This window comes from Panicum virgatum, chromosome 5K (genome assembly GCF_016808335.1).
Source record: "Panicum virgatum strain AP13 chromosome 5K, P.virgatum_v5, whole genome shotgun sequence".
Lineage (NCBI taxonomy): Eukaryota > Viridiplantae > Streptophyta > Magnoliopsida > Poales > Poaceae > Panicum > Panicum virgatum.
In genome coordinates, this window is record NC_053140.1 from 5,117,920 (window position 1) to 5,254,745 (window position 136,826).

At 46.1% G+C, this 136,826-nt stretch overlaps 13 protein-coding genes, 3 long non-coding RNA genes, 1 other non-coding gene and 2 pseudogenes across 25 annotated transcripts; 11 read left to right on the forward strand and 8 right to left on the reverse strand.

Annotated features, from left to right (window-relative positions):
* The first annotated feature begins 1,684 nt into the window (after window positions 1–1,684).
* Window positions 1,685–5,284, forward strand: LOC120705828 (cytochrome P450 734A6-like). Its single transcript, XM_039990360.1, has 5 exons — window positions 1,685–2,127; window positions 3,167–3,390; window positions 3,504–3,751; window positions 3,856–4,237; window positions 4,342–5,284. The coding sequence occupies exons 1-5, from the start codon at window positions 1,851–1,853 to the stop codon at window positions 4,798–4,800; spliced, it is 1,590 nt and encodes a 529-aa protein (XP_039846294.1). The 5' UTR covers window positions 1,685–1,850; the 3' UTR covers window positions 4,801–5,284.
* A 265-nt stretch (window positions 5,285–5,549) lies between these two features.
* Window positions 5,550–15,821, reverse strand: LOC120705829. Of its 6 annotated transcripts, none has more exons than XR_005688072.1 (7): window positions 15,609–15,821; window positions 14,194–14,288; window positions 13,902–14,087; window positions 13,234–13,496; window positions 8,101–8,325; window positions 6,247–6,969; window positions 5,550–6,152 (listed from the first exon to the last, which is right to left on the reverse strand). It is a non-coding gene; the product is annotated as an uncharacterized LOC120705829 (long non-coding RNA). The 6 variants fall into 6 exon arrangements; XR_005688069.1 differs by having other exon boundaries at window positions 6,247–6,633; window positions 6,741–6,969; window positions 13,234–14,087; XR_005688070.1 differs by adding an exon at window positions 9,276–9,404 and having other exon boundaries at window positions 13,234–14,087.
* Window positions 15,822–16,351: 530 nt separating this feature from the next.
* LOC120705830 lies at window positions 16,352–18,767 on the forward strand. 2 transcript variants are annotated; one of them, XR_005688074.1, is made up of 5 exons: window positions 16,352–16,687; window positions 16,829–16,992; window positions 17,077–17,206; window positions 17,651–17,744; window positions 17,902–18,767. It is a non-coding gene; the product is annotated as an uncharacterized LOC120705830 (long non-coding RNA). The 2 variants fall into 2 exon arrangements; XR_005688073.1 differs by lacking the exons at window positions 17,651–17,744; window positions 17,902–18,767 and having other exon boundaries at window positions 16,354–16,687; window positions 17,077–17,532.
* A 1,789-nt stretch (window positions 18,768–20,556) lies between these two features.
* On the reverse strand, window positions 20,557–21,378 carry LOC120710446. Its single transcript, XR_005689895.1, has 2 exons — window positions 21,021–21,378; window positions 20,557–20,936 (listed from the first exon to the last, which is right to left on the reverse strand). It is a non-coding gene; the product is annotated as an uncharacterized LOC120710446 (long non-coding RNA).
* A 3,318-nt stretch (window positions 21,379–24,696) lies between these two features.
* On the forward strand, window positions 24,697–28,332 carry LOC120705831 (acyl-protein thioesterase 2-like). Of its 2 annotated transcripts, XM_039990363.1 has the most exons (10): window positions 24,697–24,851; window positions 25,236–25,325; window positions 25,410–25,515; window positions 25,857–25,893; window positions 26,007–26,076; window positions 26,196–26,300; window positions 26,630–26,780; window positions 26,870–26,952; window positions 27,748–27,841; window positions 27,932–28,332. In XM_039990363.1, the coding sequence occupies exons 2-10, from the start codon at window positions 25,292–25,294 to the stop codon at window positions 28,017–28,019; spliced, it is 768 nt and encodes a 255-aa protein (XP_039846297.1). In that variant the 5' UTR covers window positions 24,697–24,851; window positions 25,236–25,291; the 3' UTR covers window positions 28,020–28,332. The 2 variants fall into 2 exon arrangements, with proteins under 2 accessions (XP_039846297.1, XP_039846296.1); XM_039990362.1 differs by lacking the exon at window positions 24,697–24,851 and having other exon boundaries at window positions 25,117–25,325.
* Window positions 28,333–28,775: 443 nt separating this feature from the next.
* LOC120705832 lies at window positions 28,776–32,224 on the reverse strand (annotated as a pseudogene).
* A 3,140-nt stretch (window positions 32,225–35,364) lies between these two features.
* LOC120705833 (protein kinase PINOID 2-like) lies at window positions 35,365–38,368 on the forward strand. The gene is made up of 3 exons (XM_039990364.1): window positions 35,365–35,564; window positions 35,877–36,774; window positions 37,284–38,368. Exons 2-3 carry the CDS (start codon window positions 36,212–36,214, stop codon window positions 38,155–38,157), a joined length of 1,437 nt encoding a protein of 478 aa, XP_039846298.1. The 5' UTR covers window positions 35,365–35,564; window positions 35,877–36,211; the 3' UTR covers window positions 38,158–38,368.
* A 5,199-nt stretch (window positions 38,369–43,567) lies between these two features.
* Window positions 43,568–44,588, forward strand: LOC120710447 (zinc finger CCCH domain-containing protein 1-like). Its single transcript, XM_039996132.1, has 2 exons — window positions 43,568–44,101; window positions 44,219–44,588. Exons 1-2 carry the CDS (start codon window positions 43,592–43,594, stop codon window positions 44,468–44,470), a joined length of 762 nt encoding a protein of 253 aa, XP_039852066.1. The 5' UTR covers window positions 43,568–43,591; the 3' UTR covers window positions 44,471–44,588.
* Window positions 44,589–47,470: 2,882 nt separating this feature from the next.
* Window positions 47,471–52,171, forward strand: LOC120705834 (NADH-cytochrome b5 reductase-like protein). Its single transcript, XM_039990365.1, has 13 exons — window positions 47,471–47,734; window positions 47,860–47,899; window positions 48,589–48,664; window positions 48,944–49,003; window positions 49,444–49,494; window positions 49,794–49,848; window positions 50,041–50,111; window positions 50,203–50,254; window positions 50,442–50,519; window positions 50,814–50,903; window positions 50,984–51,097; window positions 51,297–51,365; window positions 51,681–52,171. The coding sequence occupies exons 1-13, from the start codon at window positions 47,606–47,608 to the stop codon at window positions 51,735–51,737; spliced, it is 942 nt and encodes a 313-aa protein (XP_039846299.1). The 5' UTR covers window positions 47,471–47,605; the 3' UTR covers window positions 51,738–52,171.
* A 1,504-nt stretch (window positions 52,172–53,675) lies between these two features.
* Window positions 53,676–54,586, forward strand: LOC120705835 (MAPK kinase substrate protein At1g80180-like). The gene has a single exon (XM_039990366.1). It carries the CDS (start codon window positions 53,906–53,908, stop codon window positions 54,260–54,262), a length of 357 nt encoding a protein of 118 aa, XP_039846300.1. The 5' UTR covers window positions 53,676–53,905; the 3' UTR covers window positions 54,263–54,586.
* Window positions 54,587–62,842: 8,256 nt separating this feature from the next.
* On the forward strand, window positions 62,843–64,469 carry LOC120705837 (transcription factor HY5-like). The gene is made up of 3 exons (XM_039990368.1): window positions 62,843–63,213; window positions 63,320–63,687; window positions 63,775–64,469. Exons 1-3 carry the CDS (start codon window positions 63,096–63,098, stop codon window positions 63,883–63,885), a joined length of 597 nt encoding a protein of 198 aa, XP_039846302.1. The 5' UTR covers window positions 62,843–63,095; the 3' UTR covers window positions 63,886–64,469.
* A 484-nt stretch (window positions 64,470–64,953) lies between these two features.
* On the reverse strand, window positions 64,954–70,963 carry LOC120705836 (ABC transporter C family member 3-like). The gene is made up of 10 exons (XM_039990367.1): window positions 68,513–70,963; window positions 68,327–68,413; window positions 67,614–68,243; window positions 67,354–67,518; window positions 66,985–67,279; window positions 66,669–66,883; window positions 66,155–66,460; window positions 65,990–66,053; window positions 65,623–65,862; window positions 64,954–65,533 (listed from the first exon to the last, which is right to left on the reverse strand). The coding sequence occupies exons 1-10, from the start codon at window positions 70,919–70,921 to the stop codon at window positions 65,430–65,432; spliced, it is 4,515 nt and encodes a 1,504-aa protein (XP_039846301.1). The 5' UTR covers window positions 70,922–70,963; the 3' UTR covers window positions 64,954–65,429.
* Window positions 70,964–86,470: 15,507 nt separating this feature from the next.
* On the forward strand, window positions 86,471–92,878 carry LOC120705838 (annotated as a pseudogene). The gene is made up of 14 exons (XR_005688076.1): window positions 86,471–86,652; window positions 87,284–87,479; window positions 87,639–87,829; window positions 87,915–87,999; window positions 88,085–88,274; window positions 88,692–88,958; window positions 89,066–89,411; window positions 89,507–89,644; window positions 89,747–89,872; window positions 89,963–90,175; window positions 90,250–90,508; window positions 90,631–90,827; window positions 90,967–91,317; window positions 91,885–92,878. The product of XR_005688076.1 is annotated as a probable cellulose synthase A catalytic subunit 1 [UDP-forming] (transcript).
* Window positions 92,879–93,744: 866 nt separating this feature from the next.
* On the reverse strand, window positions 93,745–98,339 carry LOC120705839. Its single transcript, XM_039990369.1, has 3 exons — window positions 97,799–98,339; window positions 97,505–97,613; window positions 93,745–94,449 (listed from the first exon to the last, which is right to left on the reverse strand). The coding sequence occupies exons 1-3, from the start codon at window positions 97,975–97,977 to the stop codon at window positions 94,075–94,077; spliced, it is 663 nt and encodes a 220-aa protein (XP_039846303.1). The 5' UTR covers window positions 97,978–98,339; the 3' UTR covers window positions 93,745–94,074.
* Window positions 98,340–107,681: 9,342 nt separating this feature from the next.
* LOC120705840 (uncharacterized protein At2g34160-like) lies at window positions 107,682–109,685 on the forward strand. The gene is made up of 5 exons (XM_039990370.1): window positions 107,682–107,984; window positions 108,080–108,128; window positions 108,962–109,024; window positions 109,118–109,182; window positions 109,332–109,685. The coding sequence occupies exons 1-5, from the start codon at window positions 107,808–107,810 to the stop codon at window positions 109,428–109,430; spliced, it is 453 nt and encodes a 150-aa protein (XP_039846304.1). The 5' UTR covers window positions 107,682–107,807; the 3' UTR covers window positions 109,431–109,685.
* A 940-nt stretch (window positions 109,686–110,625) lies between these two features.
* On the forward strand, window positions 110,626–112,067 carry LOC120705841 (DCC family protein At1g52590, chloroplastic-like). Its single transcript, XM_039990371.1, has 5 exons — window positions 110,626–110,937; window positions 111,018–111,075; window positions 111,200–111,307; window positions 111,403–111,495; window positions 111,623–112,067. The coding sequence occupies exons 1-5, from the start codon at window positions 110,700–110,702 to the stop codon at window positions 111,711–111,713; spliced, it is 588 nt and encodes a 195-aa protein (XP_039846305.1). The 5' UTR covers window positions 110,626–110,699; the 3' UTR covers window positions 111,714–112,067.
* LOC120709433 (probable polygalacturonase At3g15720) lies at window positions 111,752–114,101 on the reverse strand. The gene is made up of 9 exons (XM_039995063.1): window positions 113,928–114,101; window positions 113,502–113,651; window positions 113,387–113,407; window positions 113,084–113,291; window positions 112,898–112,955; window positions 112,690–112,795; window positions 112,214–112,327; window positions 112,069–112,114; window positions 111,752–111,813 (listed from the first exon to the last, which is right to left on the reverse strand). Exons 1-9 carry the CDS (start codon window positions 114,099–114,101, stop codon window positions 111,752–111,754), a joined length of 939 nt encoding a protein of 312 aa, XP_039850997.1.
* Window positions 114,102–118,781: 4,680 nt separating this feature from the next.
* LOC120705842 (embryo-specific protein ATS3A-like) lies at window positions 118,782–119,822 on the reverse strand. The gene has a single exon (XM_039990372.1). The coding sequence runs from the start codon at window positions 119,664–119,666 to the stop codon at window positions 119,064–119,066; it is 603 nt and encodes a 200-aa protein (XP_039846306.1). The 5' UTR covers window positions 119,667–119,822; the 3' UTR covers window positions 118,782–119,063.
* Window positions 119,823–120,264: 442 nt separating this feature from the next.
* Window positions 120,265–120,336, reverse strand: TRNAP-AGG. The gene has a single exon. It is a non-coding gene; the product is annotated as a tRNA-Pro (tRNA).
* Window positions 120,337–136,826: the final 16,490 nt, after the last annotated feature.

Here is a 136,826-nt window from a genome sequence, read left to right on the forward strand (position 1 = left end):
GCGCTGCTGGCGCGTCAGCGGGAGAGCCGCCGGGAACCAAAGAAAACAAAGCTGCCAATCCGGGGTTGACCAGGGTTCAAAATTTCGGTATTTTTTTCGTTTTCGGTAGTTACCGGGAAGTGGAATTTCGGTAAAATTCGGTAAATTTCGTTTCAAAATTCAAAAATTCAAAAAAATTTATAAAAAAATATGTAAAAAATATGATAAAAAACTAGGTGTTTTTCTAAGCAAATAGGACTAGAACACACTCAAATCTAAGATCATTTGCTAGGCTAAAATTAACATTTGAAACCGTAATTTGAATGACTCGTCATTTCATGTGCAAAAATTTGTTTTCTCCCCTCGACTTCAACTAGACTTTGGTTTATCATGATATTGGTGAGGTACCTATTCAATTTCATATGCATACCTACAACTAGGATGATGATCCATCGGCCGGCCCGGGTGGACTATACTCTTATTAGTAGACTAGTAGATCTGGTTTCCTCGTGCTGTCCAATTAGGCTCGTCGTCAATCTTGCTTCGCTTTTGCCTTTTGCATCTGCTTTTATATTATCATCTAGCAGCTCTTTTCTTTTGTATGTAGCGGTGAGATCGAATGAGATGGCAGCTAAAGCCCTCTGTCTGCTGTAGTCTATTATTCTTAACCAGGCCCTCGATCTGGCTCTTCTTCTAGCTTTGTAGCCGGTAACTGTGGAGACTTGGGAGTTTTTTTTTTTTGAAGTTGTGGCCATTGCAGATACGTGTTAAATTCCATTGGCAATTCTTCTCTATTGGCAACTGCAGATTAAGTCAGTTGTGGCCTTTGATCTGCCCCCACTTCGTGGAAGAAAGCTTTCATAATGCTTTAACAATTCTCTATACAAATTGAATCAAACAAAAAATTCAAACACTGTCACATGAATTGATAACCAATTCAAATCATGTTTGTCCTGGATTTAAAACAACTTTCAATTGAATCAACTAATGTCCCTAAAAATTTATAGGAATATCCGCCATAACAAGAATAATAAAAGTCCAGTTGAGGCCTAAGAGAGAAAATGAAAGTTGTCACATGAAATGACAAGACTTTTAATTGGTAGTTTTTGAAATAATTAAATAACTTTCAAACCATTGCTCAAATGAAAAAGTTCCTGAAACAAAAGTTGTAGATCTCGAAAAACTGAACAAAGTTGGTATTCAAAAGTTTTTCATTTGACCTCGAGAACAGTAGAAAAATCACAACTGACATCATTTTCCGGTCGAAATCACCGAAATTTCGGTCGAAATCACCGAAATTTCGGTCGGAATTCACCGAAATTTCGTTTTTTGAATTTGAATTCCCTTTCCGTTCGGAATTAGCGAATTTCGGCGAAATTTCGGCCGAAATTTCGTTTCCGGCAAACGGCGGAATTCGGAAAAAAAACGAAAAGGTGAACCCTGGGATTGATTAATCCCCGCGACGCCGGCCCCAGCGGCGCCCCTTCCTCCCTGAGCTCCCTCTCTTTCCGGCTTTCCCCTCCCCCATTTTTTATTATTTACCATGCTGCCCCTCCGCCCCCGCCGGCGCTCGCTACGCTACAGCCGGGCACGGGCTCCGCCAAATCCCGCCACGCTACAACTAACTAATCACCGTGGTGGTGACCACAGCGGCCGAAGCCCTGATCCCCGCTGCTATATAAATCCGCCTCGCCTCCTTTTCCTCTCCTCACCACGTCTCCCCCCCCTCTCCTCCCCTGCCACCTCACGCGGTAAGCTGCTGCTGCTTGCTGCTTGCCTTGGCCAAGCGAGCCGAGCTAGTACAACTGACACGCGGGAACACAGGCGGGCTCTCGCTTCTCTCCTTCCGCGCTGCTGGGCCTCTGCTGCGGATGGGGTGGGGGTGGGCGGCGGCGGCGGCGTTGGCCGCGGCGGCGTACGTGGCGGCGAAGCTGATGGAGGTGCTGTGGTGGCGGCCGCGGCGGGTGGAGGAGCACTTCGCGCGGCAGGGGATCAGGGGCCCGCGCTACCGCTTCTTCGTGGGCTGCGTCCGCGAGATGGTGGCGCTCATGGTGGCCGCCTCCGCCGCCCCAATGCCGCGCCCCTACCGCTCCCACAACGTGCTCCCGCGGGTCCTCGCCTTCTACCACCACTGGAGGAAAATCTACGGTACGCGCCCTTCCATCGGCTGCGTCTGCGTGCGTTCGTCCTTGCCGGTTGCCTTCTCCCTCCTCTGTCTCGACTCGCCGGACAGAGTCCAGGCTCTGTTTCCCCCCCAGCTAGCTGATCACCAGTTCCCTCCGTCGTCTCCGTTACGGTGGCTACTACTCCTGCTACGGCAAGGCACGGGGGACACACGGGATCGAGGGAGAAGCGAGCCCTGTCAGTTGAATTGACACGGGCACGGCCAGGAGAGGCCACGACAAGAGACCAAACCACGGCGTCGGCGGCAGCAAGTTGCGGTGGCCGCGCCCGCCATGCGTCGTGTTCCCAGGACGCTGCCGCCTTTGGGCGACACGCATTTAGTGGCATGTCGAGGCGCCTGGGTGTGTCGGGGCGGTTTGCCGTAGTTGTCTCTCGTTTTCGCTGTCCCCCGGCTGCAGCCCGGTTAGGTGGCCAGGGTCTATTCCCCTCCCTACTTGCCGCCCCGCACCCCCCGCGACATGAACCGGCCTACACCCTCGGCTGCCTGCTCCCCAAACCACGGTCCCGTCCCGCCCGCCACCGTCCCCGTCGCATTCACTCCCGCCCCCGGCCGGCGCGGGCGGCCGCGACATGTCTCCAGCCGCGTCGTCGTCGCCGGCCCACCGGTGAATCGCCACGCCGCTGCCGCCACCTGCTCTCTCTCTCTCTCTCTCTCTCTCTCTCTCTCTCTCTCTCTCTCTCTCTCCTCGTCTCGTGCTGTGTCATCCGGTAGGGAAGCAGCGTGTAGTAGTACAGTGCAATGCGGCGGGGGGCTGCGCAGGGCGTGGTGTCGTACCTGCTCCACGTCGGCGCGTACGCGCACGCCGTGCGTCGGCATTGCCGGCCGGCATCTCGCCCCGCCGTGTCCCGTACCTGCTGCCCCCTCGGCGGCTGATGGGGGATGCCTGCTGACGTGGTGTAACATGGCCTCCCTCCCTAGGGCCAATCATTGGCCGCCTCGTCGGCTTGTCACGCTCACGGCCCGTGCCGCCCGGCTTCTGATCCTTGCTGCCTCTTGCTCCAGGTTCCACGTTCCTGTTATGGTTCGGCCCGACGCCGAGGCTCGCCGTCGCCGACCCCGACCTCATCCGGGAGATCCTCGTGTCCCGCGCCGAGCACTTCGACCGCTACGAGTCGCACCCCATGGTGCGCCAGCTCGAGGGGGAGGGGCTCGTCAGCCTCCGCGGCGACAAGTGGGCGCACCGCCGCAGGGTGCTCACGCCGGCGTTCCGCATGGAGAACCTCAAGGTCAGCCAGCCACCCACCCACCCTGTTGTTGCTGCAAAGACAAGAAAGAATCATCTTCCTCTCGTGGTGAATTGTACTGACGGCACGTTGGGGCATGATGTGATGCGATGCAGCAGCTGCTGCCGTTCGTGGGGAGGACGGTGGCCGACATGGTGGACAAGTGGCGCGACATGGCCGCCGCAGGGTCCGGCGAGGTCGAGATCGACGTGTCCGAGTGGTTTCAGGTGGTGACGGAGGACGCCATCACCCGCACGGCCTTCGGCCGGAGCTACGAGGACGGCAAAGCCGTCTTCAAGCTCCAGACCCAGCTCATGGCCTTCGCCTCCGAGGCGTTCCGCAAGGTCTTTATCCCTGGATACAGGTAATAATCAATCAATCAATCAACCGACGTGACGTCATAATCCGATGTTTTGTGCTCTAATTATGGCAAAAGAAAGGACATGGTTTCATGTGTCGATGCTACAGGTTCTTGCCAACCAAGAAGAACACAAGCTCGTGGAAGCTGGACAAGGAGATCAGAAAGAACCTGGCGACGCTCATTGGCAGGCGGCAGGACGCCGCGGACGACGATAAGCTCGGCGGGTGCGCCAAGGACCTCCTCGGGCTCATGATCAATGCGAACAGCAGCAACGGCGGCAAGGCGAGCCCCATCACCGTGAACGACATCGTGGAGGAGTGCAAGACCTTCTTCTTCGCCGGCAAGCAGACGACGTCGAACCTCCTGACGTGGACCACGGTCGTGCTCGCCATGCACCCCGAGTGGCAGGAGCTCGCCCGGCAGGAGGTCCTCGACGTCTGCGGCGCGCGCGACATCCCCTCCCGCGAGCAGCTCGCCAAGCTCAAGACGGTAAGTAAGCTGGTGCTGCCCCCGACAGAGCTCTCCGATGACTTGAGATTAACAAAAATGGCCGCGGCGATGAGCTGACTTCTCGTGGTGGGGCCCACTGGCAGCTCGGGATGATCCTGAACGAGACGCTGCGGCTGTACCCGCCGGCGGTGGCGACGGTGCGGCGGGCCAAGGCCGACGTGGAGCTGGGCGGGTGCCTGATCCCGCGCGACACGGAGCTGCTGATCCCGATCATGGCCGTGCACCACGACGCGCGGCTGTGGGGCCCCGACGCCACGCAGTTCAACCCGGCGCGGTTCGCCAAGGGCGTGGCGCAGGCCGCCAGGCACCCGGCGGCGTTCATCCCCTTCGGGCTGGGCGCCCGGATGTGCATCGGCCAGAACCTGGCGCTCCTCGAGGCCAAGCTCGCGGTGGCCATCATGCTCCAGCGGTTCCACTTCCGGCTGTCGCCCAGCTACCTCCACGCGCCCACGGTCCTGATGCTCCTCCACCCGCAGTACGGGGCGCCCGTGATCTTCCGGCCGCGACCATCCGAGCGGTCGGATCGCGACCGGGATGTGTGAGAAGATAATGAAGCCACTAACCCTTTGTCAGTGTCAATTGCGCCTGGCAGAATGACCAGTAACCTCCCTCAGGCTCAGGATGTGCTGCTGCTGTGCCCTCAAGAGCAGATTTCATCGGAGCAAATTAAGCTACCACCACAAGAGAGAATGACTAGAAGAAGCGCAAGCACCACCTGTACTGCTGCACTAACACAAATCCTGCTGAAGATGCCATCATCAGCTTTAGATTAGTAGAGAAGAAGCGAGCCAGTGGCAATGTTAGAAGGCTTGCTTGACCTGTGCCTCCCAATTTTTCAGTCTTTTGGGTTGATGATTTCCTTCCAATCTCGGATGAGGTTTTGCCGGGCGTGGTTGGTGTGTGAAGGATTGCAAACTGTACACATGTCGTGTCCCGTCCGTCTGTTCTTGGTACATGAAAAAAAAAGTGACCGGGGAAAACGAGAGCGCCAGAAAGGGGAATGCGGGCGTATGGGAGATGCATGCATGATGCTCGGGATCGTGGCGCCACAGTGCGTCTGTTTACTTCCCTGTCATTGTTCTCTGCTCTCCTCTGTGGTCCAGTGCTCTTGCGACGCAGAGCAGAAGCCATTAAAGGAAGAGATGGGTGCCCTGCCGGGTGCTGGCCATTTAAGAGTGCCTCGCAAAGGGAACAAACGGGTGTGCCACGCCGCAGCCGGCGGGGGGAGTAAACGCGGCGGCCAAGAAAGCAGCGGCAGGTGGAGTGGGTGGGGGGGGGGGGGGGGGGGGGGGGCGGGGTGGGATTGCCCTAACCAGGCCGATCGGCGATCGCAGCGGCGGCGTACGACGCGAATCATCAGCACCTGCTCTGGTCTGATCTGCCAGCGCCACCATCTGGCCATGCATCCATCATCAGCTCCAATTCAATTCATTGCCAATGCCACCTCCCTGCGAGCGAGGCATCAATGTGTTGGCGCCCAGCCCAGCCGCCCCAGGCATGTCCAGTACGCTGCCCCCGCCGGCCGGCCGGCCAGCCAAGCTGCCACCGGCCGCTGCCCGACCAGAGGACCAGAACTGTAGCGGCCGATGAGCCTCGCCTCCTCCCCATAAAGGCGCTGCCGCATCGGACCGACCGCGGCGAGGAGTGGGCGCGGGGCCGGCCCTGTCGCGGTGGTGGTGGTGGTGGCGCTCGGCCCTGCGACTGTTCATCTCCACTGTCAGACTGCGCTGGCCGGGCATAGCAGCGCTGCGCTGCATCGAGAGCGTGGAATGGCCACCTGCAAACGCCGCTGGATTGGCCTGACTCCACCGGGTTGTGGGGGAGCAGCCAGCACTCAGCAGTGAGTGAGCGAGGAGTACTTGCGACAGGCAGGCGGGGGGCTTGCTCTTGGGATCTGCAGAAATGATTCAAATTTAGCTTTGGATCTGGATCATGCAAAGTACAGCTCAGATTCATTTCATGGGGCACAAGAACTTCGCTACGCTCACCTGCTTACCGGCTTCTGCGGGGATTAAACAATTGCCAGTTTCCATACAGGCATGGTTACGCCTTGCACAGTGGAATGTCTTGCACCTCCAGAATTAGAGTATACTGACTGATGGCTGCAATGCTGCTGCTAGTAGACTGATACGGCTGTGATTTGCTGGACTCTGATGCTGCTTCTTGAGTTGGTAATAAAGAATCAGGGCCACCGGGCACAACACAAGCTGCGGAAACCATCTAGCACAAACAGGCCGCCGTCCAGGGGTAATCAAACCCTAAAGTACCTGCCATATGCCTACGACTCCAATCATTGATCCCTAGGGAAACAAAAGGTACTGCACGGTGTGCTGTATTTGTGCAGCAGCATTTACATATACTCCAACGGACTGTTCCTGAATCACAGATTCACAGGTTTCACAGGGTGTAAGTGGTAGCATGATACCGGTGCGCATAGTTGCCTTGCCAGCATCAAAGTTTCAGGCGCAGGGCTCCTTTTTACCTCATTCGTGAAAAAAGGCAAAGGCATTGACAGAGCAGCCAGTGCACTGGCCAGGTGGAGCGCAGGCTCTCCTCGCCACCTGGGGGAGAGTTGCCTCATCAAATGCCTTTCGCTTCTTCCCAAGCTCCGGTTCAATTGGGCAATCAGAAAACTCATGGCTGCACGACATCCAACACCTTAGCACATTCTTCCCCACAAGTTGCTACCCACATTTTTCCTTTCAGAAATGCTGAAATAGCAGACAGTGAAATACATTAGAATTCAGAATTGCAGTGATTTTTCACATCTTTACTATAACTTTTGTGTTGTGCCACGCGGGAAATGCAGCCACTGGACTCCGGAAAAACACAACTGAAACCTAACATGTTGCAAGTTTGAACTATTCGCTTTGTTGCATACCACCGGTTAATGTAATTTAATTCGGAGTTTTGGTCAGGGGAGGGGAATGGTGTTGTTATGGGGAAGAAAGCTATCATCTTAGAGATCTCCAAAAGGGGTCCACCTACTTGTTCCTCTCGAAGGGAAGCTCTAGATTTGTAGCTCCCATGTGTTTCTGGTCCCCATAACGGAAGGCATGTGCCACAGGGCATCCTTCCTTGCCCTTCATTGTCCATACTAGTGAGATGACATTCTTCTTCCCTATCCTAGCAATGTGCCATAAAGAAATGAGGCAATTGACATGCTAAAGAGCATGTGACCCCCAACACACCGCATGATCACCTTTGCAATTAGAATAAACATGCAATGGGTTAACCCTGTTGATTGTTTTCACGAATAGGGTTAGGGCTAACTAAACTACTGCATATACCACACAACTGGGCATACTGGCCCCTCCTACCCCTAGCTGACATGAGAAGCAAAGCTTTACTATCAAATCCGGGGGCTAGAAACACCTTTATCATCACGATGGTGGCATGAAAAGCCGTGAAACGTAAACAAATGAGCAGCTTCTGGACATGTTTTCAGGGGGAAGTCATGTTTAGTCTCAGTAGGAGGGTTGGGACCGTTGCAGAGCATGGTGAAAAACATCAGACAGCATGGGACCGCCCTGACATCTGTAAACGATCCTAATACATGATGCGAATTTAAGACATGCTACAAAAACTAGTGTACACTAGTGTGCAACATTAGATTTCTGCACGCAATGATCATATCAGGCTAGCTTTCTTTTCCGGACTCATCATTCATGTGATTGAAGCATGCAAAGAGAAGTACTTTGCAGCAGCAAATGATAGACCATGGATTCTGACTTTAGGATGGTTGGATGCTTGTTGCAGGATGATAAGAATTCAAAATGGATACAACGAGCAGAAAAGGGAGGGAAAGTTGGGGAGGATGGGACAAGTGAATCTCTTAATACCAGGGAATCATCTCTTGTGCTTTCTCTACTGTAGTCCCTCTTGTTTGTTAATTTGTGCAATCCGGTTCCCCTACTAGGTGCAACCCACAGCTGCTTGTACACCTCACCAATAATCTCCAGATCTCTGCTGCTAGCTAGTCAGCTTTGTGAATCTCCAGGAAAGATGCTTCATGCTTGGGGAGCTTCCCAAAAAAGATCTTCAGTCTTCATGTCATATTATTTATACTACAAAAAAGAGATTGATATTAATCAGAACAATACATTTTCCAATGCTATATTGACATTGCATTTCTAAAGAAACTAAAGGTTGCCCAACAGTTGTACTCATACAGAACCTCCAAGTGGTGACACATAACTTTGCCATTACAAAAAGTGGCTACCAGTACTAAAATGAACCTTGTTGGCCTTTTTAAGTCAGGCCAACTACAAAACAAATGGACGCCGTACGTTCTCATACAATGATGGAAGGGTCACTTGTTAACACATCCAGTGCAGCCGTTCATCAACTAGACTATTATGTACTTGTGTAATTTAATATTACTCAAAATAAAATGAGCTAACAAATGAGATATGCACTTCAATTCACCTGATTAAGTGATACGCACAGGAAGGCCCAGCGTCACTGCAAAACACTCAAAAACATTCAACCCAAACTCTAAAAATGCAGTCAAGAAGGGTGCCACTGAAAGCTTTGTGGATTCCATATTTATTTGTAAACTAAGCTTTCCTGGTCATCCTTTTTCAGATACAAATACTACTGTTGTTATAAGACACCAAGGCAACACCACGTTTGATTCTTTACTTTACTGACATTTGAATAGACCTCACGAATAACTTGTCAGTTAGTACCAAGGCTAATTTAAGTTCTTTTGTCATTTCTCAGCAGCACTACAGGGTGTAGCTGTCCTGGAACTGATTGGCACAAAGGGAAAAAATAAAGGCCTAAACACACAATAACTAACAAGAAGCAGCAACGGTTCGAATCAAAATGAGGCGCTGGTACGGAAACATAACAGAGCACATGCTGAGCAACGGAATGAATTAAATAATGGTCCACCATTGTGTATTGCAGCACTGGTTATACCACCAAACACAGACCCCCAGTTTTGGAGCAAAAAATAAAAAACACTGAGCACGTAATAGAAAATACACAAAAAAGTTTCCCTCTCCCGTACCTTCCGGCACAGACCAAATGACAGGATCCAGAGGGTCTACCGTCACATGGCACAGCAGATCCTCCAGAAAGCTTTTCCGTCTGTTAACAAACTGTACTTCCGACAGCTGTCCGACCAATGCCTGCACAGCTGTGATCGGGGGTGTGGAACGCTGTAGTTTAACAAAGACAAACAACCCCCAAGCTCTCCCTAATTCCACTACCACCACAGAAATCAAATCACAGGGACACTCACACACCAACCAAACCTTCTCACAACTCTAAAGATATGATGAGTATTACATGCTTGGAATGCACCCCCCACCCAATGGATTCCAGCTCATATACTTACCTCGAAGACCCCAAATCTACATAGTTAACTAGTGCACCATTACAGGTCCCGGTACATGACCTAAGATCCATGACCATTGTGCTACTCTAATCCTCATCAAGTAGCTTGTTTGCTTTCTGTTTAGTTCGATTAACTTGGAGCAGTAAGCCTATGCCAAAATTGTTGTGGCCCTTGGCGTCCTCGAATTATGGCAATCTGTTGGGGAGTAGTAGACAGCAGTGAGGCACTAAGCTGCTTCCTGATGATTGAAGTGCTTTCAGTTTTCACTGCCATCAAAGCAAGCCAGTTGCTTGACAACCTTTATGCTAATTGATAAATGAATTCAATGTTATTGTTATCATGTTAGCTGCATCCACTGGCATGCACAGTGCAGGAAGCAAACAGGATCAGTACAAGTGTTTCATTATCATAACTTCTAGTGGGGCTTGACCCATTGACGTGGTCCAATGCAAACTGAGAACACGTTATAACACATATATTTGGTGATGTAGTATATCTTGCACATAGTGTTCTATTTTATCCATGCATTTGTATCCGTCTTTGTGATCTGAGTAGCAAATACAGGCATATCCACTAAGGGTTTATTTGCGTATGCACATTCCCCATGTCGATTGGTGGGGACTGGGGGATTGAGGTAAAAAAATAGTTCATATCCCACTCAATCCCCTCAAATACACCAGGGGGATGGTATATCCAAACTAGCTCTTAAATATCTGGTAATCATGCATTAGAACTCTTCATAGCTATCGAAGAACTTGTTCTTGTTCATATCCTAAAGTTTTCATGCTCAAGGAGATATGCACAGTTAACACAAAGATAGGGTAATGGAATAATGAATCTGATAGTTACTAGATAGGGGTAGGATGAAGACAAAAAAAAATGCTATATAACTTTGATAAAATATGCTAATTGGCATGTCAGTATGTGGCAGAGACACAATTTGATGAATTTGTAGAAAACATTATATGTTATTAGTACAACAGCATGCTCTAACCTCTATGCTAAGTGGACATATATATAAATGAAATAGTTGAACAAAATCTTTCATTTTCCACAATTAAAAAAATGTCTAGGTATCTCAGTGCTAAATAACATGAAATCATCAAGTTTCTAGGTTTTTTGGGTTCAGATTTAGATGGAACTATTTAGCAAATACATAATTATTGAATTAAGAAATCATACATGTTGATTAACACTATATCAAATGCAAAGAGAAGCAAAACGTGGTGCAGTTAGCCAGACACCCACTAAGACAATTGGAATTTTTTTTTAAAAATGTAATATTATTTTAATAGAAAATTGCAGAAAAAAAGCTGAAAAATAAAAATTGCTGATTTAGTAGCCTGTCGGCTAATCAATAGCCGATAGGGGACCTATCGGACACCAAGCTCTTGTCGGGGCCGATAAGTTCCTCCACGCTGACACCGATGGGCCCTGTCGAGGGCCGAGAGGCCTGTCACCACGATAGGTGGGCCTATCGGCCACTAGACAGCCGACAGGCCCTTGAAGTAGACCGCACACGTAGAACAGGAGCTGGCGTGTGATCCAAGAGTGGCTGTGGAGCTCGCTGATGGCCTTGGAGAACACCACCATCCTCAGCGTGCGCTCCTACCGGAGCCACGCCATCTCCGTGAACTAGCAAACGTACGTCCTAGTAGCACCCATAGCTCGCAAGGCCCAGTTCCCCCGACCATCCATGGACCCCTACAATAGAGTACGCCTAAGTCTCTAGGAGCTAGCTGCTCCGCTTGCTTGCTGCCTCTGGTGGTTGATCGGTGGGTGTTTTGTTGGTGCAGTACCATCCGTCGAGTGCCCACAAAAGCCCACATTGGGGCACCAATTCCGGCGTGCCCATGCACCATGCCATCACCGTCGAAGAGGTGGTGCTCGGGGGTGGGCTCGTAGCACGGCTTGCGCCGTTGCGCGCGTACACGCCATGTTGATGAAGGGCGGGATGCGGCCGGATATGGGGAGCGCGCGCATGGCGGCTGCTCGCCTATCGGCGCAAGTTGCCCGCAATCTGCACGGTGGGGTCTGCTGCTCGTGCCAGCACGCGCGGCCTCTCGAGCAGGTTGGTGATGACGCTAGCCTTGAATGCATCAAGCGCCTCCACACGCCACACCGTGTTGTAGGAAACTGAAGCCTTTCTCAGCACTAGGCCCGCCACTCGCGCTCTGGTTGTCCTGAGCCAGTCGACCAGTCGGTAGCCGATAGGCCCTATCTGTGCCGACAGCCCACAACTTTGCAGGTCCGACTAGCCACGACGGATGCCACATGGGCTGTCGACCCTTTAATAGACAATTACTGTCCTATCGGGCTACTCAAGGGCCAACAGGCTACTAAATCTGCAATTTTTATTTTACGGCATTTATTTCTGCAATTTTCCATTAAAATAATATTGTTTTAAAAATTCGAGACAATTGAGTAAGTGAACTACTATCTAACAATAAGAAAACACCTTTTTGCAAGTAAGAGAAAAATGGAGTGAAATGTTTAGCCAATTTTTACGTAACCACTTTTATGAATATTAGAATAGGAACTCAGTTATGTCACACAGAAGTACGGAACCCTATAGGCTCATTTTGTAGTCCCCTTAAAACGACCACCAATGTTTGTCCACTCGTGATTTTAGTTCATATTTTCCAGGATCTATCAAATTTATGTGCAATGTAAGCATATCACAAGAAGGGATAGAGTCCGGAACGAAGTTATTCGGGATAGGGTCGGGGTGGCACCAATTGAGGAGAAACTTACTCAGCATCGGCTGAGATGGTTTGGACATGTCCAACGAAGGCCTCCTGAGGTGCCGGTGCGTAATGAGGTTCTTGAGCGGGTCGATAATGTAAAGAGGGGTAGAGGTAGACCTAAACTGACGTGGGATGAGTTGGTTAAGAGAGACCTTAAGGATTGGAATATCTCTAAAGAGATAGCTTTGGATAGGAGCGCTTGGAGACTAGCTATCAATGTGCCTGAACCTTGAACTTTTTCTTTCGGGTTTCATCTCTAGCCTACCCCAACTTACTTGGGAAAAAGGCTATGTTGTTGTTGTTGTTGTTGTTGTTGTAAGCATATCACAGATGATAATCTACAGATTGTATTGGAAATTTATAAATAATACTAACATATGCTTTTCTTAGTATACTAATCAAAATATTTGATAGACTAAACACTTTATTTCTTAAAACATTCAAACATTTTTTTAAAGCAATCAGTGTGATTAAATGTTTACACTGTTTAATTAGGCTACACCTAATCATGATACATGCACGCCTACACATTTCTTTATGTGAAACTACAGTGATTTTTTGGGTACAGATTCAGCCCAAATCACAACAATAACTTGCCTTAATTTGTTAATATATGATACCCTAGTTTCTAAGCATAGATCCAGCTTGACATTCAAGGTTGACATATTCAGTGAAGACAAAAAGGAGAAAAGTACAAATTAATTAATAATTTCTAAGAAGCAATGATTCTAATTTATAGGTTACATTTTAGTTGTAAATCACATGATTCATTTTTTATAGAACTAAAAAGTTGATTAACCCGTAGCTTTCCAAATTCATTGGGGTATAACTTGTCACAGGTCACAAAGAAACATACCAACATGGGAATATGTTATTCATACCTGTTGTATGATATGCAAGAGCAGGCACAATGATCGTGCCATTCATCTAAGAATCCAAGCCTCACATGTCCTTCACATGATTCTGCTCCTCTCTTCTTTAAGTGTAACACCACATGTATAACAGGGAGTGGTGGCTGGCATTCTGGCACAGTAGGCCAATTAAAAATGATGAGCAGCTTAATTACCGCACAGCTCATTTCTCCAATCCTCCTTATTATGGGACTATGGGAGGTTCCACTAGCATAAGGGAATTATCACCTTGTCTGACATGAACAGGATGTGAAAAGCTATCAGAACAAAACTCTACTCCCTGTAGTCTGACACGAATAGGCTATGGAAAAAGAAGCCATTTAAGAGGAAGAACAGTCCATATATGGAGTACGCAGAAGGTAAATGGAGCAGATATGTCTATGGAGACTGATAACTCATCAATATGCCACTGCTTTCCTAAGAAAAATAATTGGTAAATAATTGCAATTACTTAAGAATAGATAAACAAGACTGGCAATCAATGCCGCTTGGACTAACTGTGCAAGATATGGGGCAGGAGGCAGGACCGTACATTTTTTTTAAAAAAAGGAGGACCATATTATCCCTGTAAGAATAGCTAATGGCAGAAAATATGCAGGATAGCAGTATGCATTCAATTCAGAAATGAGCATATTTACAGTTCGGAGCCTGAGACAATCAGTCTGCATTCATCCTTGCTTATATGTACTGTATCTGAATGCAATTGTGATTTAGGGTGTTACAGCTCTGGTTGCAGGATAGTAGGTACCCAACTTTGAACAGCACTATCCCAGTAAATCACCGCAAAACAAGCTTCCTCCCACTATAAACAAATTGAATTGCCCCTGCAGCCAAAGGATCAAATTTGGTGAGTCAAGAACAAGTTTAGTGTTATGCTAGTAACATAAAAGAGTAAAAGCATGATTGAATACAGTCAAGTAACACAGCAACCTCAATAAGTGTCGAGTTTGAAACTTCTCGGGTTGAAAGCAACCTCAATAAATGTCGAGTTTGAAACTTCTCGGGTTCAAAATAACAGCTGCCAACTGCTCAATGCAGTGCAAATTTGCATTGGTTAGAGTGTAGATGTACGATTATTCATGTCGTCAAAATCAGAATGTAGTATGGTCGGCGTCTTCAATTTGCATGAAGGCAGACTAGAGCACCTAACAGTAAAATCTCTAACTACTAAGATATATGATCTGGAACGATCCACAACTTCACATGAACAAGACATGGAGGGTCTAGGAATATAGTGCCAGAACTAAAAAAGACATCTCACTAGTAACAAATAGAAACCATTAGTTCATCGGCTATTGGGAGGTTTAATTTTTTTTCTGATTTTTCATCCCCTGCCACTTTGGCAGATGATCCAATCTCCAAGCAACATAGCACGCTCGAATCCACAGGTGCCACCCGAATATTATTTACCTCCCCTGCTCCCCATCCTCTGTCTACTGTAAGTCATGGTGGATCTCATCACCTGGACTTCCTTCCACGTTATCTATCCAATATCTTCTGCCACAAGTATTTGGCGTAAGTTTTTGTGCATGTCATTAACTTGTTTCTTAGGAGAATTTTGCGACCTTGCTACAAACTAAATTGAACAAGGCCTCCACAAATTTGTAAGTCGATTCCTTTTGGTCAGTGCATGTGTTTGCTAAACAGTCTGGAGCCTGAAGTTTTGCAGATAAATGCAGCACTTGGATACCAGGGATAAAATGCATTGCGAGCAAGAGCAACTAATAATTTTATCACATTGTCCAAGAGCAACAGGAGAGTTACTCCATGTGACAACAGAGTGAAGGCAATGTAGTGACAACAGAGTTCTGAAAATGCCCTTTTAAGATGAGTTACAACAGTCTTAGTTACAACAGATCAGGTCATTCATAAGTGCTCCAAAAATCTAATAATGCTACAAGCACCTGCGCAACAAAAACAAATAAAATGTAGTATTTACCATTAGTCTACTGTTTAACCAAATTTATAAAATCCATGGGGGGAAACAACCCATGTGTAACGGGTGTACCACATTCAGTTTCTCCATGTGATCCGCAAAACTCAGTGTGCAGTGTGCATTGGTGGAACGACGACGCGTTGCATCAAGCCCGTAATCCTACCGTGCATTCTTCGATCGGGGCAGTCAGTTCACCTCGGCGCAAATTTGGCCCTAACTTTCGCAGAAATCCGTAACCCCACAACCCCACCCGTTTATCCCGGTCAAGGGTGAAGATACAGCCGCCGTAGCGCGGGGCAAGCCCTCCATGATTGGGGCAAGAATCCGGGTAAGCTCCAAGCTGATAGAGACAAAGCGCGGGCGGGGAAGCGAACAAAAATCCAGGCAGGGAAAGGGGGCGATCATGTACCGGCGCCTCCTAGGATCGTGGATCTTGTCGCGGCCCGCTTGCGGTTGTCATCATCTACCGCTCGCCCGCCACGCATCGCGTTCGGCTCCCCCGTACGCGCCGCTCACGCGCCCCGGCCCCTTCCCCCTTCCCAATCATTCGCGGCGGCGGCGCGTTCCGCGGGGTCGCAATCGCCCGCGGCCCGCCCGAGTTTTTTGCGCTCGGTGCGGGGGTATTTGAGGGGCCGTTTAGTTCCAAAAATTTTCACTCCAAAATTTTTGACCTCCCATTTAAACACATTATGAAGCACTAAATGTAATTAAATAATAAAACTAATTACACAGTTTGAATGTACATGACGAGACGAATCTTTTAAGTCTAATTAGTGCATGATTAGCCATAAGTGCTACAGTAACCCATATGTGCTAATGACGCGGTCAAAGGCCTCAAAAGATTCGTCTCGTGGTTTCCAAGTGAGTTCTAAAATTAGTTTTTTAATTAGTGCCCGAAAAGCCCTCCCGACATCTAGTCAAACAATCGATGTGATCTTTGATCCAAAAATACAGTATATATTATACACCCTGGAGTTTAGCCCCTTGGAGGGATTGTGCGTCCGCGGACTGACGCGTGGCGAGAGACGCCCGACGCGGTTCCTGAATTCATTGCCGTCCCCTACCGCGGCTCAACAGGGTCGGTTAATGCCGCGACGGCGCGACCTTCCAGCAACCGCTTCACGGGGGCATCTGCGCCGGCCCGCCGCGGAGCGTCGCTGTCGTGTGGGGGCAGTCGTCGTCCGCTGCAGCGGTCTTCCAAAAACGGTTCCACGAAACCCCTGCGCCGAGACTCCCGCACCGCCTCCCCTTGCTGGGTCCGAGAGGGTTCCGCTTACCATGGCGTCGTGGGCCGCCGCCGCTTCTCCCTCCGCCCCTTTTCGTTTTCGCCGTCCTCTTGTGGAGGCGGTTTAGGGTTTTCCAAGGGGGGGGGTCCAGCCCGCCGCCGCCGACGCCGGCGGTGCGCCGGCCAGCCGCCGCCGCAGCCGCAGCCCTACTCCGACCGCTTCGATTCCCGCCGCGATTCCTTCTCTTCGCTCCGGCCTTGCGGTACGTTCCAGATCTCGGTGATTAAATCATTTAGATTGCGCGGCCGTTCTCAGATTTGATGCTCACCCTTTCATTCCTGTTCCGTGCCGCCCCTCCGTGCCTTCTTCTCCGCGCCCGCGCTGTCCCCGGCGGCCCGTGAAGCTGGATTTCGGCGTGGTGGTTCCCCTGCTTGGAGTGTCGCACGGCACCCTCGCTCTCTCTCCGCGCACCCATCCCCAGACCCAGATCCCGTCCTTCGTATGCAGGCTCATGTGTTGCTGGCCATGGAGGTTGAATGCTCCTCCTCGCTCACCTCTCCGTAGCGAGTAAGTACCCTCAAGCCGCCATCCCTGTTGAGTTCAAGGCCATGCTCTCACCCTAATCCTGGTTGCCGTAAATGTCGACATCAGATCTGGTTTTCCTGGTGGCAGCGGCCTAATGCTCAAGGTGGATATGGATGACGGTGGTCCGGCACTCCGTCTCTTCCCACAACACCTTCCCGGCGGCCCCTTGCTCCGGTGTTCTGCTTGCCTGTCCAATGTTCGGTCTCCCCCTCCCCCTCTCCCACTAGCAGACTAAGACATATCTTAATTCTCTCCTTTCTTACAAATTAGTTTGAGATGATTCTTACAAATTAGTTTGGGATGATTTCGTATAAACACATGAATCTTTCCCTTTATATTTTTGAGGTGTGGTCTTCCCCTTGGACGTAGCAATCATCCGTCAATACCAAATTGCTAGATGGACTAGCTAATGGCTTTACTGATTATATCTGATACATAAATATGCTTCTGTATGAACCTTGCTGTACATCTCGGAACTCAAAGAGCAAGCTGATTAAGATATCTTCTGATTAATATGGGTTATGCTTTGAGCTTCTAGATGAACATGTCATAAACCTCTCACCTCTGTACATCGCATCTAAGAATATGCTGAGTACCATTGGGGTATGTGCTGATTATAATCTGTAGCTTGCCAATTCAGTTGTGCAGGTATGTTAGAGCATGGAGCTACCGGCTGGGTTATCCATTGTACCGTCGTGAGGACACACTAAATTTTGTGACACCCCTTTTGCTAAGTAATGTTTGAGCCTCCCTTCATAGTGTTGTTTCTACAATCAATGATTAATATTCATGGTGGCCTGCTGAGTACAGCATTACCAACATTATACCAATTTGACTGCCAGTAATTTTGTACACTGAATTTTTGTTTAATAACCTCTTATCCATTTCTAGGTCTTATTTTTACATGGACTATCTGGAGCACCTCAGAGTCAGTGGTGTGAATTGAGCTGCAGAAATGTAGTTATGTACTTATGTCATAGTCAGATTAGTGTTATGCCTACCTATGCATCAGAGACAAACTAAATAAATTGGCTATTTTGTACATGGATAAGAAATGATGATTGAGGTGCAAGACAGTGCAGCAACCATATGCAGCTATGCGCTTTATTCTTATTGATTATTAAATTAAGTCATTATGGATTTTATTACATATCTTTCTTTGCAGACTTTTACCCCATGAATTACAATCCTAATGAGCAAGAACCATGAACAAGTTCCTTTTTTTATGATTTTTAGGTGCAGCCATGAAATTGGTATGTGGTATTAGTTTTGCCTTTCATTCTAGAAGTTTGGCCCTTTGGATCAAAGGTTCCTTTCCTTTCCTTTTCCCTTCTCATTGCTGGCTCCCATGCATGTTCTTTGGTTTTAGGAAGTGAGGTGGTACTCTTGGTTTTCTTTAATATTCTAAATGGCTACAATTATGAGACAATGACATAAATTTTTTTATCTCTGTACCAAAAGTATCAATATCGTCTCATGCTGTAATATGTTGTCTCTTCAACAAATTGAGTACCGATTCATTTTCAGGTATCAGTTCAGAGGAGACCGACCAACTATAAATGGCCTGGTGCCCGTACTTATGCCGCTATTTGTGCTTTTATTATTTACATTTGTAATTGACCTATCTTTGTTTTGTCTCTACAATGAATGATTGCATAGCTTGCCAACATCTTTGAGCTCTATGGCTGTTGCAACTTGATACCTATGTGTCCTGTATATTAGTTTGGTCTACCATAAAAAAAACTTGCTTTTTGTTATTTGAACTGTTTGACTTTGCAGCGGATGAACCGCCGCAGGCCAAACACAGCTGTCCTACGGGCGCGGCGTTAGCGCGCCAATATTCCTAGTTTTCACTAACTAGGCTGGTGTATGGGTGCGAGGAGAGGAGGGCAGGGCACCTGGGTGACTGGGTGGCGCCGTGGCGCTGGGCCGGTCCGTGCAGGAGCCAGGAGGAGGTTCTGATCAGCGCCGCTTGTGTTATTGTGCCAGCTGCCAAACTTTTCAATTTTCTGCTGTCTCGGCCTGAATTGTGAGCAATCGTATACATTCTCGTTCTGTTATGCTTGCAATCAGCAGCAGTATTTTTCTCTTATATCAAATCAGTACCAATTATTAGCTACCAATCAGACAGCAGTACTTTTTTTCACGGCAAATCAGCAAATCAGTACTTTTTTTCACAGCCAAACAAAGTGTCTGATTTTAAGGGTATTTAGTTTCCAAATGTTTAAAATAAGCTCTATCCCATCAAATATTTCAATGCCATTTAGAAAGACTAACCATAAACTAATTATAAAACTAATTATATAGGCCTAGAATTTATTCACAAGATGAATTTATTAAGCCTAATTTATCCATAATGCCTCTGTTCGCTGTGCTGTGGCTGGTGGCTAGTGCTGATTTGTTGTGAGAGAAAAATACTGCTGGCTGACTGGTGGCTGCTGGCTGTTGCTGGTTTGGTGTGAGAGAAAAATATTGTTGGCTGGATGCAGCGAACAGAGTGAATTAACATATATTTACTTGTAGCATTATATAGACTAATCATGAACTAATTAGGCATTCATCTCGTGAATAAGAGGTTATAAAATTTATCATTAGTCTATATTTAATACTCCTAGTTAGCATCCAAATATTTTATGTAACGGTACTTATTTCAATCTCAGGAAGCAAACCCGCAAGGCACTGTTCATTTGATTCTTCTCTAATATTTCTAGATTTAAGTAATAACGTGGAAGAAAAGAGGACAGGAGACAGTTTGTTGTCGTCTACACAGAGCTTGATGTGCAGCAAGATGGTAGCATTGCGTCCGCCGATGCTTGGTACTAGTCTAGATAGGTTAGTCTAGGCGTAGTTAGGTTCCTCGTCGTCGGTTTCGGCGGCAGAGGTTTGCTGCCAGGAGTGGCGGCGGCTACGGCGCGGCTCCGGCGGAGAATAAGGTTCTTCCTGGCCAGCGGAGGCATGCGGTTCTTCGTCGGCTTGGTCAAGCTTTTTGGCTCTCCTGTGTATCTCCGGCGGTCGGGTCTTCGATTCCGGCGGTTCACCAGTGAGGTTTGGTTCCCTACCTGTTTGCGGAGGGGAGGGTAACTGGTGCATCCCTGTGGGTGTGCGGTTTGTCCGGGTCGCTGAGTTCCTCGGCGGCGTCGGATTCTTCTTCTGGTCGCTGGTCGTCTGGCCGGCGGTGGCGGATCTCGTGTTCCTCTTCCAGCTTGTCAAGGTGATGGCCGATAGTCTTTTAGCGGAATCGAGCCGTTTGGTAGTGTATCAGGCGGTGGATCTTGCGGCTTTTCCAAGGTTTGGGGTCCCTTGGCATGTTGGGAGGTGGAGGTTGCTGGCGGTGAAGTTGACGAACGGGATGCCGGAGAAGTTGAGGAAGATGAACAGTAGTCGTAGGGGCTCCTTTGTAATTTTCCTTTTCTTCGGGGTCTTGTTTGTAAAAGGGGGATGTACTGTGCTGCGGTTTAATATATCTTTCCTTTCGCAAAAAAAAAGACTTCATTTCATGAAAATGATGTAAGATGTCATCATCTTTAGCTTCAGAAATACTTCTCGTTCAATATAACATAGCATTTCATCAATTGGTTTCCGAAGGCCAGGATCTACAATAATATCTTCGTCACGATCAAGCACATGATTCGAATCCTGATCTATAATCTCCTCCTCAATTCCTACTGTTCCCTGTTCTAGATTAGGAGGCTCACTTGACTCTATAGCAATGACAAGAGGATCAAATTGGACTTGTGCAGCACTAACTCTAGTCCCAGCTGTATTTTGTTCTGTACCTTGAGATGGAGGTGGAGGAGATTGATTTGTTTCTTGTTCCGGAGCTGAAGGTGGAGAGCCATCATCCACTACATCTACATTTTGTTGTGTGGCAGGGGGGACACGTGCAAAATAAGATTGCATAGTCCTGCTCCTCTTCATTGTGCAAACTATAACACCAATTGGCAATTGCTCATGTCAGTGCCAATAATCTACATATGCATTTGGGAATTGGAATTTCGGAGAGAAACTACCTCAATTTGGTCATTGTTGTCGAGTTGTGCCTGCTGGTGCTGGGTGCTACCTGTGCCGCTATGGCTGCCTGCTCTGCTGGGCTGGGCGGCTGGCTGTTGTTGACCTGCCGGCCGCCTGACTCGGCAGCGGTGCAACCCGCAGCCCAGCAGCGGTAGGCGCGCAGCGCAGCGGCGGCCGGCGGCCAACAACGGCTGCTGCGGTGCTGCCCGCGAGACGGCGAGAGCGCGCGGAGCCGCGGGGGACGATGCCGACGGCCGATAGGGGAGGCACGACGCCGATGGGGGCGACGGCGACGGGGCGTGCGTGCGCTGCGAGATCCAAGCGAGGGCGCGAGGCAGCGCTACGACTCCGATTGCGGCGGCGGCGTGCGTATTTTCTGGCCGCGTGTGCCCCTGGCCTCCTTTTGTTGGGCTGCTGGGCCAAAGATTGAGGGGGGGTTACAAATTTTTTTGGCCCACGACTAGGGCCATGGCCCTAGTGGCCTGGGTCGCAGGCCCGCCCCCTAGCGAGGGGTGACGACCACGAGGCAAGGCAAACCAGGCGGAGCGGGTGGATTCTTTCCGCGGTCAAGGACGACACGTAGGTCTCTGTTCCGAACCGCGTAGTGCCGACACGTCCGGCTGACTGCCAGACACATGGTGATATGATACAACGTGGCCATCCTGTATCGCTGTATGCACTACGCAGGCACTGTATGCACTACGCAGGCGGCATCTACGTGCCGCGACTTGAGTGGCAAGACCAGCGAGAGGCTTGCACAGGCCTCCAAATCTTCCAGCGATGTAAGTCTACATATATGCCACTGCCCAACATATAATGATATAATGCCTATCACGGCTGGTTGTCTGCGTCGATATTTATGATGTAGGGTAGGAAAGAACCATATGGTGACCATAACAAATGATGTCTTGATAACAAACAGCATAGGAAAAAGATAAAAGGCCAAAAAAAATCCATTCGGACTTTTCCAAGGCCAAGGAGGACTTTATTAGGGGCCTTGCCCCGTTCTTGAATTGGTTATAAATATCACCATCTAATGGCTCATGGAATAGCCTCACTTAAGTTGGCCCATTTTATACGGGCTGAAGATCCATCCATGTCCCAAAACCAGCCCAGTACTGACTTGGGCAAACCAGCCCAGTAGCTCATGGCTTCTCTCTTGTTGGGAAGAGTAAAACATAGCCCAGTACTGACTTGGGCAAACCAGCCCAGTAGCTCATGGCTTCTCTCTTGTTGGGAAGAGTAAAACATAGACGGTCCATAAAGTTGTCCTAAGGTGTCAATTAAGTTCCCAAGCTCTCATAACGGAATTTTCAGCCCTCCAACTTGTTCTGATGTAGCACCTAGGTCTCTAAACTTTCAAAATGCATCTTTGTATCCCTAAATTAGTTCTAGAATGTCATTTCGATCCTTGAACTCTCAAAATACATTATTAGATCTGCAAACTTACCATGCACATCATTACAAGTTTGAAACTAAAAATATATATTTTAAGAGTTTAGAGACCCGGATGATATCCTATGATAAGTTGAGGGATATCAACATGCATGTTGAGAGAGTTTGGGGATCTCGCTAACATAACAAGACAAATTTAAGGATTTAAAAATATATTTTTAGAGTTTTGGGACCTAAATAACACCTCGCGACAATTTTACGGTTCCCCAATGCATTTTACTCTTTTGGAACCCATAAAGAAGTTGGCCTCGTTTCCCTTAACATGAGGCAACTTCTTCTTATACGACATGACAATGCTGTTGCTTTTAATTTCAAAAAAATAAAAAAAAAGTTCGGAGCCGGGGTCTGACAGAAATTTTTCCAGCACAAAGTCTAGTCGACGCAGCCATGATTCTTCTGGGATGGATGACATGACAGAAATTTTTCCAGCACAAAGTCTAGTCGACGCAGCCATGATTCTTCTGGGTTGGATGACATGACCGGGATGACGGCCCCCGGCAACGACGACTGTGTTCCTCGCCATATTCACATGGATGCTGCTGCCACGGCCGGACCAACGGTGGCAGCAATCGCCGGGCCATTCCGTCTGGGCGGCGCGGCGTGCGACGACTGCGATCTGTGAGGATCCGAGCAGTGCGGCCTCAGCCCACTTGTCCCAGCCGCTGCCACTCGCTTTGGCGATGCCATGCCACCAGCCAGACTCTGGCCCTGTCCCCGGCGCCTCGCGGGCATCACTAGCCTTTGTCCTTGGCCCGGCCAGCGGCCAGCTTTGTCTGCGTGATGCTTCTTTGTTCGCATCCGTGCTTCACCGTCAGCGATGAGCTGGTGATCTCCGACCACAATAACAACATAGCCTTTTTTCCCAAGTAAGTTGAGGTAGGCTAGAGATGAAACTCGAAAGAAATAAGTTCAAAGTTCAGGCACATTGATAGCTAGTCTCCAAGCGCTCCTATCCAAAACTATCTCTTTAGAGATATTCCAATCTTTAAGGTCTCTTTTAACCAACTCCTCCCACGTCAGTTTAGGTCTACCTCTACCCCTCTTTACATTATCGACCCGCTCAAGAACCCCATTACGCACCGGCGCCTCAGGAGGCCTTCGTTGGACATGTCCAAACCATCTCAGCCGATGCTGAGTAAGTTTCTCCTCAATTGGTGCCACCCCGACCCTATTCTGAATAACTTCGTTCCGGACTCTATCTCTCATTGTGTGCCCGCAAAACCACCGCAACATCCGCATCTCTGCTACACTCAGTTGCTGCACATGTCGCCTTTTAGCTGGTGATCTCCGACCATACACAAAAAAGGGTAATGGGCCGAGTCTAGGGCCTAGGGGGTAGGGCTAGTGGTACCAGCATGATGAATGTACTCCGACCACTCCTGTACTGGCTACTAAGTACCAGAACACTCTTATCCACTCTGTTCGCTGCATCCAGCTAACAATATTTTTCTCTCACACCAAATCAGCACCAGCTAACAACCAGCAGTATTTTTCTCTCATAACAAATCAGCAACGGCCACAGCACAGTGAACAGAGGCATCGTGCTTGCATGCGAAGGTTAGTCGATTTTATCGTGTTTTGCCTTGTTTTCGCAGCATGCGCACGATGAGCAACAAACAAATGGTCCCAGTTTTGAGCACACTAGAAAAACATGTCCTGCAGTGGTGGAGTTCGTGTAGTCATGGCACTGTTAGCTTGCATGGTCGTTTAGCCTGTTTACACGCGTAAACAGGCCAAATAAACGCCACACAGTGACTAGCCGTGTCCATTTAGCATTTAATAAACATTTTAAACCGTTTGAAAATCACCACGGTAGGTGACCTGACTGTTTAGCGTTTACGCTAACCTCCATGATTGCATCTAGTGGAAATTAAGTCATCCCGATAAAAAACAAAATAACTATATTAATATTGGTGCATATGCCGAAAATTCCTTTGCATAGATGTAATTACATGGTCCATTTGTTACTCTCTACTTTCGCGTAATTGTCATTAGACAACCGAGTCTTAAAAATATTTTTTTTGAGTGAATTGCTTTTGAAGTTGTTAACTTAGACAATGGTGAAAGTTTGTGTATTACTGTGTTTTTTTTGGTAAAAAAAAAGGATGTGCATTCATGCTAACAGATTTGGGTACCTCGTAGCCCAAAGTTTCGGAGGGCCAGGGCCCGAGTCAGTCCAGGCCCCATTCCGACCGAACTCCCCTGATCGGAACGGAGCAACCCACCGGCCACCGCACAAACGTAACTGACCAACCCCCACGCGCAGAAGGATCCGGAGTTCCGGACGACGAGCGCGAGAGAGCCAGGAACGAGCTCGCCTCGGCGGCGGCCCGCGACGACGACCTCCTCCTCCTCTTCGGCTCCGCCGCCGGCAGGTGCGCGAATCCAAAGCTCCCAACCTCCCTCTCTCTTCCTCCCCAAACCGGGCGGCGTCTTTTCCGAATCCGTGCTGCCAGTTTACTGTTCCATCTGTGGCGCGTGCCTGCCCGCCTGCCACCGCCACCACGCGCTCATGTGGCGCGGCGCAGTGGTGGCGCCCTCCTGCGCTGCGCTCTCCGGTAGATTCCCGCACCCACCACACCGGGCGGCCACCACCGCCACCCAAAAGGCGCCCCTCTTTCCGCCGCCCAAATCCGCCTTTTCCCGATCCCCAAGCCCCCGCCGCTGCTCCCTCGTACGCACGCGCGCACCGCGTCGCCTTTATCTGCTCCGCTGGTGTCGCTCGGCTGCTGTAATCGCCGTCGTTGTTGGGGTTGCAGCGTTGGCGGGCATTGTAGCGAGGAGGGGGCGTGGAGGCGCGGCGATTGTTCGCGGCATGAGCTTCGGCGGCAGCAGCTCCGTCGCGTCCGGTATGTTTGGTTCAATTGGTGATGCGGCGTCTTTGTTTGTTTTAATGAGATTGGGTGTCATGGAATGCAATGCATTGGATGCAGGTGCGAAGAGGCCATTCGAGTACGGGAGGACGCATGTGGTGAGGCCGAAGGGCACGCACAAGGCCACCATTGTCTGGCTCCACGGCCTCGGGGACAATGGAGCTAGGTATGGAAACGCCCTGGTAACTAATGTCAAGTTGTGACTGGCATGGTTGTGGAATTTTGGTATGCTTAGGTTTCATCAAGTAATGGACCATGGCCATAAGCTCTGTACCTTCTATAGTTGGTATGAACTAACACTAGATAGTGCTACTGAAGAATGTTGTCTTACTATCCATAGTATATTGTTTGTAATAGCACATTATCAGCATCAAGTTTATGTCCTATAACCCTGTGTTCTTGGACTGCTGAATGCTCAAATCATGTGGTTGAATAACTATCAATGGGATAGTTCCTCGTTCTGGAATTGGAAGTTACTCATGAATGATGGATATGTTATGCTTGCAGCTGGTCTCAACTATTGGAAACTCTTCCTCTTCCTAATGTAAGTTACGATATAGATCTGATATGCAATGTTTTAAGTTGTGGTGGATTGACCTTGTACCACTTTTGCTAAATCTAATATGATTTTTCTTTCCGCATCTTTGCTCTACTCAGATAAAATGGATATGCCCAACTGCCCCTTCGAGACCCGTGTCTGTGTTTGGAGGATTCCCCTCCACAGCATGTAAGTTTTTGTGTTATTTCCATGTTTCTACTTGCGCAAGGATGTTATCATATCCTTTTAGGAAGGATCACTATATGCCTGAATACACATGCCCTGCTATGCTCTTTCTGTGTTTGCAGGGTTTGATGTTGCTGATCTTTCAGAGGATGCTCCTGATGATGTTGAGGGGATGGATGCCTCAGCAGCACATGTTGCAAATTTGTTGTCAACTGAACCCGCGGACAGTATGGCTCCCAAGTTTTTTTTTCCCTTTTCTTGTTTGGTGATGGGTCACATTGGTTATTTATTAATTTTATTCATCCATCTTATCAAACAGGTACTAGGTGTGAGATTGATCACATTGCCTTTGCTGTTATATTATGACCATCCTTCTTAATATGTTCCATACACTTAATGAAACTTTTGGACTTTTGTAAAAGAGCATGCATGTTCTTGCAGAAACAGGCTAATTTAACATGTTAAATTGGTGATTAAAAAAATAACAGCTGAATTTTACCAGGATTTTGTATTTATCTCGGTACCATTGATCATCCTGCTCCATTGATAATTGCAGTCAAGCTTGGTGTTGGTGGCTTTAGTATGGGTGCTGCTACTGCTCTGTACTCTGCAACTTGCTTTGCTCATGGAAAATATGGAAATGGCAATCCATACCCTGTGAACCTAAGTTTGGCTGTTGGTCTTAGTGGCTGGCTTCCATGTGCCAGGTTTGTCCCGTGATATGTATGTGGTATATGTTTTGTGGAAGCTGGCGGGTTTTTGCTGATGTATTTCATGCTTTTTGTTGTTATCTCAGGACCTTGAAGAACAGAATTCAATCCTCACCAGAGGCTGCACAAAAGGCTTCTTCCATACCTCTTTTGCTGTGTCATGGAAAAGGTGCATATCTGTTCTATATCTTAACGTGCCAGAATTTCTGTCTAGTTGTGCTTGGCTTGGTATAAGCATCTTGGTGGGGAGGGTTCTATGTTCTAACATTCATCCTGGAGGCAATATATGGTTTACACATGATACAAGGTGAAGGCAATTTATATAACTATAAACTGACTTTTGAATATGAACATATAATATTATCCACTGGGAAAGATGGGGGCTAGCAAATGAGTCTATATCTTGCTTGTAACACTAATATTAACAATAGGTTTGTGCGTGGCTCTCTACATATCATACAGCAAACTACTATATTTTGACACTTGCTAGCCTGAACTACCATCCATTAGAAAACTTTCTTACTTCTCCTAACAGTAGTAATCTCTCTAGGGCAAAGCAGGAATGATCATACATTTTTTCTAAAAAAATAGGACGGGATTAGGAAATTTGTTGTTCTATAGCAGATTGAATGGTCCTGTCAAATGCTTAGCCTATTTTTTATGTAGCTGCTTGGAATTGAAAGGAGTTGCTGGCTTGTTTATACTTGTAGTCGTGCCCCTCAGAAAATTGTGTCGCTTTCTTGTCATTGACGAAAATAGTTTGCAAGGACATAAACCAAACGGGCTTGGTATTCAGGGCACACAGTCTAACAACACCACGACATTTAGTTCATGTCTTGACAACACTTAAAAGTTTGATTTCTTGGTACACAAGGAACCCACTACTCGTAAAAAGTGATTTCTGTGATTCATAAAGAAGAAATTGCCACCCTAGTAATTTATGTTCTGCTTTCATTTTATGCAGCTGATGATGTAGTTCTCTACAAGCACGGGGAAAGATCTGCTGATGCCTTGAAGGCAAATGGATTTTCTAATGTGCTCTTCAAGTCATACAATAGGTTTGACACCTCCCCTATTCAGCTATGCCTTGCATAAGTAGCAGTTTTCTATTTTTCGTTAATCATGATGATTACTATTTCCTCTTGAAGTCTCGGGCACTACACGGTACCAGAGGAGATGGAAGAAGTCTGCAAATGGCTCACGGCAAATTTGGAGCTCGGCACTTCATCATCTTGATTGGAAAGTTGTCGCGAGAAAGACTCGGGGTAGTGGTGTCCAAATAATACCTGTGTTTGTTCCAGGGTGTTAAATGATTTAAATAGCAAATTTGGGCTTGGGTATACGGCCATGTTGTAGCTTTTCTTTTTACGCACGTGTCTATGGGAATTATGTACTCTTATAATTTTCTACGTTTTGGTTTGTCTATTTGGTAGTGGCAGGAGTGGTGTTTGTTTCGAATATTCTGTTTTTTGTTTCCGGATTTGATTCATCGCGAACAGTGTTTTGAAACGGTTTAGTGGCAGCCTTCTCTAGCCGCTAAAAGCACTTCTATTGCAGCGGTTGTAGCAGCAGCTCAGCCTCTGTAGTACCGTTATAGCCTGCTAATTTAAACACTACTTGTGAACTAAATCTGTTTTCTAGCTTCTGTGATCAGAATATATATCCTTGAGGGCTGCTTGTTGGGTACATACATACCGGTCCATTATGAGCGTAATAAAAGCTGCAGTGTTGCAACGAATCTGCCTGAAAACAACCTTTTTGTATCATTTTGTTTGTCTATCAAGATCATTGCATACTGTTACTGCCACTATTACCATACCATAAGTCCATAACAGCGTATACATGAATATGCCTACGTTTATACAATTATACTACACGTCGGTATGCTTAGTAAATGTGTAACATCTTGAATGCAGACCAGTGCAGTGTTAGCTGTCAGTATTTACTTAGTAAATGTGTAACATCTTGGATGCAGATCAGTGCAGAGTTAGCTGTCAGAAAAGAATGCAACCTTAGTACGCATAAGCATGTTACAGATTAAGTATACATTTCAGAGCATCCAGTTGAAAAGAAACTTAAAGCGCACAGTGCATTATCATGCTCAAACTGAGGTAGTCAGTACTGAGTAAGATGCATCAGAGAACATCGTCGTGCAGTAGCATTTATTTATCAGGCATGATAACTTTGGTTACTCCTGGAGGGGTCTTCCATCATAATTGGCAGATCAGAATAAAACAGAGAACACAAATTCATTTCTGAGGCGACTGACAATGCAAGGTCATCCAAAAATTGTCTGAGAAAGACATCCAGTCTTTTGCTTTGTAATAAATAATATGACATGTTTTATGAGGAACCATTTTCTTCACCTTTTTGTGCAATATCGCCAAGCAGTTCCTTCAGTTCACCCTTCTGAAGAAAATTGTGAAGTAAAACTCAGTATTAGACTCAGCATTTGACTACTAGTTAAATGCTACCCAGAATATGCAGTAACTAAACTAACCAAAACCAGTCAGGATAAGCTCACTTGCCTGGTGCATGCTGAGTATGATATCGGATCCACCAACAAACTCTCCTTTGATAAATATTTGTGGGAATGTAGGCCAGTTACTTGCATAAAGAAAAATAGAAAGTGAAATTGGTTAAGTGTAAGAATTACTTAAGTGTAAGCATTACTGATTCTGGTACGGGAACCAGTTGAATAATACATGATAATCCATTTCTCACTTTTCGTACGTTGTAATACACATCAAATTTAAGGAACAAAAAAAGTGCCTCTGGAACATGAAGATAACAAGTAAATAATGTCGTAACGCAGGACTTGATTTATTTACATGAGGATATTCTGAACAAAACATAACATCAATCTCAACTTAATAACTAACCCACTTTGTTCATTCCAAAGTTCTTGTTTTTTCAATAATCAGCCTAAACAAATGATTAGTCTAATTATCTTACCCCTTATTTATTCAGAAATCATTTGCAGAAGTTGCTTGTCATGGGTCTTGGAGTTAAGCGGTTAAGCCTAAAAAATGTTTCGTTTACCATGAAATATCTTAAGTTAAACCAAGAGTTAGATAATCCATCCCAATCCATTTCTCTTTCCCTTTTGAGACACAAGCTGTTACCACAAACATTTAACAGCATATCATATACGAAGCTGCTTACCTGTATGCTTTAACGGTCTCTTTGAGCTTAAGATCCGACAGAATATCTCTAGCACTGATTGGAACACCTACAATCGTCAAGATCTGGGTTAGGTCCTGTTTGGATGCAAAGTTTTTTTTTTCGAGCTTTGGAAAATACCATGGTATTGCAAAATACTATGATTTTGAAAAGCTAGGGGTGTTTGGAACCTTTGGATGCTACAACCCTTGTAGTTTTGAAAACCATGGTATTGTTAAAACTGCAGTTTGGACCTCCTCCTTTTTTCTAAACCATTGTTTGATTGTTTCAAACGTCTTTAGTTTCTAAAGACTACAGTTTCTTGATACCAATGTTTATCAAAAATACAATATACAAACAAGCCATTAAGAGTTTAAAGTGAACCCCTGTTTATGAACTCCATTTCAAAAAAGCAGCACTCAGAGCCAACTTACCATACTGCTGGAGGACCTTAACTGCTAGTGCACTGAATCCACACCTAGGTGCATCAGGATAACCCTTCATATAGATCAAGACAGGATGCTCCTTGATATCCTGCAAAATTATTTATTATGGGAACCATAGCTTCAGATTTTGGCTAGTTCTGTGAATTAAATGCTTTAATCAAAATTGCTCTGAAAGCTCACGAGAGTAGAGTGCATACCTAAGCAACGATGTCATCAAAGGACATTTCTGAACTTTTGCTTGTTGGCTGAAAATCTTGATGCGTATCAGGATCAGCAGCTACTCGTGTTGTAGTCGAGTCCCCATTTGCATTAGGAGCACCACCAAGACCTGACGAGTAGTTCATATATTTTTGGATAGCTGATCGCGACACAGCCTGCTCTTCAGTTATCATGCAAAAAAAAAAGGGGGGGGGGCAAATGCAACATGGAAAATTAGAAACAAATATTAACTGAACAATAAAAATAACATGCGCATCAGTAAGCTTTTTCTTAAATTGGGAAAAGTGATAATCTCATGTCAGAACATGTTACATATCACACGTGACATATTCAGACAGGATAAAAATGCGCAACTTGCCTTGCTGAACTCTAACAGTGCAAGGTTGCCTGGTTCCTTAATTAGGATGTAAGAGAGAGCTTAAGAATTGTATACATCACAGGGATAGTGCAGGATAGTATTCTTTTATAGAAATGCAGGTGCACAAGCCTAGAAGGCTGTGACCAGATAATGACTTTTACTAGGCCATAACCAACTTAAAACACTAACAACAATTGTCTATGCCAAAACTAAATAGGTTCAAAGAATGCATGCGTGTCGTGAAGACTATAAGATAAAACAGATGGGTTACAAATTCTTACTTGTCCAAAGAGGTAATACAAGTTGTAAACAGTGCATTACACTGTCCTAATTACGTGTATGAACTATGAAGTAGGTGCACTACAGTTCCTGAAACTATGTTTTGTAATTTATACAGTTATTCAATATCCCCACTAGAATCTCAGAATAAAACCACTGGAAATCTGAAAAACTTGCATATAGGATAACAAATTATGCACTAGGATATAGAAAATACAGACAACACCGCAGAAAGTCATGGCAATCTAATTCCAAAACCCCAGATGCAATAGTACGCTAGAAGGAAAACAAGTGGCAAGGAAAGATCACAAGTCTGCCTAGCAATTTCATTGGTAAGATTTAGTGACAGACAACGATCGCATTAAACAGTCAATGCCAAGGGAACGGGTATAAGAGACATACAGCTGCACTGGATGCGCGGGAGGATCTCGTGAGACCCCTCATGAGGGCGGTCGATACTAATCTCGCCATGGTACCCTGCAGAGGAAAAATAAGGCAACAAACAGCGCGGTTAAGCAAGATATCCACCAATCGAACCGAAAATTCAGCAGCTAATCCCCACTCAGGCACTCGGTAACAACGAACTCGTACTACACGCTATAGGGGGCAGACCGGCAAAACCCTAGAGAATGTCTGGCAATTAGAGATAATTATCAACATTTGATCTGCCCTAAAAAAAACATTCGATCTGCCTGACAAGGAACCCCAAAACCCACCGCGCTGGTGATGGCGCGGATTTGCCGCTGAGGAGGAGGAGGAGGCCGAACAGACGCGAGTGAAGTGGACGAATGAGGTGTGGGACAAGGAGAGGAGACTGACCGAGACCAAATCAACGGCGAGGAGGAGCGGAAGGGGAGGAGGCGCCGCCGGGGTCGGAGACGGCGGCGAAGGAGAAGGGAGGCCGGTGAGAGGAGAAGCGGAGCAGGCGAATCGAACCTCTCATTCCCAGATTTACGAAGCCCAGTTTCACCTGTTTTCGAAGCCCAGTTTGAATCCGCTGGCGGCCCAACTCGGAGAAAAAAAACCGAGTTGGGCCGCTGGCTGGCCGCGACAGGGTTTCTCCGGTGGTTTCGTGTCGCCGCCGCGCCGCCGCCGGCGGCTGCGCGGATCGGTAACTAGATCTCGCAGGCGGCGTTTTCTGCGGGCTTCCTGTCTCCTAGATCCCCGGGAGGTTCTTGCTCTTTGCTTGTTCGACCCCCCCTGAAACTAGTTGGAGCGAAGTAATGCAGTGCCGTTGCGGGCACCGCCTTCGCAGTAATCTGGGCAATGTGCAGGTGATTTGGTGCAACTGAGGTAGAGGATAGTATTGTGGGGCATTGGGGTGGCGAGGCCTTGATCTGATTGTGCAGGCAAACTGCTCTTGAGTTGTCGTACGAAGTATTGAGTTGTCGTAGGAAGTGTGGAGTGCAGCTACTAGTACAGTAGTTCTTATTAACAGGTCATAGGTATCACTGGTTTGCTAAATAATCACATATTGCACTTCCGGCACTGCTAGTTATTCGTCGATAGTGTGCATAGGTTAGTCATTTACCAAACAGAAAAAGTAGAGTTTACAGAATGTGGGTAATGATCTGTATGTGTTGTATGCTTCTAGGCAATGAAGTGAAGCTTTAAAGGTTTGCAGTACCTCTTATTCCCCAAATACTAGGCGTTTAGATTTTATCTAACCATGGTCACAGGAGATCTCTGTTTGGAAGCAGAATCTTTGGACGTACCACCACAAAACCATTAACGAGTTGGTGTAGAAATCTAGAGAGCTAGAAGCGACCACCTCCAAACCTTGTAAAGGAGCATAGACCACAGTTTTATGGGTATCGTAAAAGAGGGTGTTTTGAAAAACTTCTCTAAATAAGTCCTTGTCTTGGAGCAACCTCATAAAATTTTTCCAATGTAGCTATGAATGGGCAAGTACCTTATGCTGACATTTCAAATTTCCTGGTAGAGTAGTAGTCTTACTGCTGATCTGAAACCCTTGCATTCAGCCTATTCTTTTTAATTGGTTCAGCATTTACAGGAAGAAGAGTCATAAGCATGTTTGTGAGTCTTAACCCCTGCAGTATGTTGTGCTTATTGAACTCAATACATTTTCCTTCGCATCCCTTGGTAATTGGTATTAGCTGTTTTCAAATCTATCAGTTATTTGCAATTCTATATTTAATATATTGTTTATCATAGTGTATATACGTTAATGATATGTTCCATATGGTAGCTACATATTTATTTTATTTGGGGACCAAGCAAGTGACCGTACCAGCTTGTATCTACAGCATACTTTCTACTGTGGAGTGTGGACTGTGGACCACTGACATAGACAATGTCAGGAAACGTGCTCACAATTTATTGTTTATGAATAGCAGTTTTGGCCCATGACAGAATGATTCTAACTGTTAAGTCTTTTGTACTCTTGCGGTCTTGCCTCACTAAAAACAAATTCTAGACACTGTTTGACCTGGGACCATTTGTTCAAGCTGTCCACATTAATTTATCATACTTTTTTCCTGTTAATCATTTTTAAGTAAACAATTGTCTAGTATGGGACCAGGTCCAACTCCAACCGTACATTGACTCATGGATTACTAAAACAGTTGAGAGGTAGTACACAACCCACGATTAAATATCATCCTCACTGAGACCTTTAAGCTATATCACAATCCTGTTGATTAGACAGCTCCTCCGATGAATATTCCCTTCTTCCTTCTATTATTGTCTCGTTACCTTTTGCTTGTGGAGTGTGGTCCTGCCTTGGCCATGCATTACTGGAGCTCTTCTGCAAGCAACGGTAAGGGTATCTGGTAACCTACAGTGTTGGTATGATTGCGGGAAACAAAACTTTTTCACCCTGATGAGGATGCTTTTTGAATTGGACTTGTTTGGCAATGATTCCAATGGGCTGTGCTTTGCAGTAGAGACCTTTTCTCTTGTGTTTCCCAATGGTTTCGTCCTCTAAAGTTAAAAAGTGGCTGTGGCTCTAGAGAGTGATCCACTTGCAGACAATACTCTAGAATGCAATTACTCTGGATCAATGCTTAGTTGAATGGTAGCTAACAAGTTTATTTTTAGTTGTATGATGTAATTGCATGATTTGCTTTCTTTCATACATACATCGTCATGCATATGCTTAAGTTATGAGATCAGTTGCCACTGTCTTGTGCTTTCTTTATGAATGGAGCTCGTGTTTCAAGTATACAGTTTTCTTGACAATTTTAATTAGTTTGGTCAGTTTTGCTCTGCTCAATTCTTTATTTACTGCATTGTAAGCTGTGAACATGGTGGTCTTTTCTATGCAGGCTATCTTTGATGACTTACGAATTTGTTCTGGTGTATCTATGTTCTGGACCAGTAATGATCCTTCTTAAATTTTAAGAATCTACAGAAGGGGATCTGCAATGTAAATGCAGCAAGGATCATGCCGCCCTTTAAGCGATAATGTCCGGTGCCTAGACATACATGATTACTCAGTTGCTAATCGCGATTATCTATTTTTGGGCAAAAGATAGTTGTAACTATTGTGAGATAGCAGCTGCAAACTGCAAAAGGGGTATGTCCAAACCGACCAGACATTGTGTTGGCAGGCAGATCTGCCATCAAGATACGGTGTTCTCAGTGTTCCCACAATCCCATTTGGAGCTGCCCCAGCAACTTCTTCATGCTGCATTGTTTCTGCAGTCTTGGTTGTGAGAGAGCAGGCAGGATCATACAATACACTGACCTGATACTGGGTGTATATATGACGTATGGCTGTTGCTCTGGACTGGCAGAAGCATAAAGGTTCTAAAAAGCATAGAAAATCTGAGGCAATTGGGTGTTAATGCTTGGTCCATGATATGCCTGATGGGAAGTTGGGAACTGAAACACTATTTCCGCTGCTAGTTTGACATGACAACTGGGCGTCCCTTTTCCTAGTAATACTATAATGCCTGTATTGCTCGCTTTCATCTATTGTTATTGTCTTCTGGTTCCTGCAATCGTATATATGGTGAGTTACAATGCCCTGAGAATTTTGGAATTGGGTGTCCAAATGTTTTATTTGCTCAATATTGCCCTGCAAATATGACTTGCTGCAAGAATCAACACTAGTCATGGTTCAACGTGGATAGTTGTTGGCACAAACAAGACTTGGCCTAATGCTATTGTATCCTTGCTTCACGCGCAGAAGCGGCCAGCCTGGGCAATGGCACCAAGAAGGCATGGCAGAAATAGATGGAAAGCTTTGGTGGTTGACGTGGCCACTAAATGGACTCACATGAACCCTTAAAGATACGTACCAAAAGAGGAAGAAAAGAGGCAGGAGTGGGAGGATAGCAGAGGAAGGAAAGGGTAAGCATCTTTAATATAATTTCAGCAGTTGTGAGGTGGCTGTGTTATTGCTTCTGCACGGGCCATGCATGTGTAACTTTCAACTGCAAAGCTTTAGCAGTTATCATCTCTTCTTTAATCTCAAAGCTGCCTACTTGGCGTTGGTTCTTCATGTGACCCATCCATCCAGGCATAAAGCAATGTCACCACGCTCGCACCTGCACTGCTACAAAGTTCATTGCACGATTCCAGTTTTCTTCTATTTTTTTTTTAACAAAAGCTTTCTACCCATCTATACTCAGTTACTTTCTACCTGGGTTTACTTTGGTGCAGTGCAGCTAGCTGCTTGAGGACACTGAGCCAGGTAGTTTCCAATGATGCAATGATTCTTGCCTATATAATCATCCATGCAAGTGGAGAAAAAGGTGAATCAACTCTGCTAGATCCTGGGGAATAGTTATATACTTAACAATGGATACTCTACAGTATAAAGATGGCTTATATTACTTTAAACCTTTTTAAACTTGCCATCCACACGACCACACGTTAGCTCATGGGAACCACAGTCCAGCAGCTGCTTATATAGTAACACTGGGTACTGGGAGGTGAGAGGAAGGCCTAGCTTCTCTTTGGTTTCTCATTGCATCACTTCCTGTCTTAGAGCCTCAATGGCTACCATCAAAGAGGAGTCCGACTACGACAGCAGCCGGTCCTCGCTCACGGCACCAGGCTCCCGCCGGAGCTGGATCAGTGACATTGGCAGCTCCAGCTCGGTCTCGGTGCGCTCCTTCGGCGGAGGCTGGGATGCACCAGCCACCTCATGCCGCCACAAGCCCCACAAGGCGAACCAGGCGGAGTGGGAGGCCATCAGGCGTGTCCGAGCTGCCGCCGGCCGCATCGGGCTGGAGCACTTCCGCCTGGTGCGGCGCCTGGGCAGCGGCGACCTTGGGAATGTCTACCTCTGCCAGCTGCGGGAGCCCTGGTCGACGGGGTGCCTGTACGCCATGAAGGTGGTGGACAAGGACGCGCTGGCGTTCCGCAAGAAGCTGCGGCGGGCGGAGGTGGAGCGCGAGATCCTGCGGACGCTCGACCACCCCTTCCTGCCGACATTGTACGCCGACTTTGAGGCGTCGCACTACGCCTGCCTCGTCATGGAGTTCTGCCCCGGCGGGGACTTGCATGTGGCCCGGCAACGGCAGCCCGGCAAGCGGTTCAGCATCTCCTCGGCCAGGTATTGTCCATTTGCTAAACCTGCTAGCTTGACTGCATGAGCATCTCTTTTTTTCTCACATCTGTGGCTGTGAACGGTAAGCAAAGTTCTGTTCCAGGGTCAAGCTTTGTTTCAGCGTCACTTTTGTAAAAGCATGGCGCTTTAAGCTAGTGATCCTCTTTTCATGTGCATCCGTGTTAGCTTTCAGCAGGCTCTTTTTGTCTTGCCGCGTCAATCTTTCCAAACAGATCTGTTTGAACCACTAGGGCTTCATGTAAGCTAATGATTTGAGCTGCATGTATAGCGACATGCATGCTGATCCCCACTGTACGCACAATCAGGAGATATTTATCCTCTCCAAATCATTGTTGAATGCAGTTTAAAGACATGGTTATCTTTGTGCGAAAAGAAGAGACGTGCTAGCAGTATGCTACCTTTACTAATAGACTGTTGATATTACATGAAAGGACGGCAGATTATACATCTCTGTCTGACAGTGAACTGATATGGTCTGGAACGAATGATGGCAGGTTCTATGTGGCGGAGACGGTGCTGGCGCTGGAGTACCTGCACATGATGGGGGTGGTGTACAGGGACCTCAAGCCGGAGAACGTCCTGGTGCGTGGGGACGGCCACATCATGCTCTCGGACTTCGACCTCTCCCTCAAGTGCGACGTCGTCCCGATGCTGCTCCGGCACAACAGCCTCCCCCACAATGCCGCCGCCGCGGCCAAGCCGTCCTGCGTCCCGCCGATCCAGCCGGTGCTGTCGTGCCTCTTCAAGGGCGTGCACAAGTGCCATGCGAAGGAGGAGGCCGTGCCGAAGAAGCCCGGCGACGACGAGGCTGGCGGGGCGTCGTCGGAGCCCGCGGACACCAACCCGGAGCTGGTGGTGGAGCCCGTCTCGGCGCGGTCCAAGTCCTTCGTGGGCACGCACGAGTACCTGGCGCCGGAGGTGATCTCCGGGCAGGGCCACGGCAGCGCCGTCGACTGGTGGACGCTGGGGGTGTTCATGTACGAGATGATCTACGGGCGGACGCCGTTCAAGGGCGAGAGCAACGACAAGACGCTGGCCAACATCATCAAGCAGCCGCTGGCGTTCCCGCGCGTCGCGGCGGCCAGCGGCAGGGAGTGGGACGAGCACCTCCGCGCGCAGGACCTCATGGCCCAGCTCCTGGCCAAGAACCCCAAGAAGCGGCTGGGCGGCTGCACGGGCTCCGCCGAGGTGAAGCGGCACGACTTCTTCAGGGGCGTGAACTGGGCGCTCGTCAGGTCCGTCCGGCCGCCCGAGGTGCCCAAGCCGCCGCCGGCGCCGGCGCCGAAGAAGGTGGTGATGATGAGCAGGAAGGAGCGGCGGGAGCCTTACAACCCCGTCCGGTCCGACGAGCGCTTCGAGTACTTCTAAGCTGTAGGTCGTCGGCAGATTAGTGAAAGTGTACATACAGTAGCACGTACGGAGTACTACGACCGGAGGAGGAGCACCAAGCTGTAGTGCTGGCCAATAAAATCGCTCCTCAGTGCGGCTAGTTTGCAGGGGAAAATTTGAACCTTTTGTTCCTCATTTTTGTCCCACAGTTTGCTGCCTGCCAACATGATCATCGATTTTGTTTGAACAATCTTTTTTTCCCTTGCCGTGCCATGGATTGTCACAAGAAAGCGTGTGTGTTTGCAGTACAGGCATGCCAGGGGAGATGGGAGATCGAATCGATCGAGCTGAAATCACGGAGCGCGGCAGAGGCAGGCGGGCACAGGCAGACATGAGATCGACATGCTGGCGCGGCGGCGTTGGCATGGGGCGCGGACGGGAGCGGGTGGATGGCGCGGCGCGCGGGCCCTGGGCGCCGTGCCGGTCGGCTCTCATGACGCCCCCGCGCACGCGCGTTTTGTCCCGTTTCCCCGTGCGCCCGGCCCAGCCCCCACCACCTGGTCGCGCACTCGGCATCCCCCCCCCCCCCCCCCCCCCCCGGGCCGATGCAGCCTTGCCGGCTCGAACCGTCACGCGTCCGTCTCGCTGGACGCCCAGTTTCCTGCGCCGCCATTCGACGCGAGGGTGTAGTATCTGCTAGTCTGCTAGCGCTTGGGCGCTGGCGAAGAGTCTGTTTGTTCTACGGCTAGCTTTGATTCTTCTACCTGCCCAACAGCCGTGCTGCCCGTGCCTCTACCGGCAGTCATTGGCATGCGGGGCCACGGCCCACATGCCAGCCGCAGCTTGCCAAAGGAGATCCTCGACACCTGCGCGTAGGCGCAGGCGCGGGCGCGCCGCGTTCTCGCTGGTTGGTTCGCCTGTCGGTCTCCCAGGCTTAGCAAGGGGTTACATGGCTACAGTGCGCCGATGACAGCAGGCTACCACCCGCATTGCCGTTCGGGCGGTGCGCGGCGGGCGCGTCGTGTTCCCTCGCTCGCTCGCTCGCCGTAGCCCGTGATCTGGATCAGGCCGGTTACACGGACGGTCGCGCGCTGGTCAGGCTGGCTGCTGCAGCCTGCCAGGGGCGGGCTAGCTGGTAGGAGAGCTGTCGCAGCCGGGGCACTACGGCCGGCGGCGCCGTCGCACTCGGCGCACAGGGCGCGGCGCCACGCCATGCTTGGCCCCTGGCCGGTCCGTGACATCCGTCGGCACGTGCGCCCCCGGCCCTCCCGCCTTTCGCCGGCGCGTCGCACCCGCACGACCGGATCGATCCCCGGCTGGCCGGTGCGGAGGATGGCCGGCGGCGGCGCACGTACGCACACTTGCACGCGCGCTGGTCACCGGCGTGATGTGATCTGTCATCCGACCGTAGCTGAGAAAATAAAATGCACGAAAGTTTCAGACCAGACGGTCGAGATCTGCTGATGATATGATGAACTCTGGCTATCAATCTGTGAAAGCTGTTAGCGCTACTCATACATATATTGGTGTCGGAGCCATCCACTTCTTTTAATCTGTACGTATAGCGTATACAATCATTCGGCTAGAAAGCAAGAGCGCTATACATTCAGGAGCGATTGGTATACGTGCAGGTGTATAGATGGATATACTGATGACTCGGTTCGTTGGACATGTAGGGCGAGAATCCAAGAACGGATGGATGGATCATGGTGCGTATCGGGCGACAATGATGTGGATTTGCCGTCGTGCACAGCTCGATCTTTTCAGTTCTTGTTTACTCTCTCTCTCTCTCTCTCTCTCTCTCTCTCTCTCTCTCTCTCGTTTACTTTATTCTCTCACATACACTCACACACGCGTCAGGTCATAAGCTGCATCGTTGGTAGCAGCAGTAGCGCGATGATGTGCACGCAGAGGGTTCACTCCCTCCCCTCCGTCTCGCGAAAGAGAAAGATAGGACTCGATCAGAGGAGGGGTGAGGGGCGAATGATGAGGCGGCGGCCATGGGGATCATGATGAGGCGCGCCTGCCCGGCCCGCATCATAACCCGGATGTGGAAGCCACTGTTCCTCCCACTGCATGCCCATGTCAGTCTCGGTCTCATCAGTCTCGCACTGTGCTCGCGAGCTCTCCGTTATTTTTTCTCCTCCGTTTTCCTGCTCTTTCTCGCGTCGCCAATGCTGGCAATGCGACGAGCCGGAGCCCGGAGCCTGTGTGCCATGTAGAAGCGTCGCGCCCATGATCGATCGCGTCGTCGCAGCCCGTGATCGACGACAGACAGAGGCTAGATGCCTAGATCTGGCTGCAGATCGGGCGGGCGCCAAGAGTGAAGAAGACCCTGTCGATCGCCGGCTCCGCTGCGGAGAGAACGCCACGTGTACGCACGTGCCTTGCTGGGGCGTCTCGGACGCGTCTGGAGTATGGAGCCGTGGGAATGCGTTCGATGATCAGGTATGGGCAGTGAATGCAGATTGAGCGCCAGGTTTATTAGCATCCTGTGCCTAGCTTGTTGAAACGCAGACTGATTGAACGCATGGTTTATCATCTCGGCTTTGCTTATTGAAACTAGATCTCGCCGCTGCGCAAACATCAAGTGGAAATCCTTTAGATTAGATCATTTTTTAAAAAAGAAAATCAAGTGGCCAATAGATGACGATAGTTTACTTACTAGGAGGTAAAGTGTTCTACAACACTACAACAGCATGCGTGTTTAGTTCCTGAAGTTGGAACCACGTACAAACCTTTAACAAAAGAATCACGAGAACTGCAAGCTCTCTTGAAACCGAGAGCTCTAACAAGGAACTGGTGAGTCCATACGCTAATCACTCTATTTTGGGCAGTTAAGTTCGGGCCACAAGGATCTCTTTTCGTCCAAGTCTATTTTCGACTTTACAAACATGTCAGTCCCAATCTCTTCTTCCCTTCCGATGCCCATAAGGCCATAACCAGGCCAGCCCAACTTCTCAGTACCCTAGCCCGACCGAGGACCAGATGCGTTTTTTTATTTTTATATTTTTTAAAATCGTTTTTTACAGAAATATATTTTCGGTTTCACAATTTACAGGTTTATACCCCTGCCGCCCCCCTACCGGGCGGTAGGGGCTTATATGTAATTAAAATTTGTGTTTTATCGCATGGAGGCCCCTACCGCCTGGCAGGGGGCGGCAGGCTCCCCCCAATATAAAAGCCGAGGCCCCCCACTGCATTTGCAGCAAACAACATCCATAGAGGGAAAAAGAAGAGACGTGGGGTGAGGGAGGGAGTTGCAGCAGCGAAGCCCTGACAGATTTTGGATCCGAACCGCAGGTGTTCCTTTACATCTTGCGTTGTAATACCTCAAAACAATGTGAAATCATTAAACTGAATTAATTTTGACAACACCATCTCTATCGTACCATCCACTAATACATCCAACTTCTTATTGATTACAAGATGTGTCATGATCTCAAGTATTATACTAGATTTTTCTTCGGTCCATGAAAATCTTCCAAAATTAGAGGCAGTCATTGCCTTATGCTGCAATATTTAGAAACAAGTTTAATACTATATTTCACTATCCAAAACTTAATTCTATTTTAATTTATAATTCATTTAGAAACAAGTCTGCAATAAACTTAAATTTTAATACTGAACTGAAATTTTAATACTATAGCATTAATTAAATTAAATTGCTTTACAATATTAATGGATTCATACGTAACTTACCTGCAGATCACAAGTGCGGAATCTGGCAGGGTTTCGCTGTTGCAACTCCCTCCCTCACCCCACGTCTCTTTTTTCCCCTCTATGGACGTTGTTTGCTGTAAATGCAGATGGGGGGACCTCGGCTTTTATATTGGGGGGAGCATGCCGCCCCCCTGCCGGGCGGTAGGGGCTTTCATGCGATAAAACATAAATTTTAATTACATATAGGCCCCTACCGCCCGGCAAGGATAAACCTGTAAATTGTGAAACCAAAAATATATTTCTGTAAAAAATGATTTTGAAAAATATAAAAATAAAAAAAACGCGGACCAGATTGCACGCGGTTCTCGCTATGCCTGAGCGGCTGAGCTTTCTGTTGTTTTTGTTGCTGTTGTAAGGAAATTTCCTTCAGGAATTTGTTCTTCCCCATGTTGGCTTGCCTGTGGCACTCACAAGTAGATACATGCTTTCAATGCAACGCACAGATTGCATCAAACAATCAGAGTGTACGAGCAGCTGCATGGTTAAGTTAATCAAGCTGCAAAAGCAGAGCACCTGCTATATTCCTAAAAAAAAAAGTTAATCAAGCTAACAAGGTGCACAGGCATACTTATATGTTAGTCTCTGAATCATGTCTGGCTGTGTCTTGCCTTTTGGACGGAGCCGCCAAAGTGGCAGGTTACCAGTGTTTATTAGACATGTCTTTCAAGCGGTTTATCAACCTCTGAAAATAGTTGTAGCCTTCGTTTCAAAAAAGAAGAAGAGAGAAATCTGTAGCCTTCCTTTTTTTTTAGAAAAGGGGTTGGATTTCATTAACACAAGACATTTACAACCATCCCCCAAAACAGGGCACCCCTGACATTCAAGAGATTTACAAGTAAATCCACATCAGAAGCATCCTGCGATCCTCGCCGCCGCCGACCGCCATTGCCGCAGGCCAAGCTTTCTCTATCTCCCGCAATGAAGAAAAACTGTGGATGGAACTCACGGCCGGAACCTGAATCGACGAAAAGATCTTCATCGCCCATCAGTAGCACACCATAAGTATGCCATTTGTTCGATGAACGTCCCGGGCAATCCTCACTTTCACCGGGCTCAGAAACCGGTCGTCTCACCGGCAAAGCCCAATCGGAGGGCAGCAAACCCACAAGACACCAAGTGCCACCAAACTCTCCAGCGCAGAGTTTATCGGAACAAATTCCAGCCCAGATGGGGTGCGGCCTGCTAGACCTGGCGACCCACATGAGGCCCAACCTGCACGAACCAACCAACCCTAGTGGCCGAAGCCCAGCAGCCCACCGACGACGCCCACGACGCAGGCAGACACGATCACACGACGAGGAGGCGCAGCGCAACACGCCAGGTCGCCATGCCAGCACAGCACAGCACAGCACACCACCACCTTCCCCACGCCGCCACGGGCACACACGCGGCTCGCGCGGAACTCGACGAGGGCGTTTCCGTTTCCGGCATGCCCCGCACCGCGTCTGATCGCGCCCGAGCGGCGCAGGGCCCCCGACCCAAATGCCGATCCGCCCGAGCGCTCGCGTCCAATCCGGAGCCAGCAGCAGCCGGCGGCCTGTCCCCACCTGACCCGATCCCGGCTGCCACGGGCAGCGCCGCGCCGGCCCCCAAATTCGCCGCGGCCTGCCGCCCCGGCCTCGGCTCGGCGCGCCCGGGCCGTCGCCTCGTCGCCCCTCGCCATAAATCTACGGCCTCTGCCCGCCCGGCGGCCGCTCGGGTCCCGCTACCGGCGCTAGGGGTAGGGTTTGGTGCGGAGCGGAGTGAGGCCATGGAGAGGGATGCCACCGCCGCTGGTTTTGGTGGGGCTAGCCGCTGGAAGGCGTCGCCGGACGGGGTGATCGTGCTGCCCGCGGGGTCGGCGGCGCCCCAGCACGCCCGCCACCAGCGGGATCGGGAGCGGGAGCGGGAGCAGCCGCGGGAGAACTGCCAGGGGGCGGGGGTTTTCGGGGATCAGCAGCACCCGGAGCCGCCGGAGAAGGTGTTCTACAAGACGAAGCTTTGCGAGAAGTTCGAGGCGGGCGGCAGGTGCGCGTACGAGGACGGGTGCACCTTCGCGCACGGCCAGGCCGAGCTGCGCCCGCCGCTGCACCACGTGCCGCCGGGCCACATCATCAAGCGGAGGACGCCGCCGCCTCCTCCTCCTCCGCCGCCGCCGCCGCCGCCCGGCGCCGATACCCCCTACGGCGCGTACCACGGCAAGGTCTGCTTCGAGTTCAGGGACAGGGGGACCTGCCACTTCGGGGAACGGTGCTCCTACGCGCACGCCTCGGCGGCGGAGGTAGCAGGTACGCGCGCCCTCTAGCTCGCCCTGTACGTGTGCATGGCGGCCGACGATCGTGCCCGGATCTCGCGGATCGCGATCTGATCTTCCTCGTCTTCGTGTTCTCGCGCAGAGATGCGCTACCCTGGGGGGCCGAGGTCGGTGGAGCACGCGCTGAGGAACGCGCCGCCGCTTGGGAGGGCGGCGTACGCGCCGGGGGCCCGTGGCATCAGCATCAGCACCAGCAGCTACGCACCGGCCGCGAGGGCGTTCCAATCTGCTCCCGCCGCCGCGGCCGGGGAGGACGGGCGCAGGTTCAGCCGACTGGAGCTTCTGGGCCGCAAGAAGACGAGCGGCATCTACGGCGACTGGCCGGAGGAGGACTGAGCGCTCAACGTGCAGCCGCCATCATGTCTACCTGCTGCCGCCGTTGATCACCGTGACAACTGGGCGATCTATCTTCCATGTTGAACTGAACAATGCTGCCATTGATGTTGTGCTTGTATCTCGTTTGCTGTTGTATCCCTGCATGTAATCCGTCAACCTGCATTTCAGGAGCCGTTACCAGTCGTATGTGTAACTGGTAAAGCATCACAGAAACCCCACACCTCATCTTCTTCCTCCCGTCTCCTTCGCCCTCTCGTCCACAGACCCCGCCAGCGGCAGCGGAGGCCGCACCACACACCCACCCACCACCGCGCCGTCGGCCTTTGCTCATCCTTCTTATTGCCCACGCTATCACCCATCACCCGCCAGGGGTCTAGCTCCATCCGGCCGGCGGTGGTGCGGAGCTCCCATGCCATCTCGCCTCCGCCGGCCGAATCGCCACCACTGTTGGGCCGCCGCTGCCATTGCCATCGACCTCCCCTCTAGAGCCACCAGCCATTGGAAGCCGGGCAACTCGAAATCCTAACACTGTCACCTTGACCACCACCTCAGCTGCTGGCGACCCTGCCGGCTGCCCCTCCCCTCACCTCCCAACCCCGACGGCCGCTCCACCCCCTCCCCCTACCTCGGCGGCACGGCAAACGGCAGCGGCGGGTCGTTGATGGGCCTTCGACAACCCGTTGACGAGCACCCACGCGCGTGACCCCTAATATTTGCATGCTTTTCCACCATTATTTCTATTTACGAACATATTCACGTGATCCGTTGGTCCATTGTGGGAGAACATTACATCCTCACTCCGCCATTTTTACATGATCTCGTTCTCCGTGGCTGCAAATTTAAGATTCCTCTCTTAAAATCTGTGTTTCCTCTCTTAAACTCTTGCGATTGTTTTCTGTCCTGCAAATAGTGAAATGACAACACAAGTTCTTAATCTTTTAATCTTGTCATATATAGTTCATAAACTGGCAAAGACTTAGCAATGGATGCATAGTGAAACTTAAACGGAGGAGAAAGCAGGTAATGAAAGGTTGCTAGTTAACAGACAGCGTAATTCAGATCCTGCCAGTATGCTTGATGCTTCTCCTGATTCCAAAATTGTGGATTCAGTGCATTTAAATTCTATATGATGTTGCAAAGAATTGCTACTTGTATTTAGTGCTTAGTTCTTGTTATGTGTCTAACATAAGCACAACATAACTAGTCATATATCATAATATCTGAAAGATAAGAGCTACTCCCCTCGTCCCAAATTATTAGTCTTTTTAGCTTTTCGAGATTCATAGACTTTGTTATGTACCTAGATATAATATATATATGTAAATGCATAGTAAAAACTTCAAATCTAGAAAAAATCAAAATAACTAATAATTTTGGACGGATGGAGTACAACGGGTCAGTCAAGGTGTCTCTAAAGGCATAAGGGCAACAAGCTACTTCTGAAATGATGCCGGATCAAGCTGACACTCTCCTTTTTTTGGGTCATATTATTTATTTAATTATGAGGCATGCATTGTTCTGGAATATTGTATTCAGTTGCTAATAACTTTTTTTTACATATTGTCAAAGTGTTCTGTATAGCTTGGTATTTCTATGACAATTCAAGTTATTTTTTCATGTGAGTTTCTTGGGATGTTAAAATACAAGTATTTTTTTTTGGATTTGTAAAACATGCACCGTTAATGGTTCAATTCTAAAAGTTTTGAATAGAAATGTGTGATGAACTGCAGATTTTGATTCATATATGGCTGATTGAGTGATTGGGGTTAACATTAGTAGCTTAAATTTCCTTAATTGAAGTTATAAAATCCTCCTTTAGAGTAATTTCACTATACTGTGTGAATGTTATCTCTTAGTGATCTTGTGTGTTTCTTATGGATGGATCAGTGGTGCTACCCATTTACCTATTATTAGCTCCCACAGTAAGTCCCTAGACGGCTAGACATATAAATTGGTCGTCGCAAAACTTTGGTTAACACTTGAGCGCTGCTTGGTGGTTGAATACAACCTGCCCATGAAAAGTGGAGCTCGGAATAGTGCAACCCGGCAAGCAAGCCAATGGATATACGATGGAGCAGCGGCTGTGCTAACTTAATTATAAATGATGCCTTGCTTTGTAGAGACCACAACCATAGTAACAAATCGGGTATGAAACTCAACAAATTGGGTATGAAATTTAACCGGACATTACATACCTTTTCTGGAGCCTTTGACTGAGGAGAGACCACAACCATAGTAACAAGAGGGATGTCGGAGGGGAAGTTAGCGGTAGCAAACATAAGTAATAGGGGGAAGAAAAAGAGTGATGGTTAAACCTAAGCGAGAGGGAAAAGAGAAGGAGCAATTGCGGTATGGTTGTGCTAGGAAGAAGGACCGATGACGATGCGGTTGTGCTTGGAAGAGGGGAAGAGAAGGAGCGATGGCGGCGTAGTTGTGCTAGGAAGAGGGAACCGGAACGAGTGATGGTGGTGGGATTGTGCTAGGAAAGAGGGGAAGAGAGGGAGTGACAATGACGTTGATGTGCTAGAAAGAGTGGAAGAGAAGGAGCAATTGGCCGCGCAGTTGTGCTAGGAAGAGAAGATAAGGGGCGATGGCAGCGCTGTTGTGACCGAAAGAGTGGAAGACATGGAGTGAGAGGGCGGCCGGTTGTGCTAGGAAGAAGGGAAGAGAAGAGAGGAAAAGAAGGAGCAAGTGCGATTCTGTCAAGAAGAAGACGTGTAAAGATGCTAAAAAATAATCTTATTAGAGCTCACGTCAGCATGAATCTCAAAGATTTTAAGGATCTCAATATAATTCTTTGATATTTTTCTACTAACAATTCTTTGATATGTACGGTACTTTATATTAGAATATTTCATGAAAAAGATTTAGATTATTATTATTATTATCACTTTGATCCCTATCGATTTCGTAAATTACATTGTGGCTAGCGTGGTTCCGACCTTCTGTTGCATCAGCGCGAGTACTTAGCGCCGGGCCATCACTCTCATCCTCCGCTCTTATTTCGCCATCTGTAAAACCACCAACAAAGCAACGCCGGTGTGTGTGTGTGTGAAAAAACCCCAGCTGGTTCGCTTCCGCTCCCGTCAGATCGGATCACTTGACGAGTCCTTCTCGCCTCCCTCGCCAATCGCCATGGCGGCGCTGCTGCTGCGTAGGCTCGCCGGGGCCCACCGCGGTCGCGTCCCGCTGGGGGCCGCCGCCGCCGCCGCTACCGCCTGTGCTGGGGCCGCGCTCTTCTACGCCTCGTCTTCCCCTACCGTTGTACGAGACCGATGACTGCCCGCTGTTCCCATTTCGTTTTCCGTTTCCTCCATCCCTAGCCACTGCTGAATGAGTGGTGATGCTTTTTTTTTTTTCGTTGGGCTCACGGTGCCGGATGATTGCAGGCGCACCTGGAGAAGGGCGAGGAAGCCGGTGAGAAAGTTGGTGAGCTATCTCCTTCCTTTCTGAATTTACTCCGATCTAGGTTTCGTGGGTGTGTGGTTTGATCAAAATTTACATGCATCTGCCTATGAAATTAGTTCAATTTGGCGCGTGGTTGTGTGAGTTGAAGAAGATGTTTGCTCCTGGATTCCGCATTGTTTTCTAATATGGAGCATAAGAATTTTTGGTGAATCTTCTGGGGTTGGAACTTACAAGCAGTAGTTGAGCACGATGGTTGTTGTTCTGAACGGTGGCTAAATGTGCTGGTAGAGGCATACCATTGTCCAATTGTTATGGCGTAACTCTGTGCATTAGCACATAGTCTTAACTCTCAAAGTTGACGAGTTTACATCTGTTTAAGCATCCTGTTGTGGACTTCTGTGCATGTTTCGCCTACTCCAATTATTTATCTGGCTTAATAGTGAAATTTTGTGTCCAAGTGTTGCTTCATATTACATATTACCATGAAAAGGTTGACGACAAATGAAAGAATCTTTCATTCTGGATGCCAATCTGTAGTTTTTAACTTCTTTTATTTGAAGCAGTTCTGTGCTCATGGAATTCTGAATTAATTTTATGGTTATGGAATTTTGATAATTCAGAATATTCTATACGAACTTTGCTTTCCTCATGATTACATGATCATTGTGGTGTTTATTTGGTTTTTACGGAAAACCATCTTGATTTTTCAGCACTTAACCCTGATAAGTGGTTGGAGTTCAAGCTCCAAGAGAAGGCAAAAGTTAGCCACAACTCACAGTTGTTCAGGTAATGATTGCAGAACTTCTGCTTGAATTACATTACTGCAGAAATACTTGTTTTCTGCAACTTCCTTATCTTGGTGTTTGACAGGATAGATGGTCTTGCAGTCACCACGTGAATTATCCTGTAACCTTGTGTAGCATATTGCAATGCTATATTTTTAAGTGTTGATTATTGCATCCACCATCATTTTCCCATGACCATCTTAGTGGCTTTTCTTTATTTACACTCGATCAAGTTTGTTTGCCTTAATGCTAAGCTTATGCAAGTAATCTGATCTTGCAGATTTTCATTTGACCCAAATACTAAGCTGGGCCTTGATGTTGCCTCATGTCTCATCACAAGGTATCTTTTCCAATTGCAAGGACTTAATTTCTTAGCTAGGAGAATCACTTTATACAAATTTTGAATGACATCGTGCTTATCATGTGTTTTCCCTTTCAACTTTATATATGTGATGATGATATTCATTATCTTAGTTCGAGTCAAGGTTCTCACTATTCGCTAATGGTTGTTGTTGTGAAAAGCAAAATGTTATTTGTGTTACTCAAATAAGGTTGGTGTTCTCTGCTGCCTGTACATGTTCACTGATTTTTTTTAGTAAAGTCTACAGAGTAGAGAATGCTGGATTGCCTTGTAAAGACTATTTGTACACACTTTAGAAGCTGTCCATTGAGCCTTCCTCTCCTTTCTTTCACTTAAAGCATCTCTTATTCCTTTATCCTGATAGCTACGAGCTAGTTTCTATCCTGTGTGTTGACTACCTAGAAATGAACTCATTGCAGGGCTCCTATTGGTGAGGAAGTGGAGGGAAGAAGAAAATATGTTATTCGCCCGTAAGTTCTGTGCCAACTGAATCAAATGCATGGTGAAGTCCAGCAGACAATTAGCCTGTTTTAAGTGCCATCAACATGAACATCCTCTTCGAACTCTATTTCTTGTAATTTGTAAAGCATTAACACAAGCTAGGAAAAAGCATAAACACAAGGTGATCACCAGCACAGGATATTTGTAGTTTAGGGCACAAAATAGTATTATTCTTCAATCAGATTTATCCTGACGCCTATCTCCGATCCAGATTCTAAAGGATATTTTGACCCATTGAACAGCCTGTTTTTTATCCTGTTTTCTGCAGGTACACACCTATCTCCGATCCAGATTCTAAAGGATATTTTGACCTATTGATCAAGGTGCCCACAGAATCCAGTTTATAAATTCCATATCCTTTTATTGCCCTGCAGATCATTGGAGTTCCAAATAATGTTGGTCTTGAAAATGGAATCAAGAATAGTATGATAGAGATCTCGTGCATTTGATTTCTGTTCATAGGCAATACCTTGCATATTATGCTTTTTTATTTTTGCTAATTGTGTTATGTACAGGTTTATCCTGACGGGAAAATGAGCCAGTACTTTGCAAGTTTGAAGCCAGGAGATGTTGTTGAAGTCAAAGGGTAAAGAAACCTAATTTTTTTTACAAAAATTTCCTTAGCTTCCTCTATGCACTATTGCCTCCTGTCACTGAAGCATTTATGTTTTCGTCAGGCCCATTGAGAAGCTCAGATATAGCCCGAACATGAAAAAACAGATTGGCATGGTAAGATAGGCTAAACTTGACCAAGTAGTCTACCTTTTGATTCATCCCCACAAGGCCAGAAGGATAATGACAGATGAATTATTTATGTTAATTATTCATATGTATTTCCAGCACAGGGTGTGCTTAATTAATTTTCCATGTATTTTGTATGCCAGCTACTAAATAAAGTTTATATCTTTGCTTCCAGATTGCTGGTGGTACTGGTATAACACCAATGCTGCAGGTTGTCAGGGCTATCCTAAAAAATCCTGATGACAAAACTCAGGTAAGTTGTGATCACAAAATTCTGAAGATTCTTCAAAACTGGCTCTTTTTCATGCATTAAGCAGTGCTTTGGCATCTTTCTGAGAAAGTTTTGTTTTGACTATCAAAACAAATATTTTCCCCTCAATAATATTCACATAATGCCTCAAATAGGCATTCTGCCAGAGTCCAGAACTGATTTGTGTCTTTATTTTCATGCAATATTCTCAACAACAATAGTTTCATTGTCGATTACGCCTTTCCCTTATGGATTCTAATTTTATGTTTGTTTGGTTTGTTTATTATTCTTATATAGGTCTCCTTAATTTATGCCAACGTGTCGCCAGATGATATCTTGCTCAAAAGGGAATTGGATAGACTTGCCAGTAGCTATCCTAACTTCAAGGTTTATATTGCAGTGACTAGTCCATCAGAATCTGGATTATGATTTTCCTTGAGCATGACATTATCCTTGCAAAATCTCAGGTGTTCTATACAGTTGATAAGCCATCAACTGACTGGAGGGGTGGTGTTGGTTTTGTATCGAAGGACATGGTTTTGAAAGGTTTGCCAGGCCCAGGGGAAGATTCGCTGATCCTTGTGAGTAGTTCATGACATATCTGCTCAGAGTTTCTTCTGAATATTTGTGTTTCACAAAGTTACATTTGATCAGTTTTATTCATGTAAGCTAGGTTATGATGATTGCCAATATTATCTTCATTTCTTGGTGTCATTAGTTTCTTTATTACTTTTGGTTAATTAAGGAACACCGTCTGTTTCATGTTTTTTGTTTTGCCAGGTTTGTGGTCCACCAGGAATGATTAATCACATTTCCGGGGACAAGGCAAAGGATAGATCTCAGGGCGAGGTATTGTGGATTTATTTTGTTATTTATATTATTACTTCTGATAGTAAGTTGCGAACCTTATAATTCAATGTTTCTTAATTGAAGGACTGAAGTATGGTAACTGTCATGCATACTGATATATCCCCCTTTTCTTCCTAAGAATAGGTCCAGCCGTCCAGGGGATTGTTCCCTAAAACTATCAACACCTGGATTGTAACTAGTGTGGCATTGTACACTAGACTAGCAGAGCATGCCTTTCGTTTATCGTTGTACTGTCCATTTCATTTCTGAACATGTTATTGTTTCATTAATGTTTCGGTTTTCCCTGCTGTGCAGGTCTCTGGCATTCTGAAAGATTTAGGATACACGGCAGAGATGGTATACAAGTTTTGAGAGGACAATAGATTCTGCTGACATACCTGCGGCGCCGGCAGTGAATAAAACACATCCGAACCTTTTTGTTTCGCGCATCATTCGGTTCAAAACATGCCTCCTTTGAATAATATTCGTCCGAGGATTCTAGGTTTTGAGCTACCTGGAAGTTGACCCTTGAGCTGAAGATGTGCGTTATTTCTGCGGGTGGTGTGTCCCTGCTTGCGCCTGCGTGCGATGTTAACGAAACAGAAGCCGGTACTCTGTTTAGCACTTTCAGATACATCTACCCAGTTCCGTTACTCGACAGTTGCTTCTCTTGCATTCCTGTCCAAGAATTTTTGTTATTTATTTAGTAAAATCACACACTGTCGAGCTGTTTAGCCCGTGTACATGCCGTGTATACGCTACACAGAGGCTTTACCACCGTCTCCGTTTAATCACCGTTTAGTCCATTTAAATGACTGTTTAGTCTGAATAAATAGCTAAATGGCAGGTGACCGGTAACACTGAATCACATGAGTCATGCGAGAAGGCAGGCGCGATTTCCTTCACATTGTGACCAGGATGTCGCAGCTTGACATCACTCTGCAGATGTTCCCCACCATGCGGTGCGCGTAAGTGCCGTGGCGTCCATGAACTTCACCGGAAGTTGGTGGCGCGGTTTTTTTATTTTTATTTTTTTTTATTTTCGTTTTTTACAAAAATATATTTTCAATTTGGAAATTTATAGGAATATACCCCGCCGCCCCGCTGTCGGGCGGCCGGGACCTGGCCGCCCGGCAGTGGGGCGGCAAGGGCATTTTTGAAAAAAATTGTGCCCAGGTCCCTAGGGGCCGGTCGCCCGGCAGCGGGGCGACCGGCTCTCCCACCCTTAGATTAGCAATCAATTTAATTATTGTTAGGAGTGATTAGTGGTATATTTAGGTGTAATTATTTGTAATGATTAGCGTTGATACAGTACATTTAGTGTTAGATTAAGTATTAGAAAGTACTAAAAAAATTGTTAGAGAAGTATTAGAAAGTCTTAAAAATTGGAAGATAATATTAAATTTTTTTAGAAAATGTTAGAAAATTGTAGAAAGTATTTTGTTGAAACAGTAGTTTAGCAATCAGTTTAATCATGATATTAAATTGATTGCTAATCTACTGATTCAACAAAAATAATTACAACATAATCTATTTGTAAAGCGTAAAAGAATTTTGGTTACCTGCAGTCGCCGGCTCGAAAATCCGGCAGGGCTTCGCCTCTCTCCCTCCCTCCCTCTTTTTTTTGTTTCTGGAATTTTAGTGATGCAAATGAGGGTGGGGGGACCAGCCAACCCTTATATAAGGGTGGGAGAGCCAGTCGCCCTGCAGCCGGGCAGCCTGGGGGCCGGCCGCTAGGCCCCCAGTGCGCAATTTTCTCCGCAAAATTTTTTTCTTAAATGTTCCTGCCGCCCCGCTGCCGGGCGGCCGGTTTGGTCCGTTGCTGTCCGCGCTCTGCCGGGAACTGCTCGCCACACGGCTGTTATGGCCGCTGGTCAGGCCGCTATTCTTTCCGTCGTCCTGGCCTTTCACTTGGACCTCGATTGAGTTGAGCCTCTTTCTGAAGAACAAGAGAAGGAGATACAAAAAGCACAGGATGAGGTTTTGCTTCTTTTTTTTCTGTTGTGGATCGATCGTGGAGGGAGGTTTGCTCTTTGCTGCGTCAATGTGTGCAGAGCTGAGCTGCTAACGTGGATCGCTGCTGCTGTGATGTTGACGGCCATGGCCGACGAATTAAGAAGAATCATGAATGAATGAACGGCATTATCGGCTGACTACAGGCTACATCAGTAGTTGCCGTGGCTGATACATCGGGTTGATCTTTCGTCAGCACTTGAGTAGATTAGAAGTTTAGAACATCAAGTCTGGGGTAGCGCAACCATAGATTAGAATACACAGTGGATGGTTTGTCTTAGTTTAGCTCATGGCGTGATGAAAATTCAGAGTGCAGACAGGCCTCCCTAACCTCCCTATCCCTTGAGCAAATTTGCGCGTCGCCATCATCGGCCCCCCTATCCCTGACAATTTGCCTCGTTCTCACCCATTTGTGGATTTCTTATTTAGCTACGGCCATACCATTCTTTCTCCTCCTCCATTGCACACCATACACACAGTGACACAGACACCTCCAGTCACAAACCAAACCACAGAGGTGAGTAACCATGGCAGGGCTGCAGCGATCTTCACAAACTTTCAGGAGGTCCGGCTCGTCAGGCTTGGTCTGGGATGAGAGGCTCATGTCTTCACAGGACGGCAACCAGGGGGAGCCAGAGGGTACTGGAGCCACGGAGTTCAAGGAGCTGAGGCACTCCCGCAGCGTCGGCTCCGTTGGGCTGCAGCGCAGGCGCAACGACGGCGCGGAGCACAGGCGGCGCCGCGACGACGGCAACCAGGGCTTCCATACCCGGCGTGTTGCCCCAGCTCTGGACCCGCCTTCGCCCAAGGTTCCTGGCTGCATCTTCTGTGGGATCTTCAGGAAGGCTGGAGCTTCAGAGCCATCCAAGCCCAGAAGGTACTAAGGTGATGTAAAATCCTTCAAGTATCAGTTTCTCAATCTTGAGCCTGCAGAAGTTCGAGTCATGTGTGGATGCTAGAACATGAGATGTATAATTGTAGTTTGGACAGGTTGTGAGCTTCTCCCTCTTGCTATATTCTTGAATACAGGAAACTGTATTCTTGAGTGACTGTCTTCCATCATCTACATGCTAGAGTATGTGCATCTCTTTGTAGAATACTTGTATATATACATACATGTGTAAACATACATGTACATGAACATGATGTCCTGCTTGGCCTTGTTTCTGCGCCTTCTACATGAACATGGTGCTCTTGTTTTATCTCAAGATCGGCACACATCCAAGACCAACAGAGTATTGCTGGTTACTCAACACGTGTGAAAAAAAAAGAAGTCATTTATCTTTGCCTGATATGCTGCGGCATCGTATCTTTTCTGTTAGAACAAATCTATCTCATGATCATGATTGATTCTTTGGGACATATTAAATCTTTTCCGTGTTATGAAAGAATTTGCACCTTTTGGACTGGTAGCCTAGTTCCCTTTGTTGGTTGAGACATTAAGCCTTAAGTTTTTAAGCGGCAAAATGCCATATAAGATCATTATGAGAAATGCGAGTACTAATTGGTAGATTAGGACGTCCACTGGTTGATTGTCCAGGAGGCAGGATTTGGGTCTTGGATGGGCTAGCTGCTTGGTAGTTTATCTGTCTCAATTATTGCTTAAACAATGATTGGAAGAATTGGTACGCAAAAGCAAACTGAAGGCTATTGCACCCCATAGCATATTTGATCCCATCTTCTTGGCTTCTGCTGCTCAAATGCTCTCAAGTGGCACAAGTACCTGATGTTGCATCATTTGTACATTGAACATGTTAGTGACGTTTTCTTCTGTATGTCCCACTATTGTCCATCATTTTTCTCTTCTCACTTTGTTCGGCTGGCTATGGCTGGTGGCTGGTGTTGATTTGTTATCGGAGAAAAGTACTGCTGGCTGACTGGTGGCTGGTGCTGGTTTAGTGTGAGAGAAAAACACTGCTGACTGGTTTGTCACCGTATCTAGCTAGGAAACCCTTGAATGCCTTGTTTTTTTAAAAAATTTTTTTACCTTGCCTATTTTTTTGAAATACAGACAAGACATGAACTAATAGAAGGGTGTGGGCACACGACTGAAGCGTATGAATGGAATTTCCACTAGTAAAAAAAGCTATCCATTAGTGGTTTCCAGGTGGACAGGTTGGCTTGATGCGCTTTGCCTCCGGTTGCCGGAGTGATAGGCCGTATCCTAGTATATGAATTTTTTGTGGTGTTTGTTTGATGATGATAATATTTTTGCATGTTGACCAAATAGGAATAGGATTATCAAGCTACATACAATTAGCAGTACAGAGTCTTTTCTTAGGTCGCTGTCACCATATCCTCTTCTGGACCATGTAACTAGCTTGTTGACCTTCCTGCATATTCTCGAGCTTTCTGGTACTTAATTTGGTCACTCTCAGTGAACTAATTGCTTGAAAGACCAAGCAGGATGTGCACAACCACAATCCATCCTTCTTCTAGTATGTACCTTTATTTTCTTGCGCTTTAAGTTCCTTTCCGAAGTGTGTCTCATTTTACCTATCCCTTTGCATTTTTCTATCAAACTTTTTTCATTGTGCACTACTGTTGCAATATTGCAACTTTTGTTACTGAAGAAAGGCTTGTGGTATGTGCTTTTCTGGCTCATCGTGGTCGTGGACGTGTTTTTTAACCCTTGAACAGTCATCATGCTTGCGGTCCTGCGAAGCAGATTTGCTTTCAGGCTGGATCTCCTACTGCCCTTGCCCCGTTCTGAAAAAGGCTTCTACTTTCCGTTCAGAACTACATTAAAAATTTTATTTGGCTTATTGTTTACAGCATATGACACTGAATCCAATGGACTGTCAGCTCCACAGGGTTTTTTTTTAATCTCTATACTCCTTCCGTACATTAATGTCGTACAAACATGTTTCGCAAAAAAAAAGTAGTAGTACAAACATGTGCTAAAATGATTGGGGTCTTTTTGGATGGAACGTTGAATTGGCTTTTTCTAAGGCCGCTGGAATGACATTGAGAACTTGGCCAGGCAAAACAGATCTATAAATCTATTAGAGCAGCCACAGTGTGAGCAAAAAGCGATGCTCAACAGGAGAAAGTTTTGGGCATCGATTTTGGCCCTGTTTAGTAAACCCAAAAAACATCACATCGAATGTTTCGACACATGCATGGAGTATTAAATAAAGTTTATTTACAAATTTTTTTGCATAGATGAGCTGTAAATCGCGAGACGAATCTAATGAACCTACATAATCCATGATTTGCAACAGTGATGCTACAGTAACCATCCACTAATTATTAATTAATTATGGATTAATTAGCATCATTAGATTCATCTCACGATTTATAACCCATCTGTGCAAAATGTTTTATAAATAGACTTCATATAGTACTTCAAATTGGTAAGATTCCAATAAAATTTTTTTTGCGCTGGAAGCCTTGGCCGTTGCAGCTGTCGATGCTAGGTTAGAAATTGCTGGCATCGATGACAGTTGAAGCCTTGGTGCTCGGTGACTAGAATATTACTTCCAGCAGGGCAGTCAGGTTGCTGTGCAGATTAAAGCGTAGAAAAAAATTTGGATTGTTGCATTTAAATATTATTTATATCATATTGTTTGATTACGGAATGGCCCCCACGTCATTTTGGGCATCGTTGTCTCACGCTGCAGCAAAAAAAGAGTTGAAGCATCCCTTGTATGTGGCAGTGAGATGAATTTTCAAGCCTCCCTTACACTGTGGCTGCCCTTATGGCTACAATTGCACAGTGCTCAGACCATGATTGTCGTAAAGTCCTTTTTACCTCCCCTAACTGTTGCAAAAATTAGTTTATCCTCCCTCAACTACAAAACCCAATATAGTTGCTCCCTCGTCTCTTTAAAACCGGACTTATGACCTCAATGATGGTTTCCTTTAGTGGTTTTCTTTTTTTTCTTTTATGATTTATTTTGGTTGGATATTTAAAAATTATAGTAAATCACAAAAAAATTATAAATTATAAAATCTATTTATTTTGGATTTTACATGAGTAGATCTATGCATGAACATATGATATGGTATAATTTAGCATAATTTTTTTCTCTAGCTTTAAATATATACTTTTTGGTAATTAATTTATAGTTACAGTTTTCATGATCTAATTATGGTAAAAATTTTATGGTGGGCTAATCATTATATATTTGAGCTGTAGTAAAAATTTTATACTAATTGGATCAAAGTATACCTAAGTTATAGTTACTGGTTTCTCTTGGTGGGTTTTCTATTCTTCTTTTATATTTATTCCAACTGAATCTTTAAAAAATCAAAGTAAATTATAAAAAATCATAAAATTTAAATTCAAATTTTGTTAGACTCCATATGAGTAGATCTATGCAGTGAACATATGATATGATATACTTTAGTATAAAATTTTTGCTATAGTTTTAGATGTATATTTTTTGTTATTAATTTATAGCTACAGTTTCCACACACAAATTATGATGAAATTTTTATGGTGAGCTAATAATGACATGATTTAGCTGTAGTAAAATTGTACCCGTCGTATCATGTATGCTTGAGTTATAGATTTATCTAGACAAATCTATAACTCATCCATAATGAGCATGAAATTTTTACTACAACTCAAGTGTATAATGATTAGCCCACCATAAAAATTTAACCATAATTGGACCACAAAAACTATAGTTATGAATTAATTACATAAAAGTATATATCTAAAACGACAATAAAAAGTTTGTACTAAAGTATATCATAGAAATTGTTCGTTGCATAGATTTACTCATGTGGAGTCCAATAAAATTGGATTTTTCATTTTATGATTTTTTTATTTACTATAATTTTTCAAAGATTCAACCAAAGTAAACTTAAAAGAAAAACAGCCAAGGAGGTCATGCGTCCGGTTTTAAAGAGATGAGGGAGCAATTATGTCTGGTTTTGTAGTTGAGGGAGGAAAAACAATCTTTCGTGATAGTTGGGAGAGGTAAAGAGGACTTTTTTTTTCTTTGGCAAACAGTTAAAAGAGAAAAGTAAGCAGGTCCACGCTTCAAGAATAAGTTGCTTTCCCATGATTCAGACAAGAATCCTCCAACGAACTGGATGAAGGCTGCCACTAGTAGTAACTCATAAGCATAACCTAATTGTTGAGGCTTATGCTGGGGTTCCACATGTTTCATACTTTCTTCCCGGAAGGAGCGGTTGATGCTGGTAACTGGTGGACGTGGTCGCAACGGTGTCAGTAGATTATTCCATTTATTATTCTTTTCCAGAGGAATATACGGAGTATTATTTGTCATAGCCCATTGCAATGCTAATGATGATTGGAGTCTCGAGGAATCATCAATGATGTAAAAAGTTCCACTTTTCCAAGGAAAAAAAGAAACACGCTGCTATACGATCGTTCATGATTTTCTTATATTCTATCTACATAAATTATTTGTGATGCGCATGGATATTTTTACATGAAGGTGTGCGTCCATGGATCAAGGGGGGTTGTGAAGGACCGGACAGGCGACCAGAGGGGGGTGAATGGGAGCCTTTAATAAATTCTCCAAAAGAACCAGCCCTATGTCCCAAATTCAACCCGACGCACCTCTCTTCTAACCGTCAAGGCGACACACGCCAACAAGTGACGAGTTCACCCCAGGAACGGTTAGGAAAAGCTCGATGTAAAGCGGAAACACGTGAAAGCAATTTACTCGAGCAAGACAAAACAAAACGGAAGCCGAAATTTACCTAAACACCGAAAGCTTGCGACTAAGCGGAAGCTAGCAAGAATTAAACAGCTCAAGCAAAAGCTGCCAACAAAAGCTTCACTTAAACAAGCATGCGATGATATGATAAAGAATAGCACAGGTCAAAACTAGTTGAAGCAAAGCTTAACAACAAGCTAATTAAGAGACTCAGCAAAAGGATTACAACAGACTACTACAAAAGAGTTCTCTTAATAAAGCATGCAAAGATTAGCAGGAACAAGAATAAAACTAATCTAAACACTAATCAGAAACAAGCGCTACCTAAAGTCTTCACCTTGGCAGAGAAAACCCTTGTGCAGCATTTCCTCGAACACTTGGTGGGCGTCGATGAAACTAGCTGCAAATCAACGGCATCGCACCATGAATTTCCCACACACGCATGCATTTGACGAAGACCTGCAAAGCAATCGAGAACACACACAAGTGCAACAAAAATCTTGGTGGAAATTTTTCTCGAACACCTAGTGTGCGCTGCTTGCTGTGCGCCGACCGGTCCTGCTCTGGTTGTCAAGCCAAAGGGCGCCACTCCCTGCGTGCGTGCGCCCAGGAGAGATCAGCACCAGCGCTCCTGCCTCAGCACCGCCTAGCAACCGTGCCTTGCCAGACCCTGCTAAGCACGGCAACCAGGGAGGCTCCTCCCTTTCCCCTGCCCATCACAAGAACAAAGAAACATACACGGAAAACCAAGGCAGGAACTCACGTGAATTTCAAGTACTGAAATTAAATCAACACCTCCTGCACAGCTGCATGCCTGCCTGCATCACCAAGCTAAGGCCAAACGCATGCCACGACCAGGCACTTGCTCACTGCAGCAGCAGAACACACCGTGCCCCCTGACCCCTCCAAGACTTGTGCAAGATCAGACAAAAAGGAAAGCAAAAAACCCACGAAAATCAACACAAATTGACTCAATCCAAAAGCCCGGAGGGCACTAGGAAGAAAGGGCCTCCTTTCCCAGCGAATCCATGGTACAAGGTCTCAAATTTCCATCACAAAATCCTAACCCTAGGGGAGAAGAGGGGAAGAACCAGTGAGAGGGAAGTGGCGCACGGGAGAGAGAGCTTGCTGCTCTGGGCGCCAGGCAAGGGAAAAAGGAGAGAGAGAGGAAGAGGGTGGGGGGTTTTTAACCCAACAACTCTCACCAAAAAGACTACATTATTCCTAGACTCAAATAAACGCTAGAAAGCCCGTAGGGGCAGAACCGAAAAAAGATACAAGGACTCATCCGACGGTCGAGGTTTTTTCTTCGAGTCGAAGTCTTCTCCGCGATGCCGACGTGTGGATGAAGCTCCGGTCCGCGGTTTTGGAGGGTCCGCGAAACCCGGGTAGGTGACCGGTTTTGAGAAAACCGCCAAAACCTCACGCGCGGGAAGATTCCCGCCTCCACGCCGTGGCCCTAGACGCCGTTCCCGCCTCGGCCTTCTGACGGCCCTAGACGCTGCCCGACGCCCGTCACCTCCTTGCCCGCAGTGAGGCCCTAGACGCCGTCGACGCCCGTCGCCTCCGTCAGTCCCGAGACCGACGCCCGTGCCTCCACGACTCGGCGTCTTCAACCGCCGTCCGCCTCCTTGGTTTTGTGGCGCAAATCAAGAAACCCGCCTTCCGTCGCCGCTTGCGCCCTCGATTCAGGAGTGGACGCCACAGCTGCCGCCCGGCCCGAGCTCCTCCACGGCAACTCTCCGTCGACACTCGACGCCCGTGTACCTGCAATCCAAAGACCAAGCGCACGATCACACCGCACGGTTGACAATTCACTCATCACAGGCAGGATAGAGTACTCTCATTCCTTAGGTTGATGACTAGCTACAATTTCTCAGATACTTCTATTGATGATTGCCTTGAGGCTTGCCGGGTTCATTTCCATTGCTTACCACACTTTTCTATGACAAAAGATGTCAGCCAGGGTAAGATTTAGGAAGTCACATAACGATAGGTGATGACCAAACAAAAAGGTTTAGTGCTTGACTACAGTGACAGTAGGGGCGGAACTATGTATAGGCTCTAGTGGGTGCTCATGACCCACCATCATGTTTCCAACACCTTACAAATTAGACTGCTACAGTGGCGGAGTTAGGAATCAACCCAAGAAGGGGCCGGTTTCTACAACACTTACACATATGGCAGCTGTTAAGCGGCGGACGGGTGGAGGCCAACAACATGCACACGTTATACGTAGGAAGTGGCAGTCATTCGGTCAATATGTGTAGAACCGCATTGACAAAAATGGAGAGAGATATAGCAGACTGCATCTGTGAGTTCGAATGTTGACGCAGAAAAATAAGGAATGCAGTAGTAGAAATGTTTTTTAAATAAAGGAAAACATTCCAGCCTCTCGCAGCAGTAGAAATGTAAATTGAGTAGATTGTTGCTGCTTGTTGTGCCCATACAATGAGACTTACGTAGTCATGTGTGGGCTTGCATACGTTAAACAGGCATGGCCTGACTAGTTAACTGTTACAACTCTGTATTCTTGCAACTCAGATCTCTATAATCCTATACATATGCTTAGAAATTTGTATGGACCGGGGGGGCATAGCCCATGTTGGCCAACACATGACTCCGCCAGTGGACGGCTAGCAGCAAACCATGGACAGTGCACCCTAGCTTTAGCTTCACCCTGTGTGACAGCGTGGATATGAACCCAACAGGCCTTTAGTTTTGTAATCTAGCTAACTTTGCCAATATATTTTTACCATAATTATTACAGAACTAAGAGAAGAAAACACCACATCTTATGCTATTTCACACCTCGTACAAGGACTTGGTCTAAAAAACACTCAATCCTCACTTCCCATTTTGACCCATTCTTGCCAATTGCCACCATCGTCCCGCTTACCTGACCCGATCTACCACGCACACAGGTTGTGTCTCCGCTCCCTTAGCCATCACCTTCTCTAACCATTATGGTGGCCATCACACCCACCGCCTTACCATCGCAACTAGGTCGATAGGTCTCGGGAATTCAAAACTAGAGGCTTCATTGCAGAAGAACGTTGCTACGGCCTACGGGGAAGATAATTAGCCACATGCCAGCATAATTCTCTAAACTAATTGAGTGGTAGTTCACATGGTTTTTAAGGTGAAATACAGTCAAATGTGGTTTAGCTGTTCCCTAATGGTTATATGCAGTTTTGGGCTAACACGATTATAACAAAGTTAGGCCGTGTTTAGTTCCCCTTAAAATTCCAAAAAAATTCCAACGCTACAGTAATTTCGAACGTTTGACCACTAATTAGCAGTTTTAAGTGTGGATAACTGACAAAACTCTTTCCATAACCTCCGGGTGTAATTTCGAGACGAATCTTTTAAGCCTAATTAGGCTATGATTGGACAATATTGTGCTACAGTAAATAATCTCTAATGATGGATTAACTAGGCTCGTTAGATTCATCTCGCGATTTAGAACTCGTGTAAAAAGTTTTATAAATAGATTTCATTTAGTACTTGTAAATGCCAAGATTTCATTTTTAAAATTTTTAGAAAACAGAACTAAACACAGCCTTAGGTGCCCACCCAACAGGACGAGAGCATAATAAAGAGAAAAAGGCGCGCGTGATTTGCTGGAAATGACAAGTGGGCTTGATCGGAGGGATGGGCACGCAGCTACGCGTTCCGGAAGTCGCCGTCAGATGCGGTGGAGGCGTGTATGGTGCCGCGACGCGCCACGCTCCCCCCGCCGCGGCCGTAGGATGGCGTTGCCGTACACGGCGGGGATGGCGTCACATCCAAAAAAAAAAAAAAACCCAGCCCCACCGACCTCCATTTCCTCTCCCCGCCCCACTCTTCCCCGCCGTCCCGCACACAGACTCCCTCTCTCTCCTCCCCCGCCCTCTCTCTCTCATCCGATCTGCATCTGCTTTTCTTCCCCCCTTATCTCTGTCCCTTCTGGCGTGCGCAAAGATTTGATTTTTTTTCTCAATCGAGGAGGCGGAGCCTGAGGAGTGGTAGTGGTGGGAGAACTTGGGGAGGAAGGAGATCTTGATCTGTTGTGGGAGGGGAGAGGTCGAAGAGGAAGATGGCGGCGCAGGAGCAGGAGCAGGAGAAACAGCAGGCGAAGACGAGCACCACGAGCTCGCTCCCCTCCAGCAGCGAGCGCTCCTCCAGCTCCGCGCCCAACAACCTCAGGGAAGGAGGTAGGTGCCGCGCCGCCCATGCATCGCCCTTGGCAGATTTCGCGCGCGCTCCCCTTTTTCCCGTCAGCTAAATCCGGCAGCTGGAGCTGATGCCTGCATGTCGCAGGGGCGGAGAGCGACGAGGAGATACGGCGGGTGCCGGAGATGGGCGGCGCGTCGGCGTCGGCCTCGTCGGGCGCGGGCGCGGACGAGCGCCCCAAGGAGGACGGCAAACAGGGGCAGCTGGTGGCGGCCGCGGGGGCGCAGGGGCAGCCGCCGGCGCCGGGGAAGAAGCGCGGGCGCACCGCCGGGGACAAGGAGCAGAACCGGCTCAAGCGGCTGCTCCGGAACCGCGTCTCGGCGCAGCAGGCGCGGGAGCGGAAGAAGGCGTACCTGACGGAGCTGGAGGCCAAGGCCAAGGACCTCGAGCTCCGCAATGCCGAGCTCGAGCAGCGGGTCTCCACGCTCCAGAACGAGAACAACACGCTCCGCCAGGTCCGTCCGTGCATGGCGACTCGCCGATTGGGTTCGAAACATTCCCCCTCTTGTCCTGACTCCTTGATGCTGCCTGCCGCCGCGCAGATTTTGAAGAACACGACGGCGCACGCGAGCAAGAGGAGCGGTGGCGGCGGCGCCGGTGGCGGCAAGGGCGGCGACGGCGGCGGCAAGAAGCACCACTTCACCAAGAGCTGATGGCGCCGGTTCGTGCTAGGAGCTGTGAACTTTTATCGCCTGATCTGACCCCCCACTTTACGGCTGGTACATTTGCTGGCTTTGTTGCTGTTGCTGATGACGCTTTTCCCTTCTCGTCTTCTCTTCTTTTTTTTCTACTGTGTCCGTCTGCTTCACTGATGTAGCTGTACTATTTTTACCTGCCGGTCCCATCAACCCGTTGTAGAACTACCAGTAGCAGTTTCTTCTTTGGTAGTAGGGTTCTAGGCGTGTAATTCTTCCTAGTACTGTCGTGTAATTCATCCCTGCAGTTTGGCAATTCAACCCAAGAATTTCCATGCCGGAGTTGATGATGGCTTCACTTTTTGGAGAGAGGAAAAAAAAAGGATCACCCAAAGAGCGCCACCGTGCGCAGAGAAAACGTGATGACAATAACACACGCCAAGTAGCAAAAGGTAAGGATTGGATACTGGAGCAGGGAACCACCAAATCAGTGTGGCCTTGTTGGACGATTTGGTGCTAGAATCTTCTGCACTTGGAATCCAGGATGCTCTTCTTCCCAAGTTGATTGCAAACGGCAATGCATGTTGGGTTAATTGGCATGAGTTTAGCTTGGCCCTTTTCTTTGGTTATTGCTTGTAAGCTCTGGCCTCAACTTGAAGTTGTGATCTCAACACGGCCACGGTGTGGCTGGCCGTGGCCGGCCACGTATGAATGCGAGATGATGCGTCTTTGCGCAAGCCTTTTGCGCATGAATGCACATGGCATACGGTGGTTGGATCACTTGGATGGTTTGACTAATAAGCTGAATGTGACGCCCGTCTCTCAATTCGAAGAGAATGGAAACTTGTTGAAAGCAACAGGGGGGAGCGGCACATTCCCCGTATTCCTGCACGCTTGCTCTCATCACGTCCTTCCAGAAAGAATGCTGTAGCCAGCATAAGAATAACAGGTGTGGCCCTGTTCGCCGTGCTGGTGCTGGAGGTTGTTGCTGGAGTGGTATGAGAGAAAAATATTGTTAGCTGACTGGTGGCTAGAGACTGCTGCTGAAGTGATATGAGAGAAAGACATTGCTGGCTGGCTGGAGGCTGCTGAAGCAGAACAGGGTGGGTCCTTCACCAACCTGCAGACGCCTCCCTATTTTATTCGACCATCAAAATATCGGATTACAATAATCTCTGAAACGTTCCCGGCCTGTGTAGTCCGTGGTCAGAGCACATGATTATCCTGGGCTCGGTTCTTTCTCTAATGTTCAGAGAAAAAAAAAACTGTGCTAGCTTGCTCAGACATGAACACTACTACTTCCATCCCCTTTCTAGCCACCTCACCTCACCCTTCATAAACCCTCAACTTCACAGCAATTAGGTTGGCGCTAAATCCGCATTAGCACTAACGCGATCGGTATTAGATTTTTTCGGCATCATCGACGAGTCAGCCTGCCTACCTGGCCGGCGACCAGTAACAATCCGCCGGCATGGTCGACGAGTCAGCCAGCCCTGCCTGCCACCCCTCAACGGCGTGGAGGACAGCGGCACGAAGCCTTTATCCTCGCTTGCTGCCGGCGGCTACGCGTGCGTCGATCTCATCGTGTATTCCGCGACGAGCTTTGAGAAGAGCGACGACTTGTCCTCCAGCAGCCTGGCCGGCGTGTCGCGCTCCACGGCCACACCTGTGCAAACGGCAGCCGCGGCGTCAGACCGGCCACACGCCTCGCAACAGAAACGCAGGAGAAAAATTTAGAGGTTCGTGGCCGCTAACCGTTGTCGAGGAGCAGGACCATGTCGCTGTCGAGGACGGACGTGATCCTGTGCGCGATCGTGATGACCGTCGCCTCGGAGAACTGCTGCCGGAGCGTCTTCTGGATCAGGTTGTCCGTTGCGGTGTCCACCGAGGCGGTGGCTTCGTCCAGGACGAGGATCTTGCCCCGTTTCAGGATTACCCTACCAAGGCACACGAGCTGACGCTGACCCACGCTCCAGTTCTCGCCGTTCTCTATCACTACAATAGGAAGTTCAGAATTAGTACCCAGGAACATGTGCCACACCAGCCTTTTTGGAAAAACAAGCACTACTAGGGGGAAAAAATGTTAATGATGTATGGAAGAAATGAACAGGTAGAATCAGACCTGGTGAGTCAAGCTTCAGCTCCTTCTTCCTAACCTCATCACCTAGCTGACAGCAATCCAAGGCCTGGAATGAAGAGTAACAGATAGATGTTACAACTTGGCTAAAAGTTGTCATGTGAGTGTAGCAAACAGACAAGCAGTGGAAGACGTGAGAGGTGAAGTTACCTCCCAGATTTGATTGTCAGTGTATTCCCCAAGAGGGTCAAGGTTGCTTCTTACAGTACCCTCAAACATGGTTGGTTCTTGAGGAATGATGCTCAATCTAGATCTCAGATCATGCAGACCAATGGTGCAAATGTCGACGCCATCTATTAGTATCTGGCCGATAGTTGGGTCCACAATACGGAAAAGGGCCTGTATGAGGGTTGATTTGCCACTTCCTGTTCTTCCAACAATACCAGTTTTCAGGCCTCCAGGAAATGTGACTGTAAGTCCCTTCAGAACAAATGGCAGCTGTGGGGCATATTTCACCTGCGTCAAACTAGACGTTAACAGGCTGTTCCACCAAGCATATGATTATCCTTTCATTTTTTATAATTAATATTTATCATTTGTGTAGATGTATTGATTAGAGAGTTACTGTTTTCTTTCCAGACTTGATTTCTGTGAATTCATTAACAATGAAAAAATCATACAGGTTCTTCAGAGCAACTTTGTAATGTAGGAAAAGGGGATTTACATGGAGGTCATGGAGCTGAATTTCTCCTTGAGATGGCCAGTCATGAGCCAGCTTATCTTCTGACATGGAAAGCGGGGGCTCTTCACGAATGCTCATATATTGCAGAATTCTCTCTACTGATATAATCTTATTCTCCAAATTGCACATGCTCCAGACAACCCATGCTTGGAGCATGTTCAGATTAAGCCCATATGTGACTGCAAGACCAGCAATCCCTGATGGGTAGGATGCAATGTTAGTTACAAGCTCACTTCAACTCACACCATTTTTATCAACCATTGAGTGAAATAACAGGAACTCAGAATTAATGTAATACCTGGATCGATGATACCGGGTGGCAGATTGATCAAAAATATCAAAGAGAAGGCAAATGTAAGAGATGACAGCACATCCAGGCGAAAGCAAAGCCACTCCATCGCTCCAGCATTGTAGAATTTCGGTCGAGAGTAGGCATCCATTAGATGGCTATTTGCTGATACAAACTGATTTTCCTTGCCGAAACTTCTGATGGTAGTCGATCCTGTTATCGATTCTGCAAAATGCTGTATGATAGGAGCTTTGCAAACACCTACTAGCCTTTGCAGCTCCCTGGCTGTATCAATGTAGTATCTCTGCAAAAAAGCATGAGTAGTTAGATGCATATAACCGTGCAGGTGCAGCTCTATGAGGATGAAGATGGGCGTACCTGATACCAGAAACACGCTGCAACTACAGGAATGAAAACAACAAAGACCTGCCATGCAACCTGAGACATCACAGCAATAATTCCAACAAGTTGTATGATAGCAAATGCAACAGAGCCCATCTGGTAAGCGATGCTGGTGTCCACTTCGCTTTGATCAGTTGAAGCCTGAAAAGTTTTGAATCCATGTCCATGTGGCCATGTGTTAGCATGGTCGAAAAAAAGGTTGAACCTAAGAAATTTGTCACATGCAGATTACTTACTCTATTCAAGATGCGCCCACTTGGAGTGGAATCAAAGAATGACATAGGAGCTCTAAATATGGACATGTGCATCTTGTTGAATAACAGAGTTGCTGTCTTGTATGAAGCCGTTACAAGAAACAGTGCTCTTAAGAGGACGCAGAATGAGCTTCCAACGGCCAAAGCGATATAGACATATATCAGTGTTGACATGCTCACTGGAGGCTCAACGTCCTTTGAAACGGGAGCAGCCCATGCCATCCAGTAATTGCTCCCAATTTGAAGTACTTGGAAAAGAATCTGCGCAAGCAACACTAATGGCACAAGAGCTCCCTTATAGGCTAAGGTAAGGTACTTCCAGTAGACCCAAAATCCAACTTTGCCTTTCTCCCTTTCTTCTTCCTGCACCAGCTGTCCACTCTGATTGTCCCCTTCATCCTGTTTATCTTTCTTCTCGGCAGATGATAGTGATTTGGTCAGCTTTGCTGTGCCTCTGGAAGGGGAGGTCTCATTGCTTCCATCCGCAGCATCAATCTCATCCAATGCCATCAGAGCATCCTTGTGAGCACCAACCAGCTCCATGAATTCTTCCCCTGAACCAAGTATATCATTGTATTTGCCTGCTTGTGCTATTCTCCCATCTTTCATGACCTACATTACAATCCTAGTAAGGAGATACATTTTATTGCAATCAATATCCATCAAAAAATACCAATAAAATTAAAAATTCTCACCAGAATGAGATCAGCAGCTGGTAGAAATTCAATCTGATGCGTAACATAAACTACTGTTTTTGAAGCCAAAGCCCCAAGCAAGCATTCCTGCAATATAAGCAGGTAACAGACTTAGTAGTGTGGTTGGAAATTTCTACTGAACATAGAAGATGGAACTTAAGTGCTTAAGTATAATGAATCACGTACCTTGAAAAGGTGGGATCCTGTATGAGCATCAACTGCACTGAATGGATCATCAAACAAATAGATGTCTGCTTCCTGATACAAGGCTCGGGCTATCTGAACCCTTTGCTTCTGCCCACCACTAAGGTTGATGCCTCGCTCTCCGATGACAGTCTGGTCACCAAATGGCAAAATTTCCAAGTCTTTCTTAAGTGAGCAGGACTCAAGGACCCTTTCATACTTCTCATTATCCATCTCCATGCCAAACAGTATGTTGTCCTGTATTTTGCCGCTCTGTATCCATGCTGACTGGCTGACATATGCAGTCGTCCCACAAATCTTAACCTCTCCCGATAACTTTGGAAGCTCGCCAAGAATGCAAGATAGCAAGCTCGATTTGCCGGAACCAACCGTCCCACAAACTGCAACGCGCATGCCTTGCCGAGCTTGGAAATTCAGGTCCTTCAGCGTCAGCAATTGTGGTGAGGCCTCCCAGGAGAAGCACCCGTTCCTGACCTCAATTGCAACATCTGAGCTCCCACTTGGCAGCCTCTGCACAGCATCAGTGGGCAGCTCCTCCAGACATAGGAAGGATGCTATCCTGTCAAGAGATACCTTGGTCTGAATCACCATTGAAATCGTGTCAGGAAGGTTGTATATTGGTTCCTGCAGCACGCGGAATGTGGCCAGTGCAGATAGCACTTTCCCAGACTCCAATGGGATCCCCATGAGCATGCAAGCCCCAAAAGTCACCACAGCAACAAAGGTAGGAGCTCCCCAGAACACGAAGGTGACCAAAGTCGATGTGTAGAGGTATTTCTTCAGCCAATTTGTTTCTGTCTTCCTCAGCTCAATGATCTTGGACAAGAACTTCATCTCCCACCCTTGCAGCTTCAGAATCCGCATGTTGCGCAGGATCTCGGACGTTGCCTTCATCCTGACATCCTTGCAGTCCATCAGCTTCTGCTGGAACTTCTCCTGCATTTGCCCCGGAGGCACATTGGCAAGCATGACGACCACGGTGGCGCCGAGCGCGGCGAGCGAAGCGAGCCCGAGGGTGGAGTACAGGATGAACAGCGCCATGCCGACTTGCAAGGGTACCAGCCAGAGGTCGTGCATGTACCATGAGAAGATCCCCACGCGGTCGGCGTCGACGCTGATGATGTTGATCATCTCGCCGCTGGTGCGGCTCTGCCTCGACTGGCTTGACAGCGCGAGCCCCTTCTGGTACACGACGGCGACAAGCGCGGACCGCGCGCGTATCCCGGCCTGCTGCAGCCGGAAGAACCAGTGGCGCTGCGACAGGCACTCGAACACCTTGGCGACGATGAAGGCGAGGACGAGGAGCTGCCCCTTGCTCGCGTACCTCTCGTCGCCGTTGAGGTACTGCACCAGGGAGTCGATGAGGTACGGGCCAACGTAGGTGGAGACGTTGTAGACCAGCGCGTAGAACGCGGTCACAGCGACGTGCCACCACACGGTGCGCACTAGGGCCTTGGTGAGTTTGAACGCCGTGACGGCCTTCCGGCGGGAGCCAGAGACGTCGCCGGCGACCGCCTCGAGGTTGGCCTCGAACGTCGGGAGCAGGCCGGCGACGCTGTCGCCGGGGTCGAGCCCCGGCACGTCGTCAAAGCCGAGCGTCTTCTTGTGGCCGACGGCGAGCAGGGGCCCTATCCACGAGAAGGTGAGCATGCTGAGGAAGCCAGCGCCGGTGAACTTGGACGCCTCCGCGGCGCTGCGGCCGCTCCCGACCGCCGCCCCATGCGCGCCGTTCAGCAGAGGCTCCTCGGCCGCAGAGCCGCCCGCCACCCGCCCGCCTAAGAACCCGGCGCAGAGCAGAACCGCGGCCGCGACGACCGAGACGGCGTCGAGCGCCCACGAGCGCGCGGGCACGGGGAGCCCGCCGAGGCTCGTCGCCACGTGGGCGGCGGCGGCGAGCACGGAGAGCAGCAGGAAGAGCGCCCACCAGAGCCTGAGCGGCGCCGGGGGGAACCGCTCCCCGCGCCGCCGCCCGGACCCGAACTGGATGTACGCGGCCAGCAGCAGCCACGCCACAGCGCGCGCGGCGGCGTCCGCCAGCTCGGCCGCGGCGTCGCGCGACCAGCCGGCGCCCGCGCCCAGGTAGCACGCGTACGCCGCGAGCAGGGAGTGGAACGCCGCCAGCGCCCACGTGGCGCAGGCCGCGACGCCGTAGCAGCGGGACGCGGCGGGGCGCGGGGAGGCGCCGTCCCCGTCCTTGGCGCCGGCGCGGCCGCCGGCGCAGCGGCGGAGGAGCAGGCGCCCCGCGACGGCGAGCGCGAGGACGACGTGGGCCCCGGCGCCCACGCCGTGGATGAAGAGCGGCTGCTGCAGGAAGGGGGCGAGGAGGAGGGCCCCGGGCCCCTCGCCCGCCGCCGCCGCCGCGAAAGGCGGCGCGGCCGTGGACGCGGGCATCTATGCGGGGGGGCCGACGAGTGGCTCGGCTAGTGAGTGAGGTGGATGGCGGGGTAGGCCGTAGGCGAGGGGTTATATAGGCGACACACGCCGCCGCGCGGTGGTGGCGGTCAAAGGCGGCTGCCGCGCGCGGCCCTCGGCTCCGCTCGGCTCCTTGGAGTGCAAGACACCGCCGCCCCCGCCCCCACCCGCGGGGAAGAATCGAACGGCGGAGGGGACCCGACCAGTTTACCGCGGCGGCAGAGAAAAAGGATTAGGGGATCTGCCGGCTCCGAAAACCTCCCGTAATGACGACGCGGGGCGTTTAGTTTAGACGAAGATTACAGGGGAAGGTGGTTAATCTCGAGGGTTTTGGGAGTGGGATTTGTCGCTGCTTGTCTCGTCCCCCGGCCCGGCCGGAGTCGGAGATCTCGGCGTGTTTGTTTTTTTAGCGCGCCAGTGAATAGTGATATTTTGACCGATTATTACGGTGTCAAACAAAATCAGTTTACAAAACCAACTCCAGAACCCTCGCGCTAGTGACTCTGAAGAATCTAATAAGGCTTTTGACCGTGCGATTAGAAGATGATACTGTAGTATTACTGTAGCAAATTATCGATTAATTACCATCGTTAGATTCGTCGCGAAAAATTACACCCATTTTTAAAAATATTTTGTAAATAGACTTTATTTAATCTTTCATGCTGGAAAATTCTATTCAAGTGCTAGGATTCTAGCGCGGATACAAACAAGCCCCTTGTGCGCGCTCCAAAAATTATGCGTGCGCGCGTGGGCCGAGACCCGAGAGGGGGCCGTTGAGATTGGCGAATCACGGGGGGCGACGGCGACCGCGCCCGCGCCCGGCGCACGGCGCACGGCGCAGGCGCAGGCGCGCGGCCGCCTTGCCGAGGTCGTGTCGCGTCCCTGCTCGAACAAACAAGTTGGGGTACGTGCGTGACACGATACACCTGCGCGAGTTTAAAAACCTCGATGAGGATCGAAACAGGAAGATCAAAGGGAACCAACCCCATGTTCAGATATCACGACCAAAACTGGACGCTGCGCACGTGTACTTCTAAACGATAAGAGCAGGCAGTGGTCGATGCGTGTTGCGTGGTGGAATCGACTTGAACCGTGTTTAAGGACGTCAGCGGGTTTGGTCACTCGAAACCTGCATTCCTGGTGCTCAAAATGGCCACGTAACAGCTACCGGATGATAGGTCCATGATGGATTGAGGATTTGAGGATGACGTTGATACCGTAGTAGTGCATTCCTGGTGTTCAAGTTGGATCCACGGTCAATTGATGATGATACCGTAGTACTCCCTCTGTTCCTTTTTATCTGTTATTTTTGGAGTGTATGCCACAAATTTGATTTGATTTGTAAAAAAATATATGTAACATTTGTATCTCCAAATAAATTTATTAAAAACTAGATAAAAAATCTAACTAATGATATCAATTATGTATCATAAAGATTAATATTTTTTATATAAAATTAATTAAAATAATTTCTCGAGAAGCGAAAACGACAATTATTTAGGCACGGAGGGATGCCACTAAAGTCATTTTTTTTAAAAAGAAAATTCACTCTTTTTTTTCGGCGAGTTTTGAAGTAGTGGTGGAGGGGCCCGACTCGGCAGCTCCCATGTCCCATCCCTAACAGGCAACATCCCCTCTCTCCTCAACTGGTCAGTCTGCTCTGCACGTACTTTTCTGCCGATCTGCTTTCCTTTCGGGATTCCGTGAAGGTGCCATGCATTTTCTGCTAGCTGCCGAAAGCCGGTGCGGCGAGGACTTGTCAAGTCACAAAAAATCTGGCGCCACGAATGCTCATCGGCCGGTGACGAACCAGAGATAGAAGCCCAGCCTTTTCTGGTGCATCTCTACGTTGCATTGCATCATCGGTCGTGATGGTGGTCTCGGCACTTTGCCATTGAGAATTTCAAGTTGGTATCTTCAGATATAAGGAACTTTATGTTTGAATTTTCAAAGAAAAAGAATTTTAACTTGGATGTAGTATTTGATTTATTATGCTGATCACTCAGTTTATGTTTCTTTGAAAATTCTAGTGACCTATGCTAGGCACATTTCCTAGTTCATTACCGCTTATGAGTTAACTGCTTCCTGGTATGCTTTATGAGTATGCGAGCGAGGTTACATAGACAATTTTTCACTTTGTGTCACCTCGTTCACGAGGAACCTGATTCCGTTCCGAAGCAGGGGAAAAATTTGGGTACAGCAGGGCTATACAGTTCCATCCGTGCAGCCCTGCCCCGATAGCTGCCACGTGGAGACTGAATCATCGGATGGAACGGGTCGTGAGGGAGCGCTCGCTCGCGCCGGTGCACGCGCTCCTCTCGGCTCGTCGCTCCGCTCGTCTCGTCGCTCGGCCGGCCCGTTACAAACTCTCGCCATCGACGCACGCACATATGTTAGGGCCGCATTATCAGGCTGCCGTCTGTCGTCTGCTACAACTCGCCGCCGTTGCGAGTCGCCGCCGCCGGCCGCCACCGCTGCGAGTCGCTGCCGCCGGCCGCCGCCGGCCGCCGCCACTCCGATCCGTCGATCTGGACGACGCACGCACCATGGCAGGAGGACCACACGAAGATGAGTCCGCCACGGTGACCTTGTCTCATCCGATGCCCTTGTTGGTCCCTATTGTGCATGACGGTGTCCTTGGGTGCCTTGGAGACGAAGGGCAACAGATAACACAGGTATAGTTGCCTATTTTTCTTCTGCGATTTGATGATACGCATCCTCCACCTAGTACTAATTTGTGAGCACATGCTAGGTCGTTCAAAGCACCGAGTCCATCACTGCAGAAGCAATATTGAATGAAACACCAGATGAGGTAACTGAAGCAACTTAATGAGAAATTCAAATATGATCATAATGTTTTATTTGGTTGTAATGCGCTTTTAATCCTCCATTGATTATACAACAGGCGGCTGATAAAGTTACACAAACTCTGATCGTTCCTGAAATTGGAATGTCATTTGAATCTGAAAAAGCAGCTTTTGATATTTACAACACCTATACAGGCAAGGTTAGGTTTAGTATTAGAAAAAGTGACACAAAGAAACGAGAAGAAGGTACTATCTCTAACAAACATATAGTTTGCAGCAGCCAAGGTTATCGAAAAAATAAATCATCATCAAAGAGTACTACAAGGACTGGTTGCAATGCTCGTGTTCAATTTAGTGTGAGCAGGGAGGGGGTTTGGACAGTGCAAAAGGTTGTACTTGATCACAATCATTACCTTGCTAGTCCAAATAAAAGGCAGAAATTGAGATCCCAAAGAAGTGTTGAAGAAGCAGATAGGAAGATGATTGCCCAGATGAGGGAGGGCGGGATGAAGCCATCCCAGGTGTTTGAGTTTATGGTGCAATTTTATGGTGGAGCTGACAAAGTGCCATTCTCACAAATTGATTGCAATAATGAGATTGGTCGACAACGCAAGAAGTATTTAGAGTCCAATGATGCACAAACACTGTTGAAATACTTGAAAAATAAGCAGATAGAGGATCTAGCTTTTTTTATGCCATTGAAATAGATCAGGAAGATGTTAGGATGGCTATTTTTTTTTTGGTAGATGGTCAATCTATCATGGATTACGCGTGTTTCGGTGATGCTGTGTCTTTTGACACCACATTTCAGACTAATAAGTTTGAAATGACTTTTGCTCCTCTCCTCTCCACGTGTCACAAGCAGACCATAATTTTTGTGTTTGCTTTATTGTTTAACGAGACTATTGAGTCATTTGTTTGGCTTTTTGAAACCTTTCTAACAGCAATGTCAGGCAAGCATCCTAGTACAATTTTCACTGATCAAGATGCAGCCATGGCAGGAGCAATTGCTTATGTATTCCGGAATACAAGCCATCGTCTTTGTTTGTGGCATATTTATCTAAATGCTGCTAAACATCTGGGTCATGTAATTCAGAAGCATCCCGAGAAGTTTCTTCCCGATTTTAAGAGATGTGTCTATGAAGATAGATCAGAATTTTACTTCAACAAGAAATGGAATGAATTGTTGCGTGAGTACAATCTTGAGGACAATGAGTGGACATTAAACCTATATGACTTAAGAACCAAGTGGGCTGCTGTGTATCGGGACTCATTTACAGCTGATATGAACTCTACTCAAAGAAGCGAAGGTATGAATAATGTATTTAAGAAAAGATTTCGTAGGAAGCTGGGTCTTTCAGAATTCCTTGTAGAGTGTGAGAAGGTTTCCAGTAGCCTTCGTAAAAATGAGTTGAATGAAGATTTTGAATCACGTCGAAAAAGCCCAGTTACTTACATCCCAAATTGTCCTCTATTGAATCCTCTATTGAAGACTGCTACTGAGTCATATACATGTAGGATGTATAAAGAATTTGAGGAAAAATTTAAAGAACAACTTTTATTCTCTTGTAAATTGTTAGACACTAATGGATCAATCTTAACATATACGGTTACACATATGTACTCTGATTATGGAGCAACGGTCGTATTCAATAAAGAAAATATTACCATTAAATGTGCATGCCGAAAGTACGAATCTATAGGTATGTATCCTCAAAGTCAATTGCAATAGTATAATTTCTAATACAAACTGATGGAGTATGACATCCATATTTTATAGGTATATTATGCAAGCATGCCTTCAAAGTCTTCAATGTAAATGATGTTTTCAAATTGCCATCACAATATATATTGAATAGATGGACAAAATATGCAAAGAGAGGGTTTTGTATTGAGAAACAAGAATATGAGAAGGAAAGTTTGAACACTCGTGATGCACGTATCTCACGAAAGGCAACATCTCTTGCATTGAAGTGTTCATTGTCGAAAGAACTACTTGATGATTTGGAGAATGCCATAGATAAGTTGGACTTGGAAGCAGATAATTCTATAAGCAAGATGCAAGAAAAAGACGATGAGGTTCCTCTAATTTCAGCTGATTGCGCTACAGCAGACACATTCAGTGGCAAAATATCATTTAGAATCCCTCGGGTGGTAAAAGGCCCAAAGAACAAAAGAGGGACCATCTCCTTTGAAAAGAATAAAGGGAAGAAAAAGAAAAGTGGTAAAAAGAAAGGTACTGATCCTATCAATTCTAGCATATTTTCCTAGTTCTTGGCTATTATAATTAACTTCATATGTTTGAAAATAGGACAAGATACAACAAATGCAGTGGAAAATAGACGACATGAGGATGCAAATCTAGAGCAATTTACCGTAAGCCATATGCCTTAGACTATATTCACTTTTCATATTTGATTTTTTTTTACATGCAACAAGTTATAACCAGATTCATATTCTGCTATATAGGATCTTCATGATGGTAGCATTGATGCTAACAAGACAATGCCAGACTTTGCAAATGATGTGTATGTGCAATCTTCGTCCATGGCTGCTCAATTGATCCAAAGTGGATATGCTAATACCGTAATGCCATACATGAATATGTATGGCAATTCTTCTATAGTGGGAGCTCCTTATATCCAAGGAGGATATACAAATCTCTTACTAGGAGTTGATCGAGCTGCCACATCACAGCAGGCTGTTAAGAAATTAAATTTTGAAGAGTGACAAATCAAGCATATTTGCAATACGACTATTTTTTTTTCACTTGTACTGGGACCATATACCTCATTTATAATGTTGGACGTGGATTACATCATACAATATTCCTATTGAGAGAAACAATCTCATTTTTTTTGTCAAGAAGATGCGAGCCAATGAATTTATCTACTCTGTGTGTCAACGTGCGTGCATGGTGGCGGTCTCCTCTTGCCATGGTGCGTGCGTCGTCGTCCAGATCGACGGAACGGACTGGCGGCGTCGGCGTCCGGCGTTGGCGCGGCAACTTGTTGCGGCCGGCGGCAGCAGCGGCCGGCGGCAGCGACTCGCAGCGGCGGCGAGTTGTAGCAGACGACGATGGCGAGAGTTTGTAACGGGCCGGCCGAGCGACGAGACGAGCGGAGCGACGAGCCGAGCGGAGCGCGTGCACCGGCGCGAGCGAGCGCTCCCTCACGACCTGTTCCATCCGATGATTCAGTCTCCACGTAGCAGCTATCGGGGCAGGGCTGCACGGATGGAACTGTACAGCCCTGCTGTACCCAATTTTTTTCCCTGCTTCGGAACGGAATCAGATTCCTCGTGAACGAGGTGACACAAAGTGAAAAATGGCTTGCAGCATTTTCTATTGACGTAGGGCGTATGCAAAATGATCGGTGCGTGCATCGCGGGAAATAAAGTTCACCTTTTGAGCTGCCGTTGGTACCTTTTGCATGCATCGATCGCTCCTGGTGTAATGCAGTTAGAGCTAGTTAGTTTATTTATTTTAAAAAATAAAAACTCGATCACTCAGGTTTGCATTGCCGATTTAGCTGGCAATTTAAACGAGCTCGTTTACGCAAAACCATCGAGGACAACAACGAACAACAGTCGGTCCTGCAAATAAGAGCATCCATTTATTTCAACAAAAAGAAGAGCATACATGGTAAGGTGATACGTCGGGCTATATGAAGTACCACTAAGAGCATCTTATGTAGATTACATGTATCACATACCATTATTTTTTTTCTCTCTTCATCACTAATAATACATTTTATGTTTTTCTAGCCGTGCTATAGCAAATACTCAAAGATAGGGTGGAGGGAGGAATCCCCTACATTTAAACAAGAGGGAGGTGTATTTGGGCAACCACCGAAAATATTTTGGTATTGACGATAGAATTAGTAATCTCCCTGAGCACCTCCCATTACTAAAACAATAGATTTTTGGTAATGGAGAGAGAGATGAGTAATCTGTTGGAAATGCTCTAAGATTTACGATAAGACGGAGATGGGAGTACAAAGAAGAAAAATGGTATGGAAGTATACAACTGCTCTCAACCGGCTGCAAAAAGGACTCCAATAAATCTATACCGAGAGAATGAGCAAAGGGAGATATATCATATAATACAAATAATGAAGTCAGTATATATAAATTGGTTCAAAATAATTTAATGGTATATAATTAGTACCTGACTAAATTATTAATCATACTCTCTTGACGTTGGTGCATTATATTGCGCGGTCAAGCGGGGGTGTACATCGAGTGACGTGTGACGAATTCGAGCCTCCACTCTAATACGTGGGCGCTGCATGTGCAGCGCAGCGGCGTCAGGAGCGGAGCCAAGATTGAAACATAGGGGGGCTAATTTACTAATACCAATAATTAGAGGGGCCACAACTTGTTAATAAGTAACATTAGTAATGGGATTATGGAGTTTTCTGTGTAGTTACACTAACATTGGGCGGCCATGCCCCCCCCCCCCCCCCCCCCCGAGCGGCGTTTCCATGCATGACGTCAAGATCAGATCTGTGCTTCGGTTAATTATTGGACTGACCCATCCATTAACGTTGACCGGTGACCGGCGATAGTCTTTAGTCCTCCTAATAATTGATCCGCGTAGGTACGCTGCTGCGTGCTTGGCCGCCAAGGCATCGCGGCGCCGTCATCCGGCCGGCGACGAGCTCGCCGGGAGAGCGAGGGGCACGTGGGTCGATGGCGATCGGGCTTCACGGAACCTGCCTCGCTTCATTATCTCGAGCGCTGCTGAGTCTTAGAGTGCGTGCGTGGTTGCTTCACTTCGCTCTTTCCGGCGGCGTATATGAGCCACGTATGGTGCCTTTAGACTATTATTAGAGCATCAGCAGTGGTTCAACCGATTCATGGCAATTTATGGGTCCCACAAGTCGCATCAGACTAGAATGCTGATAAAAAAAGAAAATTCAAAAGCAGACGCACTCTATTCGACTGGCTGCGGCTGGTGGCTGGTTCTGATTTATTGTGAGAGAAAAGTACCGCTGGCTGGCTGGTGCTGGTGACTATTGCTGATTCGGTGTGAGAGAAAAAAAAACTGCTGACTGGTTCCAGCAGAACAGAGCGAGCGAGTATTTTCCCCTGTTGGCGCTGGTGCTCTTTTCTCGTCTAGGGAGTAAAGCATACCATCTTTATGGGCGATTAATGTTTAAGTTTATAATTACTAGTTACCATAGTGACCATGCGTTGCTACGGGTAATATAAATTAGACACTTGAATTTTTGTGATCATTCACTCTATGTACAACAGTACAAGCCGTACCGTGACCGTGCAAGGTATTGATTGTCTGGGTTTTGATTGGGATTTGGACTGATTTGTTTGAATTCCAATTGATTTATTCGGATTTCGATTAGGATTCCAATTAACAGACCGTGAAATTATTGATGGCTTTAGAAATAGTAGATAGAGATAGCTTAACCTTTTTCTCATGATGAGCCCGTATTATGCGGAAAGGACGATGCAAGTGTCTCTCTCCAGCTCCCAAGTGGGTTTTCAGTCTTTGCAATGCACTATTTTTAACATGTCTCTGCAAAAGTCTATCGTAAATTTCGCGTGACGATGACATAGGGACACAACCCGAAAGGCCAATCCCATTTTCATTTTCAATCTCACAGTTTTTCTCCATAGAAAACGAAACCAAATACGGCATGGATTGTTGGAAATGAATACGGCATCGACATTTTTTTTATCGAAAACGCAAAAGGGTTTATCGAATACGGCATCGACATTATTGGAAATTTGAAAACAAACAATCCGATTGAAAGCGCCTCAATATTGGTTGCGAATCAATAATTCTTAGCATAAACACGAAACCTTAGCATCTTATCATCCATAAGAACAACCACGAAGTGGTTGGTATTCATATGTCAATTGAGAAGCCCCAGTGAAATCTGACAACCACGGCTAGTTCTTGACCCACGGAGCTCGGAGGAGCCGAAAGAGGAATTGAGAGTCACGACAGGAGGAAGCCGCGCCTCGGGTGAATCTGAAATCTTTAAGGCAACACATTTAAGTCAAATGGAGGAGATGACCAGGCACTATAAAAAAAACTAGTCAGGTTGGCGCGCTACGTGCGCCTTTATTAAAAGCATTGACCTAAAATATTAATGAAAATATATTATTCGCTACTATGTTCGAATCAACATCGTATCGATGTATTAAGTTAAATCTAAAAATTAGAGTAAAACGGCATAGTAGTTTAGAGTCTGAGAGCGTGCCAATCTCAAACATTTTAGTATAGAGGTAAAGACAATTTTTCCTTAGGAATTCGTTTTTTATCAGTAGGTATAGTTTGATTACTTTAGTAGGGAAAAAAAGATTAGAAATGAATGAACAGTTCAAGTATATTTTGTGAGTTTACGGAGGGAAACCCAAAGCTAAAAAATAGTAGAATTACCACGTGTGAATATAGTATACAAAGATTAGTTATTATTTTTATATGTATTAAGTAGTTAAATATATTTTGTATTATCAAATAATGGAAGGAAAATAATTTTTTAAGATAAAAAGGCTCACTTAATAGAACCGTGGGCCCCACGTGGGTCCCACCTGAATAGCACATGGATCCCGTCTGAATAGCGCGTGGGTCCCACGTGGGTCCCGCCTGAATAGTACGTTAGTTTCATGTGGATCCCACCTGAATAGTATGTGGGACCCGCATAAACAGTGCATGGGTCCCACGTGGGGCCACGATTCACGGAAACGCTCCGATTCTTGGAGCTTTAGTATAATACTAGGTAGGTTGGCACGCTATGCGTGCCTGTAGCAAAAGATTTGATTTAAAAAAATAATAAAAATATATTATTGTGTGTTATAGTTAAAGTAATATCGTGTTGATGTATTTTAACAATGTGTTGATGTATTGAATGAAGTCTGAAAGTTAAAGTATATAGGTATAGTAGTTTAAAGTTTGAGAGCACGCTAAATGTATGGATATATATATTTTTGAGTTTTATGTTCGTAGGTACGGTAGGTGGATTGATTTACATTTATTATTGATTTTGGTAGGGTAAAAGAAAAGTTTAGTAATTTATAGTAGGTATAGTTCATGGATTGTCATACAATTATATTTTGCGAGTTTACGAAGTGGAATTAAAATCCATTAAGTAGTAGGGGCTAGCACATGTAAATGTAGTGTATGAAATATGTTTATTATTTTCGTGTAAATAAATAATTAAACATATTTTGTGGATGTATTCCAATTGAATATTATGTGGGTACCACCTGAATAACACACAGGACCCACGTGGGTTCTACATAATAGTACATGTAGGAATTCATTTTTTATGTTAACAGATATAGTTGATGAATTAGCTTGCACTAATTATTAATTTTGGTAGAAAAAATGATAAAATTAGGAATGAATGGTTATTAATTTTGGTAGGAAAAATGATAAGATTAGGAATGAATTGATGATTCAATTATATTTTGTGAGTTCACAAAGTGGAAACAAAATCCAATAAATAATAGAGGTGAATGTAGTATACAATTTTTTTATTATTTTTGTGTATAAAAAATAACTAAACATTTAAACACGTGGGGCCCACATGTTTTTATTTTTTTTCATAATTCTATTATTTTTTATTATGAATTATATTCTTTTATTATTTTTAATTATGAACAGTACCCCCGGGCCCCACATGAGCAGTACTTTATTATTATTTTTATTATGAACAGTACCACGGCCCGCATGAACAGTGCCCCCGGCCCCACATGGGGCCACGACTCACGGGAGCGCGCCGATTCTTGGCGCGTTAGTATAGTTACTAATACTAGTCAGGTTGGCGCGCTACGCGCGCCTATACCAAAAAAATTGACCTAAAATATTAATGGAAAGATATTATTTGCTACTATGTTCGAAGCAACATCGTATCGATGTATTGAGTTGAATCTAAAAATTACTGTAAAGCGGCATAGTAGTTTAGAGCCTGAGAGCGCGCCAATCTCAAGCATTCTAATATAGAGGTACATATAATTTTTTCTTAGGAATTTGTTATTTTTTTGTGTCAGTAGGTATAGTTTGATTACTTTAGTATGAAAAAAATAAGATTAGAAATGAATGAACAGTTCAAGTATATTTTGTGAGTTTACGGAGGGAAACCCAAAGCCAAAAAGTAGTAGAACTACCACATATGAATGTAGTATACAAAGTTTAGTTATTATTTTTATATGTAGTAAGTAGTTAAATATATTTTGTATTGTCAGGTAATGGAAGGTAAATAATTTTTTAAGATAAAAAGGCTCAATAGAACCGTGGGCCCCACGTGGGTCCCGTCTGAATAGCACATGGGTCCCGCCTGAATTGCACGTGGGTCCCGCGTGGGTCCCGCCTGAATAGTATGTGGGACCCGCATAAACAGTGCGTGGGTCCCACGTGGGGCCACGACTCACAAAATCTTTCCTATTCTTGGAGCTTTAGTATAGTAAATAAATTAATACAAGCTCACATATTAGAGCAAATATACTGATGGGCGGGCAGTCGGCGAAATCCAACGTGAAGGAGGAGAGAGAAGCTGGCGAGCGACTCGATACACACCTACTTGAAGCAAACGGTGAGAAGCTGCCACAATTGTTATTTGTTGAGATTATCTGTTGTGTATTAATGCTAGTGGGATCCATCCCTTTCGCACGCCACCCCACGCTCAGTTGCAGCTCTGTTGCAGCCGGCAGCAGACGTGTCCATTATTCTTTCTATTAGCAGTTGCCATTTCTGTTCTCCCAAGAAACCTTGAAAACTATAACCTCGGTAGATGGGTTTTTATTTTTTTTGTAGATGGGGTTTTTTATTTTCACTTTCAATAGTTTTCATCTATTGGAGAGGCAACGCTAGTCGCTAATTTCATCTTGTAACTTGGGAGGAGGAGGTGGTTGTCGTCAAGCTAAGAGCAAAGCTAATAGTTTCGCTAGCTGCCGGCATCTCGCACAGGTCGCACAGTGGTGGCGGACTCACTACCATTTAATGCAATAATCAGCTCGTCCAATCCCAGCCGCAACAGCGCCTTTCGATTAGACTTCGCCGGCTGCATGCAGGCAAAGTCGGGAGATGCCTATCTCGCGCTCTCTCTCTATTTCTCTCCCTTCCATGTCAGATTCTGCCAGCTACTCGTCCATTATAATACCTGCTCTAACAAGCTGGATCATAATGGGAGTAGGCAGAGGGAGAGATTAACCACCGTACGCGCGATCAGCCTGCATCTCCTTGCGCGATGTGAGAACGTTTTTTCTTTTTCTTTGGTCTCGTACCATTTTCTCCCTCGCATCTCACAGTCGCAGGCAGGATTAAATTTACCGACCGGAACCGGTCCGGTTACCGCGGTAACCGGTCTAACCGGTCCGGATCGGTTCTGGTTTGGGGCGGTTACAAACCGGCCCAAATTCAAAATTCAAATTTGAATTTAAAAAATGAAAAAATCCCAAAAAATTCCTAGAAATACTTCAAGTTGCGACGAATCTAATGGTGTCAAATTTTTTTAAATATTCGTTCATTTAGTATACTTTGCGGGCATTTGAAGTTAAACAAAATAAACGTGCATACAAAAATATACAAATACAATGTAAAACATGTTATATATTATATTAATGTAAAAGTAGTACAAAAGAGGGTTGGGGGGTTTATTTAGGCTAAAAACACCTTATAAAAAAAATTCAAATTTTGAACTAAAGTCCGTTTTTTTTGTTCATCGGACCGGTTTCCACTCAAATAGGACCAGTTTACTGGTCAAACCGATCGGTTAACCGGTGGAAACCGGTTGAACTGGCATCTATAGTTTGAAATTTGAGTTTGACCGATTTTTACCGATTTCCGGTCAAACCGGTCCGGTTTACAAGAACCGGAGACCGGCGGTTTCAGATGACCGATCGGTAAAAAAAACCCTGTTCGCAGGTCGACAGGGCCGTTCACGTGGATAGACGACTAGATGACACAGGGTGCAGCGCCGGCTAAGGGCGGCCGTGGTTGCATGCGGCGGATGCGGTCACCTACCCTGCTGCCAGGTCGCGTCGGCGTCGGGCCACCGCCCACCGCTCACACCGGCGTGCGATACCGCGAGCTTTTGGGCTGTCTCGCGCTTGCGCTCGAGGAGTCGCCCACCGCGGGGCCCGGCCGCGGCGCGGACGACATTTGCGTGCAGGGTTGTCGCCGCCGGCGCCAGCTCTGCCGAAATACAGGGCGCGATGCCGGGGCTTTTTTCATTTTTATATTTAAAAAATAACAAAATTTCAAAAATATATGCGGAATAGGGAAATTTTCAAAAATAGGTCACTGTCGCCCCCTTAATGGGCGACAGGCACCCTGTCGCCCATCCAGTTGGCGACATGACATAAATGTAAAAAAAATTACATTTAAGTCCTGGCGCCCAGGGCACATTAAACAGTGAACTTATAAAATTAATATAAAATCATAGAAATATCGGAAAAATACAAACTCAACTGTTCTGGATTCTATGAAATAAGATCTACAACTTTTGTTACATAAATTTTTTCATTTGATCAATGTATCTTGCTCTATTTTAAATACCAATTTAATGCACTTTTATTTAAATCTCAAGATCCGTCCTTTGGATGCATGTCATCTTTGGCCAGAATGTTGCATATGGTGAGAATATGCTTGTACAAAATTGATAGGCCCAGAAAATATTTCTAGTATAAGTTTTAAAATTAGAATTTGCAATAGGTCTAGTTTAAATGGGTTATTTATCCATGCTGTTATACTGAGTTTTAGAAGCAATAACTTTTACAGTACCATTACTTTATTTCTTAAGAGTTATAAAAAAAGTTTGGTAAATTTTAGATAAGCACAACTAGACCAAATGAATTATTTCAGATTTTTCTAGTTACAAGAACTATTTTTCTTGATTTAGTGTATTTATCTTAGTCATAATTCATTTGGTGCAGTTGTGCTTATCTAAAATTTACCAAACTTTTTCTATAGCTCTTAGGAAATAAAATAAGGCTACTGTAAAAGTTATGGCTCCTAAAACTCAGTATAGCAGTATGGATAAATAACTTATTTAAACTAGATATATTGCAAGATCTAATTTAAAAACATAGGCTAGAAGTGTTTTTTTGGGCCTAACAATTTTACACAAGCCTATACTCACCACATGCAACACTCTGGCCAAAGATGACATGCATCCAAAGGATGGATCTTGAGATTTAAATAAAAGTGTATTAAACTAATATTTAAAATAGAGCAAGATACATTGATCAAATGAAAAACTTTATGTAACAAAAGTTGTACATCGTATTTCATAGAATTCATAACAGTTGAGTTTGTATTTTTCTGATTTTTCTATGATTTTATATTGATTTTACAATTTCACTGTTTAATGCGCCCTGGGTGTCAGGACCTACATGTAAAAAAAATTATATTTAGGTCCTGTCGCCAACTGGATGGGCAACAGCCCCCTGTCGCCCATTAAGGGGGCGACAGACACTCATTTTAAAAATTTAACTATTTGACATATATTTTTGAAATTTTATTTTTTTAAAAAAATATAAAAAAAATGCGCGATGCGGAGACGACGGCCCACGCAGCCTAAACTGGGCCCGCTCGTAAAGTGTTTGGGCCACAATCCAGAGGCGTCCAGCGTGTGATACGGGCCGCAATGCGTCCGCCAGAGTCAGCCAGGAGCGCGCTGAGAAGGTGGCGCGTGCTTCTGCGGTCGAGCCAGGTTCTGCCTCATCAGCCTTCTTCAGCCGTCGAGCGCGTGCTGGTGCTGCGATGCAAAGCAAAGGTCGTCGTCGGGCCATCCAGTCAAGAGTCAATTCCCGAGTGCATTTGCTTACGTCCAAAACGGGAGTGAAAAGATGCCTTTGTCGCCTTGCATGCGTGGAAAATAGAGAGCACACCCGCCAGCTAGCAAGTGAAAGCGTCCAGTCCAGCTGCCAGGACGGAGTCCAGGTTTCGGACGCATGCACAGTACGTACATGGGTTTCATACGTGTGGAATCTAGTTACGTGGTTACTATCCTACTACGTATTATAAAAAATGACTCATATATCTGAAATCTGAGTAGATTTGCAACGCTTGATTGAAGCTACTACGACTCGATAGGAAAATACTTTTAAATGCATAGCCATTTTAATTTAAAACTATTGATTCTTCATGGTGAGTGCGAGGCCGTGTACATGAGCATTTATAAGTATCACTCTCTTTTGTTTGTCAGCTTTTGGCTTATTCCAATTTATTTCAACTTATTGTAGATCGTTTTGACAAATTTAGGTGTATAATTTTTTTCATGCATCTAGACATAGTATTTATATAGGTACATAGCAAAATCTATGTATCTAAATTTGCGAAAATAACCTACAATTTGGAATAGAGAGAGTATTAAATTACCAGAAATTAAACGCGGCGAGTGCATTCTTGCTAATGTCCGGCTGCCCGTTTGTGGCTTTGTGCCTCCACGGCTCCACTGGCTACAGGCCGTTGCACACGGGACACGGCGACGCCCAACAGTCTGTGGGACGGCGACGGCGACCACGCGGCGACGACGTTGACGGCCCGCCTGCCTTCCAGCCATCCGACGGTTCACACCCACCCCACCTCCCATCTGACGGCGCAGAACGCGACGCAGCGCCCCGCGCCAGCCCCCGCCCCCGCCCCCCGCGACGCGGCTGAAGACGACGCGTGTGGGAGGCGGCACGACAGCGACCACAGCACTAGCAGCCCGTCGGGCACACTCTCACCACCAGCTAATGCGCACTCACACCGCCACGGGGATGCGTGCTGCGTAAGGAGGCGGGCAGGAGGAGGAGAGGTGGGGGAGGCGGGGCTGCGGTGGCGGCGCGGCGAGGCATTGGCGTCCCTCGGCGATGGGGGCGAACAGGGGGATGGTGGCCGGCTCCCGCGACGGGGTCGTCACGATCCGGCACGACGGCGACGGCCCCACGGTGCGTTCCTCCCGCCTGCGCGCTCTGCGCTCGCTTTCCCCCCTCCCCCGCGTCGTTCGGTCTCGTTTCGATTGGCGCGGGGGCACCCGTCGATCTGCGGGGTGGCCGTGCTCCGCCGGGCGGATTGCGTCGGCTCCGCGTCGGATTGGCTGGCCGCGCGGTCGTTGCTCGGGATGCCTAGGTTTTTGTCGGGCTCGGGTGGGGGATTTCGTTGCGGCGTGCGGGTCGATTGGCGGGTCGATTCGTTGCAGTGTTCGCCTCGCCACCAGCGCGCGGTGGCGTCGTTGAGAAATGCACAGGGGATTGAGCTGAAATGGACTGTCAGATGGTGGTGAAACTTGAGGGTTTAGCGCGTTGCCAACTCGCTTTTTATTGGGGGTTTATTATCTGAACCTCGTAGGACAGTTCGAATCCTCCAATTTGGTGATATTAAACTATTAAGCTGTTGCTGCTTTGAGCCTTGCTCTTCACTAGTGTATCCTACCTCTCATAACTCCATTGATTCTATCTACTTCCGACTATGAACGAGGCTAGCTTTTGCTTCGTGTGGGGATATATGGCCTTTTTAATAATATTTCTGATTGGGCTTGCTGTTGTCACAATCTCACCTACGTCAGCGTTGGTGCTGCAGGCTAAGCAATTGAAGAATGCAATCGAACAAATTTGTCAAATCTGTGGTGACACTGTGGGGTTCTCAGCTACGGGAGATGTCTTTGTCGCCTGCAACGAATGTGCCTTTCCAGTTTGTCGGCCGTGCTACGAATATGAGCGTAAAGAGGGGAATCAGTGCTGTCCCCAGTGCAAGACCAGATCCAAGAGGCACAAAGGTCTGTTCCTACTGAACTTACTGATATGCTTGACGAGTTCAAACTGCAGGATAAATATTTTTACTTGATCTTGCAAACGTCTTCATATAAAGGAAAATGAATAGTGTATTTGTGTACACCATCATCCTTCGGTCGTAAAATATTTGTCTTGAAATTTAGGGAGCTCTCGTGTTCCCGGAGATGAGGACGAGGATGGAGTTGATGATTTGGATAATGAATTCAATTATGCGCAAGGCAATGGCAAAGGTCCTCAGTGGCTGCTGCAGGGACAAGGGGAAGATGTTGATCTCTCTTCGTCTTCTCGACACGAACCACATCATAGGATTCCGTGCCTGACAAGTGGTCAGCAGGTATAACACATATAGGGCTACTATACAATGCCTGACAAGAATATTTTGCTTTGTTGTGCACTGAAACTTTGAAGCTTTTGTGCAGATGTCTGGAGATATCCCTGATGCTTCTCCTGACCGTCATTCTATTCGCAGCCCAACACCAAGCTATGTTGATCCAAGCATTCCAGGTATGCTATCGTACAATATATAGTTGCATTGGTGACCAGTTCTGCATACTTAATAAAATGCGTTCATTTGTTGTCATGATGTCAGTACCTGTAAGGATTGTGGACCCCTCGAAGGACTTGAATTCTTATGGTGTTGGAAGTGTTGACTGGAAAGAAAGAGTTGAGAGCTGGAGGGTTAAACAGGAGAAAAATCTGATACAGGTGACTCATAAATATGCAGCAGAAGGGAAAGGGGATATTGAAGGAACTGGCTCAAATGGTGAAGATCTGCAAATGTATGATCCTTAGGACTTAAGTCTCTCTGCCTTCTGTTCTGTAAATTAGTATGTTACCATCTGCCTAGAAAGCATTCATGTTGTGCCTGCCCCCTGGGATCTTATACTTTTATTTACAATTTGAGTCGTGCATCTGACTTCAGCAAGCTAGAGAAGTTTTTGGCCACAATATCAGAAGATCTGCTCTTTTAGTATTAAATTCTCTGTTAGTTTTAATTTAGGGGCTATTTTTTGGTAGTTTTTCTGTGTATTAATAATTAATCACGCCCACTTAGCTTCTCTGTCAGAGCTGACAAGAATGTGTATTATTACCACTACTTTTTTTCAAGAATTGTACTGCAAATCTGTGTTTTAATAAGTACTTTTCCTGTTTCAGCTAATTTTGCTGAGTTACTTACATCAATTTCTCTTCTGCAGGGCTGACGATGCACGTCTACCTCTAAGTCGCATAGTGCCCATATCTCCTAACGAGCTTAACCTTTATCGAATAGTGATCGTTCTCCGGCTTATCATCCTCTGCTTCTTCTTCCAGTACCGTATAACTCATCCAGTATGGGATGCTTATGGATTGTGGCTTGTATCTGTTATTTGTGAAGTTTGGTTTGCCTTATCTTGGCTTCTAGATCAGTTCCCAAAGTGGTATCCTATCAACCGTGAAACTTACCTGGATAGACTTGCATTGAGGCAAGTTGCACTTCTCAATGTTTTCCTACAGGATATTGGCACTGCATCACATGTTATATATAGGTATCATTATGTTTCGCACTGAGATTTCTGATTCAAATTTGCAGATATGATAGAGAGGGTGAGCCATCACAGTTGGCTCCGATTGATGTCTTTGTCAGTACAGTGGACCCACTTAAGGAACCTCCTCTGATTACTGCCAACACTGTCCTGTCCATTCTTGCTGTGGATTACCCTGTTGACAAAGTATCATGCTATGTGTCTGATGACGGTTCAGCTATGTTGACTTTTGAAGCATTATCAGAAACTGCAGAGTTTGCAAGAAAATGGGTTCCCTTCTGCAAGAAACACAACATTGAACCCAGGGCTCCAGAGTTTTACTTTGCTCAAAAGATAGATTACCTAAAGGACAAGGTACAACCTACTTTTGTGAAAGAAAGGCGGGCTATGAAGGTAAGAATAAGATAAGGTAGCACATAGTAAGAATACTTACTCCGTAGAGCTTTTGTTGCGAGACTTGACCCCTGGAGTTCTTTTTTCCCTGACAGAGGGAGTATGAAGAGTTCAAGGTACGGATCAATGCCCTTGTAGCGAAAGCGCAAAAAATACCTGAAGAGGGATGGACCATGGCTGATGGCACTCCTTGGCCTGGAAATAACCCAAGAGACCATCCAGGGATGATCCAGGTATATCTTTTCAATAACTTCTAAAATGGACATTCTGTCAGAAATTTAGTTTTTTAAAGATCATATCCTTCTGTATTCAACTCTTCTTTTTTTTTGTCTTAGGTATTCTTGGGGCACAGTGGTGGGCTTGACACTGATGGAAATGAGTTGCCACGGCTCGTTTATGTTTCTCGTGAAAAGAGGCCAGGCTTCCAACATCACAAGAAGGCTGGTGCCATGAATGCTTTGGTATATGTTCACATGATTATTCAGCTTTACAAATGTCAATTTGTTTTTATCTCTCTCTTTATGATCTAATAACTCTTTACTGATGAACAGATTCGAGTATCAGCTGTCTTGACAAACGGTGCTTATCTTCTTAATGTGGATTGTGATCACTACTTCAATAGCAGCAAAGCTCTTAGAGAAGCTATGTGCTTCATGATGGATCCAGCACTAGGAAGGAAAACTTGCTATGTCCAGTTTCCTCAAAGATTTGATGGTATAGACTTGCATGATCGCTATGCGAACCGAAACATTGTCTTCTTTGATGTAAGTATTGGTGGTTCCTTTATTGGCCAAATTTGCAAGTATTTCATGTTTCTTACATGGTTTCCCCTGTGCAGATTAATATGAAGGGTTTAGATGGCATTCAAGGGCCAGTTTATGTGGGAACAGGATGCTGTTTCAATAGGCAGGCCTTGTATGGATACGATCCTGTATTGACAGAAGCTGATTTGGAGCCTAATATTATCATTAAAAATTGCTGTGGCAGCAGAAAGAAGAAGGACAAGAGCTATATTGATTCCAAAAACCGTGCTATGAAGAGAACTGAATCCTCTGCTCCTATCTTCAACATGGAAGATATAGAAGAGGGCTTTGAAGGTCTGTAGTTGCTGCTATACATTTTATCTTGATAAATGAAATGCAACTCTAGTTGATACTAAAGTTCTTGCCATGCTAAGGTATGTTAGCTTGTATTAATGTGAATTGTGAACTCCAACCAGGTTATGAGGATGAAAGATCACTGCTTATGTCCCAGAAAAGCTTGGAGAAACGCTTTGGCCAGTCTCCAATTTTTATTGCGTCCACCTTTATGACTCAAGGTGGCATACCACCTTCAACAAATCCGGCTTCCCTGCTAAAGGAAGCTATCCATGTCATTAGTTGTGGATATGAGGACAAGACAGAATGGGGAAAAGAGGTCAGTGAGAAAGGCAGAGTTCCTTTATTGCCTTTCAGATAGTAGTTGTTTTTCCACTCATATAAACTAGAGTTTGCCTGTCAACAAAGTTCTATGACCGTGAATGATTTTTTCCGCCTTTGATCTTGTATTCTTTCAGATCGGATGGATATATGGCTCTGTTACTGAGGATATTTTAACTGGGTTCAAGATGCATGCAAGAGGTTGGATATCCATCTACTGCATGCCACTTCGACCTTGCTTCAAGGGTTCTGCTCCAATTAACCTTTCTGATCGCCTCAATCAAGTTTTACGTTGGGCTCTTGGTTCAGTTGAAATTCTGCTCAGCAGACACTGTCCTATTTGGTATGGTTACAATGGAAGGCTAAAGCTTCTGGAGAGATTGGCATACATCAACACCATTGTTTATCCAATCACGTCCATCCCACTAGTAGCTTACTGTGTCCTTCCTGCTATCTGTCTACTTACCAACAAATTCATTATTCCTGAGGTAAGTTCGACAGAATCCTTGGCCTTTATCCACCGTGTTTGAATGCCTTGCACCTATGTTCTCTTGTGCTCATCAAGTTAATGGTTCTAGACTTCCAGTCATACATTACTTGTAGTGAAGGTATCATGATACTGAAACAAACAAGCACGTAATAAATTAATCTTCTTGGTCATGTTTGCTTGTGAGTGTTTCTTTCTGACCTTTCAAAATAAGCTAGTTATCTTATTGAGGGATGCATAATGCTTTTCCCAATTTACTTTTGTTTACAGTTTTTCTTTCATGGTTGAGAACTCCCGGGAAGAGTTTGGATCCCATCATGTGTTCACGGGCTAATTAGCTTGCATTTCGTTGTGTTAATTGTTGAGGATATCAATTTTTCAAACGTAATAATCAATAGATATCAGTTCACAGTAACATAACAAGGCAATTTTTCTATTTCCTGATTTTCTTGTCTAGGCCTCTAGGTAGCATTCACTGTATTGGTAATCAGTGAAACTTCTTTCATTAAGTTTGTTCTCCGACAAGCCTTTTCTAGCACATTACATCCCTTTCTCCTGTACTTTGCAGATTAGTAATTATGCTGGGATGTTCTTCATTCTGCTTTTTGCCTCCATCTTTGCTACCGGTATTCTGGAGCTTCGATGGAGTGGTGTCGGTATTGAGGACTGGTGGAGAAATGAGCAGTTTTGGGTCATTGGTGGCACCTCTGCACATCTCTTTGCTGTATTCCAGGGTCTGTTGAAAGTGTTGGCAGGGATTGACACAAACTTTACAGTTACGTCAAAGGCAACTGACGATGAGGGTGATTTTGCTGAGCTATGTGTTCAAGTGGACCAGCCTTCTAATCCCCCCGACCACGGTGCTCGTGATCAACCTAGTGGGCATAGTGGCAGGAGTGTCATACGCTATCAACAGTGGCTACCAATCCTGGGGTCCGCTTTTTGGGAAGCTTTTCTTCTCAATCTGGGTGATCCTCCACCTCTACCCTTTCCTGAAGGGTCTCATGGGGAAACAGAACCGCACACCGACCATTGTCATCGTCTGGTCTGTCCTCCTCGCTTCCATCTTCTCGCTGCTGTGGGTGAAGATCGATCCTTTCATTTCACCTACACAGAAAGCTCTTTCCCGGGGGCAATGCGGCGTAAACTGCTGATCTGATCTGAACTGCTCGCTGGATTGTAACATGGCACAGCCTCAATCAAAGTCTACCCCACTTCGTGTAAATACCTGAGGAGGTTAGGCAAGATTTTGTCAGTAGATGGAGAAGAAGATGCGTTGTCCAAGTTATGCCTAGCTTCTTCGGTGACTCTACTGCGGTTGTGTGGTGGGCATCGTAAAAACTGTCAACTTATGTCAGTGTTACTTGTTTGTTGCTAAGTAGTTGTACCAACATTTGCCTGCCAGAACTCCGTTGCTACGTTCTCCTTGCAGGCCCCCGTGATGTTATTTATGTAGGTACTCCGACTGCTAAATTGCCCAGTTGAGAACTCTGTAACTTCCTAGAGTGTATCACAATAGTGCTATGCGCACACTATTTGCTGATGGTGCTGCCAGTTTCCTACAGGTTGTTTGTTGTTTCATGCTGTGCCCTGATCGAAAACAAAGATATGAACGCGAGCGATCTGCTGGGTTGGAAGGATGCAAGTGCAATGCAGAATTCATCGCTTGTCCTAATGTGATGCTGCATTTACGTGTTACATTTTTAGACGGCTGCAGGCCGAGGCTTGGTGCTCGCAGCAGAATATATTATTAGGCAGATGCAATCAAATCATTATGGGGCGTACCTGTGCTTGACAGTGATCTGAACCGGAGGGGAAAACGCTCGGTAGAGGGAGGGCGCATGCGCGGCGCGCAAGTGTTGTGCATCGTATATCATCCGAGAGCGAGTTCAGTAGCCAATAGAGCGAGCCGCCCTTTCTAATTAATTTTGGCATGTCATACACGTGTATCCGGTGAGCGTGATTACGGCAACAAAGCGTCGGCGTCGTACAACGCTTTCAGTTTCAGACAACACCTTCGCGATCCCTGATCTAAATCTAACCACGGCCCTCACCCATGTTCCCAGTTACTACTTACTAGAGAGGTAGAGAAAACCTCGCTAGTAGAGTACCTTGTACCTGAGTACTTCAGAGGAGACTTCGTTCTTGTATGTGTACTAGTAGTAGTGAGCACAGAGCAAGTGCTGTCGTGTGTAGGTGTAGTGTAGACCATGCTGCATAAAGTTCCAGAAGTAAAAGTCAAGAAATGGCACAACTGAGTAGTTCCTGGATCATGGATATATCCAAGGGCGGCGGATCCAGGAGGGGTCTGAACCGAGGTGGCTGGAGCCCCCTACCTCCATGTATCTCAATTCCCATTGGAGCTCCCCCAAAATCCCAGGAAGGATAAGAAGGAGAAATAAAGCCCTCCTAACTTGAACTCTTGCTCTGCCACGGGAATACTGGATATATTTATATTATATATATAATAAATAGATTACAACATATTACAACATGCGTGGATACATATACTATGTGCAGTGGTGTTACAAGGTGCATGCAGCAGCTAGCTGCAGCAGACCGGCCATCGACATCGAACAAAAAATTAAATAAAAAACTTGGACGGATCGGAAAAGACGCCCGGCACATACAACTCTTCATGGTCGACGAATGGAAGGAAACAAGCTAGGCAGCAAATAAATCTTCGCTGGGTCTTCAAGATGCTGCCGGTGTCCTTCCGATGATCCAGCTCGGTCATCTCGGTGGGCGAGTCAATCGATCAGACCTGCATGCACGCGTGCTCCGGGCAGGACCTCATCGCCGGAACGCACTGCGCAGGCGGCACCGCGGCCGAGACCGGCGCCGGCACCGCCACGGGGACGGGAAGCGTCGTCGGCGGCGCTGGCCTGAGGGTTGCTGCAGCTGGCCTCTTGCAGGCCGGCGACTGGGGCGGCAGGCCGAGGACGGCGTTGCCCTCGACGGGGACGAGGGGCACGATGGGGAGGTTGTCGCAGGTGCACACCTCGACCATGAAGCCGTCGGGGTCGTGGAAGAAGAGCTGGTCCACGAAGATGCCGCCCTCCTCCACGCGCCGCTGCACGTAGCGGACGCCCAGCTCCTTGAGCCGCCGCTGCACCGCCTCCATGCTCTCGCACTGCACCCATCCACGTCAATTGCCCATCAGAATTTGATTTCGTTCGAGCAAACTAATTATTATATATGCAAGTATCTGCGAACTGTGTTCAAATTTGTTTGTCTTTTTTATTGTAAAAAAAGAAGTTTTCAAGTTGATGCATGTAGATTCCACTTCTGCTTTTACTGTTGTACGTATAATCAGACAACGCAACGATCCCTATCAAAACAGCTGAGCGTAAAGCTACGTTTCCTTGTCGACTTGCGCAACCTATATGGGACAAGCACAATCAATCAAGTACATTTATATAAGAGCTACAGAATTAAAAAATACTGTCGCGGTCTTGTATATAATCGCCTGTCACTAGAAGCTAGGGGTTCAGCTAGCTATGGTAGTGACTGCTTACATTAAATTTAAGAAGGACTAAACCATATGCACGAGCTCAGATCCTGCCAAGTACAATGATCCAGAGAGCATAATGAATTCTGGTGTAGCCCTTTCTTTAGATAATGGGATAGCCATTTATCAATTATCCTAGTCGTGTTTTTATGCTAATCGTCATCAGGGGCACTGTCAGGCGCCATTCCTTATGCTGAAAGTGTGGATCAGATGATCTAGCCAGGTAGAAAAGAATTTGTATGGCCAGAAGGGTAAGAACATGCTGTGGCCTATTACTCTGAATTCCTAATGGGTGCAGCCACCATCTTCGCATGAACATGGCAGAAAAATAATGTTTTAGCAAATGGGATGGCATCAAATTAGTTCAACTTGAGATGAATTTGCCAAAAAGAGGCGCGCGTGTCATCCAGCTGGGCGATCGATGCGATCGGGACCGATCGTTTCAGCGTTGGCTACTTCTGAAGATGCCAAATCCACTCCGGATTTCAGCGACTGCTCATATTCTAGAGAGCAGATGAGGGCCGGGAGTGGAGGAGGTCGATCTGCAGAAAGATCAGGGAGCCGAAATGCAGGCTGCAAGCTAGTTAATTCAGTTATCTATATAGATTCCCCGATGTCAACTCTGCTGACTCATGACACCGAAGCGTATCTCTGTTTTCTCTGCTCCAAGTTGTCATCAGTGCCTACGAAACGTTTACTATCCTGCAGCAAGATCAGCAGGTCGATCCAGAGAAATCAGAAATGTATCTTTATTTGCATATATTATAAGTGCACGCACGGTGGGACGTGCATTAAGTACATATACTAAAGGGCCAAGATTTGGGGCCTCCTCATGAGTCGTGGCCCCACGGGGGCCCGATTACTGTTCATGCGGGTCCCACATACTATTCACGTGGGAATCACGTGGGGCCCACGTACTATTCAGGCGGGACCCACGTGGGCCCACATACTATTCAGGCGGGGCCCACGTGGGACCCATGTACTATTTGGGCGGGGCCCACGTGGGGCCCACGATTCTATTAAGTTAGTCTCTTTATCTTAAAAAATATTTTTCTTCTATTATTTGACAATACAAAATATATTTAACTACTTCCTACATACAAAAATAATAACTAAACTTTGTATACTACATTTACATATGGTAGTTGTACTATTTCTTGGGTTTTGATTTCCCTCCGTAAATCCACAAAATATAATTAAAATGTTCATTCATTTCTAATCCTACTTTTTTCCTACTAAAGTAATTAAACTATACCTACTGACCCAAAAAAAATCCTAAGGAAAAATTACATGTACCTCTATACTACAATGCTTGAGATTGACGCGCTCTCAGACACAAAACTACTATGCCGCTGTACTGTAACTTTTAGATCTAACTCAATATATCGATACGATGTTGCTTCGAACATAGTAACAGATAATATTTTTCTATTAATATTTTAGATCCACGTTTTTTTGTATAGGCGCGCGTAGCGTGCCAACCTAACTAGTATATATAATAATACGCCGTATTGCCACAGCTAAGGATCAGTATGATTCTTTTTGTTTTTTTATTTTATTTCGGAAATTCTCAGTTAATTTCCATGTACAAAATAGCCTGCTATAGTTCGCTATTAGCTTTTTAAAAGATCTACCGCTACGCTATACAACATTTATCCGCTATGTCCACTAAAGGGGTTTTTATAAGATTTAGTGATAATAAATGTCCGCTACTTCCGCTAAAGATGTAGCAAAAAAAACCCAATATAACTAGGGTGGACCATAGACAAAACAACACATGCATAGTTAGGCAGTCAAGAGACGTATTGAGTCTATTTTAGAATGTTAGACCAATGATACTTCTAATTTTATATGTATTATGGACGTATGGCTATGAAAAGTTTGCTGAAATTGGTTGCATTACTAATGTTATTAGCCACATTATGCATATTTTTTTTGCAAACCGCTAAATGGATAGCTCCGCTATAGCTTTCGCTATAACTCTCTTAGCTTTTTGGAAGGGCTTCCGCTAAACGTCTTAGTCCGCGATTTTAAACATAGGTTAATTATGATGCTTAGCAGTGGCAGATCTAGGATTTTAAGTTAGGGTATGCCGAGTGATATTAGCAGATGTAATGAACAATTCGGTAATCAAATACAAATTTTGATGGATAATTAGGCATACACGTTTTAAATACTTAAATAATTTTGCAAACAAATACACAAATACTGTTTGTCTAAACGGTCGTTTAGCCTGTCTACACACCGTTTAAACACTATACAGTGGTACACCGTTTCTGTTTAATTTGTTGTTTTGACTGTTTAAACGGTCGTTTTTCCCGTTTAAACACCCATTTTACCCGAATAATGAGCTAAACAGCAGGTGACCGACTGTTTACCGTTTGGCGTTTAGGATAACACACTGTACACAATGCATCAACAAGCAACACTCTATCAATTCCATTTGTTCCTACTCTGTGCATCACTAGCACTCAGATCGCATGCATGATCATGAGAAGTTCTGCCTTTCCTACTCGCTGGTGAGATGTGCAAATATAATAATACTACCTGGAAGGAGATGTCAGTTATGATTCTTTTTTTATTTTCGAAATTCTCAGTTATTTTTTTAGACAAAATTCTCAGTTAATTATGATGCATGCATGCTTAGTGCGGCGGCATGATGCCCATGCATGCATACCTGGAAGGAGATGTGGTTGTCCTTGGGGTTGATCTCCGTCTTCTTCGGGGGCATGCTCTCGGGGTCCTCGGCCTGCAGGAGATGGATGCCGATGCCGTAGTTGAACAGCCTGCAGTACGCCGTTCACATCGACCAAATATAATGTTAGCTCGATCGACATCAGGAGCGAAGCTAGCCACCATGCATCGGCGTGCTGCAGATCGAGCTCGCAAGGGCAATGGCGGCTGCGTGCAGCACGCAGTATGTAGAATGAAGAGATCGATCGATCCAGGGAAGCTATAGCTCGGGACGCACCATGCGCCGTCGAAGTCGAAGGAGCCCGGGCGGCGGATGGGGACGAACCCGAGGACGTCGCGGTAGAAGCGCACGGAGCTCTCGAGCGACCGGCACACGACCGAGATGTGGTTGAGCGCCGCCAGCGGGAGGCCGCCGCCGCCGCCCCGCACCGGCTCGACGCGCTTCGTGTTCACCATCTTCTTCTTCTGACGACCTCACGCACGCGCAAACCACGCGAGGACGGAACGGATCCCTCTCGCACCGTGCGCCCCGGCGGTTAGTTTCTATCTGTACCGATCGACTCACGCCCTCACAGTACTCTGCTGCGGCGCAGGCGAGAGCAGTGGCACGCGTCCCCACGCCGGCGGAGTCCGGGAAATGTGTCAGCAGGCTGCAGTCAGCTGCCTTGCTCGACGGAGATAGAGATAGAGATCGCCGGCGAGATACTGACTACTGAGACGAGAGGCCTGGGGACTCCGGCAGGAGATGGAATGGTGTGTCAGCTAGGGAGGAATGCAGGATGCAGCAGCTAGCTAGCTCTGGCCTCTGGGCTCTGGGTGGTGTTGTGCTCTGCTCTGGGGTCGCCGCGCTTATTTATAGAGGAGGTTGCGTCGTCGCTGGTCGGCCGGGGCACCGACAGGGACAGCTCGATCGAGGTAAGCGAGCGAGCATGCACACTGCTAGCTTCGACGCGGTGCGACGCGCAGCCCGTGCAGGTGACATGCGTCCCCTCCCCGGTTCGTGCCCGTCCATGTCACGTTCGCCATCCATCGCGCCCGATCCCGCCAGAGGGCGGCCCCTTCTCCTCACCTGCCGCACGTTTCCCTCGAGGTCGACGGCGACGTCGCCGGCGGGATTGGAAGACGCCGCCGCGTCGCACGCGTCAATCGATGGTGGCCTCGGGTTTCCGGCAGCGGTCCCTCTCAGCACGAGACCCGCGCGAGCCCCCGCATTCCGCAACCCGCGGCCGGCCGGCGGCCACCAATCACGGCGCGCGCCCGCCGCCGCGCGCCTCGCCCGAGGTAAGGTACCTGAGCGAGGCGGCCGGCGGGCGGGCGATATGTGTGGCAGGCAGGCCGTATGTGCAGTTAACGTCGCCCGTACGTACGCCCGGCACCTTTTGGGTGCTTAATCCACCCTGGTAAACATTGTTGCGTAGCGCGGCCTATCTGGTTACTTGAGATGGTAGATTAGTCAGCTGCGACGTTTCAAGGTGGAGCACAAACCACATGCATGGATGCAATGCATGAACAGGGTAGTAGCTAGCTAGTGCTGCAAGTATCTGAAGCATCTGAACTTCTGAAGCAAGGAGCCTGATCTGGCTAGCAATTCAGATGAAAGAGAGTTAGATCCGGCGATAATGGCGACAAAGATCAAATCAATCTAGCTAGAGGCTAGCTAGCTACTGGTATGTTTGGGTGAAAATAAAGCAAAACGTCTTCTTTTTTTTGGAAACTTATTGGCTGATCCGTCGCATACATCCATTGACATTGGCGCTAACAAGCAGGGTGGAGCTACGAACCAGTTAAGCCCCGGCTGAACAAGCTAATAAATGTTTGGCTTCTTGCTAGCTCTCATAGTTTACCAATTTCCAAGTTCCATTAACCACTGTGTTTGGCTGAACACAGCCAGCATGGGGCCTGGCTCCGCCACTGCCCACTGCTAAATACTCCCTCCTTCCCTGTTTATAAAGCATACACGTATATCAAGATTCAAATCTTCTCATCTTTGACCAATAATTTGACTATTAAATTTTTATTTTTATAATGCTAATTTCATATGATTGGATTCATAATCAAATATAGTTCACAATGATTATAAGTTTATAATCAAAAGTGATATAATATATGACAAATAAATGGTCAAAATGCTGTTTAGAAGACCGTGTCATGTTCCACCATGCCTTATAAACGGGGAAGGAGGGAGTAATCAGCAAGAAAGAGAGCCACCGATAATAATACAGATTCGTCAGAAGCGAGCTCGCAACGGTAGTAGATCGAGATTGTTCTATTTGTTTCGACACAAACCAAGCCGTGCCTAGCAGTTAAAGTGGCCCGGTTTAGACGCGCTTGACACTCCAAAGCGCCGTGCACGCACGCACTGGACCCTTCAGTGTCTTCACTCATCAGCCATCACCAATGCATGCAAGAAACGCGTTCCTCATGCATGGGCGCGCGCACATGGACCGTGCGTGTGAACCTCGACGGCAAAGCTAGTGCCAAGACCATGTCGCTATCCGTGGCCCCGCCGGCCGGTCACGGCCGCCCCGTGCGGATCGGCGGAGGTGGAGCTCGCCCGTGCCTGACCGCGTCCGTCCCAGATCTCCACGCCAGTCTCAACTCGACCGCCTCATCGTGTCATGCCAATCCCGCAATCCTCGTCGGCCACACCCTGGAGGCCGGGAGCCGTGGCCGTCCACAGAGATCGGGGATATGTTGTATAAGTAGATGCTGACTACTCCCGTGACGAGGATATATGACAAAAAAGCGTACAAAGACCTTGACAGGTGCAGCAGGACCGGTCATGGCCACGTGTAAGGTTGTGCGCGCGGGTTATTTACCTGTGAGATATTTTGGGTCCACAGTAACCTCAATAATGGTAGTTAATGTTCGAATTAGACACATTTTTTAGGTTATAGCCTGGGTTAAATCCCAAGTTCATTGGAACCCTAAGAGGGGAGTCAGGTTCTCTCTGATGTGCATGACCGGTAACGCCCTCAATCCCAACGAGAGGTTGATCGAGGAAAGAGGCATTTTATGGTTCATTTTGATCCAAAACATAAGGTAAATCATGAGAGGGATATATGGTAGCATAAACAAGAGAAATGTTCATGATGTTTGCAAGAGAGACAACAAAACTAAACAATAAGTTTAGTTTCTTTGTTTCTTGAGAAACATTTGTAAAGACTGTCTTCCTTTTTTTTGCTTTCAATATATAATCAGTAGGGGGCTTGCTCCCCTCCTGTTGCCTTAAAAAAAACTAAAACAGTAAGTTCTAGAGGCACCCAGAAGCGGGGCAGTTGACATTTTCTGGTCAGGCTGGTTCGATGTAGTCGATCTCTTCTTGATACTATGCAGATGATCGCAGTACGGATGCGCCGTCGGGAAGTAGACGTTCAGTCGCGCAAAAGTGCTCCCCAAAAGATTGATCTCTCTCCACTCGGTGCAGAATTCAAACACTGTGTTCGGCTTGCCCATTTTGGGCTGCTTGCAGCTGCACTCGGCTGCTTCCTGCTGCATGCAGACGCAGCTGTGCAGCAGCCGGCTGTTTTTTGCAGCCGTGCAGCAGCCGTTGCTGCTTTCACGGAACAAATATACAATGAGTATGTTGGGGCGGCTGCTGGAAACCCACAAGCCGAAGAGCTGCTGCGCGCCTTTCGAACGGTTTGGCTGCACAGCCGCAGCCCAGCTGATTGATTCAGCCGAAAGCAGCCGAGTACATATCAGCCCAACACGGTAAAAGAGGATGGAGTTCCATAGACCTGCTCTTTTCCAGGCGCCTGTGCACCCAAGCTATTGGAACGGAGACGTGGAGATAACAAATAAGCACGTGCCGCCAGAGATGCAGGTCTTTCAATTTTTCAAACTACCAATGCCTCCACAAGGCTGATATACTAGCAGCGAAGGAGGTCGACCTCGATGTGATGGATCGGAGCAACACACGTTGCTCTACTGAGCTGCACACATAGCCATCGAGCTGGGCGCGGCATGTATGGACAACGCCGGTCGCTGGCACGCCGGCCGGGCTTATCATCACGTGCATCCGCGCCGACGTCGGAACGGAAAATAATAATGTCAACGTCTCGATGGGCCAGCCAACATCGAGGCCGAGGCCCAACTGCGTGTGTGTACTCCCTCGTCCCGTCCTTATTTTTTTTATTGGCCACGTGAGGGAGAGAGAGACGGACGATTTGCGAGTATGGATGAAGTTCTATTAGGTTATTGGGTCGACTCAAAACTTGATAAAATGAATTAAAATTATATGCTATATAATTAGTTTAAAAAAATAAATTAAAATGAGAAATCCAAAAACACTAATGGATACCCACTTGCATCCCTATATGCAAGGCATGATGTCCTGCAGTGGGACTCGCATGCATCTTGACTACTTTCTTGAATGCATCTTGTGTTCATGATCATGACGCCAACAGGACCTATGTTAAAGCGCACAATGATCTGTCTGTCTATCTATACCAACTTGAATCTCTGCTGGGACACCACTGCGTTTCAAATGGTGTATCCAAGTTCATCCCTCCATCAGTTTCAGAGCCGATCGAAGTAGTGTGAAGTGGAGTACTCGAGACCCTGCATCGTCGTGGATCTAACCCCTGCTCCCAACTTGTAATAAGTTCATATGATGGCTAACAGATCAGATGAGCACATCACAAATAAGTGGATGAGCCGCCGTCGTCTTAGTTTATCCCCAGCTGCTTATCTGTTAATTAGCAGTGTAGTAGTAGGGCCCTAGAAACAAAAATTAACAAGATCAAGTTTGGATTCTGAATGATGATGAAGGTTTGACGGTTCCTCCGTGGTATTATTATGTATACAAATAAAATAAGTACCGGGAGCAATCATGGGAGAAGTTGGCAGACAAGACAGCAACTATTTAGTCTGGAGTCTGGACTGGACGCATGATCTCTGAATGTGCACTTGCGTACCGTATGTCCGTATGCACTGGTTTCACTGGGATTGGATCCCAAGCACTTCCTCCATTGCAAATAATAGATTGTTTTGAAGTTTCCTTTTTCTTAGACATATCATATATTTAACTGCATAACAAATACTATATATTACTTATCTAGAAAAATCGAAACGATCTATAATCCGAAATGGAGTACACATTCAGTACAATATAAAATGCATTCATTATGTTCGCTGCAACCAGCCAACCGAAATGGAGTGAGTACTTATACATTCAGTACAATATAAAATGCATTGTGGTTTGACCTATGTATGTATTACAATATTATGTATATAACTAGCAAGGTGGCCCGCGCAAATAACGCGGGTACCTAGTTCTTGCTTTCAATATTAAGAATTTTTAAGTAATATATATGCAAATAGTTTGTTTAGATATATAATTATAATTCCTTTGTACTAAAATTACAGACACAGGTGTGGTGTTTTTACATGACTTAAGAGAGAAACAAACCTTATATACAGAAATATGTCTTTTGGGTATTTACTAAAAGTAACTAAATATTTACTTTTTCGAGATTACATAATACAATTCAGACACTCACAAACGCGTGCACACTAACCCTTATGTACGCACGAACACAAACCCTACCCCTATGAGTATCTTTGAAGACCAAGCTAGCAAACACTTTTGACATGAGTAAAATGTTTTAGTTATTGTGCATGATAAATTATCTCTAGATTTTTATAAAAAGATTTAGGTATTTTATGCCAAAAGTAAAAATATACTTTAGTTTCTTTGTCCTCCAGTCACCCACTAATATAGCACATATATGCATACTCCCATATTATCTTAGGTATAGCTATACAATGGTCATGGAAGATGCACCATTATTATGGCACAGCACATCGTTTCCTTTAGTTGAACCCTACCTGTGGCTTGCTACACACTGCATGCATGTTAAACATCAATTTCCTTACATGTTTTGTCTAGATCGTGTTGGCCCTCTACCATGATTGCATCAATTTTTTTCTCTCTTAAATTTTTTAATCACAATGTTTCACATTGTCGCTAGTGGTGATACCATACTTTTATAATAGCAACAGTATAGTTTGCTCAAGGTAATGCTCAACCTAGTGAATGGGTTGAGATCATATTGTGGGTCACCATCATGCTATCATTGCCATGCTCTAATTTTCATACTCTTATTAATGTTGTGCTTTTCAAGTCTAGACACTCTTATTAGTTCATTGCTTTCCAGATTGAAATCGATTCTTAACACTGTGCTTCTTTTTTTCTATCTTCTGATTGTACAGTTAATTCTCTATATGTTGCTATCTGCGTAAACTTATTTTTTGCTAACAAAATATTATTTTTCTCCATGATAGTAATCACCCGGCCATCTTGTAATTGGACCGTGCTGATTTTTTTCTCTATTTTATTTTTATCATAGTTCTGTATAAACTGTTTCTACTAAGTTGTGCTTCTCTGTAGCATCCTTACTAATATAACCATACCCCAAATTTTATTTCACAATGCACATTGTCCAATTTGGCAATTATTTTCCTCCATTACACATCCATAACGTAGTGAGCATTATGTGCAAGGCAAACAACCTAAATAGACTCTATTGTTTAAAAGTAATTCAAAAATTTTAATTTGAAGGTAAGATAGTCAACAAATTTTAATTATATTTAAGTTTGAATTTCAAAAATTATATACCCTTCAGGTGTTCCTCTAGGACAACAAAGGCTATAACTAAATCTTTTTATCATAGGAAGCACATACATGTGCTATAAGCATCAGCTAAGATTGAAGCTCGAGTATGTGAACCATCATTGTATCATGTGATCTGCACTGCAGCTATGCATATAATCAGCTAGTACATTTTTAAGTTACACACCGATACGTACAAAATGATGTCTTGCCTTTCCATCAGCGTTGGTAGCGTTTGATTTGTCTCGTATGCTATGGCAATAATTGCTAGACGTAGTCTAGGTTTCTCTTAGAAATAATGGTGCCGATTCAATCCATCTAGTATAAAAAGTCTGGTTTTCTCTCGATTAGTTGGATCCTTGGTTGGGGGCAGCCTTACGGGTGAGTGTTTGCTAGTCACATCCCGCAATTGCTTTCTGGCACCATGGTAATGCTATGTCTGATCGAACATGGATCACTTGTTACACCATAACCATAAATTAACATCAAAGCATCATTCGACAAATTATAGTGTCAAACCATTAGTTGTAATTCAGGTTTGCTGAATTATGTCAAATGTATAAATATGAGGTTATCGTGTGGTAACTTTTTGCTCAAGGTTGATCCATCAAAGCGACAGTTTAGCTCGGGTGCTTGGTCTTTTGTGCAAGTCGGCTGCAAAATTTGAGTTCAATTATTTGCCGTGGTTTGTTTTTGCAATCAAATGCATCTGCTTTTTCTCTGGTCTGACTCTCCTCTTTCCTTGCAAGTTTCAATCCATATAATGCATGCTTATAATGCATGTACTTTTTGTTGTTGTTTTGGTGCACCAGCAAGATGAGGCGATAGAATTAAACTATATAATGCATCTGCTTGAATCTTGATCACATGATTAAAAAGATTATAAAAATAGATGGCCATATTTTTAATTAATGTAGGAACTTCGAAATCCAGGTTGATCAAAGACACCAATTAAGTTAGGAAGAGAAAGAATATTTGTTAAAATTTTGAATTTATATATGTATTTATTAGATGTATCAGATAAAGGTTAGTTGAGTAGACCCGATAGATTTTCATAAAAAATCCAATAGTGTAACTCTTCCCTTTTTTGATTGATGTGTATTTATAGACTGAGCTAATTTCTAGACCCACTCGGTGAACGTAGTGGCTTCTTAATTTTTTTAATTTCAAATGTGTTAACTTTTAATTTTTTATTTTTCTAGTTCCAAATTTAGTTATCTACTAATCGTATTTGACATGGATTCTTTGATCCGGTCTTATGTTTTTCTAATTTTTTGATTTTTATATTAGCTATTAACTAATAATTGGATTAAATCCTAATTCTTTTATTTTTCTAGTTCCAAGTTTATCTATCTAAAGGTTTGGCGGTGAAGCTATGATGTGATGTTTTATTTTTTTTAATTCTGGACACAAACGGTGCTCAAACTTTGTTGTATCCATAAACAGACATGCATGTATCTATTATGTGATGTTTCCTTAATGAAGTCTGAGTCTAATTGATGTGTTGAGTCTCTAATTGGAGTTCGAGTCTAATTGATGTCCTGAGTCTAATAGAAAATACAAACCTTTTATCCAATATTATGTGATATGGATTCTTTAGAATAATATAGACCATTAGATTTTCATAAAATTTAACGGTATATATCATTCTCTTTTTTGGATTAACGTGAAAATTTCTAGACCCTCTCGACGAACGTGGTGACTTTTTTTAATATTATTGTATTAAGATAATAGATGACATTTTTTTTAATTCTGGACACAAACGGTGCTCAAACTTTGTTGTATCCATAAACAGACATGCATGTATCTATTATGTGATGTTTCCTTAATGGAGTCTGAGTCTAATTGATGTGTTGAGTCTCTAATTGGAGTCCGAGTCTAATTGATGTGCCGAGTCTAATAGAAAATACAAACCTTTTATCTAATATTATGTGATATGGATTTTTTAGAATAATATAGACCGTTAGATCTTCATAAAATCTAACGGTATATATCCTTCTCTTTTTTTTGGATTAACGTGGAAATTTATAGATTTTTTCGGCGAACGTAGTGGTTTCTTTTAATACTATTATATTAAGATAATTGATTATATATAAAAAAATATACACGCTGTTACAAGCGTGTAGCATTCGAGGTAGGCAGGCAGCTATAATTATCAACACAAACCACGCATGCTGCACTGATGCGCGTCCAGCTACACATACACACACTACCCGGCAGCTGAAAATGCAATACGGTTCCGTGCTAGGAAGTTCATGTTATACATTTTGACCGCTAATTAGAGATATTAAACAAAGTCAGTTTGTAAAACAAACTTCAAAATTCCTACGCTAGTAACTCTGAAGAATCTAATGAGATCTTTGACCGCGTAATTAGAGGATGATTACTGTAGTATCACTGTAGCCAATCATCAATTAATTATCGTTATTAGATTTGTCGCGAAAAATTACACCTATTTTTGAAAAAAATTTGCAAATAAATTTTATTTAGTTTCATACATGTGAAATTCTTTTTTCGGAAACGTGCGTGCTAGAATCCAAACAAGACCTTCGTTCACATTATCCTCATGATGGGCAGGAGGCAGCAGAGCGCGGGCAGCCTCCAATGCCGACCCGATCCGTTTGACACTCGTGCGGCAGTGCCACGTCGTGTCGTCGTCTCCACACGCCCACCTTGCTGGCTTGCTGGCCAGCCCTGTCCTTTGGAGCCGCCCCCCCGCGGCTCCACCGCCCAGCCATGCCTCGCCGCCGGATGATGAGCTACACCGCGGCGCCGCCGCCACGGGACCTACCACCAGCAGTATCTGACGGAGAGTTTGAAGCCACTTGTCGTTTTCCCCTACCCTAAATGTCCACACACAGGCACACAGAGGTGGTAATGGGTCAGGATTCTAGATTCCTAGTGGTTACTTCACCGCACAATTTGATTTTTAAAATTTTTAGCTCAAAATTATATAAAATTAGAGTTTAATTTTTTAGAGCCTGACTCTTAAATTATCTAGATTTAATTTGATCGTCTGTACGTCGGGGGCTGTTGGGATCACACGAGTGACCTCTAGCAGACTTGTCACCCACTACAGATTTTATGTTGGTGGGGCTAAACTGTTCCAACAAACTTGTCTATTGTTCTAGAACAAATTTATTTTGTTTCGAAATAATTTTTTAATTGTTCTAGCAATACAAAAAATTTGTTTGGGAAAAAAAATTTATTCCAAAATAAAAAATAGTTATTAGATCTTCTACAATGATTTAACTGTCAATAGTCCAAGCGACTCCTACCATTTGACTTACCGCATCTAGTCACACACACCGTGGATCATTGGAGAGAGCCGCCGGCGAGTGGAGGATTTTTTTTTTTTGCCAGCGCCGCAAAATCTAGTTGGGCCAACACGGGGAAACCCAAGGGCCCAAACGGGATGATTTCTGCTGGTTCTAGACCGTGGGCCTGGGCCCAACAGAGCGGCGCCGGCCCGTGGGGGCTGGGCCGGCCCACGATGCTTCCGGGCTCCGTGGATTTACCCGTTCCTCCCCCACCCGCCGCCGCAACGCCGAGAAGACGCGAGACGAGAGAGAGGGGAGGAGGTGCTCCACCGCAGGAAGGAAACCCAATCCACCACCCCATCGATCCGGTTGCGGCGGCGGCGCGGCGTGGTAGCTAGCTACTAGCGACTATGGTGGTGGAGGAGATCACCGAGGGCGTGAAGAACATCAGCGTCGCCGGGGACGCGGCGGCGTCAGGCGGCGGCGCCGGCGGGCTGGGGCAGAAGAGGGGCGGCGGCGGCAGCAGCAACCGCATCCAGGTGTCCAACACCAAGAAGCCCCTCTTCTTCTACGTCAACCTCGCCAAGGTACGTCGCCGGCGTCCTTGCCCTAGACGCCTCCTTCCGTGATCCTCCTGCCCCCCGGTTCATGAGTCCTGACTGCTTTGGTTGAGTCTTTGCAGAGGTATATGCAGCAGCACGGCGATGTTGAGCTCTCCGCGCTCGGAATGGGTGAGCCTCTATATCAATCCTTGGCGCTTCTTTCTGATTTTTGATTTACGGATGTAGATGGTCGCTCTTGGTTCATCTAACGATGTTAGGTTTAGATTCTATCTATTCACCTTGAGATGAACGCCTCTTCCACGCGAATTCGGACTATTGCTGACATAATATGATGCGCGAGATGCAAGAATCCGCTGTGCAGTTGCTGTCTTCTGAATGTTAGATTTGTGTTGGTTATTGCTAAACCCTAATGTCTCTTGTATGGCATTTGGTGTTTCTAGTCGGCACTTATCTTGTATTAATAGATAATATGCCACACCCCAGCTTGAATTCAGTGCTGCGACTTAGACCTGATTTAACGGCCAAGTGATATATGCTGTTGGTGTTACATGGCTCGCATCTTATGGTGTAATCACAGAGAGAGCCACACATTTTCTATCTGCTAGCCATTTTCCATTTGACATTGGGCAAATAACTACTTTGGGGATCTTGGACTTCGGTTGCAACGATTTGATTTTAAATCATGCTTATCCAAAGTGGCCAATAGAGATGCAGAAAAAGAAAACATAATCATCCAGCACAAAACCCTAGTAGTGTACAAGTGTTTCTCTGATACATTTCCTGAACTTTACATGGAGGAGCTAACTACATGTGTACTTGGATAATTTCTAGCTCTGCTGTAATCTGTCAGTTTATTTTGCTAGTTAGTGTACTTTGATGTTTTTGTTCTTGATGTATGACATAAACCTTAGTCCATTGCCAATTTGCCATTGATTACATCATTTGTTTGCATCAGAGTACAGTTTCAGGCAAACTAACCAAGCTGATTGTTCTGTTTCCAGCAATAGCAACAGTTGTGACTGCGGCGGAGATTCTGAAAAACAATGGCTTTGCTGTTGAAAAGAGTAAGAACTTTATCTCCAACCTTCCTGTGTGGACATTCACATGATTCATTGTTCTGCGGTCTGAATTTTCCCTTTATGTTCTGTTGTCCATAGAGATTAGAACATCTACTGTGGAAATAAACGATGAATCCAGAGGGCGCCCATTCCAAAAGGCCAAGGTCAGAAAATTTTATGATATATCCTTGCTTCAGTGCTAGTGTGAAACTGTGAACTATTCGTTACATTTGCCAATTTGTTATTCCATTTTTAACTGCATGTGATTCTTGCTGTTCTGAAAATTGAACTGACATTGACCTTGTTCCCACAGATTGAGATAGTGTTGGGAAAGAGCGAAAAATTTGACGAGCTGATGGCTGCTGCCGCGGAAGAAAGGGGAGAAGTGGAAGATGGTGAAGAGCATTCTTAATAAAGAGCTCGAGCGACAAGCATCTGTCATTGTGCTCTGTTAGTGTTTAATACCGCGTGCATTAGAGATGGCACGCGTTCTTGTTTGACTGCATTCCCATGGGAGTGCCAGCGAGCTCATCGACTGATGTATGATGATGATTTCCTCACATTTTGGACTGCCAGTTTATTTCTTTGGCTTTGTGTTGCTAGTTGAATGTTCTTGAAATGTCTGCTCTCTTTTAAAAATAAGTCTGGTGATGCTCTGTTAACAGAAGCCTGGTGCCTGTCTGGTGCGGATGCAATTTTTCATCTTAATCTTAAAGTCTTTTTGAGGACATTAATCTTAAAGTCTTATAAGCTGTACAACACATCAGCTTTCCATGACCAAACGTATGCAAAGAATGCAATATGACAAGATATGCATGTCTTTGTAACAGTTGGGTTATGTTTCCGGTGCCAAATGAAAAAACCTCTCGAAGAATTTCACATAAAGTAGTTCAGTTTGGGTCTAAGAAGGCTTCGGTACTCTTAACAATATAGCTTTTTGTCCCAAGCGAGTTGAGGTAGACTAGAGATGAAACCCAAAAGACACAAAGATCACGGTTCAGGCACGCTGATAGCTAGTCTCCAAGCGCTTCTATCCAAAGCTACATTTTCAAAGATATTCCAATCCTTAAGGTCTCTCTTAAGCGACTCGCCCCAAGTCAATTTAGATCTACTTCTACCCCTCTTTATCTTATCGACACGCTTTAGAACCCCACTACGCACCGGCGCCTCAGGATTGGATATGTCCAAACCATCTCAACCGATGTTGGGTAAGTTTCTCCTCAATTGGTGCCACCCCTATCCTTTCCCGAATAACTTCGTTCCGGACTCTATCCCTTCTTGTGTGCCCGCAAAACCACCGCAACATCCGCATCTCTGCTACACTCAGTTGCTGGACATGTCGCCTTTTTGTGGGCCAACATTCAACACCATATAACATCGCCGGGCGAATCGCTGTCCTATAGAACTTGCCTTTTAGCTTTTGTGGCACCCTCCTGTCATAGAGGATGCCAGAAGCTTGACGTCATTTCAACCAGCCAGCTGAGATTCAATGCCTAACATTCTAACAATATATCAGCTCATGAAAAAAACAATTTCTGAGCTGCTTGGAGCCTTGGACGCGCCACGTCGAAGCATGTGCACCAAGCTCTTGTGGTGGCGAACACCACTCGTCTCTCTGCTGTCTCCTGAGAGTCTGGTAAATCTTTCGCAAGCTCAGCGCTACGCAGCCGAACCGACGACGATGGCAGCCGCCGCTCAGCGCTCCTCCTGGCACTACACGTCGCCCACCCTGCCGCTCCACCGTCGGCACGGCCTCCTGCGGCAGCAGCCGCCACAAGCCGCGCGAAGAGGGCGGTGGCCGAGGTTGCAGGTGGCGGCGGCGGCGGCTCGCGGGGCTCGGGCGGAGGACACCATCAGGGCGGCCACGGACGCCGAGTTCTTCCAGCCCTCCGACACCAGGCCCATCATGCTCTTCGACGGTGCGCACCCAAGATTCGCCTCTCGGCTCTGAAAATCTCCAATCTGCGGCTTCATGCGTGTTCTGTGACACTGTGTGCAGGCGTGTGCAACCTCTGCAACGGGGGCGTCCGGTTCGTGCGGGAGCACGACCCCAACAGGTACATCCTCCCTGCTCAATTGCATTCAACAGGTCGCTGGATCATCAATTGCATTCAGCAGCTGTGGTGGAGTTGTTGATACGTTCAGCACTTCAGCTGATGGGTTTGCAATTGAAACGAACAGGAGCATCAGGTACGTGCCGCTGCAGAGCGAGTCGGGGAGGAAGCTCCTGCAGAGGTCAGGGAGATCCCCCGACGACATCTCCAGCGTGGTTCTCGTCGAGAAGGAGAGGTGGCCACCATAAGCTTTCTTCAAGAACTGTCGATTTGTATACTGCTTGGTTGTTGAGGTATGAAGTGGTGATCTTGCTGCTACGGTTTTCGCAGGTCCTACATCAAGTCTGAAGCAGTGCTGAGGATAATGGAGTACCTCAACCTGCCCTTCCCGCAGCTCGCCATCTTCCTCAAGTTTGTCCCTCTGTAAGCTCAATCCTCTCCCTGCTCGGCTTAATTTGTGCGCACCTTATTTTCTTTTTGTTAAAAAATGAATCAATTTACATCATAGATTAATTCCATTCATTCATACTGATTCTGTTGCGACAATTAGGTTCCTGAGGGACTTCGCATACGACAATGTTGCAAACAACAGGTACACTGTGTTTGGCCGATCTGAAACGGAAGCATGCGAGATACTGTGAATTGCTGCCCCCATGACCTTGATACCTAGTTTATATGATCAGATACCAATAATCTGCATACATGATGTAGCATGAACCATCGATAGGATCATATTGTAGCCTGTGTACAAAGCACTCATCTAAGCACAACTTTAGCTCTGTGCTAGCACTGAAGGGTATTAGCTAAAAGAAATGTCTGAAAATTGTATTCTTGGTACCACCATGCCTGCAGTGCTTCCATGGGCATTCAAAGTAGTGGCATTTGCTGGGGCAGTTTGGTTCGCCCAAGAGAGGTTAATGTTGCTGAAATAGATGTCTTGGCAAGGAACACTCTGGCTGCACAGTAATCTGATGGCTTCTTGCTCTGAGGATGTACCTTGGATGTCGATAAATTTTGCGTTGCTTATTGCCACACCACCATTCTACAAACACAGTCAAGTGCAGATTCATTTCAACCTTTGTTTTAGAGGACGAATCTACTAGGCGATAATAAGCATGATAATATGTTTAGCATGCCTCACCTTTATAGGACAATTTCCCTGTGGACAGTAGAACTGGTCGATGACAATGGGATTCTGAACTTCAGTCATGTTGAGGGTCTGAAAAAGGAATCCTTTTGCATAACCCTTCCCACCCTGCATTCATAACTTCATACATTAGAAGGCATGGCTCTGGCGTGGCCTTGTTCCCAGAGAGCATATATAGGGCCCGTTTGGGAGGGCTCTGGACGGGCGGCTCCGGCTCCGTGCTACAGTGCCGCGGCACTGTGCTGCACTGTAGCACGGAGCCGAAACGCACCGGCTTTGCCTGAGGAATCGGTGAAGCCGCTGAAGTGAAACAAGTCAGGTTTCACTGGCTCCTCCGGCTTCGCGCTACAGTGATGAACAGTGATCTACAGTGATGAAGCCGGAGCCGGGGAGAGCCCTCCCAAAGAGGCCCATAGAGTGTATGCAACGCAAGCCCATTACAAATTCTTTTCAACCTCAGTCTTCGTTACCTGCCAGGATTTGATCCTCACCCCCGTCATAGTCCCAACGAAGTTGCAGTTAGAAACTGTAATTTGTTCCACCATTGCTGTCTCAGATCCTCCAAGGCTTCCCACACTGTACAAGATCAGAAGTTCACAAAATTAGACATTACTAGAAAAAACTAGATCAGTTCAAGTGTATATGCATTCTTACCTGATGCCATGGCCAGGCCCACACCTGCTTTGAGTGACGGTAATATTTTTGGTGTCTGATAGGACTGATACACAGTCATCTCCTGCATTTGCCCCATGTCAGCATTCAAACACATTAGAGGCTACCATTCACTCATTAGTGACCATTCATTTACATATACTACATTGCAATGTCCTACTTTTACACATTGCATCTTGTAAGTGCTTTTACCTGTTTGGATGGCGCAATTGGAGATGTAGGTGTTGTTAGAAAATGCCACAGTTATGCCGTCTGTGTTGGGGCTATCAGCTGGCGCAGTTACGGAGACACTGTCCACAATCACCTGGCTGCACTGGAACAAGGTCATGTGCTTCTCTGCACTGTCCTTCAGATGTATCCTTGTCACCGTCAGGTAGTTGCACCGTGCGAAACCCAGCAACTGATTTACATGAACACAGCATGACTAACACAATTACATGGCTGTCTGATTAATCTGAAACCAAACTAAATTGAAGGGTATACGTGTGTACTTACAACAGGCCGGTCCTGGCATGTCTGTCGAAGCGAGAAACACATCAGGTTATTTTTCAAGAAAATCAGATGAAGAAATGCAGCTGCCATGTGAATTGTGATGAAGCCTGAAGCCTACCTTCCGGCTGTAACAATCCCACCAGATGGCGCCTTGGCCGTCGATCTCGCCATTCCCATCCAACGTCAAGTGGTCGATGCCGAAGAAGGTCAGGAGGCTGGCTTCCTGTTTGGTCCAAATGTTGTTTGGCGCCACAATGTTGCCATCCAGCTGCAGATCACAAGTTCAGATGCCGTGCTTCGTGTAGTATCTCAGGGACAGATTCAAAATGCCAAGGTCTCGTTACCTTTACAGTTATCGGTGACTTACAGGGACCTTGAAATGAGACCTGGCTCAGCAAGAACACCCTTTCTCCGGGGATGGCCATGACCGGCTCGCCCCGCCCGTCGCTGCAAGCCGCTTGCCATGCCGCCAAGAACGCCTTTTTGACAGTGACGGTGACGGGAATCAGTAACCTGGGAATCAAAGCCATGCGAATGCAGGTACCTGCAGAATCAAGAACTCATGGGGTTGTGCTGCTGTCACCTGCGCATCGTCTGTCTTGCCGTCCCCGGCCGCATGGAAGTCGAGGACGTCGTAGACGCGTTGCTGGCCTTCTGCTGACCAAATGGCCAGCACAAAAAGCAGCAGCAGCAGCAAGGCACGTGTCATCGCAGCCATTTCCTGAGCAAGAGGAAATCTATTATCTTAATACAATAATATTAAAAGAAGTCACCACGTTCGTTGGGAGGGTTTAGAAATTCCCACGTTAACTCAAAAAAGAGAATGATATATACTGTTAGATTTTATGAAGATCTAACGGTCTATATTATTCTAAAGAATCCATATCACATAATATTAGATAAAAGGTTTGTATTTTCTATTAGACTCAGCACATCAATTAGACTCGGACTCCAATTAGAGACTCAACACATCAATTAGACTCAGACTTCATTAAGGAAACATCACATAATAGATACATGCATGTCTGTTTATGGATACAACAAAGTTTGAGCACCGTTTGTGTCCAGAATAAAAAAAAATAAAACATCATCTATTATCTTAATACAATAGTGTTAAAAGAAGTCACCACGTTCGCTGAGAGGGTCTAGAAATTCTCACATTAATCCAAAAAAGAGAAGGATATATACCGTTAAATTTTATGAAGATCTAACGGTCTATATTATTCTAATGAATCCATATCACATAATATTAGATTAAAGGTTTGTATTTTCTATTAGACTCAGCACATCAATTAGACTCGGACTCCAATTAGAGACTCAACACATCAATTAGACTCAGACTCCATTAAGGAAACATCACATAATAGATACATGCATGTCTGTTTATTAAAGTTTGAGCACCGCTTGTGTCCAAAATTAAAAAAAATAAAACGTCACATCATAGCTTCACCGCCAAACCTTTAGATAGATAAACTTGGAACTAGAAAAATAAAAAAATTAGGATTTAATCCAATTATTAGTTAATAGCTAATATAAAAATCAAAAAATTAGAAAAACATAAGACCAGATCAAAGGAAAGAATCCATGTCAAATACGATTAGTAGATAACTAAATTTGGAACTAGAAAATAAAAAAAATAGAAGTTAACACATTTGAAATTAAAAAATTAAGAAGCCACTACGTTCACCGAGTGGGGCTAGAAATTAGCTCAGTCTATAAATACACGTCAATAAAAAAAAAAGGAAGAGCTACACTATTGGATTTTTTATGAAAATCTATCGGGTCTACTCAACTAACCTGTATCTGATACATCTAATAAATACATATATAAATTAAAAAATTTAACAAATATTCTTTCTCTTCCTAACTTAATTGGTGTCTTTGATCAACCTGGATTTCGAAGTTCCTACATTAATTAAAAATATGGCCATCTATTTTTATAATCTTTTTAATCGTGTGATCAAGATTCAAGTAGATGCATTATATAGTTTAATTCGATCGCCTCATCTTGCTGGTGCACCAAAACAACAAAAAAATTACATGCATTATAAGCATGCGCTATATGGATTGAAACTTGCAAGAAAAGAGGAGAGTCAGGCCAGAGAAAAAGCAGATGCATTTGATTGCAAAAACAAACCACGGCAAATAATTGAACTCAAATTTTGCAGCCGACTTGCACAAAAGACCAAGCACCCGAGCTAAACTGTCGCTTTGATGGATCAACCTTGAGCAAAAAGTTACGACACGATAATCTCATATTTATACATTTGACATAATTCAGCAAACCTAAATTACAACTAATGGTTTGACATTATAATTTGTCAAATGATGCTTTGATGTTAATTTATGGTTATGGTGTAACAGTGATCCATGTTCGATCAGACATAGCATTACCATGGCGCCAGAAAGCAATTGCGGGATGTGACTAGCAAACACTCACCCGTAAAGCTGCCCTCAACCAAGGATCCAACTAATCGAGAGAAAACCAGACTTTTTATACTAGATGGATTGAATCGGCACCGTTATTCCTAAGAGAAACCTAGACTACGTCTAGCAATTTTTGCCATAGCATACGAGACAAATCAAACGCTACCAGCGCTGATGGAAAGGCAAGACATCATTTTGTATGTATCGGTGTGTAACTTAAAAATGTACTAGCTGATTATATGCGTAGCTGCAGTGCAGATCACATGATGCAATGATGGTTCACATACTCGAGCTGCAATCTTAGCTGATGCTTATAGCACATGTATGTACTTTCTATGATAAAAAGATTTAGTTATAGCCTTTGTTGTCCTAGAGGAACACCCGAAGGGTATATAATTTTTGAAATTCAAACTTAAATATAGTTAAAATTTGTTGACTATCTTACCTTCAAATTAAAAAATTTTAATTACTTTTAAACAATAGAGTCTATTTAGGTTGTTTGCCTTGCACATAATGCTCACTACGTTATGGATGTGTAATGGAGGAAAATAATTACCAAGTTGGACAATGTGCATTGTGAAATAAAATTTGGGGTATGGTTATATTAGTAAGGATGCTACAGAGAAGCACAACTTAGTAGAAACAGTTTATACGGAACTATGATAAAAATAAAATAGAGAAAAAAATCAGCACGGTCCAATTACAAGATGGCCGGGTGATTACTATCATGGAGAAAAATAGTATTTTGTTAGCAAAAAATAAGTTTACGCAGATAGCAACATATAGAGAATTAACTGTACAATCAGAAGATAGAAAAAAGAAGCACACTGTTAAGAATCGATTTCAACCTAGAAAGCAATGAACTAATAAGAGTGTCTAGACTTGAAAAGCACAACATTAATAAGAGTATGAAAATTAGAGCATGGCAATGATAGCATGATGGTGACCCACAATATGATCTCAACCCATTCACTAGGTTGAGCATTACCTTGCGCAAACTACACTGTTGCTATTATAAAAGTATGGTATCACCACTAGCAACAATGAGAAACATTGTGATTAGTTGATAGCTGAGATTAAAAAATTTAAGAGAGAAAAAAATTGATGCAATCATGGTAGAGGGCCAACACGATCTAGACAAAACATGTAAGGAAATTGATGTTTAACATGCATGCAGTGTGTACCAAGCCACCGGTAGGGTTCAACTAAAGGAAATGATGTGCTGTACCATAATAATGGTGCATCTTCCATGACCATTGTATAGCTATACCTAAAATAATATGGGAGTATGCATATATGGGCTATATTAATGGGTGTCTGAAGGACAAAGAAACTAAAGTATATTTTTACTTTTAGCATAAAATACCTAAATCTTTTTATAAAAATCTAGAGATAATTTATCATGCACAATAACTAAAATATTTTACTCATGTCAAAAGTGTTTGCTAGCTTGGTCTTCAAAGATGCTCATAGAGATAGGGTTTGCGTTCGTGCGTACATAAGGGTGAGTGTGTACACGTTTGTGAGTGTCTGAATTGTATTATGTAATCTCGAAAAAGTAAATATTTAGTTACTTTTAGTAAATACCCAAAAGACATATTTCTGTATATAAGGATTGTTTCTCTCTTAAGTCATGTAAAAACACCACACCTGTGTTTGTAATTTTAGTACAAAGGAATTATAATTATATATCTAAACAAACTATTTGCATATATATTACTTAAAAATTCTAAATATTGAAAGCAAGAACTAGGTACCCGCGCTATTTGCGCGGGCCACCTTGCTAGTTGAGTGGTATGAAACACGTTGTTAGTAGATCAAACTGCACAAAAACCCCCGAGTTGATGAATGAACAACGCTAAACTGATGCTTACCGGAGCTAATCTGACGCCCAAACCTGCGTTGACCCAATTCCAGTGCGAGGTGAAGTTCTGGACGCAGGATTCTTGGAGAGGGATGAGAGGAATGGTACGGTGTTCTTGGAGGGATGAGACGAATCAGGGAATGGTGTGCTCCGCTGCTTATATGCATGCCCACAAAGTCAGAGAGCCTTATGTATATGGACTGTATGATCTGATACGATCTCTTCTTCAATTCCATACTAAAATATAGCAAGCAAGCCAGCAGCATTCGATCGCGGCTCTCCGTTCACAGTGATCATGCGGCCGAGGTTTACGTTTACACATGGCGCTTGATTTGTGGCTCGGTTCCCTCGATCACCCGACGCCTTTCCTTCCCCCACGCCCGCCGGCAGCCATCGGCTGCCGGCGACGACGCCTCTGCCGGACACGGCGACCCTCGCCGTGCGGCAAGCCGGCAAGCGCATGTCGCCGAGCGAATCTTGCATGCTTTGATTATGGTAAATGCTTTACCAAAAAGAGACATGCTGTGATTATGCATTTCCAGAAAACAAAAACCGTGCTCGTTTTGGAATGAGCAGGCGGTTTTACGAAAACAAGGAGGCATGCTTTAGAGAGAGCTGATTTCGTAGCGGCCGTGAAATTAGTGTTCCAGATGGTCGTGGTAAATGCTTGCTAGAAGTTTCGTAGAAAAATAATGCTTGCCAGAAAAGAAAACACTACTACAGATCGGGCCATTTGTCCCGGTTCCAAAGGTCTATTTGTCCCAGTTTTGGAACCAGGATTCGGCCACGGGTGGTAGAACCGGGACAAAATGTCCCTCGCGCTAAAAAAATCTTTGTGCTCTGCGGGATTCGAACCCAAGACCTATTGTCTAGCACATGGCTTACTTGCCAACTCACCTAAATAGTACATGTGACTTAGTAAAGAATAACTCCCTTTTAAACTACATGTGGAGGGGCCTTTTGTCCGGGTTGGTACCACCAATCGGGACAAAAGGCCCATGTCCCCCGCTGGCCCGAATAGCCTTTGGACTCGGGACAAAAGCCACCTATTATCTCGGGCCCAAAGACAATCGGGACAAATGGCCTGAAACAAAGTTCTAGTGAAAGTGTCAGAAATGTGACCGCCAACAAAATAGGGCTGATCAGACGCTCTTATTACTCGAACAAATACGACCAAGGTTTTTACATGACGTGATTGCAGCGTATACACACAGATGTATCATGTATGATTTATCCACTCGGTAGAAAAAAAATACTTGTAAAAGTGAAGTGAATTCTCGCACGCTCCACAAATCATCGCGTCACAGGCTCACAGCCAGCCGCGTCGTGACGACGAGTGGTCATCCTGTTGCTGGCTTCCACCGTGCGCAACCAAGCCCCATCCATCGCTCACTGTGACGCCTGGGCCGCGGCGTCGGGAGAGGCGCCGGCGCCGGCGCCGGGCGCGGGGCGGCGCAGGCAGCGGTCGAGGCCGTACCAGACGCCGTTGGGGAGCGGGTCGCCGAAGTAGAAGGTGGAGGGCGTGCGGGAGGCGGGCTCGTACACCCTGACCCACTGGGGCGTCCACCCGACGCCGCCGGAGCGGCGGAGGTAGAGGTAGCAGACGCCGTAGCCGCAGGGCCCGGAGACCCGGAACGTGTCCTTGGCGCACCGCTCGAACCCGTACGCCGGCGACACCCGCGCCGTGTACACCTCGTTCCGGTACGCGTCGCCGAACGCGAGGCTCACCGCGTCCGGGGACGCCCGCGGGGACGAGCAGCTCGTCTTGATCTCCACCGTGTACGTGCACGCGCGACGCGCGACGCCGCCGCCGCCGGCGGCGGCCTCTTCCAGCGGTACTGCCGCCGTGGCGGCGGGGCGCGCAAGGGGCCGGGTCGAGGTCGACGACAGCTGCGACGCGGCGAGCTGCAGGCAGGAGAGGACGGCCAGAGCGAGCAGCGCGGGGCGCGGCGGCGGCCGCCGGCGGAGCGGTGGTCCTGCGCGGCAGGCCATGGCTGCTGGATCGAGGACTGGCTGTTGACTACTGCTGAGGAGTGGGATTGGCGAGGCCGGACTGGACAAGTGGAGAGGGAGGAGGTGGTGAGCTGCGTGGAGATGCCATGTCGCCTGGTCTGTTAATGTTTTTCTTTTCTTTTCGTATATGAAAAAAAACATCTGATCTGATCTGCCAGAATTGAAAACTTATTTGCTGGTCCGCCCGTCTGTGTCAATGCCAACCAACTGCATTATTGTGCCTGGCAATGTCAAATTGCCAATGCAGAAGTGGCTCTCCAAGATCCACAAGTTTGAAGTAATCATGCGTCAGTGCCAGTACGCCAGTACCATTACAGGACGATGGGGTTCCCCGTGTCCACGGGACTCTCGTGGAAAAAATGGACATGGGAAAAATGTTTTTTTTGCAAATTGGGCATAGAGGTCATGGATTAATAATGAGAAAGCAACACGAAATAAATAAGGGTCAGGGGAAAAAACTGGGGATAGAAGGTTACAGATTATAAGGGAGAAAACAAAAAGAAATAAAGAAAAAAAAACTGGGGACAGATAGGTTATTGACTGGGGGCAACAAAAATAAATAAAAATATGAAAAACTGGGGCATTCCGAGAATTGAACTCGGGACCTCTCGCACCCTAAGCGAGAATCATACCACTAGACCAAATGCCCGTTGTTAAAATCTCATCAACTATTATTTTATTGTTTAAAGTCTCCATCAACCATATGCGGGTGGATGATCCAATCCATGTTACGAAGGCTGAGGCATCTTCTGTGCCAACCTACAGTACGAGCTGCACATGCACAAACGTTCACAGATCAGTTCGCTCGAATGCTGGCGATTAGGCACAAGATTTTGGCCGAATTATGCAGGTTACCTTCAGATACAAACACAAGAAAGTGACAGGCTGGAAGCCACACACGCACACACCACAAGCCAATACTAGCAAAGAACCATTGCAAGCTAGCCACTTGTTTCATGTCCCCAGCCGAGCACGACGTGCCACCACACGAAGCAATTCCAGCTCGCACACGGACACGGTAGAACTCTGCTGCGCCTGGCAAGCACGCAAACAGGGCGCCTCGCCTCGCCTCATCAGTTGATCCTGGAGCACCTCCTCCTGACCTCGACCTGCCCGCCGGTCTTCACCGCGACGCTGCTCATCCGCACCATGCCCCTGGGGAACTCGTACGCGAACCGGAGCCCGAGCAGGCCCCGCACGTTGCCGGCGTACCTCTGCACGGCGGCCTGCGTCGCGGTGTCGCTCCACAGCCGCTGGTCCGACTCTAGCACGGCGATTGTGACGGAACCGCCAAATTAAAATTCTAATTAAACGTAAGGGCCGTCATTTAAACACATCGGCCACATTAGATTAACAGTTTAATTTGGCGATCCTTTCTCAACCCATGTCCCGATCGAAACAACACCGATAGTCCCACGCGAAGGTGGGCGCAGATAGTACAAACACGACAGACATTTCAAAATATAACAATATATACAAGACTCAACCGTAAGTTTTACAAACCAAGTTTAAAACATACCTAATTTACAAACTTTACATTACTGAATTAAGATTCGAACCGAGGTAAGAGTCTACGACTACCACACTTGAACGCCGAGGTGACCCCTAACTAAGTGTCTGGCTCCACAACCTCTCATCCCTCTGCGTCCCGACAGATGAACTTAACGCAGCAGGGGCAGAAGTCAACGTCCGGGTGCCCTGAAATAATTGTGGCAACAAACCCTGAGTATACTAATACTCAGCAAGGCTTACCCGACCAGTGAGTATAACTTAGCCCACTTATCTAGACATGTAAGGCTTTTGGCTGGTGGTTATTTTGCAGAAAACAGCGACTAAAGTAATTCCTTAATTTCCATATTTTAGCTCCAGATTCTATATAATTTAACTATAGCCTAATTTTTTTGCTTAAAACCAACTATAGCAAACATAGTGGTGCAATCTATAATAGTTCAATGTGTTCCTTAACATATATAAATGAATATACTCATCATTCCATCATAACACTACGATGCGACACAGTGATCAAGGTGCTCATATCCGAGAGCGACTGATGGCGAATCGATTCGATTTAACCTTGCAAGGTGGACCTAACTAACACGGCACGCATTTGCCCCGTCGGACTATACGAGCCAACCATTCCCCTCCCCGCCTTGAACTACAGGACCGCCCCAACAGCGTATAGTCAGCCGAGCTCAACGAGAGACCACCAAAAGTAAATACATGCATCCTGATTCTCCGCGACTACTCGACTCGCCCTAAGGGGTGGGAAGGAGTCATGTACTTTCGAAGTGAGGCAGTACTCGGCTTACCGGTTTCGACTACCGCCTACTCTCGGCATGTGGTTAGTACAGTTCAAACATGATCAGCAGGGCCAACAACGGTTTGGTCCTTAACCGACACAGGCGGAACTACACCTCTCCCGCCCGGTCTCAGATTCTATTCATTCTTTCATTCCAAGACTTTCATCCCAAGATGAATAACTCATATATGAAAACATAAAACTATCCTATATCTCGCGAGTAACAAAAAATTACTCGACTTCTACCGAACCCTATCTAGCATAGCATTTCTATCATCCTATACATACTAGTATAACTCAAGAAAACCTAGGGTTCATGCAACTAGGGTTTCAAATAACTTCTAAACGTAATGCACAAGTAATAAATACATAGATATGTGTCATAATTTAAATTAATAGGATGTGCACCGGGGCTTGCCTTGTGGCTGTTGCTCAGAACTGGGGTCAGACGGGCCTTGGGCCGGGTTCTCACGGCTCTCCTCCTGGGCTTGATACGGCTGCTCCTGCGGTGCCGCTACCACCTCATACACGATGTCCTCAACGGCGGATGCTACACGAATGCATATGAAATAATTGAGGGCAGCTCAACGATGTAACTACTTTACTTCAATTGGAATGCCCTGCGGACTGTCCGCGCCCAAGTGGCGGACCGTTGGCAGTACAACTCTACAGACCCGCCAGAACCAACAGCCTCTCTGGATAAATTTCAAATCTATACGGTGGACCGTCCGCTCTAAAATAGCGGACTGTCCGCAGTTTAACTTCCCAAAACCACCAGAGCCAACGACGCCTCTGGACAAATTTTAAACTCTACTGCGGACCGTCCAGCCCTCCTTGGCGGACCGTCCGCAGTTTTACTCTGTCAAACCACCAGAGACGACAACGTCTCTGGACAAAACTCTAGACTCTACGGCGGACTGTCCGCTCCCCAGTAGCGGAACGTCCGCAGTTCTACCCTTCTAAACCACACCAGAGACAACATCGTCTCTGGACAAATTCGAGCTCCACGGCGGACTGTCCACTCTCCAATAGCGGACCGTCCGCAGTACAATTTTGCGAAACCACCAGAGACAACATCGTCTCTCGACAATTTCTAACCTGACCTGCGGACTGTCCGGCCCTCCTAGGCGGACCGTCCGCAGTTGATATCTTTTAACACCACGCGACAGGCGACAGCAAGCGCGGCGGCGGCGGCGGCCGTTCTCCGGTGCCGGCGGCGCACAACAGAAGGGAAAAAGGCCGGGGAGTACAGATAACTCATCACGAATCCATTCCCGGGGTCAGTTCGGGCGGAGGACGACCGAAGAGGCGGATCGACGGTGGAGCAAAGCTCAAGAGGCTCCAATGGTGACCGGTGGTGGTTGGGGCGATTCCGGCCGGGGAGAAGCCGGGCTGGGGGTTGGGAAAGGTGGAGGAGGTGCTGGGGAAGGTGCTCACATGAGGAATCGAGGTATGGTGGCCGGAAGATGGAGATCGAAGAAAGGGGGCAACGGGGGAGCGAGCGGGCAAGCTCCGCTCGTCTCTGGTCGATGTGAGGAGGGAAGAGGAGGATATGACAGGCGGGTCCTACATCCAGGTAAATATATCTGGGTGTTGCCTGGCGGACCGTCCGCCGCTCCCTAGCAGACTGTCCTCGAGGCTAGATGTTACAATCCTTCCCCCTAAAAGAAATCTCGTCCCAAGATTTTTAATGGCGGTGCAAAAATCGAAGCGAGAGCGAATTGTTAGTTACCTCGATAAACTTGTAGCAACTCAGGACACTTGGATTGAACAAATTCTTCCGTTTCCCAAGTGGCTTCCTGCTCGGAGTGATTGCTCCATTGCACTTTATAGAAATCACTGGTTTGATTCCAAGTGAACCTAGTCTTGTGATCAACAATTTTGATTGGATACTCCGGATAGACAAGATCGGGCTCCAGTTGTAACTTTTCTATATCAATCACCTTTTCTGGAATACGGAGGCATTTCCGGAGCTGAGAGACATGAAAAATATTATGAACCACGGATAATTGAGCAGGAAGTCCCAGGCGATATGCTACCGGCCCACACCGCTCAATGATAGGAAAAGACCCAACATAGCGAGGTGCGAGCTTTCCCTTCACTCCGAACCGTTGGACTCCTTTCATTGGAGATACCCGCAAATAGGCATGATCTCCCACTTGGAATGAGGCTGTAACACCCCGGGTGTTTGCACAGTAATTAAATAAGTGTCCGCACAGTAATGGTGTAGGTTTGCTTTGCATCATGTGCTTGAAATGCTTAAAAAGGATCTTTTTGTAATTATGAAAGGGTATATGTGTAATTATGATTTTATGCAAGGTCCTTTCTGCAGTTGTGTTGAATAGGTTGTGTAATTATAGTTTTAGTGGAGGGTGTTTGTGCAAAATTTCAGTGCATTTAATGCATGGTAGTCAATTTTGCTTAAAGGTCTACATTTGAAGTGAAATTGCTTTGAAAAAGACAAAATTCCTGGAATTCAAAAATCCTTCAACGATTTTAATTTTAACTCTTGAATCTTTGGTCAAATAAATTTTTGCACAACATAAAAGTTGTAGATCTTGAAAAGTTGAACAACTTTCATGTTGGGCACTTTTCCATTTGAGCTTTGGTTTAAAAGTTATTGCTTGTTTACAGAAAGGTCCCTGGAACTTTTGGAAATTGCAAAATCACCCTTATGACCATCTCCCCCTCTCTGCTCTGCTTCTCGCCGCCGGCCACCGACAGCGCCGCCCGCCGACGCCTTCCCGGCTTTCCCGGCCATCAATTCGCCGTGCGCTGGCTCCCACGCGTCGCCGGCGAGCTCCTCCCCCTCCTGTTGCCTCGCGCTGGAGCCCCCACCCCTCGCCACGCGCCCCCGCCGAGCCCAGAACCTCCCCGGCGGCCGCCACCGCGACGCCGCCGTGGAGAGCCCAAACCCGAAGCCCAGCTCTCGATCTTTCGCGCGCCTGAGCACTACAAGAAGCCCCGCGCTCTATTCCCCTCCTCTTTTAGCCAGTTCCCTAACCCCACGCCCCAGAACGCCGCCGCCGCTCACCCCGAACGCCGGCGAGCTTCACCCCGCCGCGGAGCCGCCACCCCAGACCCGCTCTACCCCTACAGCCCCCACCTTTAGCACCGCCTCGACATCGCGCAGCTCCCAGGCCACTTCCCCTCGCCTGAACCTCACCGGAGCACCCTCGCCGTCGCTTGCCTCCGCCGCCGACCCGCCCTGCTCCGCCGAGCCGCCGCTTCCGAGCCCCTCCGCGCAACCCTAGGCCACCCAGAGGTGCGCCTTGCACCCGTGAAGCTCACGCACCCCTCCCCTCTCGCCGCCGGTGAGCCCCTCGCCGGGAAACGGCCGGTCAACCGCCGCCTCCCCTCTCTGACCCGGCCCAGGGACCTCGGGTTGAAAGGAAAGAAAACCCAGGGGGTTATTTGCATAGGCCTAGACTCAGATGAATAGTGCCAGTAGGGGCTGCTTTGTAATATTTTCAGTGAACTTTGAAATTCTAGATCAATTCATAGAAAATTCGTAAAATAGCAAATCTTGATGTTTTGGAATCCTTTTGAAGAGCTCTATGCAGTAGAACCATAATATGTTAGGCTTTAGTTGCAAGTTTTTGCTGTATAAATGGTTTTGTGTCACTAGATAAAGAAATACTAGATGTTTAATCTTTTTCTTATCTGGTGCTTGAAAGCTGATATTGCTATGAAATTTTGGTGGTAGTTTACTTATGTAACACTAGCTTTTCTATAAAAATTTCATGGTCAGTTCTCTTGTGTAGATATTTAATTGTTTTAATCTTTGTTTAGTACACTTTATTTATGGTAAATAGTTTCTGTTTGTAATAAATCATGATTTTATTTTGACATGTTCTTTTTGAGTAGTTTAGTTTGTCCAGGAAGTTTAAGCTTCAGTTCATGGCTAGATCAGTAGTTAAAATTGATTTTTGTTAAACTGATGTCTGTTTTGTTTATTTTCTCAGAATAAATTCTATGTAGATAAAATCATGAAAAATTCACAGTAGCTAGATCATCCCTGTTTAGATCTCATGTTAAATTTTGAGCTTCTGATATTCTTTAGTTTGACCTGTGTAATTCTTGCTTGTTCTAGATGTTATCGTAGTAAATGATTTTTTGTGTTTAAATGGTTAAATGTCTTGGCATGATTTTTACAGGGTAGATTACTTTGTTCACGTTCTGTTTAGGGTAATTTTGGTAGATTTTAGTACTATTTGTACTCTGATTTGTTAATTTATTTACAAACCATGACTTACTTGTATAGGAAAATCACCACCACTCATTTTGTGAAGTTAGTTAACTTCTTTTGTGCTGTTGATTATAATGCCTTGTGTAGTTAAATTTGTTATTTAACTACTCTATAAACGATTACCCATGTTTGTTTTTAATGTTGTTCTTGCATTGCATATAGACACGACTGCCTTATCGGACGGGACGTACGAGCTGATCCCGGAATCTGACGGAGGTGATCTCGAAACTCAAGTGAACACTGCGGAACTAACTGAAGCCCCGAACCAAAGTTCGGAAGAGCCTAGCGCTGAAATAGTTAGCAATTACTGAGAAGGCAAGCCCCGGACATAACCTATATTTCAAATTATTATCATTTACTGTTGTTACTTACTTGTGCATTTACAGTTCTTAGGATTTGAATTGAAAACCCTAGATGCATGATCCTAGGAACCTATGTACTGAACACTAGACCTGAGTTCGACTATCTGCTAAGCTTATAGGAACGGTAAAAGTCGAGTGATTGCCTGTCACTCGCGAGCTTTATAGGAATTGCTTGTTTACTTTCTGTTATCAATATAAGGACGACGGACGGGGTTGTGTTCGATATTATGTCCTATGTGAGACCCCGTCTGTGTTGATGAACTTGCTAAGGTCGCGGTGTGTGGTAGTGCTGGTTAAGTTTTTGAAAGTACTAGTCACATGCCGTAAATATGGTACGCGGCAAGCCTAGTAGCCGATTGGACCGGGGAGTGGATATACCTCCCACTCTCTCAGTAGGGATAGGTTTTATTATATGTTGCGCAACACTACGACTTCTAGGGACAAGGTTCGGCCTTGGAGCCCTGTAGTCGGGGAGAGTGGCACTATCCACAAGCCGGAAAGAAAGGTTAACGGTTGTTTGGGAATGACCCGACGGTATTCCAGACGTGTGTGCTAGGTTACCCTTGCAAGGTTGAATTTCGATTCAGAATCGTCCGCCTCTCACGATGAAATGAGACTGCTTGATCTCTTTGCCACACAGAGTAATAAGAGCAACAATATTCTTATTAATCTTGATGCTTGCTTAGAAGTTCCACCATGTTTGGTTAGTAGATGCTTACATAGAATGGTTAATCAACTAGAATCTTGAAGCTAAAACTTGAAAGTAAGGACCTACTCTTTATTGCTTTTCAGCAAAGGAAAACCAGAGCCTTACAAATGCCTTGCATAGTCTAGCTAAGGTGGGCTACTTATACCCGTTGGCGGTTAAGTCTTGCTGAGTATTAGAATACTCAGCCTTGCTGTTGAAATCCTTTTTCAGGTATGAGTTTTGAGGATCAGATCGCTAGCTTGACCTATCCTTGCGCTTTGCCTCCTGGCTGGTCCGTAGAATGGGATACGTCTTCGGCCGGCAATGACTATGACGAGTGATACCCGGCTTGGGCTAGCTTGGTATACTTTTGGCGACGTGTTGTAGAAATCGTGTTTCATCTTCCGCTGTTTAGACTCTGAACTTATAATTATGTTTTGTAGAACTGTTTTACTTAAGTTGGTTTTGTAATAATGGTTTGAACTATTTTGTAATCACTACTGAACTTGCCTGTGTTGTAAAATTTGTGGTTGTAATATCTCTGGACTCGCCTTCGTGCGAGGTATGCTTGTTCGATCCGAGAATCGGTGGTTGTATCGGGACGTTACCCGACAGACCAAAAATTGTTCCGTTTGAAGTGCGTTTAAGCTAATGTTGCCTTTATGGTGATGGTTTACGCACTTGAGCCGGGATAATTTAGGCGGTTCTGCCACAGAGACGGACTGACATTTCTTGTCCGCATAACTTTTCTGTCGAGATTGGACTATTTTCAAATTTTCCTGTATGAACCGGACTTGTTCTTCTGCCTCACTGACCATCTCAGGGTCGAACACATTTCTTTCCCCGGCTTCTGACCAATTCATTGGAGCTCTACACCTCCGCCCATATAATGCCTCAAAAGGAGCCATTTTGATGCTTTCCTGATAACTGTTGTTATAAGGGAATTCCGCTAGAGGTAGGCATTCATCCCATTTCTTGCTATAAGAGAGCACACAGGCTCTAAGCATATCCCTCCAGAATTTGATTGATTCGCTCAATTTGACCATCGGTCTGAGGGTGATAAGCTGAGCTGCGAATAAGCTGAGTGCCCAGAGAGGCCTGTAATTATTCCCAGAAATGTGCAATGAATTGTGAGCCTCTGTCTGATATGATGGTCTTGGGTACACCATGAAGACTCACAATCTGAGCCATATATATCTCAGCATATTGGTGAGATGAATAACGGGTCTTCACTGGAAGAAAATGAGCGGATTTAGTGAGGCGGTCAACGATAACCCAAATAGAGTCATATTTCTTTGACGTGGGAGGCAAACCAACAATGAAGTCCATACTAATATCCTCCCACTGCCACGAAGGGATATCCAATGGTTGTAGCATACCAGCAGGTCTGAGATGACTTGCTTTGACTCTTCGACAAATATCGCACTCGGACACATATTTGGCGACCTCACGTTTCATCCTGGTCCACCAGAATCGCTGCCTGAGATCTTGATACATTTTGTTACTGCCTAGGTGAATGGAATACCTAGATAGGTGAGCCTCATCAAGAATTTGTTTCCGGAGTTCTTGTGGCAGAACCACCTGAATTATCCCGGCTCAAGTGCGCTGGCCAACACCATAAAGGCAACACCGACACAAACGCACTTCAAAGGGAACAATTCTTGGTCTGTCGGGTAACATCCCGATACAATCACCGGTTCTCAGATCGAACAAGCATACCCCGCACGAAGGCGAGTCCAGAGATATTACAACCACATATTTTACAACACAAGCATAGTAGTTATTACAAACCACTTCAAAGCATTATTACAGATCCAAACTCTGTAAACGTTATACAAGCCATAAGTTTAAAGTTCAGAGTTTAAAGCAGCGGAAAGAAAACACGACGGCTACAACACGTCGCAAAAGCATACCAAGCTAACCCAAGCAAGGTATCACTCATCGGGGTCATTGCTGGCTGAAGACGGATCCCATTCTACGGACCAGCCAGGAGGCAAAGAGCAGGGCCAAGACAGACTAGCGATCTGGTCCTCAAAACTCATACCTGAAAAAGGTTTCAACAGCAAGGCTGAGTATTCTAATACTAAGCAAGACTTAACCGTCGACGGGTATACATAGACCACCTAACTAGACTATGCAGGGTTCTGCGAGGCTCTGGTTTTCCTTTTGCTGAAAAGCAATAAAGAGTAGGTCCTTACTTCACATTTTAGCTTTCCATATTCTAGTTGATTAACTATTCTATGTAAGCACTAATCCTATTCAACCATGGTAGAACTTTTAAGCAAACATCAAGATTGATCATAATAATGTTACTTTTATTACTCTGTGTGGCAAAGGGATCAAGCAGTCCCAAACCGTGAGAAGCGGACGATTCGAATCGAATTTGTTAACCTGGCCAGGCAGACCTAACACACACATTTGGAACACCGTCGGGTCGTTCCCAAACAACCGTTTACCTTTCATTCCGACCTGTGGATAGGGTCACTCTCCCCGACTACAGGGCACCATCTTCCTCCCTGTAGCCGCGGTGTTGCGCAACATAAACATAAATAAAAACCTATCTCTAAGAGAGAGTGAAAGGTATATCCACTCACCGGTCCGATCGGCTACTAGGCTTACCGCGTACCATATTTACGGCATGTGGCTAGTACGTTCAAAAACTTAAAAACCGCTACCACACACCGCGACCTTAGCAAGTTCATCAACACAGACGGGGTCTCACACAAGGTCATGATATCGAACACGACCCTATCCGTCGTCCTTATATTGATAGTAGAAAGTAAACAAGCAATTCCTATAGAGCTCGCGAGTGACAGGCAATCACTCGACTTTTACCGCTCCTATAAGCTTAGCAATTATTCGAACTCGGGTCTAGTGTTCAGTACATAGGTTCCTAGGATCATGCATCTAGGGTTTCAATTCAAATCCTAAGAACTATAAATGCACAAGTAAGTAATAACGATAAATTGTAATAATTTGAAATACTAGGTTATGTCCGGGGCTTGCCTTCGCGATAGTCGCCAACTAGATTAGCCTTGGGCTCTTCCGGACTTTGGTCCGGGGCTTCGGTAAATACAGTGGCGTTCACCTGGGCTTCTGGATCACCTTCTTCGGACTCCGGGATCAACTCGTACGTCCCGTCCGCTAGAGCAGTCGTATCTATATGTGATGCGAGAACAGTATTACACAAACACACTTCACGATAAAGTTGTAGTCCAACATTTAGCAAACAAACATTCATATGGGCAAACATTTATAGGGTAGTTATTTAACAATGATTACTACACAAAACAACAAAATCAACTTCACAAAACAATTTGATTAAACTTACAAAGTATGTGTTAGTTAGTTTATATAGCATATAAATCATGGTTTGCAAAGAATTGAGTAACTTAGTATACAAATAGTATATAACTTCAGTAAAATTACTTCAAACAGTAAATACAGAGGGAAATCTACCCTGTAAAATTCATTCCATTTCATGCCACCAATTAATCAGAATAAAATAGTTATTTAGACTACACCTAGAGAAAGATCAAATTATACAGAACAAACTACAACACTTATGAAGCTCAAAATTTTTCAGAACAGGAATCACATTATTATGAACACCTAATAAATTTTTCAGAATTTATCTAGGCATAAAACTGAAGTAATAATTTTGACAAAATTAAACCACATATGATAAAACTAATTAGTACAGGAAGTTATATAGTCTTTCTGGATCCTAAATTTTACAGACATGAACATATGACAAAAATAGAGTTCTACAAAAATTCTAAGAATTTTCTAAATAAGGAAACTATTTATCACAATTAAAGCCTACTTAACAAGCATTAAATCAAACAAATAGTTAAATAGATTGAAAATTTTCCAAACTTGGGCAACAGCAAGGTCTTAGTAACATGTGATCATGGAAAATGTTTCACACACAAAACTTGATTATTTCTAACAATACAAATAAATTAGCAAAACTAGTAGATTTAAGAATCTTGAAACTTTGACATAGCTAATGATGTCAAAAAGGTTTCAAAGTTTTACCAGATGCTAAAAAACTGCAAGACACATCCTAGCCAAAAACCACATACAGTTACTGAGTAGAACTCATGGAACAAATAAAGTCTATTTATTCTATTCTTTTTCTTGGATTAAAATACAGACCAAAAATGAAGATGTGCATCTAACAAAACTTGTAGATCTTGTAACTAGGATTCCAAAACATTTGGATTTGTATTTTTCTGATTTTTTTATGAATTTCTAGGTATTTTCAAAGTTCACAGCAAAATTTAGAAAAACCTAAATAGACCTTACAAACTAGTCCCTGGTTTCTTGCGCTGAGACCCCTGGGATTCTAAAACAAATTGCAACGTGGCCCATAGCCGGAGGTAGGAGAAAGGGCGGGTGGGGCCGGCCGGTTTCCGGCAGTTTCTCTCGCCGATGGCGAGGGGAATGGGGTGGAGGAGCAAGAGAGGACCGAGCTCTACCCGATGGTGGTCTTCTTGGGGCTCGGGGTGGCCGGATTGGGGGTTCCCCGCGGAGCAGTTGCTCCGGCGGCGACGGCCAGCGGCGAAGGCGGCGTTCCGGTGAGGTAGAAGCGGCATGGAGTAGTCAGGGAGCTTCACCGCGTCATGAGGGAGCTATTGGTGGGGTCGATTTAGGGCGGGAAAAGACGGAGGAGGGGGCTCGACGGTGAGCTCAGAGGGAGGCGGCGGCCATGGTGACGGCGTTTTGGGGTTTCCAGGCAAGGAATTGGCGAGAAAGTGAGTGGAACAGAATGAGAGGGTTCCCCTGGTGCCGAGGCACGCGCGAGGAAGGGAACTGGGGCTCTGTCCCGAGCTCTCCACGGTGACGGCGAGGTGGCGGCCGCGCAGATGGCCGGGGTGGCGTGGCGAAGGGAGGGGAGATCCAGCGCGAGGGAAGGAGGGCGGCGTGGAGTCTGGGCGCGACGCGTGGGTGCCACGGAGAGCAGGAGGTGGCCAGCGGCCCTCCACGGTGGCGGGCGGCGCCGCTCAGTGCCGGCGGCAGAGAGAAACAAAGAAGCAGAGAGGTGGGGATGAAGTCTGGACTGATTTGCAATTTCCAAAAAAGTTTAGGGGCCCTACTGTAAAACAAAAATAACTCCTAAACTAGGGCTCAATTGAAAAAGTGTCCAACATGAAAGTTGTTTAACTTTTCAAGATCTACAACTTTGATGTTGTGCAAAAATTGATTTGACCAAAGGTTAAAGAGTTGTTTTGAAAACATAAGAAGGATTTTGAATTTAATGGACTTTTGTCTTTTCCAATGCAAATTCACCTCAAATTCAGACTAAAAAGTAAAATTTTCTGTCATGTAATGATTTCACTGAATTTTGTAAATAAACCCTCCACCAAAACAATAATCACATATCCTATTCAAATAAAACTATAAGAATGACCCTACATCAATTCATATTTACACAAATGGGCCTGATATTTTTAAAATAGACCCTTACTCCAGCAATTTCACACATGAAGCACAGAAAATAAATGATGTTCTACTGTGCAGACACCTAGGGTGTCACAGTTCTAAATCCTTAGGTACCACCAGCCGGTTCTTAAACCATAAAACACCCTCGCCATCTAAATGAAAACATGCCACTCGAGGGTCATTTTCTTTGAGCATTTGACTAATCTTTTCCATGCCAATATTGTCTTTCTGAGCCGCAATAACTTGATCTCGAAGAGTTGGAGTGAGAACAATGTTAGCAAGAGTACCCTCAGGTACAATAGCCAAATTTATCTTCTCCATTTCTTGACACAATGTTTCATGCAAAACTGTAGCTGAGACGCAGCTGCAACTTGCCTTGCGACTCAATGCATCGGCAACAACATTTGTCTTGCCCGGGTGGTAATGAATCTCCAGGTCATAATCCTTAATTAACTCTAACCACCGTCTCTGGCGCAAATTTAGCTCGCTCTGGGTGAAAATATATTTGAGACTCTTGTGGTCTGAATATATATGAATTGGATTACCCAGAAGATAATGTCGCCAGATTTTCAATGCATGGACCACAGCTGCTAGCTCCAAGTCATGAGTAGCATAATTCTCCTTATGCCTCCTGAGAGCTCTGGAAGCATAAGCAATCATCCGCTGATCTTGCATAAGGACGCAGCCGAGGCCCGTACCTAATGCATTACACACAAACGTCAAGGCCAGAGTAATACCTGACTAAGCCAAAGGCAGTAATGAGAATGCGGCCAAGACTCGTACCTGATGCATCACAATAAACATCGAAGGGTTGAGTGATATCTGGCTGAGCCAGAACAGGGGCCGACGTTAAAAGTTTTCTCAAAGTCTGGAAAGTCTGATCACATTTGTCGTCCCAAACAAAATTCACCCCTTTCTTAAGCGATTCTGTCATGGGCCTAGCAATTTTGGAGAAGTCCGGTACAAACCGGCGATAATATCCTGCTAGCCCCAGAAAACTTTGTATTTCCGGAACTGTCTCCGGGGTCTTCCAATCTAGCACATTTCGGATTTTGCTGGGGTCGACAAAAATACCGTCCTCTGAGATGACATGGCCTAGAAATTGCACCTCTTTGAGCCAAAATTCACACTTGCTGAATTTGGCGTATAACTTGTGCTCCCTAAGACGCTGAAGGACAATACGAAGATGCTCTGCATGCTCTTCTTCATTCTTGGAAAATATAAGAATGTCGTCGATGAAAACCACGACAAACTTATCCAGCTCGGGCATAAATACTGAATTCATGAGATACATGAAATGTGCCGGAGCGTTTGTTAACTCGAAGGACATCACCAGATATTCATAAAGTCCATATCTGGTAGAGAAAGCCGTCTTAGGAATATCTTCGGCTCGGATTTTGATCTGATGATAACCCGAGCGGAGATCAATCTTGGAAAATACTTAGGCCCCGAATAGCTGATCAAACAAAATATCAATCTGGGGAAGTGGATATTTATTCTTGATTGTGACGGCATTCAGAAGTCTATAGTCCACACACAACCTGAGGCTTTGATCCTTCTTTTTAATAAAAAGCGGTGGACAGCCCCAGGGCGAAGTGCTAGGACGAATATAGCCTTTGTCGAGCAGCTCTTGCAATTGCTTCTTTAATTCCACCAGTTCATTGGGTGGCATCCGATCAGGTATTCGGGAAATTGGTGTCGTTCCCGGTTGCAATTCAATTGCAAACTCAACATTGCGATCCGGTGGCATCCCGGGTAAATCCTCCGGAAAAACATCCGGGTACTCACACACCACTGGTATGTCAGCCAAAGCCTTGCCCTCAGTGTGATTCACAGTGGAAGTGGTTGACTCAAGGTTCTTTAAAGATAAGGTCATAGACCCATGTTCAGATGGTTTTATGTGCACAGAATGTGCATTAGTGTCTAAAAGAACTCCTTGTTCCTTCATCCAGTTCATGCCAAGTATAATATCCATTCTTTGAGTTGGGAGTAGTATAAGATGTGCTATAAATCCTTTCCCTTGTAACTGGAGAGGCACTCGCCTGACAATTTGGTTGGTAATTAAGTGACCCCCGGGGCGAATGAATATTGTATGGATTTGGCATGTTTTCTATTTTCAATCCCAGCCTAATGGCGCACTCCTTGCTAATGAACGTATGAGATGCCCCAGAGTCAAACAATATGGTGACGAGATGATTGTTTACAGAAAACGTACCCGCCATCACTGGAGCTCCCTTAGGAATACCCTCGAGGGTGGTGTAGTGCACTTGCCCCGGCTTGAAATGAGCCACATTCTGCTTCTGGCTCTGCTGACCGGACTGCTGGCCCTGCTTTGGTGGCATCAGACAGTTCCGTGCAAAGTGACCCGGCTGTCCACAGTTGTAACACGAAAACAAATTGGGGGCGCACCCCCGGCTGCTGCACCCAGACCTTCTGCTCATTCTGCTGAGGGGCAGGAGGCCTGACTGTTCCATGTGGCTGAGTGTATTGAGGGTCCTGTATCCACACTACTGCGGTGGCTGGTGCTGAAAGGGGGCACGCTGCGGGCCCGAATGCACTAGGCGGAACCTCTGTGGAGCACTGCTAGAAGACCCCACTGCCGGTGACTTTCTCTTCTTTTCTGCTTTATGAGCTAGATGGGCGTTCTCCTGAACGATAGCCCCATTGACTAGCTCACTAAAAGTGTTGAATTTGAACATTGCCAGGCGATCTTGGAGCTTGCTGCTAAGCCCCTGCCTGAAGCAAGCCTGCTTCTTCTCATCCGTGTCCACGTGGTACCCGGCGTACTGTGAGAGCGTGTTGAAATTATGGGCATATTGCATCACATTACTGTTGCCCTGCTTCAGAGCCAAGAACTCTGTAAGCTTCCTTCTGATCACCCCTGCGGGGACATGATGTGCCTTGAAAGCTTCTTTGAACTCCGTCCAAGTGAATCGAGTGCCAGCAGGAAACATGGCCACGGGGTTGTCCCACCACGTACGTGCGGGACCCCTGAGCTGCTGAGCTGCAAATGCTGCCTTGTCCCCCTCATTGTATGGGTACAGAGTGAACTTTGACTCTATGGTCTTAAGCCAGCTGTCAGCCTCCAACGGCTCGTCTACCTTGTGAAACAGTGGCGGCTGGGTCCCCAGGAACTCCTGGTACCCAAGAACAGGTGGCGGGTGGTGTCCTGGCCGTGGTGCTGCCCCCTGCTCCACAAGCTGACGGAGGAGCGCCGTCTGCTCATCACGCCCAGTAAGTATGGCCGCAATGGCCTGAACCAAATCAGGAGGGTTCGGGGGTGCTGACATTCTGCATTTAACCATGACAAAATTAGTTCCATCATCCAGGTTAATTAAAACAATCCCGATGGTAACTAATCTCTCTACACATGACACATTGCAGAATGTATAGCTTTAAAAACAATTCAGTGTAATGCTTGCAGGCGGGGTCAGGCGGTTCGATCGGCTCAACCAGATGGTCTGACCGATCTCCCCTGGTCCAGCCGAAAAATGTACGGCGGACCGTCCGGTGTTCCAGAGCGGACCGTCCGCTATACAAGAATCCTGTTAACCGGACCGTCCGCTGAGATTAGGCGGACCGTCCGCTTTACAAACTGTCAACCCAACTCAGTTTCGGATGGTTCTGCGTATTCTTCCTTAATGGCCGGCGGACCGTCCGCGTGTCATGACCGGACTGTCCGCTGGACACGTTTTGAACTACCAGACAGTGTCTTCGGCCCTGTCGATGACACTTCTATAACACTTCACGGCAAGTCTATGAAACCTTACGACCCGAGCTTCGTCTACAAAGGTCCTTAGGGCCATAAACTCACACCCCCAACAACTCCTACGAGACAAAGCCCAAAACACAACAAAAAATATGATGCATGCTCGCCCTACGCTAAAATTCATTTTTTATATTTTTGGAAAAACTTGAAATTAGTCATGCCTGTACCACCCTCGGAGCGTTTCGGCTCTGATACCAGCTGTGACGGAACTGCCAAATTAAAACTCTAATTAAGCGTAATGGTCGTCATTTGAACACATCGGGCGCATTAGCTTAACGGCTTAATTTGGCGATCCTTTCTCAACCCACGTCCCGATCGAAACAA

What these genes read in the sequence shown, in the direction of transcription:
- LOC120705828 (XM_039990360.1), top strand. Translation starts at nt 1,851, where the DNA reads ATGGGGTGGGGGTGGGCGGCGGCGGCGGCGTTGGCCGCGGCGGCGTAC. An exon ending in CCACTGGAGGAAAATCTACG is followed by an intron (nt 2,128 to 3,166) that starts GTACGCGCCCTT and finishes CTCTTGCTCCAG; the next exon opens with GTTCCACGTTCCTGTTATGG. An exon ending in TCCGCATGGAGAACCTCAAG is followed by an intron (nt 3,391 to 3,503) that starts GTCAGCCAGCCA and finishes GATGCGATGCAG; the next exon opens with CAGCTGCTGCCGTTCGTGGG.
- LOC120705834 (XM_039990365.1), top strand. Translation starts at nt 47,606, where the DNA reads ATGGCGGCGCTGCTGCTGCGTAGGCTCGCCGGGGCCCACCGCGGTCGC. An exon ending in GGAAGCCGGTGAGAAAGTTG is followed by an intron (nt 47,900 to 48,588) that starts GTGAGCTATCTC and finishes TTGATTTTTCAG; the next exon opens with CACTTAACCCTGATAAGTGG. An exon ending in TGAAAAAACAGATTGGCATG is followed by an intron (nt 50,255 to 50,441) that starts GTAAGATAGGCT and finishes CTTTGCTTCCAG; the next exon opens with ATTGCTGGTGGTACTGGTAT.
- LOC120709433 (XM_039995063.1), bottom strand. Translation starts at nt 114,101, where the DNA reads ATGGCTGCGATGACACGTGCCTTGCTGCTGCTGCTGCTTTTTGTGCTG. An exon ending in ATGAGTTCTTGATTCTGCAG is followed by an intron (nt 113,652 to 113,927) that starts GTACCTGCATTC and finishes TGTGATCTGCAG; the next exon opens with CTGGATGGCAACATTGTGGC. An exon ending in AGGGAAATTGTCCTATAAAG is followed by an intron (nt 112,115 to 112,213) that starts GTGAGGCATGCT and finishes CTGTGTTTGTAG; the next exon opens with AATGGTGGTGTGGCAATAAG.
- LOC120705831 (XM_039990363.1), top strand. Translation starts at nt 25,292, where the DNA reads ATGAGCTTCGGCGGCAGCAGCTCCGTCGCGTCCG. An exon ending in CTCGGGGACAATGGAGCTAG is followed by an intron (nt 25,516 to 25,856) that starts GTATGGAAACGC and finishes TTATGCTTGCAG; the next exon opens with CTGGTCTCAACTATTGGAAA. An exon ending in GTCAACTGAACCCGCGGACA is followed by an intron (nt 26,301 to 26,629) that starts GTATGGCTCCCA and finishes TGATAATTGCAG; the next exon opens with TCAAGCTTGGTGTTGGTGGC.
- LOC120705841 (XM_039990371.1), top strand. Translation starts at nt 110,700, where the DNA reads ATGGCAGCCGCCGCTCAGCGCTCCTCCTGGCACTACACGTCGCCCACC. An exon ending in GCCCATCATGCTCTTCGACG is followed by an intron (nt 110,938 to 111,017) that starts GTGCGCACCCAA and finishes CACTGTGTGCAG; the next exon opens with GCGTGTGCAACCTCTGCAAC. An exon ending in GTTCTCGTCGAGAAGGAGAG is followed by an intron (nt 111,308 to 111,402) that starts GTGGCCACCATA and finishes CGGTTTTCGCAG; the next exon opens with GTCCTACATCAAGTCTGAAG.
- LOC120705842 (XM_039990372.1), bottom strand. Translation starts at nt 119,666, where the DNA reads ATGGCCTGCCGCGCAGGACCACCGCTCCGCCGGCGGCCGCCGCCGCGC.
- LOC120705839 (XM_039990369.1), bottom strand. Translation starts at nt 97,977, where the DNA reads ATGGTGAACACGAAGCGCGTCGAGCCGGTGCGGGGCGGCGGCGGCGGC. An exon ending in TTCGACTTCGACGGCGCATG is followed by an intron (nt 97,614 to 97,798) that starts GTGCGTCCCGAG and finishes GGCGTACTGCAG; the next exon opens with GCTGTTCAACTACGGCATCG. An exon ending in ACAACCACATCTCCTTCCAG is followed by an intron (nt 94,450 to 97,504) that starts GTATGCATGCAT and finishes GGATGGGTGCAG; the next exon opens with TGCGAGAGCATGGAGGCGGT.
- LOC120705835 (XM_039990366.1), top strand. Translation starts at nt 53,906, where the DNA reads ATGGCAGGGCTGCAGCGATCTTCACAAACTTTCAGGAGGTCCGGCTCG.
- LOC120705833 (XM_039990364.1), top strand. Translation starts at nt 36,212, where the DNA reads ATGGCTACCATCAAAGAGGAGTCCGACTACGACAGCAGCCGGTCCTCG. An exon ending in TTCAGCATCTCCTCGGCCAG is followed by an intron (nt 36,775 to 37,283) that starts GTATTGTCCATT and finishes GAATGATGGCAG; the next exon opens with GTTCTATGTGGCGGAGACGG.
- LOC120705837 (XM_039990368.1), top strand. Translation starts at nt 63,096, where the DNA reads ATGGCGGCGCAGGAGCAGGAGCAGGAGAAACAGCAGGCGAAGACGAGC. An exon ending in CAACAACCTCAGGGAAGGAG is followed by an intron (nt 63,214 to 63,319) that starts GTAGGTGCCGCG and finishes TGCATGTCGCAG; the next exon opens with GGGCGGAGAGCGACGAGGAG. An exon ending in AGAACAACACGCTCCGCCAG is followed by an intron (nt 63,688 to 63,774) that starts GTCCGTCCGTGC and finishes GCCGCCGCGCAG; the next exon opens with ATTTTGAAGAACACGACGGC.
- LOC120705836 (XM_039990367.1), bottom strand. Translation starts at nt 70,921, where the DNA reads ATGCCCGCGTCCACGGCCGCGCCGCCTTTCGCGGCGGCGGCGGCGGGC. An exon ending in TTCAGCTCCATGACCTCCAT is followed by an intron (nt 66,461 to 66,668) that starts GTAAATCCCCTT and finishes AGTTTGACGCAG; the next exon opens with GTGAAATATGCCCCACAGCT. An exon ending in GGTCCTGCTCCTCGACAACG is followed by an intron (nt 65,534 to 65,622) that starts GTTAGCGGCCAC and finishes CCGTTTGCACAG; the next exon opens with GTGTGGCCGTGGAGCGCGAC.
- LOC120705840 (XM_039990370.1), top strand. Translation starts at nt 107,808, where the DNA reads ATGGTGGTGGAGGAGATCACCGAGGGCGTGAAGAACATCAGCGTCGCC. An exon ending in GCTCTCCGCGCTCGGAATGG is followed by an intron (nt 108,129 to 108,961) that starts GTGAGCCTCTAT and finishes TTCTGTTTCCAG; the next exon opens with CAATAGCAACAGTTGTGACT. An exon ending in TGGCTTTGCTGTTGAAAAGA is followed by an intron (nt 109,025 to 109,117) that starts GTAAGAACTTTA and finishes TGTTGTCCATAG; the next exon opens with AGATTAGAACATCTACTGTG.
- LOC120710447 (XM_039996132.1), top strand. Translation starts at nt 43,592, where the DNA reads ATGGAGAGGGATGCCACCGCCGCTGGTTTTGGTGGGGCTAGCCGCTGG. An exon ending in CGCACGCCTCGGCGGCGGAG is followed by an intron (nt 44,102 to 44,218) that starts GTAGCAGGTACG and finishes TCTCGCGCAGAG; the next exon opens with ATGCGCTACCCTGGGGGGCC.